The sequence below is a fragment of the Drosophila pseudoobscura genome, chromosome X, assembly GCF_009870125.1.
Source record: "Drosophila pseudoobscura strain MV-25-SWS-2005 chromosome X, UCI_Dpse_MV25, whole genome shotgun sequence".
Taxonomy (NCBI): domain Eukaryota; kingdom Metazoa; phylum Arthropoda; class Insecta; order Diptera; family Drosophilidae; genus Drosophila; species Drosophila pseudoobscura.
The window spans coordinates 31,313,625-31,456,040 of NC_046683.1; the positions used below are offsets into that span (position 1 = coordinate 31,313,625).

General features: G+C 44.1%; 3 protein-coding genes and 9 pseudogenes across 6 annotated transcripts; 11 read left to right on the forward strand and 1 right to left on the reverse strand.

The window, feature by feature from the left end:
* The first annotated feature begins 555 nt into the window (after nucleotides 1-555).
* On the forward strand, nucleotides 556-30,185 carry LOC4811768 (BTB/POZ domain-containing protein 7). 2 transcript variants are annotated; one of them, XM_033382171.1, is made up of 5 exons: nucleotides 556-726; nucleotides 18,545-18,639; nucleotides 26,647-27,294; nucleotides 27,354-29,873; nucleotides 29,930-30,185. In XM_033382171.1, the coding sequence occupies exons 3-5, from the start codon at nucleotides 26,917-26,919 to the stop codon at nucleotides 30,071-30,073; spliced, it is 3,042 nt and encodes a 1,013-aa protein (XP_033238062.1). In that variant the 5' UTR covers nucleotides 556-726; nucleotides 18,545-18,639; nucleotides 26,647-26,916; the 3' UTR covers nucleotides 30,074-30,185. The 2 variants fall into 2 exon arrangements, with proteins under 2 accessions (XP_033238062.1, XP_033238063.1); XM_033382172.1 differs by lacking the exon at nucleotides 18,545-18,639.
* Nucleotides 30,186-30,753: 568 nt separating this feature from the next.
* LOC26533239 (BTB/POZ domain-containing protein 7-like) lies at nucleotides 30,754-34,572 on the forward strand (annotated as a pseudogene).
* A 1,746-nt stretch (nucleotides 34,573-36,318) lies between these two features.
* On the forward strand, nucleotides 36,319-38,711 carry LOC117185122 (BTB/POZ domain-containing protein 7-like; annotated as a pseudogene).
* Nucleotides 38,712-40,457: 1,746 nt separating this feature from the next.
* Nucleotides 40,458-42,850, forward strand: LOC117185123 (BTB/POZ domain-containing protein 7-like; annotated as a pseudogene).
* A 1,772-nt stretch (nucleotides 42,851-44,622) lies between these two features.
* On the forward strand, nucleotides 44,623-47,015 carry LOC117185124 (BTB/POZ domain-containing protein 7-like; annotated as a pseudogene).
* A 5,778-nt stretch (nucleotides 47,016-52,793) lies between these two features.
* Nucleotides 52,794-54,995, forward strand: LOC6904018 (BTB/POZ domain-containing protein 7-like; annotated as a pseudogene).
* Nucleotides 54,996-65,046: 10,051 nt separating this feature from the next.
* LOC26534073 (BTB/POZ domain-containing protein 7-like) lies at nucleotides 65,047-67,246 on the forward strand (annotated as a pseudogene).
* A 10,468-nt stretch (nucleotides 67,247-77,714) lies between these two features.
* Nucleotides 77,715-79,914, forward strand: LOC117185125 (BTB/POZ domain-containing protein 7-like; annotated as a pseudogene).
* Nucleotides 79,915-90,413: 10,499 nt separating this feature from the next.
* LOC26532431 (BTB/POZ domain-containing protein 7-like) lies at nucleotides 90,414-109,003 on the forward strand (annotated as a pseudogene).
* Nucleotides 109,004-110,780: 1,777 nt separating this feature from the next.
* On the forward strand, nucleotides 110,781-112,243 carry LOC117185126 (BTB/POZ domain-containing protein 7-like; annotated as a pseudogene).
* A 5,031-nt stretch (nucleotides 112,244-117,274) lies between these two features.
* On the forward strand, nucleotides 117,275-118,094 carry LOC117184564 (uncharacterized). Its single transcript, XM_033382818.1, has 2 exons — nucleotides 117,275-117,793; nucleotides 117,850-118,094. The coding sequence occupies exons 1-2, from the start codon at nucleotides 117,290-117,292 to the stop codon at nucleotides 117,991-117,993; spliced, it is 648 nt and encodes a 215-aa protein (XP_033238709.1). The 5' UTR covers nucleotides 117,275-117,289; the 3' UTR covers nucleotides 117,994-118,094.
* A 1,976-nt stretch (nucleotides 118,095-120,070) lies between these two features.
* LOC117184780 (uncharacterized) lies at nucleotides 120,071-127,372 on the reverse strand. 3 transcript variants are annotated; one of them, XM_033383658.1, is made up of 2 exons: nucleotides 127,021-127,372; nucleotides 120,071-121,201 (listed from the first exon to the last, which is right to left on the reverse strand). In XM_033383658.1, the coding sequence occupies exon 2, from the start codon at nucleotides 121,181-121,183 to the stop codon at nucleotides 120,236-120,238; it is 948 nt and encodes a 315-aa protein (XP_033239549.1). In that variant the 5' UTR covers nucleotides 121,184-121,201; nucleotides 127,021-127,372; the 3' UTR covers nucleotides 120,071-120,235. The 3 variants fall into 3 exon arrangements, with proteins under 3 accessions (XP_033239549.1, XP_033239548.1, XP_033239550.1); XM_033383657.1 differs by lacking the exon at nucleotides 127,021-127,372 and adding an exon at nucleotides 125,787-126,181; XM_033383659.1 differs by lacking the exon at nucleotides 127,021-127,372 and adding an exon at nucleotides 121,270-121,396.
* Nucleotides 127,373-142,416: the final 15,044 nt, after the last annotated feature.

The following is a 142,416-nucleotide window of genomic DNA, read 5'->3' on the forward strand; positions in this document are numbered from 1 at the left end:
ACTCCTCATTCAGGACGATGATGAACTGGCCTCTCAGCCCTGTGACATCCTCTACCTTGGTCACCTTCCATTCAACTGTAGTAAGGTGAGAATTACAGACCTGCAGTAACCTCAGGATCTTCTGCGGCTCTGCAAGCTTCGCCAAGACCCAAGTTTTGCCCCTCCTGCATAGACCACATTTCGGTCAGCTACCGTCTTCATATAGAGGGCCGCAGAGCGAGAGTCGTGGCAGGCGATGGCTTTTAACGTGCCTTGGTGCCATCCTGCGTCCTTAAATTTTGGTGGTAGCCCGCGGTTCTCCTCCAGCTTTTTATTTCTAGTCAATTTAAGTGTAGTGGAATATTTGAGTTGTTAAAAAGTTTAAATTGGTTAACAAATAGGAAATAGTATAATGGCAGGGCATGCTAACAATCGTTTTATCGTTTACCACGAAAATCAACCCATTTATACCAACGATATATGTATCGTGTCTCAGTATTAGGCTCAAACAGTGAACATCTCTTTCAAGAATACCATATATGTAATTATGTGTTTCAGCGTATATCGCAGTAAAATTAGTTACGTGTGTAGTCGATAAATTTTAGTTAAAAAACGGGCTTACTATTTTTGCAAACTTTTTTTTCCATGTAAATAAAATAATGATTTTTAACTTTATAAAAAACACAGTTAAATGTGAATATTAATTGTTTTTCTGAGCATCCAGCTGGGAATTGATTTTACATATTGGTAATCCAATTGTGTGATCGTTAATACATAAATACATCTTCATAACAGTTTTAAAGTGCATAAAAAACAACCACTTCACATTAGTACGTACATATTGTACATACCAGATGTCGATGTGTGAAAAGTAATAAAATATTAGAATTCCTCTAAATCATAAATAAAAAAGATTGATGTAAATTTTCGTCTGAAATTTTCAACAGCCGCTCTCCGAACGCATTTTGAATAATGAATGAGAATTCATGTTTGTTGCTTTGATAAATATTTCGTTTGGGCATGTGTTCATGCATATGATATGTATTAGCTTCTATTGATTTTGCGTATATATTAAAGATAAAAATTAAACCAATCGAATAAATTGAAAAAAATGGATGCTTCATTATACATATGTATATATATGTATATCTTTGCGCATAATATGTATGTACATATGCAAACATATACGTAATGAGGTATACAACATGAATTTATTATATTTTTCCAGTCCTTTTATTTCTTTAAAATAAATGTACGTTTCCCCAATAATTACGTACATACATATGTACATATGTATAGAATTGAATATAAACTTTTTACATTTCTTCTGCAATTAGGTCAAGGTTGACGCTTCCATATTGGTACATACTATAAGTACATAAAAGTTGAAGCAACACAAAATATATACATATTAAAAAAAAAATTCTAGACTAGATACAATGACGAACTTAAGTATTAGCACAGAAATTAAATTTCAGTTTGCCCTTGTTTTAAGAGCTTTTCTATCGCTATTTAAAAAAGTAAAACGAGGGGGAACGTTGTGAGTTGCTGCGGACACCGCAACTATACCTATATACCCGATACTTAGTCAGTATGGCTCTCCTCCGGCAGACGCCGCTAATATTAAACGACACGACAAAGAGTGCGTGCGAGAAAGACAGAAAATCAGTCTGAGCGTGACGTCTGGCGCAAATTGCACTGCAAATCCACTGCAAATTGATTTGTTCCTTTTGGCTATAAAAATGATCTGATCTGATCCAGATTCAGTAATCTGATAGATATGGTCATTTTCTATGATTGTGCGTTTTTAGTTTTCTCGAATCTGCAATATTAATTCTCTTCCTCTTATTAAATTACTAATCCTTACACACCTTTCTAGTAATTAGTAATTGTAGTGGTATTTGTATTTTGTATTTTATTGCATGCTTAATTTCTTATAAGTTTAGTACTAATTTTCCTCGAAGGTTAGTCTAATATCTATCTTTCTTGCATGCTCGCGTTTGGTTCGGCTACGCACCGCGCGTCATGCGGCAGCGCCCCTCGGTCGGTTGGGCGGGAGGAGGGCTGCGTTTTGCCTGGGATCCGCGCGTAACAGCCCTCTGCTGGTGTCACACGGGCCACTTGACGGTGCAGTAATTGCATCGCCTCTTGTTAGATGCAGTCATTGCATGTCAACGTCCAATATTGTGGATGCAACAGATTTTCGTCCTTTGTGTAGGCGGAAGGGGGTGGGGCGAAATTTTGAGATATACGTTTTATAGTGATATCTAACAGAAGTGTGTATACCAAATTTGGTTACTCTAGCCTTAATAGTCTCTGAGATTTGTGGATTCCCCAGATTTTCGTCCTTTGCGGGGGCGGAAGGGGGTGTGGTGAAATTTTGACACAAAACGGTCAAGGTCCGATATCACAGGAGTGTGGATATCAAATTTGGTTGCTCTAGTTCTTATGGGTTCTGAGATCCTTGAACTCATATTTTGCAATTGGCAAAACCGACCATGAAGCCTGTGTATTAGAGAGAGACAGAGCGAGAAAGAATGAAATTGTTTTCTTGATTCTTGATTCGTAATTATACGATCTGGTTCAGAATTTACACTCTAGAAGATATAGACATCTTCTACGATTCTGCGTTTTTAGTTTTCTCGTATCGTTGAAATTGTGGATGTCACAGATTTTCGCCCTTTGTTGGGGCGGAAGTGGGCGGGGCAAAGTTTTGAAATATTCTTGTAGCAGTGACATACCACAGAAGTCTGGATCCAAAACATCGTTGCTCTAGCTCTTATAGTCTTTGAGCACTAGGCGCTGAAGGGGACGGACAGACAGACATGGCTCAATCGACTCGGCTATTGATGCTGAATAAGAATATATATACTTTATGGGGTCGGAAACGATTCCTTCTGGACGTTACACACATCCACTTTTACCACAAATCGAATATACCCCAAAACTCATTTTGAGTATCGGGTATAATTAGTTTTATCCGAATGAATTCAGATTCTTGAGATTGTATTGCATTGTTTTGTACAACGCGGTGAACGATAAAATTTCTAAAATGGTAATCGTAATCGTTTAATTTCACCAATCTCACCTAACGAATTGTCTTGGCTGGAAATATACAGATTTTCCTTTGGTTTGTTTTGGTTTACCGCTCATTAAACCTATTACCCAAAGATAAAGGAATACATCAAATTTGTGTAGATGTGTGTAACACATATGTATGTACAATGGCTTATAGCTCAAATAAGCCAGAGCACCTTTCACACTTAAGTGTTAAAACTTCTAAGCCATGTAATCTACCATTAAAAACATATACTAAACATATAAACATATATTGAGCCTTAATCTAAACCAACCTCATACATGTTTCAACATTTTTTTAATACAGTTTTAACAGTTAAAAATAAAAATACTGCCTTTCTCCAACACACAGCTTATTTGAACCGGACTGTTTAAAAAATTATTTTTATACCCGATACTCAAAATGGATGTGTGTAACGTCCAGAAGGAAGCGTTTCCGACCCCATAAAGTATATATGTATGTATATGTATATGGAAGTTACACACATCCATTTTTACCACAAATCTAATATACCCCAATACTCATTTTAAGTATCGGGTATAACAAAAAATAATTTTTTAAGAAATCCGGATTTTTTTAATCGACGAAATCAGCGTTGCTCCGATCGCACGAAGTCGATAGAGCACCCAGATGTAAAACGCAATGAGCACGTATGAGTGTGTTTTTGTCCATGCAGCCCATTTCCGAAACGAAACTTGTTTACAAAATTTCTTCTTTTCGAAAATTATTTTGCCATTGACTGGTTAAATAATAAAATATTTATATTCAATGTAATCATATTTAATTTCTTATTCTGCTTAAATTCGCTGTGCTGTGCACACACACATATGTATGTGTGTACATGCATGCATACGTACTTCAAAAGTCATTGCTTATTGACACGACGCACGCTGAATACCCTTGTTGAGACAACGAGCTTTTTCGCTGACTATGATTGTTCGATAATTTCACGAATTAATAATTTCCGAAACGTTATAAATTTTTTATAGGTATTTTGTGTGTTGAGGGTGCCAGAGCCTTTTACAATAGTATTAGAGTGATACACTTAGGCAAGCGAGCCGATCTCGAGCCAAAGTAATAGATTGGGGACAAAAAAGGTCTGTTCTCCAACTATATCTAGCGGTAACTGCAAGAGCAGGCGCAACTGCTGACGACTTAGAGACGGCATAGGAGAGAAAAGATAACAAGAGCGAGCTGAGCATGTTGCTGAGCGAGCATAGATAAAGCTACGCTTACGTTACGTTAGTTTATTATAATGACCAAAATGGAAAGGAAAGTGAATTGATAGGCAATAGAACGATGGTACAAAATTTACACTCGGGTTTCGCCCGAACATACTCCCCCGTGGAAGGATCCATGCCTTTCACCTCATCTCGTAGAGGTAATAGACATAGTTTTGCAAGTGCTCTTCGGCTAACACCTGTAGCCATCCTGATTAAGGCGACTCGAGATACGCCATCAGCTCCTAGGATGAGCTCGAGGATTCTCGCTAGAGGCCACTTCAGAGGAGGGAAGTTCTCGTCCTTAACAAGAACGACATCATTGACGTGAAGCTCAGGATTCCTGGTCCGCCACTTCGGCGAGACCAAAAGATTTGCTGAAGCTGTGTGACCTTCTGCCCACGGTCCAAGCGATCGACGTTTAAATGAACCAAGTCAGGCTCCAAGAAGGTTGTGATGGGGGCGCCAACCAGAAAATGGCTGGGCGTGAGTACATCGAGATCTGCAGGGTTCTCTGAAAGAGGAAACAATGGCCTTGAATTAATGATTGCACAAATATTGCACGGGAGAGTGCGCGGCTTATCAAATCCAAGAAGTTAGGAGGGCAGCGAGGGCACGTCGAAGATGATGTTTAGCAAGCTTGACTGACGCCTCCCACAATCCTCCAAAATGTGGCGATCTAGGAGGAATGAAACGCCAATCGATGCAATCGGTGAGACAAGCTTGATGCACGGCTTCTTGATGACTGTCCCTTAGGAATAGCGACTTAAGTTTCGCCAGTTTGTTCCGCAATAGTCCACGCCGGTAACTAAAAATGCACGAGATTCGCTGACTCTGTCCACCGGAAGATCTCCCATTATTTGCTCGAGAGTTCGAGGCTTCACTCTAAACCATCTGACACACTTTTGGATTACGTGTGCTTTCGGTCCTTCGGCCACCGATTGGCCAGTACGTTTGACGAATGATGGCTAATAGCGACTGGCGTCCAGCATGAAGGTGTTTTTCGTGTAAGTGCCGTATCAGAGCAGAAGTGATGGAATGATTCTTGGGCAATATTATGGGATGCCGTGCTTCGAAGTCCAAGGTAGAGTTTTTAAGACGCCCTCCAACTCGAAGCAAACCGCAATCATCTAAAAATGGCGAAAGCGAGACGATCGAGCTTGAAGCCTTGATGTCCTTTCGCGTTTCCATGGCTCTTATTTTAGTAGATAGACGAGATTGCTGAGTAAGACGAAGAAGCAGTTCGGTTCCCAAACGCAAGTCCTCCACAGTTATTCCAGACTTTCGTCGATGAATGAATTTGCATATATACGCAAAAATTCGTTGCATTTTGGTACTTTGATAATAATTAATTGATAATAACTTTGATAATAATTAGTATGGTTTAACGTGCCTCCAAAACCGGCTCTGGAAGAGCCGGCGTACTTGGCCATTGATCCTTACTGGCTGTCAAGTATGTAGGTCCATACTTCCAAAGATGAGAATTGATGAGCTCAGCTGGTAATGATCCTCGAGAAAGCATATCGGCAGGGTTTAGATCAGTTGGCACGTGCAGCCAAGACATTCCAGATGTGAGTTCCTGAATAACAGAAAGTCTATTAGCGACAAATACATTGAAGTTGGATGGTTGATTCTTGATCCAAGCCAAAACGACTGTGGAGTCACACCAGCAATAATAAGAGCAATTGAAGTTCATCAAAGACACTTCATGCATAAGCTGAGCGAGTTGCGCTGCACCACATAATTCCAACTTGGGTATTGTGATAGTCTTCAGTGGCGCTACACGAGATCTGGAAGATAGAAGATTTGCCTTGACTCCATTGTCGCCTTGCGAAACAGCGTAGATGCAAGCTCCATAAGCACTCACGCTGGCATCACAAAATCCATGCATTTCATCGCTGCCATCAGTAAATTTAACAAATGCTTCCCTATTTTCATGGGGTGTTTGATCGAGTACAGATGTATCGTTGGAACACCATTTCCTGATCTTGAAATTTCCTTTGGCTGAGAGTCCTGACACCTGGCGAATTATTTCCAGCACCTCATTTGTAGTATCTCCCCCCGTTAGCAAATCATCCACGTAAAAGTCCCGCAGCACAACTTCAGCGCCAATGGGATATGACGAAACTCTCGACTGCCGCTAGTTGGTGCATAGAACGGACGGCCAGAAATGCTGCTGGTTTCGTTCCATAGGTCACGGTATCCAGCTATGCACTGCAGAAAACTATCTTGGGACGAGACACGGACGCATCTATACATTTTACAAATGTCACCAGTCAATGCTCTACGAACGGTACGAAATCGAAGAAGAGTCGTAACTAACTTTGGCTGAATTGTTGGGCCTAACATCAATATATCGTTGAGGGAATATCCTGTAGATGTACAAGCGGATCCGTCGAAAACTACTCGGAGTTTTGTGGTGGTTTTGTCTTCTCTTAAGACGCAGTGATGAGGAAGAAAAAATTTGCATTGTTTAAGTGCGTCACCTTTGACAGGGGACATGTGATTCAAATCGACGTATTCCTTTATAAATGCGGCGTATTGGGCCTTGGTTTGCGAACCAACTTGCGCTCTAGATTAAGGAATCTGCGATAGGCTTGTTGATAAGAATCTACAAGAAAACTGTCACTCAGCTTTAAAGGCAATTGAACGCAGTACTCGCCACTTGGAAGCCGACCGTTTTTTTTTTTTTTGAAATGTTCCTCGCAAGCAATTTCCTCCTTTGTTGCTTCTGTGGCGGACCGTGGCAGCTTTCCACTTCCCAGAACCTTCGCACTAGCTCATCCAAACCAACGTAGGTTTCCTGGTTTAATACGTGGAGCAACGGAGCTGTGAGACTCGTGAAGTAATCGGTAGTCCTGGATTGAATGACCAAATTAACTGAACCTTCCTTGTGAAATGCAGAATCAGCGCCGATACCGGATACTGATACCGACCCTTTAGCTCGTTTCAGCTGAAGCTTCTGAGCAAAGCGAGAGGTTATTAAATTAATTTGAAAGCCTGAATCCAGAAGAGCCCGGCAGGGAAGAAGATCACCGAATCGACTCTTTATCATAATGACTGTCGTGGCTAGAAGCTCTACGTCTGAGCTAAGATTCTGAGCAGGAGGCGAGCATGGTGATGAAGCGGCAACAAGAGAACTTGAAAGATTGGGGCCTGAGCATGAGTCTGTCTGAATAGGAGACGTAGTAGCGTTTGCAGGTTCCGTGTTAACTGATGTAGGCAGTGGATTGTTGATATGTAAAAGGGTGTGATGCTTTTAACCGCATGTGCGACAATAGCCTGAACCGCAGGAGGTATTCCGATGTCCCTTCTTCAAACAGTTGAAGCAAACTCTAAGCTTCCTTGCCTCTCTAAGACGCAAAGATGGCGAAAGGTTTCCAAAGCGAAGAATCGTAGAAGATGGCTCTATCTCCTAGAGTGCAAAATCTGAACCAGATCGTATAATTATTATAGCCAGAATCAAGAAAACAATTTCATTCTCTCTCGCTCTGTCTCTCTCTAACACACATGTTTCATGGTCGGTTTTGCCAATTTCAAAATATGAGTTCAATGATCTCAGAACACATAAGAGCTAGAGCAACCAAATTTGATATCCACACTCCTGTGATATCGGACCTTGACCGTTTTGTGTCAAAATTTCACCACACCCCCTTCCGCCCCCGTAAAGGACGAAAATCTGGGGCATCCACAAATCTAGAGACTATTAAGCCTAGAGTAACCAAATTTGGTATACACACTCCTTTTAGATATCACTATAAAACGTATACCTCAAAATTTCGCCCCACCCCCTTCTGCCCACACAAAGGACGAAAATCTGTTGCATCCACAATATTGCAGATTCGAGAAAACTAAAAACGCACAATCATAGAGAATGACCATATCTATCAGATTGCTGAATCTGGATCAGATCAGATCATTTTTATAGCCAAAAGGAACAAATCAATTTGCAGCGCCAGACGTCACGCTCAGACTGATTTTCTGTCTCTCTCGCACGCACTCTTTGTCGTGTCGTTTAATATTAGCGGCGTCAGCCGAAAGAGAGTCATAATGACTAAGTATCGGGTATAAATGTAGAGTTGCGGTCTCCGCAGCAACTCACTACGTTCCCCCTCGTTTTATTTAAAAAATGGTTGTTTTTTTTATTTTTGTAAAATAATCCTCTACTTCCTGTTTAGTGGGAGGAATATCTAATAAACTTATTATTTCTTCAGAATAACTGTTTGCCGATTTTATTTGTTATCTCACATCTAATGTTATCTAATGGATGGAATATATGGATCTGAAGAGGCTGCCGGTTTTTTTTTTTACCGTTTTTCGTGCGAGGTTGGGACAGGTAAATCGGTATAGACGCGGTATAAAACGGCTAAAACGGTAATAAATAGTTCAAGGAATATATAAAAAAAATTCTCGGGAAAATTTAAGGATATATTTTTTAAAAGTCCAGTCAAAGTTGAAAAATAGCCCAAATTTTAGATGGTTTGCAAAACAACTTTTTCTAAACAACTGCCTATGTAACTGACCATATTTTTAAAATTTTTCCTAAGAATTAATGCAACTAATTGGAATAGGTTAAATAAGATTCTAGACTTAATGTTTGTTACTGACCATTGCAGAATGTGACATGCATCAAATGCCGTTGGTATTGTCAGCTTCTTATAGTGTTTCCTACGTACCTATCGTCATATTATTGCTTCTGGAAAAGTGCATGGCTCCTATAGGCTACCGTAGTATACAAAGGGTCTTTTGAAGTGTAAGTAATCTGCGTAAAAATTATTTTAGAGGATTTGGTGAGACCTGTGACCCTGTTGACTAGCCGAGGTACGTGCAGCATAAGCATAAGCGAGAGTTTTTAGAAAAATTTTGTATATAATCAGAATATTGCCAACGTTAGGAGGTGACTAATCAATCCCAGGCTGTTTTTGCGTGTCATGAATTCCAAAAGGTCGACGAGTTCTCTTCCTTCAGTTTAGAACTCTAATACGAATAGTGGCATAGCAAACCTTTTTGCTTCTTTTTTATCTCAAACTTTTGAGCCATTCGCAGCTTGTCATAATTTCGATGACCTGCAGTCTATTCCTTCGGTGGTCAATATTGGCACACTTGATTTATCATCAGAGGTGGAAATTTTGGAAGCAATTGATGAGTTAGACAATTCTAATAAACCCGACAATGACGGAATTTCTTCCTTCTTGCTTTCCTGTTTCGCAACTGTGATGTTGCGTTCTGTGAACTTCTTCTCAAATTCGCTGTTAACGTGTCGGTTTATTGGCAAGTGGAATTCTGGAACGACCACTAATCTTATCGCTTTCAGTAATTTTTGCACTTATGTCTTTGAAATGCACTTTCAAGTTGATGTTGTGTATTCTGACTTTGCGTTGTAGAGAGTCTGCCGCCTTAATAGCCAAACTGCATCGGTTAGGTATTCATTCCTGCCTGCTCAGTTGGTTTAGATCATATCTTGAGGGGCGAGAGTAGGTAGTAATTGTAAATGGGAAATTATCGGACCCATTCTTGGCTACCTCTGGCCTTCTACAGGGAAGTGCACTTGGCCCACTCCTGTTATAAATATTTATCAATGACATATGTCTCAGCATTCAAGCTTTTGAGCATTTGCTCTATGCTGATGATCTTAAAATCTTCCGATCTGTCAAAACCTTAGACACAGTATCCTTCTTCAACGCGACCTGGTGCAAACTTCACTCGCTGCCTCTCAACATTAGAAAATGTTACTCTTTTTCCTTTAGCAAGTGTGTCTTCAATGTGCTGCTCTCATATTCAATAGATGGCCATCGGCTCTTAAATCAGTCGGAGATACTAGAACTCGATTCAAAATTTCTTTTTATCGAGCATTTGAATTTCATATTGCCATGCTATGTTCGGCTAAGTCTGTACTCATTCCTTGTGCGATCGAGCCTTGAATATGCTACAATGGTCTAGAATCCCAATGGGGTTTTTCAAGTTTCACGCATCGACGGACTGCAAAGAAAGTTTTTAAATTTGCAGTCCAGCCTTTGCCCTTTTCCATTACGTTGTCTTATGTCGTCTAGTGCATCTCTCCTCTCTCGAGGATCGAAGGACCATTGCCTCTCAGATCTTTATTTATGATCTTCTAGGATTGGCTTCAGTACGCCTGACAGGAGCCTAAGGACCGATGCACCCTTTGTAGTTATCTCCACCGGACCAACTACACCTGAAATGAGCCCATTTGTAGGGCAGTTCGCCAGCACAATGCGCTGTCAGCTAGGATGCGTTTTGACTTTTGCCAGGGGAAGGGTGCCGTCAGACGCTTGCTTGCAGATCTCTTCCTTTTCCATATATAATTTTGTTATTTTCTATTATTTAAGACAGATATGAGTGAGTCTAACCAGTTAAGGATTATTTTGATTTTGTTTGCGAATAATGAATTAATAAATAAGTTTCTGTTGTAGCTCTAGGTATTCTGCATCCATTTTCTGGTTTTGGAGTTGCAAATTTGGCGCCAAGGGTGCCCTCACTGATATGATTATGTTGCCAAATCGAATATAGGTTGACTGCACATCGTTTGTTATTGTGCTGAAAGTGCTGATGCCTATCTCTGTATTATGAGCGGTGCATCCAGGAAACAGTGAGAATAGACCAGTTTCTTTCAGCGTTATGGTTAACGGAAACCAGTTGCATACTGCTTGAAGTTCCATTGTTTACTGCGTTGTGAATTTGTAGGCAGCGTCGAAAGTCCTCGGGTGATATCCTTGACCTGATATCGATGGATGTTCACAGTTACTGTGGTGGTTCTGAGATCGATAAAGCTCCAACTTGTTGAGTCTCAGTCAGGAAGATCTCTTCGAGCTTAACTATTGATACCAGAGGTCAGAGGTAGCGTCACTTTGTAACCGACGTCTGTTGCAGTCGAGGTTCCTTCTGCCCGTATGATTCTGTATGGTGGAATCACATTTTGCGTTGTGACAGGCAGTTGTGATTAAATTTCAGATGGCAAATGATCCCGTATTTGGTCTAGTTGGTCTCTTAATTGTTCGGGAGACACAAGCGTGAGGCTTATTCTCCGATGATGAATACTGATTACTACATCAGATTTGCCAGACTGCATTCGTTGGAGACATGTTGTGAGTAGGGTTAATTGTGTTAAGTACGCTTAGGTTAGATAATCGCTGTGTTATGATCCCCTTTCTCGGTTAATAGTTGTCACTTGCTGTTCCAACATTTTTAGGCGATTATCCGTGTATAATTTGGCCTTTCTGACTACGTTTATTATAGCTTGGACAATTGATGCTTGATTTCGGAGCAGATTTAATAAAAAGTCTTCATTGGTTTTCAATCTTTCAATTACTTTGTTTATTTCCTCAGCGTATTTTGAGCCGAAAACAACAAAAAGACTTGTTGCTACATTTCCTATTGTATCCAGCTGTGTTCTGCGTTTTCGAGTTTTTCATTAAAACTTTTCCTCTTTGTAGCTCATATAAATTTTTTTTTGGCTATCCAATCCGAAAGCTGGAGTGCAACTTCAGGACGATGAACTTATGGACAGATGAGGTCGCTTTTCAGTTCCAGGGCTCATTTTGTAAACGATTCATGCATTTACCACAAGGGAAAAAGCCAAATGCAGTGCAGTATATAAACAGATTTGGTGGAGGCACAGTGGTGTTCTGGAGTGCACGTCGTATTATGGATTTGGAGACTTCGTACCAATAGAAGGCACTCTCAATCAGACCGGCTATCTTCTAATATTGAATAATCATGCTTTTGTGTCTGATGACAGGCTATTTCCAATCAGCAACCGGGTTCTACAACACGACGCTGCTCCATAGCACAAGGGATCGGCACCAGCTAAATTTGTAAGAGATCTCAATATAGCTGTTCTTCCCTGGACTACGCAGAGCCATGATCTGAATATTATTGAAAGCGTTTGGTCATTAATCAAAGGGCAAAGAATCGAAGACACGACGATATCATCATGGAAATTACAATAATTTGGTTAAAATTGGATCTTGCCAATGCTCGGAACTTGGTGGAACCAATTCCAATCAGGTTGCAGGACGTTATTGATGCCAAAGGTGGAATCACTAAATATTAGTTATTATTGTTATTCTTAATCCAAAACAATTAAACAAAAATCATTTAATCATAATAAACGAGGGGGAACGTAGTGAGTTCCTGCTGCGACCGTAACTCTACATTTATACCCGATACTTAGACAGACTCTCCTTGGCTCTCCTCCGGCAGACGCCGCTAATTTTAAACGACACGACAATCGGGCGCTGCGTAGGCACAGAAAATTGATTTGTTCCTTTTGGCTATTCAAATGATCCGATCTGATACAGATTCGACAAACTGGTAGATATGGTCACTCTTTATGATTGTGCGCTTTTAGTTTTGTCGTATCTTCACTATTGTAGATGCCACAGATTTTCGTACTTTGTGGGGGCGGAAGGGGATGGGGCGAAATAATGATATATACGTTTTATAGTGAGATCTGACAGGAGTGTGGATACTAAATTTGGTTACTCTAGCCTTAATAGTCTGTGAAATCTGTGGATGCCCCAGACTTTCGTCCTTTGCGTGGGCGGAAGGGGGTGTGGCGCAATTTTGACACGAAGCGGTCAAGGTCGGATATCACAGGAGTGTGGATACCGAATTTGGATACTCTAGCTTTTATACTCTCTGAGATCCTTGAACTCATATTTTGCAATAGGCAAAGCCGACCATGAAACCTGTGTGTTAGAGAGAGACACAGCGAGAGAGAATGAAATTGTTTTCTTGATTCTGTCTTTTATACGATTATACGATCTGGTTCTAGATCGTATAATCTAGAATATCTAGTCATCCATTACGATTCAGCGTTTTCAGTTGTCCTCTATCTTTGAAAGTGTGGATGCCACAGATTTTCGCCCTATGAAGGTGAAGTGGACTGGGCAAAGTTTTGAAATATACTTGTAACAGTGACTTATAAAATGTCGTTGCTCTAGCTCTTGTAGTCTTTGAGCACTAGGCGCTGATAGGGACGGACAGACAGATAGACAGACAGGGCTAAATGGACTCGCCTATTGATGATGATCAAGAACATATATATGTCGGAACATGAAGACCCTGATGCGGCACATCGTTCTCTTGATTTTCATCTGCCATTTTGTATCACCGCTGTAGCACAGCAAGTCACTTGCGTCGCGTTCTTTTCGTAGTCCAATCTCGACTGACTCTCAACAACAACACTAGAAACATGCTCATCTGAGACGCTCTCTCTCTCGCTCAGACTATGCTCTTAGCAACATTGTATATCATTGAATATATCAATAATTTTATTGTGAGTCGATTACTTATTTTATTTAAAAATACTGGAATTATTTCATAATCTCCGACATATACTTTATGGGGTCGGAAACGATTCCTTCTGGACGTTACACACATCTATTTTCACCACAAATCTAATATACCCAATACACATTTTGAGTATCGGGTATAAAAAGGTTTCCCGAATGACTTTTGAGTTTTTGAGTACGTGCCATCGGTGAAGTTAGATAACATGAGTGCCCACATTTCACTGTCCACCACTGTAGAACTTGAGAAGATTAGTGCATGATCAACGCACAATCGCTGTGGCAACCAAATTTGGTATCTACACTCCTGTGATATCGAACCTGCACAAGTGTATTTCAAAATTTCGCACCACCCATACCAAATATGGTATCCACACTCCTGTTAGATCTCACTGTTACAAGTGTATTTCAAAAATTCGCTCAACCCCCGTTCGCCACTTCGCCATCCACACTTTTGCAGATACGGTAAAATTAAAACGCATTATCATAGAGAACCATTTCTACCAGATTGCCCAATCTTAATCAGATAAGATTATTATTATTAGAATGCAGCGTATGCAGTGGCTACGCAACGCCCGACGACTCGTTCAGATTGATTTTCTGTCGCCTCTCGCACGCACTCTTTTCTAGCGCCGTCTGTCGGAGGAGAGCCATACTGACAAAGTATCGGGTATAAATGTAGAGTTGGAGTCGCAGCAGCAACGTTTTATTTTAAAATAAAAAATGTTCAGGGAAACCTAATTCCACCTAATGAGCACCACATTCCGCTTGTTGACGCCCTCATCTTCTAGGACGATTCTGCTCCTTGCCATCGTGCAAGATTAGTCAACATATTTTTTCAAGCTTTGTTATTGTATCGTGTAATGATATATTCAAAAAGTTTGATTTTTCCAACGATGGGCTATCTTAGCTAAATAATATTTCTACATAGTGGGAATTGAGACATTCGACTGGCAGGGAAATGGTCCTGGTTTTAATATGATCGAAAATCTTTAGCATATCAAGAAAGTTTTAATATGAAAGTAGGGACTATCTAAATTGTAAGAAATATTTAAAAAAGGTTGGCATAACGATATAAATATTGAATCAATCTACAAACTAGGAAGTGCCAAGCATTCGCGTAAAAAATTTTTTAAACTGTTCCAAAAAAAAATATTTAACTAACTCATTACATACTCTTTAACATTCATAGAACTAAACGTAATAACAAAGACTCGAAACCTAGGATGAATTTTTCCGTACAATTATAAAAGTGAATACTTTTTGATTTAAGGATTTTTTGAAAACAAGGATGTTTGGACTTAAGCTATTAATCTGTTTCGAAAGCGTTTTATATTGTTTAGTTAGTATCATGAGCAGTCCGATTTGGTTATCGGAAAGTTGGCAAGACTTAAATTTTTCCGCATAACAGCACAAATGTACATGTAACAGCACAGACTGTGCTTGTAACACGCACGTAACAGAAAATTTGAGTAAGGAGTAAGTTACCGTAACATTTAATTCAAAATGTAGGTGCAACAAATTAGCTTTTTATTTTTATTTTCAATATGCATGCTGTTACTCACAGTTTGTCAGACATGTTAAATACACAAGGATTGCATCTAAGATGTTTTGATCGTCTTGATGTCTTGAAAATATACTGCTGTATATTTTCAAAGCAATCAAGTCAGCTGTTTTTGTTTGTCAGAACCGATGAGAAAATGAAACACATCGATACCAAAAATTTGTGAAACCGGGGACACACACTTTTCAAAGTGTAATGTGTCCTCCAAATATTGACTGAGTATCAGGTATAAATGTAGAGTCGTGGTGAATGCAGAATCTCCTAAACTCGTTGGATAAAGCTGGGAAGAAGGATGTAAATCGCTGTTCAAGGTCAACTGCAAAGGCCCTTAGTTCCGTCTTTAAAAGAACGTTCCCATGTCCCGTCAAATTTTTTAACAGCATATTGTGGGACAGTTTGTCTTTTGTAGCGTTTGGTTAGTTTCCAAAGTGTGTAATTAGAGGATTCATCTGCATTGTGTTGCTCTAACATTCTTTCCGTTGAAGCTCTTTTGAGTAGACCTATGTATATATGTAGCTCCTTGTTTACATTATAGGAAATTCGACGAAATATTCTGTCACTGTTGGAAATTCCCTTGAATTCCCTTCCCGTCTGATCCGTTCCTAATATACATTTTTTTCCAAGCTATAACGTTTCCGGATTGGCTGTTGTTAAGTAATTTATACTCTTAAAAAAAGTATTTATTTGCTCCTTAATTAAGATCTCGTAAGTTTTTCAAAAGGCCGGAAGAGAGAGATGCAATCTAGAGAGATGCTTTTGGGATAGGTAATATTTTAATGTAAAATAAAATATTTTAATGTTGAAAATATGCTCGGGTTCGGTTAGGATAGGTAGAGGCGGCTGCCAGGCTCGCTAGGTGTCCTTCAAACTTTGGCCGGTTCCGGCCCGTTGTGGTACCGCTTGGCACCTTCCCTTTTCTAAATCGTGAGAAATGATGGCAGAAATTATCATATCCGGAAGCTCTTATAAAGTTTTCTATGTTCTTGGGACATATAATATCAGTTATGAATGGCAATCTCAAGTTTTGTTGCCATTATCTTCTGAGAGCTAGTCAGGTGCAGAACAGGTGTTACACCCTGTCTTCCTTTTCTTCGTCTCTGCAGTGCGGCAAAAATCATTGTAGGGGCGCCCATCCTGTTTACATGTGTACCTATTAGCTAATGTCTTTTGAGGTTACGCATGACTGCGCCTCACATTTTTCTGCTAAGCTTACAGAGCTAAGAGTTGCGCTTCATATTTATTTTCGGACATGTAGCGAATTGATCGCAGCTTGGCTGTTGCTGTAGTAAAACATATGCGAGTTGCCGTGACGGTAACCGCTTCAAGGTAGTCCAAGGCTTCCCTGATTGCTATGACTTTGGCCTGGAAAACGCTGCAGTGATCCTGAGTGCCTGAAGAAGTGCCTTATTTTCAGCTGGTCGGAGTAGATTCCCCCTCCGACCTCCGATCTTGTTGTTCATCCTGGATCCTTCTGTGAAGATTTGTAAAGCCTGGTGGTCGAGCCATTCATCTCTGTGAGAGAAGATTGTGTTGAAAGGAGTAGCTGTGTGTTTTTTTGTGAACAATATTTCTAATATATTTTAATATATATATTTAATTTATTTTAATATGAAAGAGAGACCCATTGTGCTGTGCTGTGATTGGTCGGAGTCTCTCAGAAGGCATAAGATGGCATTCAGCGAATCATTTGGAGTGGTGCCGCCCTATGCACTGATGCATAGGGCGGCGGTTTGCTGACCCTTGCACAATTTTTTGCGGATCGTCCTTTTCGATAGGACCGGCTACAACACTGTAACTTCGTAGAGTAGTATTGGTCTAACTATTGCCACTATTGCTAACTATATTGCCAGCACGAGTTCCGTTCTCGAGGGATTTACTCCCAGTCCGCGTGATTCTGTACATTCTAACAGTCGCTAGCTTTGCGGTCATTTAGTCGTAGGGTGTTTGGGGGTATTTCGATTAGATTCACCAAGCGGCGGTATGACATTGTTAAAGGTCCCTGAAAGCATCTAAGGATTCACAGTTGTCCTAAGCTGTTGCCCGACTATTTTCTCAAAAAATTTGAGAAGGAAGGACGATAGACCATCATTTTTTTTGAGGTACCCCATCGACGATAGTTTTCGAGAGGATCTTGTGTAGCATTGCGGCATTTGACGTTTCCTCGATTTCAGAGTAAAATGTTGGATATCTATCCCACCAGGCGGATTTCTTTTTCCCCCCAGCTTTGTTGAAAGGGCATTCTGCCGTGAAAGCTTTGTTGCATGCTTCCGTGAACTTGTTTGCTAGACGGTTTAGGTCTTCCTGTGTTTGAAGCTTTGGTTTGGTGTTTTGTAGGGGAGTATTTTCTCCATGGCTGTTCTGTATTTTTTCCAGTTGGCTATCCTGTGATTAATATTGTCAGTTTTGGGGTCTCGAGAAATGATATCGACTTTTCAAGTCTTCAATATGTCTGACGCTGGGATTTTTTGACAGATGTGAAACCCCGATCCACACTGGCGCCATCTGCCATCCGTCAAAAAGCAGCTGATAAGCTGAAATTAAAAAGTTTTGGTCTAAATTGTGAAATTTTCACAATTTTAAATTAGTAAATTGCCTATATTATTGGCTGTAATAAAACAATCCATATGTAGAGATGTTTTTTATCCCCAATCGGCCGACTAATTATTTCGAATTAAATAAAACTCGGCGCAGAAATAAAATTACGATATGTTCTTTAATGCGTGACATCCAAATTGCTAGTGTGGCTTGCCTGCCCTTTACATTGCCGCTCCGATCGCTAAGCGCAGCTTCGCTCGGCCGACGTCGGTAGGCAGACGCAAAGCGGAGATAGCGAAGAGCGAGCTGGCAGAGAGCGTTTAGCAGGGCAAGCACGCGCAAAGCTTTAACAAACAAATGAGTGACATAGACATAAGTAACAAACAAAATAAGCGGCTGAGGGCCAATAATTAGGTGCTGTTTGGCAAGCAGCTAATCGGCTGGGTTCTGCTCCGAACACTATATATGTACAATAACCGTTATTCTTTGGACTCCCTTAAAAATGGTAGCACCTCTGTTTGGAAGTTGGTTTTTCAAGTTTAATCCGCTTTGCGTCGACATTAACGGAATTATTGGTCAAATGTTTATAGCGAGCTTTTCCATCTATGCAGTCAATTTCGACTTGCGTGTTTTGTTTGTTCAAATCATAAAAAAGAGAGCAAATACACACATACATATGTACATATGTTGAATTATTTTCACCGAATTCTGGTCTCTCCATTTTGTATTGTGTCTGTTGCACTCTTATCTCTTTTTAAGTCTTCAACGATTTAAAATTCGAATTACGATTTGAAATATGTCTGGGTGCGAACTATTTTTTTTATTTTAATTCATTGTTTTCTTGGGTTGCATTTAGGAACATCCCAGATGGATGGTGGAATAACTGGAAAATTTTCGGAACGGCAAAACCTTACGGACCATCCCCGAAATGGATGGTGGATGGTCGTCAGTGTGAGTAGACTATTAGTGAGACATTATCGTCATGGCGGATTTTTTATTATAAATGTAGAGTTGTTGCCCCGATTAAAAATTAATAAATTATAGTTTATCTGAAAAGTGACTCACCACCTACCATTTTCGTCCGAGCTCCCTCATTAGGTGTGGTGAGCGTTGCCGTCGCAGCCTATTAACAGACCTGCATCTGACTTCTTGCTGTCGGTGGCTAGCTGACGAACGAGGTCGCTTAGAGCATAGCTTTCCTCATGGGACATGTAGGACGACAATAATCTTAGATGTTTCCCTTGCAGCTTAAGGCATCCTAAAGTGTTGTCGCCATCTATAAAGTTAAGGAACGGAAAAATGTTTAAGTGCGTTCTAGTAAGAATGCAGGTACGGATTTTACTTTCATTTTGAGCCACAATCATCTTCCTCATGGCTAATCCACATACCTTGTCTCCCGCTATCCAATGCTCCTGGATTAGGACTAGATCGGCTCCGCTCATATCTAAGCGGAGTTTTAGGCCAGCAGATGCTGCTTAACAGTGGTGAAGATTGATTTGAAGTAGTCCCAGGGGCATTGCCACAGACGTTCTCTCGGTACATAGACTCTAAATCGAGCATCAGCTTTGTGCCTTCTTGGACCGGCTCCTGCTCAACTGGGCTGTCGTGCACAGGATGCGCCTTACACTTGTACACCTTAATGGTGCCTAAGCTGGCTGCCTTTAACAGGGCCAGCGACTTCTGGTTAAGCACGAGAACAAACCAGGCTTGTCGGTCACCTCAACCTTTATTACCTTCCAATCAGTGGTTGGAAATCTTGGGTTGTATCTCTGCAAAATCCTGGTCCTCGGATTTCTAGGAGCTCGAAGCAGCCGTCGGGCAATGCCGCGAGTCCACCCACTCTCACTGGTGCCTGGGAATTTTAGCGTCCGCGCTGCCTTTATCCAAGACATCGATCAGAGTCATTTCTTTGGCAATCTGCGCGAAAGATACGTTGGGTTTCCTGTTGTTAAGCTGTTTGGGTCAGGACACCCGCTGTCTGTCCGGGACTGCTTATTTCCGGTATTGTCCCGCAAATACAACTAAGTTTGATTTTGGGATGCCCGCTTATTCGCAGCTGACCTGCCGAGATGGACGGTTCGATATTGGGAATACGTAACGTACACCCATATAGCATCTCTGCTGCTGATGCCTTAATGTCCTCCTTGAAGCACGTGCGGAGGCCAAGCATGACGTTTGGAAGCAGCTTGAGTCTTTCATGGACCTGTGCCAACGCTCCATCATGCCATTTGACTGGGGGTGGTATGGCGTCGTGTGAATGTGCACGCTTCCCAGCATATTCGCCAGAGACTTAGACTGCAGATTCGAATTGAGTTCCTTGATCGGTTGTAATAGTCAATGGGCACGCGACCCACGATATCCAGCGCGACCATATTGCTTCACATATGGTCTCTGCAGTCATATCTTTCAACGGCACAGCCTCCGGCCAGCGGAAAAAGCGGTCAATCATTTTCAGACAATATCTGTATCCGTGAATCAAGGGCATCACAACAATGTCTAGATGTACGTGATCAAACATTCCATCGGGGACAGTGTTTTTTCCGGAATTAGAGCGTTGTGTTTATGAATTTTGGCTCGTTGGCACGGAAGGCAATTCCTCGAATACTCCAGAACGTTCTTATGCATTGACGGCCAAACGTACTTTCGAGAGATTTGTTTGAGAGTTGACCTGTCACTTCTGTGAGACAGTCTGTGTGCGTTTGAAAACACATGGAATTGCAAAGATTGCGAAATATATGGTCAAGCCGTTCCCGTTGCCATATCGCATTAGATGATGTCCTCGTCATCTGGAATTGCTTGTAGGTTTAAAGACGTTTCTCCATTTAAAATCTCAGGCAATTCGATGTCCGTTGCCTGAGCAGTTTCAATAGCTTCCAGCACAGCTCCAATGGCAGTATAATTTGCGTCGCACGTGAGACTTAGATCTGCATTAAGACTGGGATAAGCGAAGGTTGTGGCGTTAGCTATACTATTTTTGCATTTTTTGAATGCTTTGATCGAGCTTGGCGTTCACTGCACTTACCGTTTGTCGTTTATCTTCATGCTGCGTGTCGTTGAGTGGCGCCTGTATTTTTGATGCAAAAGGTATGCAGCGGTGGTAATAGTTAACTATACCAAGAAGATTATCTAATTCGCAGATAGTTTGTGGCTGAGTGTACTTAGTAATTGACTTCACTCGATTCTCTGGAGGCTGAATTCCGTTGCCGTTGACTGTGTAACTCAGTAATGTCACTTGAGGTTGTGCGAAACAGCACTTCTTCTCGTTGATGCAAAGTTTATGCGCTTGTAAGATTTGCAACACATTGTTCGCGTGTTGTGTGTACTCCTCCATTGAGTTGGATATTATGAGAATGTCATCAATGTAGCAAAACACGTAAATGGCATTTTTACAAATTCAATTAGCCCAAACGGTTTGCATACGACTGTCTTTTCGATGTCCTCTTCGGCCATCGCTATTTGATAGTATGCTTGTTCGAGGTCTAGTGTAGTAAAAACGTTTTTGCCATATGAACGATCAGCAAAATCGTAAATGTGGGGAATCGGGTAACGATCTGGAATGGTTATGTATGTAGTGGCGAACTGAAGGTGAATCTGATGGGTTCGTGTTGTCGACGTTGAAGTCGGTGTGTCGGTCCTTGCCTTGATGCGCTTTGTCGATATTTGGCGAAGCAAAATCCTGCGAGATTACAGATAGGCTTGTGCCCTTCGTAAGACGTTGTGCAAGACCATAGTGCAGGGAAACCTCTCCCTCTGGCGAGAGAATATGACATTGTTTTCTTCATTCTGGCCATAATAATAATACGATCTGGCTCAGATTCTGCAGTCTAGAAGATATAGTAGTAATTCTCTATAGTTCTATGTTTTTGATTTTCTCCTGACTTCAAAAATGTGGATGAAACAATTTTCGTCCTTTGTGAGGCGGAAGGGGGCTGGGTGAAGTTTTGAAAAACACTTGTAACAGTTAGTTGTCATAGCTCTAGCTTTTATAGTCTCTAAGAACTAGGCGCTTAAAGGGACGGACAGACGGACGGACAGACATGACTCAATCGACTGGGCTATTGATGCTGATCAATAATATATATATACTTTATGGGATCGGAAACACTTCTTTCTGGGCGTTGCACACGCCCACTCTTCCCACAAATCTAATATACCCCAATACTGATTTTGTGTATCAGGTAAAACAAAGACACCAAGACCGGTTCGACCACAAAAAAACTTAGGTGTCCTTAGGAGGGATGAACGCGGTCCTTTTCTTAGCGCTGGTTGGAAGCTACAACTGACTCCACATTTACAAATTAAAAATTACAATTTAGCGTTTATTGTTCAATACTGTTTCTGTGTTTTTGTTAGAGTTTGTTCACGGCCACGGGAACTTAGACTAAGGTGTTAGGCGCTTCGACGATGAAGGCCGACTGTCTTGAAGAGTACTGAGTCGAAGCTGTGGATTATAAGAAGTAAGAACGTTACCTATGTGTGTGCGCGATAATAGAAAGCTTAAGAGATACTTTCTTGATGTTACTTAAGAGCTCTACTCCCCCCCGTTGAAAGACCAGGGTATCCTCAACTGGAAGGACGCACAGCTTGTTGACCTCGTTGACCTGGATCGAGGATTGTGGTGTGCAACGTGGGCACGTTGTCGAAAAGCAGAGTCAGGTACTCCTCACTCCAAGGTACTCCTCACTGCCAGCGATCGAGTCGATTGAAGTTGAGACCCGTAACGTTTGGCTCAGAAAACTCCATCAGCGGACGATAAATTAAAAAATGGTATAAGGGCGCCAAGATCTTCCAGGTTTTCTGAAATCGAGATAAGGGGATGAGAATTCATTACAACTTGCATTTGGCACACCAATGTCCGCAGCGCATCGAATCAAAAAAGTGACGATCCCAACCACCGATGGGCAAAAACTTTAAGCGAATCGCTCCAAGTAGCGACTGTCGACCAGCATGGTGATGATTCCGTTGAAAGTGCGTAATGATGGCGAGCGTTAATAGATAATGCCTGTGCAAAATGATTGGGTGGCGTGAATCGAAGCCGAGAGTTGAGTGCCGCAGGCGGCCGCCAACACGAACTAGACCAAAGTCATCTATGAAAGGCGAGAGCAAGATGATTCTGCTGGGAGCCTCGACGCAGTTCACTTTCCGCACAGCAATGTACTTATGTGCCCGTTGAACGATGCGACATAATAATCCTTTCTCAGACGAGAGATCCGGTGACATCGTCCTACTGATGAATTTCTGAACGTAACCAAAAATGCGCATCATGACTCCAAATGAGTTGTGCTAACGAAAGTGTATGAAAACGGATGAGTGTGTGAAATAGCTTGGCTTGAATGGTGAGGAATAGACATAAGCAGATCATTTAACGAAAGACCAGATGTGGTAGCTGCAGAGCCGTCGAATACGACCCTCAGATTTGTTGTGGAGCTGTTCTCTTTGATGACACAATGATGTAGCAAGAAATATTTGCACTTGTGCCTATCTTCCTGGGGCACCAGAGACATATTCCGAGTATTCCCCTGAGGGTAAGCGAGCGTTGGCGATGGTTGATGAAGTATTCCTCGCAGTGAAGTTCCTCCTTTGTTGCCCTAGCGATTGGCTCAAAGATGTGCTCCACTTCCCAAAATTGACAAACCAAGTCATCGAGCCGAGTGCTGTGATTGGTGTCATCCGAAGATTGGGTTGCAATAAACGACGAGGAGTTGAGGGCCGAGTGCCCGCCACCAGATAGAATCCATCCGAGATGTGTGTTCTGCAGCAAAGGTAATCCAGACGCCAGCTGAATTTGTCCCACACATAGCAACTCAAAGAAAAGTCCGGATTCGATGAGCAGATCAATCCGCTGCGGCTTATGGAACGAAGGGTCCGCAACCTGGATATTTAAAGGTATAGGCCAATTAGCAGTGCTAATTGAGACGCGAGGTTGACTGTCCGTAATCTTCTGGGCAACGACGGCAGAGATGCTTGTGGTGAAATCTAAAATCCGCGATTTCAGAACGAGATCCACCGAGATACCTTCAGTTGAGAAGGTAGCATCTCCTATGCCAGAGACAGCAGTAAGCGATTTAGTTTTACGCAGTTGAAGCTGATTAGCTATACGAGTAGTTACGAAATGCAATTGCGAGTCCGAGTCCAACAATGCGCGACATGGTATGAAAGTTCCAGCGCTGTTTTTGACGAGAACGACGACGGTGGCTAATAGAACAGGCTCAGACGGACGCTGGAATATATAAACTAGCGGCGAGGAGGGCGACAATGCAACCATGGCGGTATGATTTGGCTGTGGCTCAATTGAAGAAACAGTATGGAATGTCTCTGTTAGACGAAGAAAATGCAGAAGAGTGTGGTGCTTCGATTGACAAGTACGGCACGGACCTGATTTACAATCTTTCATGTGATGACCCTTTCGTAGGCAATTGACGCATAACAAGACCCTCTTTGTGTAATTGTGACGATCATTCGGCGATAGATTTTTCCACCGTTGACAATTGGCGATCATATGGTTCGTGCCTTCACAAAACACACTGGAAAAATGAGCGCATGATGCTACAAACGATTTTCATGATGCGTACTCGCGGTTTTCCCTGACCCGGTTGCCAACCTGACCATCTTGCCCTTGCATGGAGTGGTGAATGCCTGCGACATCTTTGTTCCAGAAAGGCAGATATTTCTCCCAGGATGGAAGATTGTGATTCGACGACGCTGCTTCCTATTTAACTTGAGGAAGCAAGTGGACGATGATGCAATCAGCTATTTCCTCCTTAGTTGCCAGCGCTTCCAACGCGCGAAGATGTGAGGTGGCGGCGTCCGTAAGCGCCCGCAGCTGAACAACAGATGAGTCCCCACTCGCCAGCCCAAATATTTCTCTAATGTGTGCCGGTAGAATGAGACGTTTATTCACCAATCGTTTTTTGAGAATATCTAATTGCAATTATTGTAATTAGCCTCGCTCATCTTCAACGAACTAATGGTGTGCAACGCCGCTCCGCTCAAACAAGACTGCAAATGCTATAATTTCTCGATAGAAGTCAGTTCAGCTTCACTATCAATAACAGCTGTGGACACGGCATAGAAGCTTGTCCACTCTGTATAGTCTCCGCTGAACTTGGGCAGCGCAATCGACTGGCTATGTACATAATGGATTGGGATTCACTTAGGTTCATTTGAAACGTGGAACAATGCGTGGCTTGCGAGCTCTGGCCCAACTCACGCTGAAGAATGGTCCTCAAAGATAAGATGGACGAGTCCAATTTTCCAGGTGGTGTGTGCCACAATAAAATTCATTTAAGCTTCGTCAATGATTTTAACAATCCTCGCAGATCATATTCATCCATTTCGCGTAGCTTTTCACGATCCATCTCTGTTCGTATGGACTCTAGCCTGTCTAAAATGGCTCTAGCCCTTAGCCTCCTGAAGGAAATCCAAGATGCAAGGAATTGGTTGCTGGCTGCGTTAGCACTAAACCTTTCATCAGATAGAGCATCGCCAACTTTCACAGTATTACTGTCATTGCGCATAGCCACCGATTCACTCCTTCTATTATTTTTTCTCTTGCCCATGGTTTCGGCTATAGTCTGTTAACGCGGAGTGTATAAGTCGATCAGAGTTAAATAAAATGATGCAACGCGCTAGTTCAAACGAGTTCAAAACTTGTTGGCGTTCACTTTTGCTGCACTTTTTATGTATTTATGTCCATAACGTATGCGCGCCAAAGCAACAAAGCAAAGCAAACTATCGGACCACGCTTAGATCTCTATGCGACGAAAGAGAAGCGAAAACGAAAGCGGGTCGCTAAAACTTTCGACAAATGTTAAGTTCACAATGTTCGTCCTTTGCGTGGGCGGAAGGGGGTGTGGCGAAATTTTGACACAAAACGGTCAAGGTCCGATATCAAAGGAGTGTGGATACCGAATTTGGTTGCTCTAGCTTTTATAGTCTCTGACTTTGCAATAGGCAAAGCCGACCATGAAACCTGTGTGTTAGAGAGAGTCACAGCGAGAGAGAATGAAATTGTTTTCTTGATTCTGTCTTTTATACGATTATACGATCTGGTTCTGATTTTGCATTCTAGAAGATCTAGTCATCCATTACGATTCAGCGTTTTCAGTTTTCCTGTATCTTTGAAATTGTGGATGCCACAGATTTTTGCCCTATGTGGTGGTGAAGTGGACGGGGCAAAGTTTTGAAATATACTTGTAACAGTGACAAGTATTTCTCTAGCTCTTGTAGTCTTTGAGCACTAGGCGCTGATAGGGACGGACAGACGGACGGACGGACGGACGGACGGACAGACGGATAGATAGACAGGGCTCAATCGACTCGGCTATTGATGCTGATCAAGAATATATATACTGTATGGGGTCGGAAACGTTCTGGACGTTACACACAGCCACTTTTACCACAAATCTAATATACCCCAATACTCATTTTGAGTATCGGGTATAATTACACCGTTGTTAAGGTTACAATTTGGATTTTATTGTCCGATATTTTATTTATTTTATTGTCATCGCTTCGACGATGAAGACCGACTGTCTTGAAGAGTACTGACCTATTACCTTAAATAGTACTGACCGACTGTCTGATCGAAGCGTCGAAGCAGTGGATTATAAGAAGTAAGAACGTTACATATGTGTGTGCGTGTATGCACTGAGAGCGTACATGGGATGAACGCGATAATAGATATTAAGAGATATGTTCTTGACGTTACTTAAGTGCTATTCACGGCTGCTGCTCCGAACACGGTCATTACGTTTTTGTAATTTTTATATCTGTAACTTTTAATCACGTTATAGTTTTCTACATGTTGTGCATAAGTTTTGAAAATAAAACAGATCGAATTTAAAACTCATCTGCCTAAGCCTTTACGACGGCTATGGGCTCCGTTTTCCGATCGCTCAAACTGAATTAAGAAAATATTTTGATGTCTTGTGATATTTACAAATTTGTTTATTCCAGAATCAATAAATGCCAAAATGAACAAAAACACGTCGACTCTGGAGGACTTTTAAACCGCATAAGCACTATCTCGAAGGTTCCATATACCCATTCGGATAACGTAGTGCCATATTGGCCTATGAGTAGCCCCAAGAGTGGCGTCTGGGCTAATCTAGCCTAAATATTGAGCATGAAAAAAATTGAATCTCTATGAATGTCCTAAAATGTATCAGGGCGTATTGATAGCGCCTCATATTTGGAATAGGAAAATTTACTTACCTTAGCTGGAAAATGGGAGCCAGTACTTCCAGTATTAACTATCCTAACGTCGCATCATCAGGAGCTGCACTTAATAGTACCGGAAACTCTAATGGAAACATATCGGTGCTGCTGCCCATGAGCATGGCAGGTATGGTCACAGCAGGAGCGGTTGGTATGACGTCTGGCAGTGGTACTGGTATCAGTGGCGCACAGTACCATCGAGATCAAAGACGAAAGCGTGTAACTGGTTTTGCGACGCTTAAGAGAAAGTTTATACGTAGACGACGTTCGTCAAAAGCATATGATCACGCTCGCGTTCTACGAGATTTTGTGTCAGACTGGGCACCTATGGAGCTGGCAGCTCTTTGCGAGGAGTTCGAAGCCTTGTCGGCTTTAAGAGACTTATCGGTTAGAATGAAAACATTTATTGTTTGTCTATTAGTTTTTTAAACATCATATATTTATAGGTGCAAGCTGAATTGGCGCGACCTCCGGCAGCAACATACAAACAAGACCTTGCTGCTCTTTACGATCTAAATTTTTGCACTGATTGTGATCTTGTTTTTCGCGGGACTATTTTCCCGGTGCACAGATCAATATTATCAGCTCGTTGCTCCTATTTCCGCGACTTACTCGCAGGTTGTCCTGGTTTCGGAGCGCGTATATGTCTTGAACTGCCCACTTCGCCTATTGACGTGCCGCTTTTCTCTTCCCTATTGCGTTATTTATATACTGGCGATATGTGTCCGCATGATCCGAACATCGAAATCACAGTGTTGCGTCAGCTGGGAGACGACTTTGGCTCACCAAATCCTCTGGATCATGATCTTCGCTATTTGTTGGAGACTGGCGACTACGCAGATGCGGCACTTGTTTTCACAGCAGATGGTAACAACGACAATCTGCGACAAGACTCGGGTACCTCGGAGTACGGGTTTCGACCAAAGATCGAACTTCCATGCCATAAAGCTATTTTGAGTGCGCGCTCACCCTTTTTTCGTAATTTAATTGCGCGTCGAACGCGCAACATTGATGAGTACGTTGAACGTTCCTTACACGTGCCCACGCGAATTGTATTAGACGAAAGCGTTATACCGAAGAGATATGCGCGTGTACTGTTGCAAGCGATTTACCTGGACGTTGTTGATTTGACACTGATCTTACGCGGTGTTGGATCGGGTACGTCGGCAGGATCACTAGGGGAAGTGCATGCCTTAACCAACACAGGAAGAGTTCGTCCAACGACACTGGAGGAAGCTATGGAGCTTTACCAGATTGGTCGGTTTTTAGAGCTTGATATTTTGGCGCAAGGCTGTGAGGATTTAATACTCGAGTGGCTGTCCCTTGATACTTTACCAACAATTTTAAAGTGGGGTTGCCAACCCCATGGCTCCGCGTGGGTGTTTAGACAAGCATGTCAGTACCTACGAGAAGAATTTACCGTTATTAGCACCTCACCTGTCCTGCACCAACTAGATAAAAAGCAACTGTTACATGTTCTGCAGAGTAATTTTTTACAAGCTTCTGAGCTAGAGATTCTGCAGGCTGTTCTTAAATGGGGAGAACAGGAGCTCATTCGCCGTATGGAAGATCGTGAACCAAACTTGTTGTCACACACAGCTCACTCAGTTGCTCGCAAGGGCGTAAAAAAACGTGATTTGAGTGATGTAGAGCTGCGAGACATCATCGCAGAATTATTGCCTTTAGTGCGCATAGACCATGTTTTACCACCACATAGTGAGATACTCGGCCAAGCAATTCGTCGAGGTCTTGTCAGCACGCCACCTTCACATATGATTGGAGATGAACGAGAAAATTTACGTATCAATGCCTGGATACGTAGTGGTAGTAATCAGGGACTCTTTGTTAGACCACGTCTCTTTATGCCGTATTTTGAGGAAGTAAAGGCCTTGTTGAAGGATCGATTATCTTCATCTCACCACCAGGTGGAACTAATGCGTATGCGTAGGTCACGACACCCGCCAGATATTCCTGATACCTTGTATATGGTGTCCCACATGAATGCAGCGGCTAATAATGGACTTTGTAGTGTTGTTAATCGTGGTGCTATTCATGAAAATATTGACATGATGGTAGGGTCGGCTGTTATACCAGCACCGGATAACCAAACTTTATTGGCAATGCGTAAACGCGAAAATAAACTTCGCCAGTCACCTATGTGCCAGCGTGCATTGCTACTGCCACTTTCATCAAAACATGAAATTGAACGACAAATTCGGCTTCGGGTCGTGAGAGAGTTTAACCTCCCTGATGAAGTATCTGATATTCTGGAAAGCTCACACCAATCCAGCCAGAAAAGTGATGATGTTCACAAAGAAAATCCGTGTGGAGTTGCGTCCACTACTCAAAGCGAGGACAATTTGCTTGAAGATGAAGATCAAAGCCCACCGCCATCACCAGCGGCTACTGGCTCAGTTCCGCGAAACACAACCGTTGGATCTTCTTTTTTATCGTCCTCGTCAATGGGATCGTCAGCATCATCAATCTGTGGCACCGATGGAGTACACCCCTATTATAGCCGAAATCTCACTTTTCCGCGTCACCAATCAAATGGTCTTTTTGGTGTAGCCAGTATTTTAGCAACCAACTCTGGTCCTGCGCTTCAGTGTAGCTATGCACGTATTTCCGCGTCAGCGCGTCCACGAAATGAACTGCCGGCGTTAATAACTGAAGGGGACTTTCGATTTCCGCATGGAAATAGCTTGGGCTTGGATATTAGTGTTGAGAACGGCGCATGTGCTTTGGACTCTGGAAATAGTCATCTTTCAGATATGATGCCGGATGTGGCTATGGCCACCGCATCGTTAGGTCAGCTTCATTTGTCGAATAGTACTGGAAATACTAGCGGCCGTAGCGTCGGCAGCAATAACGACATGCCAGAAAGTTTACAATTAGATTTGGGGGATGGTCCAAGCCCTCGCGTAGTTGGAAACGTTCCAAGTGCACTGACCTTGCGAAGTATACACGTAAGTATTTCCTTCTCGGTATTTATCCTAAAATAAAAATTTTCCATTAATTTTAGCACGCTCTGCCACAAAGCAACTATCACCGCTTCGTGCAGCGCTCTAGTTCGCCATTTGATATGATGCGTCATGGACAGTTATCGCCCACATCACACCCTCCAAATCCTGGGTCATTTAACTCTGGACCACCCAGGTTTTTATAGAGGTTGCAAGTGGGCCGAGATCCGGGGCACTTTATTTTGGCATGCCTTTCTGAACAAAAATTAAACTAAAAATGTAATTTAACAATCTAGATAAATAAAATAAACTATTAAATAAAGCTTAGGAAATTTTTCTCTTCGGCAAGGGCTTAAAATTAGATAGTATGTATAATGTTAAAAATACTTAAGTATGTATATTATCTCTGGTATTTGCGAAGAAAAAACCAGTTTAAGTAATTTGTTTATTACATCTGCAACCCTTTTGCACCTTTGTTACTCGTTGACCCTAGTAGTTGGCAGATTACAACACACAATAAATTGACCTTCCTTGCCAAATCCAACCCATCATAAACTTAAGTCGTCGAATGCTTTACCCGTTTAATCTGTCGAAATGTATAAATTAACTAGACTCAAGATACCTCTTGGTCATATGGTCATATATTTCAGATGTTTTAGATTTTATATAGAAAGATATCTCTCTAGTGAAAGGGAGGTACTGAAGTAGTGTATCTTTCAGCGTCTGGCTCGAATTGGGAGTGTGAGATCGCTCCCCTGCGGTTGGCCGAGGTTTTTTCGTTCTATCAAGTTCCACCAATAGACTGAGCAAGACAAACAAAATAAATGTATGGGACCATATAGTCTGGAAGTGCCAGCTGAAGTTATATACATATGTATATTCATAAATGCAGGTTTTAAGCCGACGCCGTCTCGTAGCGCAGAAGGGGAGCGGCGCTCAATCAGCATGGCCAATCCGAGATAGGGGTGGGCGAAGCCAAGAAGCTGCAGATGCAGCACGCCAGAGATTTCTACTTTCACCCAATAAGCGCAGAGAAGGACCATTAGAAGCCGTTGCAAGGCGTGGCAAGGCGAATGGGACATGAATTGTAACCTGGAAAAAAAACAGCTAACTATCATAGCCTAACAAACCATATACTATATTAAATCTAGTCTTTAGTCTTTAGTCAACACATATGTAGCTATACCCCCAAACCATAATGGCCATAATTGGATAGCGAACCGACATTGTACATACATAAATCAGTCAAAAATTTCATAAAGCCCATAAACTTTATTATAAAGGTTATTATTATTAGGATTATATTTGGTTTTGTTATACCCGATACTCAATGTGAGTATTGTGGAGATTTGTGGTGAAAATAGATGTGTGTAACGTCCAGAAGGAATCGTTTCCGACCCCATAAAGTATATATATTCATGATCACCATCAATAGCCGAGTCGATTGAGCCCTGTCTGTCTGTCCGTCCCTATTAGCGCCTAGTGCTCAAAGACTATAAGAGCTAGAGCAACGACATTTATATCTAGACTTCTGTGATATGTCACTGTTACAAGCCCTCACAAAGGGCGAAAATCTGTGGCATCCACAATTTTAGAGATACGAGAAAACAGAAAATGTTGAATCGCAGAGGATGACTATATCTTCTAGAATGCAAAATCAGAAGCAGATCGTATAAGTATTATAGCCAGAATCAAGAAAACAATTTCATTCTTTTTCGCTCTGTTTTTCTCTAACACACAGGTTTCATGGTCGGCTTTGCTTATTGCAAAATATGAGTTAAAGGATCTCACACTATAAAAGCTAGAGAAACCATATTTGGTATACACACTCCTGTGATATCGGAACTTGACCGTTTTATGTCAAAATTTCGCCACACCGCCTTCCGCCCCCGCAAAGGACGAAAATCTGGGGCATCCACAAATCTCAGAGACTATTAAGGCTATAGCAACCAAATGTGGTATTCACACTTCTGTTCAAACTCACTGTTAAACGTATATCTCGCCCCACCCCCCTCCGCTCCCACAAAAGAGGAAAATCTGTGGCATCCACAATATTGAAGAAACGAGATCGGATCATTTTTGTAGGCAAAAGGAAGAAATTAATTTGCAGTGGCTACGCAGCGCCCGACGACACGGTCAAACTGATTTTCTGTCTCTCTCGCACGCACTCTTTGTCGTGTCGTTCAATAATAGCGGCGTCTGCCGGAGGAGAGCCATACTGACTAAGTATCGGGTATATAGGTATAGTTGCGGTCTCCGCAGCAACTCAAAACGGTGCCCCTCGTTTTGTAATTTAATTGATGTATTGATAGTTTGTAAACATTGATGAGTGCGTTGAACGTTCCTTTCACGTGCCCACGCGAATTGTATTAGACGAAATATTATACCGTTAACCTGGACATTATTGATTTGACACTGATTTTACGCGGTGTTGGATCGGGTACGTCGGCAGGATCACTAGGGGAAATGCATGCCTTAACCAACACAGGAAGAGTGCGTCCAACGACTCTAGAGGAAGCTATGGAGCTTTACCAGATTGGTCGGTATTTAGAGATTGATATTTTGGCGCAAGGCTGTGAGGATTTAATACTCGATGTCCCTTGGTACTTTACCAACAATCTGAAAGTGGGGTTGCCAACCCCATGGCTCCGCGTGGGTGTTTAGACAAGCATGTCAGTACCTACGAGAAGAATTTACCGTTATTAGCACCTCACCTGTCCTGCACCAACTAGATAAAAAGCAACTATTACATGTTCTGCAGAGTAATTTTTTACAAGTTTCTGAGCTAGAGATTCTGCAGGCTGTTCTTAAATGGGGAGAACAGGAGCTCATTCGCCGTATGGATCGTGAACCAAGCTTGTTGTCACACACAGCTCACTCAGTTGCTCGCGAGGGCGTAAAAAAACGTGATTTGAGTGATGTAGAGCTGCGAGACATCATCGCAGAATTATTGCCTTTAGTGCGCATAGACCATGTTTTACCACCACATAGTGAGATACTCGGCCAAGCAATTCGTCGAGGTCTTGTCAGCACGCCACCTTCACATATGATTGGAGATGAACGAGAAAATTTACGTATCAATGCCTGGATACGTAGTGGTAGTAATCAGGGACTCTTTGTAAGACCACGTCTCTTTATGCCGTATTTTGAGGAAGTAAAGGCCTTGTTGAAGGATCGATTATCTTCATCTCACCACCAGGTGGAACTAATGCGTATGCGTAGGTCGCGACACCCGCCAGATATTCCTGATACCTTGAATATGGTGTCCCACATGAATGCAGCGGCTAATAATGGACTTTGTAGTGCTGTTAATCGTGGTGCTATTCATGAAAATATTGACATGATGGTAGGGTCGGCTGTTATACCAGCACCGGATAACCAAACTTTATTGGCAATGCGTAAACGCGAAAATAAACTTCGCCAGTCACCTATGTGCCAGCGTGCATTGCTACTGCCACTTTCATCAAAACATGAAATTGAACGACAAATTCGGCTTCGGGTCGTGAGAGAGTTTAACCTCCCTGATGAAGTATCTGATATTCTGGAAAGCTCACACCAATCCAGCCAGAAAAGTGATGATGTTCACAAAGAAAATCCGGGTGGAGTTGCGTCCACTACTCAAGGCGAGGACAATTTGCTTGAAGATGAAGATCAAAGCCCACCGCCATCACCAGCGGCTACTGGCTCAGTTCCGGGAAACACAACCGTTGGATCTTCTTTTTTATCGTCCTCGTCAATGGGATCGTCAGCATCATCAATCTGTGGCACCGATGGAGTACACCCCTATTATAGCCGAAATCTCACTTTTCCGCGTCACCAATCAAATGGTCTTTTTGGTGTAGCCATTATTTTAGCAACCAACTCTGGTCCTGCGCTTCAGTGTAGCTATGCACGTATTTCCGCGTCAGCGCGTCCACGAAATGAACTGCCGGCGTTAATAACTGAAGGGGACTTTCGATTTCCGCATGGAAATAGCTTGGGCTTGGATATTAGTGTTGAGAACGGCGCATGTGCTTTGGACTCTGGAAATAGTCATCTTTCAGATATGATGCCGGATGTGGCTATGGCCACCGCATCGTTAGGTCAGCTTCATTTGTCGAATAGTACTTGAAATACTAGCGGCCGTAGCGTCGGCAGCAATAACGACATGCCAGAAAGTTTACAATTAGATTTGGGGGATGGTCCAAGCCCTCGCGTAGTTGGAAACGTTCCAAGTGCACTGACCTTGCGAAGTATACACGTAAGTATTTCCTTCTTGGTATTTATCCTAAAATAAAAATTTTCTATTAATTTTAGCACGCTCTGCCACAAAGCAACTATCACCGCTTCGTGCAGCGCTCTAGTTCGCCATTTGATATGATGCGTCATGGACAGTTATCGCCCACATCACACTGGGTCATTTAACTCTGGACCACCCAGGTTTTTATAGAGGTTGCAAGTGGGTCCAGATCCGGGGCACTTTATTTTGGCATGCCTTTCTGAACAAAAATTAAACTAAAAATGTAATTTAAAATTAAAATTAGATAGTATGTATAATGTTAAAAATACTTAAATATGTATATTATCTCTGGTATTTGCGAAGAAAAAACCAGTTTAAGTAATTTGTTTATTACATCTGCAACCCTTTTGCACCTTTGTTACTCGTTGACCCTAGTAGTTGGCAGATTACAACACACAATAAATTGACCTTCCTTGCCAAATCCAACCCATCATAAACTTAAGTCGTCGAATGCTTTACCCGTTTAATCTGTCGAAATGTATAAATTAACTAGACTCAAGATACCTCTTGGTCATATGGTCATATATTTCAGATGTTTTAGATTTTATATAGAAAGATATCTCTCTAGTGAAAGGGAGGTACTGAAGTAGTGTATCTTTCAGCGTCTGGCTCGAATTGGGAGTGTGAGATCGCTCCCCTGCGGTTGGCCGAGGTTTTTTCGTTCTATCAAGTTCCACCAATAGACTGAGCAAGACAAACAAAATAAATGTATGGGACCATATAGTCTGGAAGTGCCAGCTGAAGTTATATACATATGTATATTCATAAATGCAGGTTTCAAGCCGACGCAGTCTCGTAGCGCAGAAGGGGAGCGGCGCTCAATCAGCATGGCCAATCCGAGATAGGGGTGGGCGAAGCCAAGAAGCTGCAGATGCAGCACGCCAGAGATTTCTACTTTCACCCAATAAGCGCAGAGAAGGACCATTAGAAGCCGTTGCAAGGCGTGGCAAGGCGAATGGGACATGAATTGTAACCTGGAAAAAAAACAGCTAACTATCATAGCCTAACAAACCATATACTATATTAAATCTAGTCTTTAGTCTTTAGTCAACACATATGTAGCTATACCCCCAAACCATAATGGCCATAATTGGATAGCGAACCGACATTGTACATACATAAATCAGTCAAAAATTTCATAAAGCCCATAAACTTTATTATAAAGGTTATTATTATTAGGATTATATTTGGTTTTGTTATACCCGATACTCAATGTGAGTATTGTGGAGATTTGTGGTGAAAATAGATGTGTGTAACGTCCAGAAGGAATCGTTTCCGACCCCATAAAGTATATATATTCATGATCACCATCAATAGCCGAGTCGATTGAGCCCTGTCTGTCTGTCCGTCCCTATTAGCGCCTAGTGCTCAAAGACTATAAGAGCTAGAGCAACGACATTTATATCTAGACTTCTGTGATATGTCACTGTTACAAGCCCTCACAAAGGGCGAAAATCTGTGGCATCCACAATTTTAGAGATACGAGAAAACAGAAAATGTTGAATCGCAGAGGATGACTATATCTTCTAGAATGCAAAATCAGAAGCAGATCGTATAAGTATTATAGCCAGAATCAAGAAAACAATTTCATTCTTTTTCGCTCTGTCTTTCTCTAACACACAGGTTTCATGGTCGGCTTTGCTTATTGCAAAATATGAGTTAAAGGATCTCAGACACTATAAAAGCTAGAGAAACCAAATTTGGTATACACACTCCTGTGATATCGGAACTTGACCGTTTTATGTCAAAATTTCGCCACACCGCCTTCCGCCCCCGCAAAGGACGAAAATCTGGGGCATCCACAAATCTCAGAGACTATTAAGGCTAGAGCAACCAAATGTGGTATTCACACTTCTGTTCAAACTCACTGTTAAACGTATATCTCGCCCCACCCCCCTCCGCTCCCACAAAAGAGGAAAATCTGTGGCATCCACAATATTGAAGAAACGAGATCGGATCATTTTTGTAGGCAAAAGGAAGAAATTAATTTGCAGTGGCTACGCAGGGCCGACGACACGCTCAAACTGATTTTCTGTCTCTCTCGCACGCACTCTTTGTCGTGTCGGAGGAGAGCCATACTGACTAAGTATCGGGTATATAGGTATAGTTGCGGTCTCCGCAGCAACTCAAAACGTTGCCCCTCGTTTTGTAATTTAATTGATGTATTGATAATTTGTAAACATTGATGAGTGCGTTGAACGTTCCTTTCACGTGCCCACGCGAATTGTATTAGACGAAATATTATACCGTTAACCTGGACATTATTGATTTGACACTGATTTTACGCGGTGTTGGATCGGGTACGTCGGCAGGATCACTAGGGGAAATGCATGCCTTAACCAACACAGGAAGAGTGCGTCCAACGACACTAGAGGAAGCTATGGAGCTTTACCAGATTGGTCGGTATTTAGAGATTGATATTTTGGCGCAAGGCTGTGAGGATTTAATACTCGATGTCCCTTGGTACTTTACCAACAATCTGAAAGTGGGGTTGCCAACCCCATGGCTCCGCGTGGGTGTTTAGACAAGCATGTCAGTACCTACGAGAAGAATTTACCGTTATTAGCACCTCACCTGTCCTGCACCAACTAGATAAAAAGCAACTATTACATGTTCTGCAGAGTAATTTTTTACAAGTTTCTGAGCTAGAGATTCTGCAGGCTGTTCTTAAATGGGGAGAACAGGAGCTCATTCGCCGTATGGATCGTGAACCAAGCTTGTTGTCACACACAGCTCACTCAGTTGCTCGCGAGGGCGTAAAAAAACGTGATTTGAGTGATGTAGAGCTGCGAGACATCATCGCAGAATTATTGCCTTTAGTGCGCATAGACCATGTTTTACCACCACATAGTGAGATACTCGGCCAAGCAATTCGTCGAGGTCTTGTCAGCACGCCACCTTCACATATGATTGGAGATGAACGAGAAAATTTACGTATCAATGCCTGGATACGTAGTGGTAGTAATCAGGGACTCTTTGTAAGACCACGTCTCTTTATGCCGTATTTTGAGGAAGTAAAGGCCTTGTTGAAGGATCGATTATCTTCATCTCACCACCAGGTGGAACTAATGCGTATGCGTAGGTCGCGACACCCGCCAGATATTCCTGATACCTTGAATATGGTGTCCCACATGAATGCAGCGGCTAATAATGGACTTTGTAGTGCTGTTAATCGTGGTGCTATTCATGAAAATATTGACATGATGGTAGGGTCGGCTGTTATACCAGCACCGGATAACCAAACTTTATTGGCAATGCGTAAACGCGAAAATAAACTTCGCCAGTCACCTATGTGCCAGCGTGCATTGCTACTGCCACTTTCATCAAAACATGAAATTGAACGACAAATTCGGCTTCGGGTCGTGAGAGAGTTTAACCTCCCTGATGAAGTATCTGATATTCTGGAAAGCTCACACCAATCCAGCCAGAAAAGTGATGATGTTCACAAAGAAAATCCGGGTGGAGTTGCGTCCACTACTCAAGGCGAGGACAATTTGCTTGAAGATGAAGATCAAAGCCCACCGCCATCACCAGCGGCTACTGGCTCAGTTCCGGGAAACACAACCGTTGGATCTTCTTTTTTATCGTCCTCGTCAATGGGATCGTCAGCATCATCAATCTGTGGCACCGATGGAGTACACCCCTATTATAGCCGAAATCTCACTTTTCCGCGTCACCAATCAAATGGTCTTTTTGGTGTAGCCATTATTTTAGCAACCAACTCTGGTCCTGCGCTTCAGTGTAGCTATGCACGTATTTCCGCGTCAGCGCGTCCACGAAATGAACTGCCGGCGTTAATAACTGAAGGGGACTTTCGATTTCCGCATGGAAATAGCTTGGGCTTGGATATTAGTGTTGAGAACGGCGCATGTGCTTTGGACTCTGGAAATAGTCATCTTTCAGATATGATGCCGGATGTGGCTATGGCCACCGCATCGTTAGGTCAGCTTCATTTGTCGAATAGTACTTGAAATACTAGCGGCCGTAGCGTCGGCAGCAATAACGACATGCCAGAAAGTTTACAATTAGATTTGGGGGATGGTCCAAGCCCTCGCGTAGTTGGAAACGTTCCAAGTGCACTGACCTTGCGAAGTATACACGTAAGTATTTCCTTCTTGGTATTTATCCTAAAATAAAAATTTTCTATTAATTTTAGCACGCTCTGCCACAAAGCAACTATCACCGCTTCGTGCAGCGCTCTAGTTCGCCATTTGATATGATGCGTCATGGACAGTTATCGCCCACATCACACTGGGTCATTTAACTCTGGACCACCCAGGTTTTTATAGAGGTTGCAAGTGGGTCCAGATCCGGGGCACTTTATTTTGGCATGCCTTTCTGAACAAAAATTAAACTAAAAATGTAATTTAAAATTAAAATTAGATAGTATGTATAATGTTAAAAATACTTAAATATGTATATTATCTCTGGTATTTGCGAAGAAAAAACCAGTTTAAGTAATTTGTTTATTACATCTGCAACCCTTTTGCACCTTTGTTACTCGTTGACCCTAGTAGTTGGCAGATTACAACACACAATAAATTGACCTTCCTTGCCAAATCCAACCCATCATAAACTTAAGTCGTCGAATGCTTTACCCGTTTAATCTGTCGAAATGTATAAATTAACTAGACTCAAGATACCTCTTGGTCATATGGTCATATATTTCAGATGTTTTAGATTTTATATAGAAAGATATCTCTCTAGTGAAAGGGAGGTACTGAAGTAGTGTATCTTTCAGCGTCTGGCTCGAATTGGGAGTGTGAGATCGCTCCCCTGCGGTTGGCCGAGGTTTTTTCGTTCTATCAAGTTCCACCAATAGACTGAGCAAGACAAACAAAATAAATGTATGGGACCATATAGTCTGGAAGTGCCAGCTGAAGTTATATACATATGTATATTCATAAATGCAGGTTTCAAGCCGACGCAGTCTCGTAGCGCAGAAGGGGAGCGGCGCTCAATCAGCATGGCCAATCCGAGATAGGGGTGGGCGAAGCCAAGAAGCTGCAGATGCAGCACGCCAGAGATTTCTACTTTCACCCAATAAGCGCAGAGAAGGACCATTAGAAGCCGTTGCAAGGCGTGGCAAGGCGAATGGGACATGAATTGTAACCTGGAAAAAAAACAGCTAACTATCATAGCCTAACAAACCATATACTATATTAAATCTAGTCTTTAGTCTTTAGTCAACACATATGTAGCTATACCCCCAAACCATAATGGCCATAATTGGATAGCGAACCGACATTGTACATACATAAATCAGTCAAAAATTTCATAAAGCCCATAAACTTTATTATAAAGGTTATTATTATTAGGATTATATTTGGTTTTGTTATACCCGATACTCAATGTGAGTATTGTGGAGATTTGTGGTGAAAATAGATGTGTGTAACGTCCAGAAGGAATCGTTTCCGACCCCATAAAGTATATATATTCATGATCACCATCAATAGCCGAGTCGATTGAGCCCTGTCTGTCTGTCCGTCCCTATTAGCGCCTAGTGCTCAAAGACTATAAGAGCTAGAGCAACGACATTTATATCTAGACTTCTGTGATATGTCACTGTTACAAGCCCTCACAAAGGGCGAAAATCTGTGGCATCCACAATTTTAGAGATACGAGAAAACAGAAAATGTTGAATCGCAGAGGATGACTATATCTTCTAGAATGCAAAATCAGAAGCAGATCGTATAAGTATTATAGCCAGAATCAAGAAAACAATTTCATTCTTTTTCGCTCTGTCTTTCTCTAACACACAGGTTTCATGGTCGGCTTTGCTTATTGCAAAATATGAGTTAAAGGATCTCAGACACTATAAAAGCTAGAGAAACCAAATTTGGTATACACACTCCTGTGATATCGGAACTTGACCGTTTTATGTCAAAATTTCGCCACACCGCCTTCCGCCCCCGCAAAGGACGAAAATCTGGGGCATCCACAAATCTCAGAGACTATTAAGGCTAGAGCAACCAAATGTGGTATTCACACTTCTGTTCAAACTCACTGTTAAACGTATATCTCGCCCCACCCCCCTCCGCTCCCACAAAAGAGGAAAATCTGTGGCATCCACAATATTGAAGAAACGAGATCGGATCATTTTTGTAGGCAAAAGGAAGAAATTAATTTGCAGTGGCTACGCAGGGCCGACGACACGCTCAAACTGATTTTCTGTCTCTCTCGCACGCACTCTTTGTCGTGTCGGAGGAGAGCCATACTGACTAAGTATCGGGTATATAGGTATAGTTGCGGTCTCCGCAGCAACTCAAAACGTTGCCCCTCGTTTTGTAATTTAATTGATGTATTGATAATTTGTAAACATTGATGAGTGCGTTGAACGTTCCTTTCACGTGCCCACGCGAATTGTATTAGACGAAATATTATACCGTTAACCTGGACATTATTGATTTGACACTGATTTTACGCGGTGTTGGATCGGGTACGTCGGCAGGATCACTAGGGGAAATGCATGCCTTAACCAACACAGGAAGAGTGCGTCCAACGACACTAGAGGAAGCTATGGAGCTTTACCAGATTGGTCGGTATTTAGAGATTGATATTTTGGCGCAAGGCTGTGAGGATTTAATACTCGATGTCCCTTGGTACTTTACCAACAATCTGAAAGTGGGGTTGCCAACCCCATGGCTCCGCGTGGGTGTTTAGACAAGCATGTCAGTACCTACGAGAAGAATTTACCGTTATTAGCACCTCACCTGTCCTGCACCAACTAGATAAAAAGCAACTATTACATGTTCTGCAGAGTAATTTTTTACAAGTTTCTGAGCTAGAGATTCTGCAGGCTGTTCTTAAATGGGGAGAACAGGAGCTCATTCGCCGTATGGATCGTGAACCAAGCTTGTTGTCACACACAGCTCACTCAGTTGCTCGCGAGGGCGTAAAAAAACGTGATTTGAGTGATGTAGAGCTGCGAGACATCATCGCAGAATTATTGCCTTTAGTGCGCATAGACCATGTTTTACCACCACATAGTGAGATACTCGGCCAAGCAATTCGTCGAGGTCTTGTCAGCACGCCACCTTCACATATGATTGGAGATGAACGAGAAAATTTACGTATCAATGCCTGGATACGTAGTGGTAGTAATCAGGGACTCTTTGTAAGACCACGTCTCTTTATGCCGTATTTTGAGGAAGTAAAGGCCTTGTTGAAGGATCGATTATCTTCATCTCACCACCAGGTGGAACTAATGCGTATGCGTAGGTCGCGACACCCGCCAGATATTCCTGATACCTTGAATATGGTGTCCCACATGAATGCAGCGGCTAATAATGGACTTTGTAGTGCTGTTAATCGTGGTGCTATTCATGAAAATATTGACATGATGGTAGGGTCGGCTGTTATACCAGCACCGGATAACCAAACTTTATTGGCAATGCGTAAACGCGAAAATAAACTTCGCCAGTCACCTATGTGCCAGCGTGCATTGCTACTGCCACTTTCATCAAAACATGAAATTGAACGACAAATTCGGCTTCGGGTCGTGAGAGAGTTTAACCTCCCTGATGAAGTATCTGATATTCTGGAAAGCTCACACCAATCCAGCCAGAAAAGTGATGATGTTCACAAAGAAAATCCGGGTGGAGTTGCGTCCACTACTCAAGGCGAGGACAATTTGCTTGAAGATGAAGATCAAAGCCCACCGCCATCACCAGCGGCTACTGGCTCAGTTCCGGGAAACACAACCGTTGGATCTTCTTTTTTATCGTCCTCGTCAATGGGATCGTCAGCATCATCAATCTGTGGCACCGATGGAGTACACCCCTATTATAGCCGAAATCTCACTTTTCCGCGTCACCAATCAAATGGTCTTTTTGGTGTAGCCATTATTTTAGCAACCAACTCTGGTCCTGCGCTTCAGTGTAGCTATGCACGTATTTCCGCGTCAGCGCGTCCACGAAATGAACTGCCGGCGTTAATAACTGAAGGGGACTTTCGATTTCCGCATGGAAATAGCTTGGGCTTGGATATTAGTGTTGAGAACGGCGCATGTGCTTTGGACTCTGGAAATAGTCATCTTTCAGATATGATGCCGGATGTGGCTATGGCCACCGCATCGTTAGGTCAGCTTCATTTGTCGAATAGTACTTGAAATACTAGCGGCCGTAGCGTCGGCAGCAATAACGACATGCCAGAAAGTTTACAATTAGATTTGGGGGATGGTCCAAGCCCTCGCGTAGTTGGAAACGTTCCAAGTGCACTGACCTTGCGAAGTATACACGTAAGTATTTCCTTCTTGGTATTTATCCTAAAATAAAAATTTTCTATTAATTTTAGCACGCTCTGCCACAAAGCAACTATCACCGCTTCGTGCAGCGCTCTAGTTCGCCATTTGATATGATGCGTCATGGACAGTTATCGCCCACATCACACTGGGTCATTTAACTCTGGACCACCCAGGTTTTTATAGAGGTTGCAAGTGGGTCCAGATCCGGGGCACTTTATTTTGGCATGCCTTTCTGAACAAAAATTAAACTAAAAATGTAATTTAAAATTAAAATTAGATAGTATGTATAATGTTAAAAATACTTAAATATGTATATTATCTCTGGTATTTGCGAAGAAAAAACCAGTTTAAGTAATTTGTTTATTACATCTGCAACCCTTTTGCACCTTTGTTACTCGTTGACCCTAGTAGTTGGCAGATTACAACACACAATAAATTGACCTTCCTTGCCAAATCCAACCCATCATAAACTTAAGTCGTCGAATGCTTTACCCGTTTAATCTGTCGAAATGTATAAATTAACTAGACTCAAGATACCTCTTGGTCATATGGTCATATATTTCAGATGTTTTAGATTTTATATAGAAAGATATCTCTCTAGTGAAAGGGAGGTACTGAAGTAGTGTATCTTTCAGCGTCTGGCTCGAATTGGGAGTGTGAGATCGCTCCCCTGCGGTTGGCCGAGGTTTTTTCGTTCTATCAAGTTCCACCAATAGACTGAGCAAGACAAACAAAATAAATGTATGGGACCATATAGTCTGGAAGTGCCAGCTGAAGTTATATACATATGTATATTCATAAATGCAGGTTTCAAGCCGACGCAGTCTCGTAGCGCAGAAGGGGAGCGGCGCTCAATCAGCATGGCCAATCCGAGATAGGGGTGGGCGAAGCCAAGAAGCTGCAGATGCAGCACGCCAGAGATTTCTACTTTCACCCAATAAGCGCAGAGAAGGACCATTAGAAGCCGTTGCAAGGCGTGGCAAGGCGAATGGGACATGAATTGTAACCTGGAAAAAAAACAGCTAACTATCATAGCCTAACAAACCATATACTATATTAAATCTAGTCTTTAGTCTTTAGTCAACACATATGTAGCTATACCCCCAAACCATAATGGCCATAATTGGATAGCGAACCGACATTGTACATACATAAATCAGTCAAAAATTTCATAAAGCCCATAAACTTTATTATAAAGGTTATTATTATTAGGATTATATTTGGTTTTGTTATACCCGATACTCAATGTGAGTATTGTGGAGATTTGTGGTGAAAATAGATGTGTGTAACGTCCAGAAGGAATCGTTTCCGACCCCATAAAGTATATATATTCATGATCACCATCAATAGCCGAGTCGATTGAGCCCTGTCTGTCTGTCCGTCCCTATTAGCGCCTAGTGCTCAAAGACTATAAGAGCTAGAGCAACGACATTTATATCTAGACTTCTGTGATATGTCACTGTTACAAGCCCTCACAAAGGGCGAAAATCTGTGGCATCCACAATTTTAGAGATACGAGAAAACAGAAAATGTTGAATCGCAGAGGATGACTATATCTTCTAGAATGCAAAATCAGAAGCAGATCGTATAAGTATTATAGCCAGAATCAAGAAAACAATTTCATTCTTTTTCGCTCTGTCTTTCTCTAACACACAGGTTTCATGGTCGGCTTTGCTTATTGCAAAATATGAGTTAAAGGATCTCAGACACTATAAAAGCTAGAGAAACCAAATTTGGTATACACACTCCTGTGATATCGGAACTTGACCGTTTTATGTCAAAATTTCGCCACACCGCCTTCCGCCCCCGCAAAGGACGAAAATCTGGGGCATCCACAAATCTCAGAGACTATTAAGGCTATAGCAACCAAATGTGGTATTCACACTTCTGTTCAAACTCACTGTTAAACGTATATCTCGCCCCACCCCCCTCCGCTCCCACAAAAGAGGAAAATCTGTGGCATCCACAATATTGAAGAAACGAGATCGGATCATTTTTGTAGGCAAAACGAAGAAATTAATTTGCAGTGGCTACGCAGGGCCGACGACACGCTCAAACTGATTTTCTGTCTCTCTCGCACGCACTCTTTGTCGTGTCGTTCAATAATAGCGGCGTCTGCCGGAGGAGAGCCATACTGACTAAGTATCGGGTATATAGGTATAGTTGCGGTCTCCGCAGCAACTCAAAACGTTGCCCCTCGTTTTGTAATTTAATTGATGTATTGATAATTTGTAAACATTGATGAGTGCGTTGAACGTTCCTTTGACGTGCCCACGCGAATTGTATTAGACGAAATATTATACCGTTAACCTGGACATTATTGATTTGACACTGATTTTACGCGGTGTTGGATCGGGTACGTCGGCAGGATCACTAGGGGAAATGCATGCCTTAACCAACACAGGAAGAGTGCGTCCAACGACACTAGAGGAAGCTATGGAGCTTTACCAGATTGGTCGGTATTTAGAGATTGATATTTTGGCGCAAGGCTGTGAGGATTTAATACTCGATGTCCCTTGGTACTTTACCAACAATCTGAAAGTGGGGTTGCCAACCCCATGGCTCCGCGTGGGTGTTTAGACAAGCATGTCAGTACCTACGAGAAGAATTTACCGTTATTAGCACCTCACCTCTCCTGCACCAACTAGATAAAAAGCAACTATTACATGTTCTGCAGAGTAATTTTTTACAAGTTTCTGAGCTAGAGATTCTGCAGGCTGTTCTTAAATGGGGAGAACAGGAGCTCATTCGCCGTATGGAAGATCGTGAACCAAGCTTGTTGTCACACACAGCTCACTCAGTTGCTCGCGAGGGCGTAAAAAAACGTGATTTGAGTGATGTAGAGCTGCGAGACATCATCGCAGAATTATTGCCTTTAGTGCGCATAGACCATGTTTTACCACCACATAGTGAGATACTCGGCCAAGCAATTCGTCGAGGTCTTGTCAGCACGCCACCTTCACATATGATTGGAGATGAACGAGAAAATTTACGTATCAATGCCTGGATACGTAGTGGTAGTAATCAGGGACTCTTTGTAAGACCACGTCTCTTTATGCCGTATTTTGAGGAAGTAAAGGCCTTGTTGAAGGATCGATTATCTTCATCTCACCACCAGGTGGAACTAATGCGTATGCGTAGGTCGCGACACCCGCCAGATATTCCTGATACCTTGAATATGGTGTCCCACATGAATGCAGCGGCTAATAATGGACTTTGTAGTGCTGTTAATCGTGGTGCTATTCATGAAAATATTGACATGATGGTAGGGTCGGCTGTTATACCAGCACCGGATAACCAAACTTTATTGGCAATGCGTAAACGCGAAAATAAACTTCGCCAGTCACCTATGTGCCAGCGTGCATTGCTACTGCCACTTTCATCAAAACATGAAATTGAACGACAAATTCGGCTTCGGGTCGTGAGAGAGTTTAACCTCCCTGATGAAGTATCTGATATTCTGGAAAGCTCACACCAATCCAGCCAGAAAAGTGATGATGTTCACAAAGAAAATCCGGGTGGAGTTGCGTCCACTACTCAAGGCGAGGACAATTTGCTTGAAGATGAAGATCAAAGCCCACCGCCATCACCAGCGGCTACTGGCTCAGTTCCGGGAAACACAACCGTTGGATCTTCTTTTTTATCGTCCTCGTCAATGGGATCGTCAGCATCATCAATCTGTGGCACCGATGGAGTACACCCCTATTATAGCCGAAATCTCACTTTTCCGCGTCACCAATCAAATGGTCTTTTTGGTGTAGCCATTATTTTAGCAACCAACTCTGGTCCTGCGCTTCAGTGTAGCTATGCACGTATTTCCGCGTCAGCGCGTCCACGAAATGAACTGCCGGCGTTAATAACTGAAGGGGACTTTCGATTTCCGCATGGAAATAGCTTGGGCTTGGATATTACTGTTGAGAACGGCGCATGTGCTTTGGACTCTGGAAATAGTCATCTTTCAGATATGATGCCGGATGTGGCTATGGCCACCGCATCGTTAGGTCAGCTTCATTTGTCGAATAGTACTTGAAATACTAGCGGCCGTAGCGTCGGCAGCAATAACGACATGCCAGAAAGTTTACAATTAGATTTGGGGGATGGTCCAAGCCCTCGCGTAGTTGGAAACGTTCCAAGTGCACTGACCTTGCGAAGTATACACGTAAGTATTTCCTTCTTGGTATTTATCCTAAAATAAAAATTTTCTATTAATTTTAGCACGCTCTGCCACAAAGCAACTATCACCGCTTCGTGCAGCGCTCTAGTTCGCCATTTGATATGATGCGTCATGGACAGTTATCGCCCACATCACACTGGGTCATTTAACTCTGGACCACCCAGGTTTTTATAGAGGTTGCAAGTGGGTCCAGATCCGGGGCACTTTATTTTGGCATGCCTTTCTGAACAAAAATTAAACTAAAAATGTAATTTAAAATTAAAATTAGATAGTATGTATAATGTTAAAAATACTTAAATATGTATATTATCTCTGGTATTTGCGAAGAAAAAACCAGTTTAAGTAATTTGTTTATTACATCTGCAACCCTTTTGCACCTTTGTTACTCGTTGACCCTAGTAGTTGGCAGATTACAACACACAATAAATTGACCTTCCTTGCCAAATCCAACCCATCATAAACTTAAGTCGTCGAATGCTTTACCCGTTTAATCTGTCGAAATGTATAAATTAACTAGACTCAAGATACCTCTTGGTCATATGGTCATATATTTCAGATGTTTTAGATTTTATATAGAAAGATATCTCTCTAGTGAAAGGGAGGTACTGAAGTAGTGTATCTTTCAGCGTCTGGCTCGAATTGGGAGTGTGAGATCGCTCCCCTGCGGTTGGCCGAGGTTTTTTCGTTCTATCAAGTTCCACCAATAGACTGAGCAAGACAAACAAAATAAATGTATGGGACCATATAGTCTGGAAGTGCCAGCTGAAGTTATATACATATGTATATTCATAAATGCAGGTTTCAAGCCGACGCAGTCTCGTAGCGCAGAAGGGGAGCGGCGCTCAATCAGCATGGCCAATCCGAGATAGGGGTGGGCGAAGCCAAGAAGCTGCAGATGCAGCACGCCAGAGATTTCTACTTTCACCCAATAAGCGCAGAGAAGGACCATTAGAAGCCGTTGCAAGGCGTGGCAAGGCGAATGGGACATGAATTGTAACCTGGAAAAAAAACAGCTAACTATCATAGCCTAACAAACCATATACTATATTAAATCTAGTCTTTAGTCTTTAGTCAACACATATGTAGCTATACCCCCAAACCATAATGGCCATAATTGGATAGCGAACCGACATTGTACATACATAAATCAGTCAAAAATTTCATAAAGCCCATAAACTTTATTATAAAGGTTATTATTATTAGGATTATATTTGGTTTTGTTATACCCGATACTCAATGTGAGTATTGTGGAGATTTGTGGTGAAAATAGATGTGTGTAACGTCCAGAAGGAATCGCTTCCGACCCCATAAAGTATATATATTCATGATCACCATCAATAGCCGAGTCGATTGAGCCCTGTCTGTCTGTCCGTCCCTATTAGCGCCTAGTGCTCAAAGACTATAAGAGCTAGAGCAACGACATTTATATCTAGACTTCTGTGATATGTCACTGTTACAAGCCCTCACAAAGGGCGAAAATCTGTGGCATCCACAATTTTAGAGATACGAGAAAACAGAAAATGTTGAATCGCAGAGGATGACTATATCTTCTAGAATGCAAAATCAGAAGCAGATCGTATAAGTATTATAGCCAGAATCAAGAAAACAATTTCATTCTTTTTCGCTCTGTCTTTCTCTAACACACAGGTTTCATGGTCGGCTTTGCTTATTGCAAAATATGAGTTAAAGGATCTCAGACACTATAAAAGCTAGAGAAACCAAATTTGGTATACACACTCCTGTGATATCGGAACTTGACCGTTTTATATCAAAATTTCGCCACACCGTTTTCCGCCCCCGCAAAGGACGAAAAGCTGGGGCATCCACAAATCTCAGAGACTATTAAGGCTAGAGCAACCAAATGTGGTATTCACACTTCTGTTCAAACTCACTGTTAAACGTATATCTCGCCCCACCCCCCTCCGCTCCCACAAAAGAGGAAAATCTGTGGCATCCACAATATTGAAGAAACGAGATCGGATCATTTTTGTAGGCAAAAGGAAGAAATTAATTTGCAGTGGCTACGCAGGGCCGACGACACGCTCAAACTGATTTTCTGTCTCTCTCGCACGCACTCTTTGTCGTGTCGTTCAATAATAGCGGCGTCTGCCGGAGGAGAGCCATACTGACTAAGTATCGGGTATATAGGTATAGTTGCGGTCTCCGCAGCAACTCAAAACGTTGCCCCTCGTTTTGTAATTTAATTGATGTATTGATAATTTGTAAACATTGATGAGTGCGTTGAACGTTCCTTTGACGTGCCCACGCGAATTGTATTAGACGAAATATTATACCGTTAACCTGGACATTATTGATTTGACACTGATTTTACGCGGTGTTGGATCGGGTACGTCGGCAGGATCACTAGGGGAAATGCATGCCTTAACCAACACAGGAAGAGTGCGTCCAACGACACTAGAGGAAGCTATGGAGCTTTACCAGATTGGTCGGTATTTAGAGATTGATATTTTGGCGCAAGGCTGTGAGGATTTAATACTCGATGTCCCTTGGTACTTTACCAACAATCTGAAAGTGGGGTTGCCAACCCCATGGCTCCGCGTGGGTGTTTAGACAAGCATGTCAGTACCTACGAGAAGAATTTACCGGTATTAGCACCTCACCTGTCCTGCACCAACTAGATAAAAAGCAACTATTACATGTTCTGCAGAGTAATTTTTTACAAGTTTCTGAGCTAGAGATTCTGCAGGCTGTTCTTAAATGGGGAGAACAGGAGCTCATTCGCCGTATGGATCGTGAACCAAGCTTGTTGTCACACACAGCTCACTCAGTTGCTCGCGAGGGCGTAAAAAAACGTGATTTGAGTGATGTAGAGCTGCGAGACATCATCGCAGAATTATTGCCTTTAGTGCGCATAGACCATGTTTTACCACCACATAGTGAGATACTCGGCCAAGCAATTCGTCGAGGTCTTGTCAGCACGCCACCTTCACATATGATTGGAGATAAACGAGAAAATTTACGTATCAATGCCTGGATACGTAGTGGTAGTAATCAGGGACTCTTTGTAAGACCACGTCTCTTTATGCCGTATTTTGAGGAAGTAAAGGCCTTGTTGAAGGATCGATTATCTTCATCTCACCACCAGGTGGAACTAATGCGTATGCGTAGGTCGCGACACCCGCCAGATATTCCTGATACCTTGAATATGGTGTCCCACATGAATGCAGCGGCTAATAATGGACTTTGTAGTGCTGTTAATCGTGGTGCTATTCATGAAAATATTGACATGATGGTAGGGTCGGCTGTTATACCAGCACCGGATAACCAAACTTTATTGGCAATGCGTAAACGCGAAAATAAACTTCGCCAGTTACCTATGTGCCAGCGTCGTTGCTACTGCCACTTTCATCAAAACATGAAATTGAACGACAAATTCGGCTTCGGGTCGTGAGAGAGTTTAACCTCCCTGATGAAGTATCTGATATTCTGGAAAGCTCACACCAATCCAGCCAGAAAAGTGATGATGTTCACAAAGAAAATCCGGGTGGAGTTGCGTCCACTACTCAAGGCGAGGACAATTTGCTTGAAGATGAAGATCAAAGCCCACCGCCATCACCAGCGGCTACTGGCTCAGTTCCCGGAAACACAACCGTTGGATCTTCTTTTTTATCGTCCTCGTCAATGGGATCGTCAGCATCATCAATCTGTGGCACCGATGGAGTACACCCCTATTATAGCCAAAATCTCACTTTTCCGCGTCACCAATCAAATGGTCTTTTTGGTGTAGCCATTATTTTAGCAACCAACTCTGGTCCTGCGCTTCAGTGTAGCTATGCACGTATTTCCGCGTCAGCGCGTCCACGAAATGAACTGCCGGCGTTAATAACTGAAGGGGACTTTCGATTTCCGCATGGAAATAGCTTGGGCTTGGATATTAGTGTTGAGAACGGCGCATGTGCTTTGGACTCTGGAAATAGTCATCTTTCAGATATGATGCCGGATGTGGCTATGGCCACCGCATCGTTAGGTCAGCTTCATTTGTCGAATAGTACTTGAAATACTAGCGGCCGTAGCGTCGGCAGCAATAACGACATGCCAGAAAGTTTACAATTAGATTTGGGGGATGGTCCAAGCCCTCGCGTAGTTGGAAACGTTCCAAGTGCACTGACCTTGCGAAGTATACACGTAAGTATTTCCTTCTTGGTATTTATCCTAAAATAAAAATTTTCTATTAATTTTAGCACGCTCTGCCACAAAGCAACTATCACCGCTTCGTGCAGCGCTCTAGTTCGCCATTTGATATGATGCGTCATGGACAGTTATCGCCCACATCACACCTTCCAAATCCTGGGTCATTTAACTCTGGACCACCCAGGTTTTTATAGAGTTTGCAAGTGGGTCCAGATCCGGGGCACTTTATTTTGGCATGCCTTTCTGAACAAAAATTAAACTAAAAATGTAATTTAAAATTAAAATTAGATAGTATGTATAATGCTAAAAATACTTAAATATGTATATTATCTCTGGTATTTGCGAAGAAAAAACCAGTTTAAGTAATTTGTTTATTACATCTGCAACCCTTTTGCACCTTTGTTACTCGTTGACCCTAGTAGTTGGCAGATTACAACACACAATAAATTGACCTTCCTTGCCAAATCCAACCCATCAAAAACTTAAGTCGCCGAATGCTTTACCCGTTTAATCTGTCGAAATGTATAAATTAACTAGACTCAAGATACCTCTTGGTCATATGGTCATATATTTCAGATGTTTTAGATTTTATATAGAAAGATATCTCTCTAGTGAAAGGGAGGTACTGAAGTAGTGTATCTTTCAGCGTCTGGCTCGAATTGGGAGTGTGAGATCGCTCCCCTGCGGTTGGCCGAGGTTTTTTCGTTCTATCAAGTTCCACCAATAGACTGAGCAAGACAAACAAAATAAATGTATGGGACCATATAGTCTGGAAGTGCCAGCTGAAGTTATATACATATGTATATTCATAAATGCAGGTTTCAAGCCGACGCAGTCTCGTAGCGCAGAAGGGGAGCGGCGCTCAATCAGCATGGCCAATCCGAGATAGGGGTGGGCGAAGCCAAGAAGCTGCAGATGCAGCACGCCAGAGATTTCTACTTTCACCCAATAAGCGCAGAGAAGGACCATTAGAAGCCGTTGCAAGGCGTGGCAAGGCGAATGGGACATGAATTGTAACCTGGAAAAAAAACAGCTAACTATCATAGCCTAACAAACCATATACTATATTAAATCTAGTCTTTAGTCCTTAGTCAACACATATGTAGCTATATCCCCAAACCATAACGGCCATAATTGGATAGCGAACCGACATTGTACATACATAAATCAGTCAAAAATTTCATAAAGCCCATAAACTTTATTATAAAGGTTATTATTATTAGGATTATATTTGGTTTTGTTATACCCGATACTCAATGTGAGTATTGTGGAGATTTGTGGTGAAAATAGATGTGTGTAACGTCCAGAAGGAATCGTTTCCGACCCCATAAAGTATATATATTCATGATCACCATCAATAGCCGAGTCGATTGAGCCCTGTCTGTCTGTCCGTCCCTATTAGCGCCTAGTGCTCAAAGACTATAAGAGCTAGAGCAACGACATTTATATCTAGACTTCTGTGATATGTCACTGTTACAAGCCCTCACAAAGGGCGAAAATCTGTGGCATCCACAATTTTAGAGATACGAGAAAACAGAAAATGTTGAATCGCAGAGGATGACTATATCTTCTAGAATGCAAAATCAGAAGCAGATCGTATAAGTATTATAGCCAGAATCAAGAAAACAATTTCATTCTTTTTCGCTCTGTCTTTCTCTAACACACAGGTTTCATGGTCGGCTTAGCTTATTGCAAAATATGAGTTAAAGGATCTCAGACACTATAAAAGCTAGAGAAACCAAATTTGGTATACACACTCCTGTGATATCGGAACTTGACCGTTTTATGTCAAAATTTCGCAACACACCGCCTTCCGCCCCCGCAAAGGACTGATCGGATCATTTTTGTAGGCAAAGGAAGAAATTAATTTGCAGTGGCTACGCAGCGCCCGACGACACGCTCAAACTGATTTTCTGTCTCTCTCGCACGCACTCTTTGTCGTGTCGTTCAATAATAGCGGCGTCTGCCGGAGGAGAGCCATACTGACTAAGTATCGGGTATATAGGTATAGTTGCGGTCTCCGCAGCAACTCAAAACGTTGCCCCTCGTTTTGTAATTTAATTGATGCATTGATAATTTGTAAACATTGATGAGTGCGTTGAACGTTCCTTTCACGTGCCCACGCGAATTGTATTAGACGAAATATTATACCGTTAACCTGGACATTATTGATTTGACACTGATTTTACGCGGTGTTGGATCGGGTACGTCGGCAGGATCACTAGGGGAAATACATGCCTTAACCAACACAGGAAGAGTGCGTCCAACGACACTAGAGGAAGCTATGGAGCTTTACCAGATTGGTCGGTTTTGAGAGATTGATATTTTGGCGCAAGGCTGTGAGGATTTAATACTCGATGTCCCTTGGTACTTTACCAACAATTTTAAAGTGGGGTTGCCAACCCCATGGCTCCGCGTGGATGTTTAGACAAGCATATCAGTACCTACGAGAAGAATTGACCGTTATTAGCACCTCACCTGTCCTGCACCAATTAGATAAAAAGCAACTGTTACATGTTCTGCAGAGTAATTTTTTACAAGCTTCTGAGCTAGAGATTCTGCAGGCTGTTCTTAAATGGGGAGAACAGGAGCTCATTCGCCGTATGGAAGATCGTGAACCAAACTTGTTGTCACACACAGCTCACTCAGTTGCTCGCGAGGGCGTAAAAAAACGTGATTTGAGTGATGTAGAGCTGCGAGACATCATCGCAGAATTATTGCCTGTAGTGCGCATAGACCATGTTTTACCACCACATAGTGAGATACTCGGCCAAGCAATTCGTCGAGGTCTTGTCAGCACGCCACCTTCACATATGATTGGAGATGAACGAGAAAATTTACGTATCAATGCCTGGATACGTAGTGGTAGTAATCAGGGACTCTTTGTAAGACCACGTCTCTTTATGCCGTATTTTGAGGAAGTAAAGGCCTTGTTGAAGGATCGATTATCTTCATCTCACCACCAGGTGGAACTAATGCGTATGCGTAGGTCGCGACACCCGCCAGATATTCCTGATACCTTGAATATGGTGTCCCACATGAATGCAGCGGCTAATAATGGACTTTGTAGTGCTGTTAATCGTGGTGCTATTCATGAAAATATTGACATGATGGTAGGGTCGGCTGTTATACCAGCACCGGATAACCAAACTTTATTGGCAATGCGTAAACGCGAAAATAAACTTCGCCAGTCACCTATGTGCCAGCGTGCATTGCTACTGCCACTTTCATCAAAACATGAAATTGAACGACAAATTCGGCTTCGGGTCGTGAGAGAGTTTAACGTCCCTGATGAAGTATCTGATATTCTGGAAAGCTCACACCAATCCAGCCAGAAAAGTGATGATGTTCACAAAGAAAATCCGGGTGGAGTTGCGTCCACTACTCAAGGCGAGGACAATTTGCTTGAAGATGAAGATCAAAGCCCACCGCCATCACCAGCGGCTACTGGCTCAGTTCCGGGAAACACAACCGTTGGATCTTCTTTTTTATCGTCCTCGTCAATGGGATCGTCAGCATCATCAATCTGTGGCACCGATGGAGTACACCCCTATTATAGCCGAAATCTCACTTTTCCGCGTCACCAATCAAATGGTCTTTTTGGTGTAGCCATTATTTTAGCAACCAACTCTGGTCCTGCGCTTCAGTGTAGCTATGCACGTATTTCCGCGTCAGCGCGTCCACGAAATGAACTGCCGGCGTTAATAACTGAAGGGGACTTTCGATTTCCGCATGGAAATAGCTTGGGCTTGGATATTAGTGTTGAGAACGGCGCATGTGCTTTGGACTCTGGAAATAGTCATCTTTCAGATATGATGCCGGATGTGGCTATGGCCACCGCATCGTTAGGTCAGCTTCATTTGTCAAATAGTACTGGAAATACTAGCGGCCGTAGCGTCGGCAGCAATAACGACATGCCAGAAAGTTTACAATTAGATTTGGGGGATGGTCCAAGCCCTCGCGTAGTTGGAAACGTTCCAAGTGCACTGACCTTGCGAAGTATACACGTAAGTATTTCCTTCTCGGTATTTATCCTAAAATAAAAATTTTCTATTAATTTTAGCACGCTCTGCCACAAAGCAACTATCACCGCTTCGTGCAGCGCTCTAGTTCGCCATTTGATATGATGCGTAATGGACAGTTATCGCCCACATCACACCTTCCAAATCCTGGGTCATTTAACTCTGGACCACCCAGGTTTTTATAGAGGTTGCAAGTGGGTCCAGATCCGGGGCACTTTATTTTGGCATGCCTTTCTGAACAAAAATTAAACTAAAAATGTAATTTAAAATTAAAATTAGATAGTATGTATAATGTTAAAAATACTTAAATATGTATATTATCTCTGGTATTTGCGAAGAAAAAACCAGTTTAAGTAATTTGTTTATTACATCTGCAACCCTTTTGCACCTTTGTTACTCGTTGACCCTAGTAGTTGGCAGATTAAAACACACAATAAATTGACCTTCCTTGCCAAATCCAACCCATCATAAACTTAAGTCGTCGAATGCTTTACCCGTTTAATCTGTCGAAATGTATTAATTAACTAGACTCAAGATACCTCTTGGTCATATGGTCATATATTTCAGATGTTTTAGATTTTATATAGAAAGATATCTCTCTAGTGAAAGGGAGGTACTGAAGTAGTGTATCTTTCAGCGTCTGGCTCGAATTGGGAGTGTGAGATCGCTCCCCTGCGGTTGGCCGAGGTTTTTTCGTTCTATCAAGTTCCACCAATAGACTGAGCAAGACAAACAAAATAAATGTATGGGACCATATAGTCTGGAAGTGCCAGCTGAAGTTATATACATATGTATATTCATAAATGCAGGTTTCAAGCCGACGCCGTCTCGTAGCGCAGAAGGGGAGCGGCGCTCAATCAGCATGGCCAATCCGAGATAGGGGTGGGCGAAGCCAAGAAGCTGCAGATGCAGCACGCCAGAGCCAGAGCTAACTATCATAGCCTAACAAACCATATACTATATTAAATCTAGTCTTTAGTCTTTAGTCAACACATATGTAGCTATACCCCCAAACCATAATGGCCATAATTGGATAGCGAACCGACATTGTACATACATAAATCAGTCAAAAATTTCATAAAGCCCATAAACTTTATTATAAAGGTTATTATTATTAGGATTATATTTGGTTTTGTTATACCCGATACTCAATGTGAGTATTGTGGAGATTTGTGGTGAAAATAGATGTGTGTAACGTCCAGAAGGAATCGTTTCCGACCCCATAAAGTATATATATTCATGATCACCATCAATAGCCGAGTCGATTGAGCCCTGTCTGTCTGTCCGTCCCTATTAGCGCCTAGTGCTCAAAGACTATAAGAGCTAGAGCAACGACATTTATATCTAGACTTCTGTGATATGTCACTGTTACAAGCCCTCACAAAGGGCGAAAATCTGTGGCATCCACAATTTTAGAGATACGAGAAAACAGAAAATGTTGAATCGCAGAGGATGACTATATCTTCTAGAATGCAAAATCAGAAGCAGATCGTATAAGTATTATAGCCAGAATCAAGAAAACAATTTCATTCTTTTTCGCTCTGTTTTTCTCTAACACACAGGTTTCATGGTCGGCTTTGCTTATTGCAAAATATGAGTTAAAGGATCTCACACTATAAAAGCTAGAGAAACCATATTTGGTATACACACTCCTGTGATATCGGAACTTGACCGTTTTATGTCAAAATTTCGCCACACCGCCTTCCGCCCCCGCAAAGGACGAAAATCTGGGGCATCCACAAATCTCAGAGACTATTAAGGCTATAGCAACCAAATGTGGTATTCACACTTCTGTTCAAACTCACTGTTAAACGTATATCTCGCCCCACCCCCCTCCGCTCCCACAAAAGAGGAAAATCTGTGGCATCCACAATATTGAAGAAACGAGATCGGATCATTTTTGTAGGCAAAACGAAGAAATTAATTTGCAGTGGCTACGCAGCGCCCGACGACACGGTCAAACTGATTTTCTGTCTCTCTCGCACGCACTCTTTGTCGTGTCGTTCAATAATAGCGGCGTCTGCCGGAGGAGAGCCATACTGACTAAGTATCGGGTATATAGGTATAGTTGCGGTCTCCGCAGCAACTCAAAACGTTGCCCCTCGTTTTGTAATTTAATTGATGTATTGATAATTTGTAAACATTGATGAGTGCGTTGAACGTTCCTTTGACGTGCCCACGCGAATTGTATTAGACGAAATATTATACCGTTAACCTGGACATTATTGATTTGACACTGATTTTACGCGGTGTTGGATCGGGTACGTCGGCAGGATCACTAGGGGAAATGCATGCCTTAACCAACACAGGAAGAGTGCGTCCAACGACACTAGAGGAAGCTATGGAGCTTTACCAGATTGGTCGGTATTTAGAGATTGATATTTTGGCGCAAGGCTGTGAGGATTTAATACTCGATGTCCCTTGGTACTTTACCAACAATCTGAAAGTGGGGTTGCCAACCCCATGGCTCCGCGTGGGTGTTTAGACAAGCATGTCAGTACCTACGAGAAGAATTTACCGGTATTAGCACCTCACCTGTCCTGCACCAACTAGATAAAAAGCAACTATTACATGTTCTGCAGAGTAATTTTTTACAAGTTTCTGAGCTAGAGATTCTGCAGGCTGTTCTTAAATGGGGAGAACAGGAGCTCATTCGCCGTATGGATCGTGAACCAAGCTTGTTGTCACACACAGCTCACTCAGTTGCTCGCGAGGGCGTAAAAAAACGTGATTTGAGTGATGTAGAGCTGCGAGACATCATCGCAGAATTATTGCCTTTAGTGCGCATAGACCATGTTTTACCACCACATAGTGAGATACTCGGCCAAGCAATTCGTCGTGGTCTTGTCAGCACGCCACCTTCACATATGATTGGAGATGAACGAGAAAATTTACGTATCAATGCCTGGATACGTAGTGGTAGTAATCAGGGACTCTTTGTAAGACCACGTCTCTTTATGCCGTATTTTGAGGAAGTAAAGGCCTTGTTGAAGGATCGATTATCTTCATCTCACCACCAGGTGGAACTAATGCGTATGCGTAGGTCGCGACACCCGCCAGATATTCCTGATACCTTGAATATGGTGTCCCACATGAATGCAGCGGCTAATAATGGACTTTGTAGTGCTGTTAATCGTGGTGCTATTCATGAAAATATTGACATGATGGTAGGGTCGGCTGTTATACCAGCACCGGATAACCAAACTTTATTGGCAATGCGTAAACGCGAAAATAAACTTCGCCAGTTACCTATGTGCCAGCGTCGTTGCTACTGCCACTTTCATCAAAACATGAAATTGAACGACAAATTCGGCTTCGGGTCGTGAGAGAGTTTAACCTCCCTGATGAAGTATCTGATATTCTGGAAAGCTCACACCAATCCAGCCAGAAAAGTGATGATGTTCACAAAGAAAATCCGGGTGGAGTTGCGTCCACTACTCAAGGCGAGGACAATTTGCTTGAAGATGAAGATCAAAGCCCACCGCCATCACCAGCGGCTACTGGCTCAGTTCCGGGAAACACAACCGTTGGATCTTCTTTTTAATCGTCCTCGTCAATGGGATCGTCAGCATCATCAATCTGTGGCACCGATGGAGTATACACCCCTATTATAGCCGAAATCTCACTTTTCCGCGTCACCAATCAAATGGTCTTTTTGGTGTAGCCATTATTTTAGCAACCAACTCTGGTCCTGCTCTTCAGTGTAGCTATGCACGTATTTCCGCGTCAGCGCGTCCACGAAATGAACTGCCGGCGTTAATAACTGAAGGGGACTTTCGATTTCCGCATGGAAATAGCTTGGGCTTGGATATTAGTGTTGAGAACGGCGCATGTGCTTTGGACTCTGGAAATAGTGATCTTTCAGATATGATGCCGGATGTGGCTATGGCCACCGCATCGTTAGGTCAGCTTAATTTGTCAAATAGTACTGGAAATACTAGCGGCCGTAGCGTCGGCAGCAATAACGACATGCCAGAAAGTTTACAATTAGATTTGGGGGATGGTCCAAGCCCTCGCGTAGTTGGAAACGTTCCAAGTGCACTGACCTTGCGAAGTATACACGTAAGTATTTCCTTCTCGGTATTTATCCTAAAATAAAAATTTTCTATTAATTTTAGCACGCTCTGCCACAAAGCAACTATCACCGCTTCGTGCAGCGCTCTAGTTCGCCATTTGATATGATGCGTCATGGACAGTTATCGCCCAAACCCAGGTTTTTATAGATGTTGCAAGTGGGTCCAGATCCGGGGCACTTTATTTTGGCATGCCTTTCTGAACAAAAATTAAACTAAAAATGTAATTTAAAATTAAAATTAGATAGTATGTATAATGTTAAAAATACTTAAATATGTATATTATCTCTGGTATTTGCGAAGAAAAAACCAGTTTAAGTAATTTGTTTATTACATCTGCAACCCTTTTGCACCTTTGTTACTCGTTGACCCTAGTAGTTGGCAGATTAAAACACACAATAAATTGACCTTCCTTGCCAAATCCAACCCATCATAAACTTAAGTCGTCGAATGCTTTACCCGTTTAATCTGTCGAAATGTATTAATTAACTAGACTCAAGATACCTCTTGGTCATATGGTCATATATTTCAGATGTTTTAGATTTTATATAGAAAGATATCTCTCTAGTGAAAGGGAGGTACTGAAGTAGTGTATCTTTCAGCGTCTGGCTCGAATTGGGAGTGTGAGATCGCTCCCCTGCGGTTGGCCGAGGTTTTTTCGTTCTATCAAGTTCCACCAATAGACTGAGCAAGACAAACAAAATAAATGTATGGGACCATATAGTCTGGAAGTGCCAGCTGAAGTTATATACATATGTATATTCATAAATGCAGGTTTCAAGCCGACGCCGTCTCGTAGCGCAGAAGGGGAGCGGCGCTCAATCAGCATGGCCAATCCGAGATAGGGGTGGGCGAAGCCAAGAAGCTGCAGATGCAGCACGCCAGAGCCAGAGCTAACTATCATAGCCTAACAAACCATATACTATATTAAATCTAGTCTTTAGTCTTTAGTCAACACATATGTAGCTATACCCCCAAACCATAATGGCCATAATTGGATAGCGAACCGACATTGTACATACATAAATCAGTCAAAAATTTCATAAAGCCCATAAACTTTATTATAAAGGTTATTATTATTAGGATTATATTTGGTTTTGTTATACCCGATACTCAATGTGAGTATTGTGGAGATTTGTGGTGAAAATAGATGTGTGTAACGTCCAGAAGGAATCGTTTCCGACCCCATAAAGTATATATATTCATGATCACCATCAATAGCCGAGTCGATTGAGCCCTGTCTGTCTGTCCGTCCCTATTAGCGCCTAGTGCTCAAAGACTATAAGAGCTAGAGCAACGACATTTATATCTAGACTTCTGTGATATGTCACTGTTACAAGCCCTCACAAAGGGCGAAAATCTGTGGCATCCACAATTTTAGAGATACGAGAAAACAGAAAATGTTGAATCGCAGAGGATGACTATATCTTCTAGAATGCAAAATCAGAAGCAGATCGTATAAGTATTATAGCCAGAATCAAGAAAACAATTTCATTCTTTTTCGCTCTGTTTTTCTCTAACACACAGGTTTCATGGTCGGCTTTGCTTATTGCAAAATATGAGTTAAAGGATCTCACACTATAAAAGCTAGAGAAACCATATTTGGTATACACACTCCTGTGATATCGGAACTTGACCGTTTTATGTCAAAATTTCGCCACACCGCCTTCCGCCCCCGCAAAGGACGAAAATCTGGGGCATCCACAAATCTCAGAGACTATTAAGGCTATAGCAACCAAATGTGGTATTCACACTTCTGTTCAAACTCACTGTTAAACGTATATCTCGCCCCACCCCCCTCCGCTCCCACAAAAGAGGAAAATCTGTGGCATCCACAATATTGAAGAAACGAGATCGGATCATTTTTGTAGGCAAAACGAAGAAATTAATTTGCAGTGGCTACGCAGCGCCCGACGACACGGTCAAACTGATTTTCTGTCTCTCTCGCACGCACTCTTTGTCGTGTCGTTCAATAATAGCGGCGTCTGCCGGAGGAGAGCCATACTGACTAAGTATCGGGTATATAGGTATAGTTGCGGTCTCCGCAGCAACTCAAAACGTTGCCCCTCGTTTTGTAATTTAATTGATGTATTGATAATTTGTAAACATTGATGAGTGCGTTGAACGTTCCTTTGACGTGCCCACGCGAATTGTATTAGACGAAATATTATACCGTTAACCTGGACATTATTGATTTGACACTGATTTTACGCGGTGTTGGATCGGGTACGTCGGCAGGATCACTAGGGGAAATGCATGCCTTAACCAACACAGGAAGAGTGCGTCCAACGACACTAGAGGAAGCTATGGAGCTTTACCAGATTGGTCGGTATTTAGAGATTGATATTTTGGCGCAAGGCTGTGAGGATTTAATACTCGATGTCCCTTGGTACTTTACCAACAATCTGAAAGTGGGGTTGCCAACCCCATGGCTCCGCGTGGGTGTTTAGACAAGCATGTCAGTACCTACGAGAAGAATTTACCGGTATTAGCACCTCACCTGTCCTGCACCAACTAGATAAAAAGCAACTATTACATGTTCTGCAGAGTAATTTTTTACAAGTTTCTGAGCTAGAGATTCTGCAGGCTGTTCTTAAATGGGGAGAACAGGAGCTCATTCGCCGTATGGATCGTGAACCAAGCTTGTTGTCACACACAGCTCACTCAGTTGCTCGCGAGGGCGTAAAAAAACGTGATTTGAGTGATGTAGAGCTGCGAGACATCATCGCAGAATTATTGCCTTTAGTGCGCATAGACCATGTTTTACCACCACATAGTGAGATACTCGGCCAAGCAATTCGTCGTGGTCTTGTCAGCACGCCACCTTCACATATGATTGGAGATGAACGAGAAAATTTACGTATCAATGCCTGGATACGTAGTGGTAGTAATCAGGGACTCTTTGTAAGACCACGTCTCTTTATGCCGTATTTTGAGGAAGTAAAGGCCTTGTTGAAGGATCGATTATCTTCATCTCACCACCAGGTGGAACTAATGCGTATGCGTAGGTCGCGACACCCGCCAGATATTCCTGATACCTTGAATATGGTGTCCCACATGAATGCAGCGGCTAATAATGGACTTTGTAGTGCTGTTAATCGTGGTGCTATTCATGAAAATATTGACATGATGGTAGGGTCGGCTGTTATACCAGCACCGGATAACCAAACTTTATTGGCAATGCGTAAACGCGAAAATAAACTTCGCCAGTTACCTATGTGCCAGCGTCGTTGCTACTGCCACTTTCATCAAAACATGAAATTGAACGACAAATTCGGCTTCGGGTCGTGAGAGAGTTTAACCTCCCTGATGAAGTATCTGATATTCTGGAAAGCTCACACCAATCCAGCCAGAAAAGTGATGATGTTCACAAAGAAAATCCGGGTGGAGTTGCGTCCACTACTCAAGGCGAGGACAATTTGCTTGAAGATGAAGATCAAAGCCCACCGCCATCACCAGCGGCTACTGGCTCAGTTCCGGGAAACACAACCGTTGGATCTTCTTTTTAATCGTCCTCGTCAATGGGATCGTCAGCATCATCAATCTGTGGCACCGATGGAGTATACACCCCTATTATAGCCGAAATCTCACTTTTCCGCGTCACCAATCAAATGGTCTTTTTGGTGTAGCCATTATTTTAGCAACCAACTCTGGTCCTGCTCTTCAGTGTAGCTATGCACGTATTTCCGCGTCAGCGCGTCCACGAAATGAACTGCCGGCGTTAATAACTGAAGGGGACTTTCGATTTCCGCATGGAAATAGCTTGGGCTTGGATATTAGTGTTGAGAACGGCGCATGTGCTTTGGACTCTGGAAATAGTGATCTTTCAGATATGATGCCGGATGTGGCTATGGCCACCGCATCGTTAGGTCAGCTTAATTTGTCAAATAGTACTGGAAATACTAGCGGCCGTAGCGTCGGCAGCAATAACGACATGCCAGAAAGTTTACAATTAGATTTGGGGGATGGTCCAAGCCCTCGCGTAGTTGGAAACGTTCCAAGTGCACTGACCTTGCGAAGTATACACGTAAGTATTTCCTTCTCGGTATTTATCCTAAAATAAAAATTTTCTATTAATTTTAGCACGCTCTGCCACAAAGCAACTATCACCGCTTCGTGCAGCGCTCTAGTTCGCCATTTGATATGATGCGTCATGGACAGTTATCGCCCAAACCCAGGTTTTTATAGATGTTGCAAGTGGGTCCAGATCCGGGGCACTTTATTTTGGCATGCCTTTCTGAACAAAAATTAAACTAAAAATGTAATTTAAAATTAAAATTAGATAGTATGTATAATGTTAAAAATACTTAAATATGTATATTATCTCTGGTATTTGCGAAGAAAAAACCAGTTTAAGTAATTTGTTTATTACATCTGCAACCCTTTTGCACCTTTGTTACTCGTTGACCCTAGTAGTTGGCAGATTACAACACACAATAAATTGACCTTCCTTGCCAAATCCAACCCATCATAAACTTAAGTCGTCGAATGCTTTACCCGTTTAATCTGTCGAAATGTATAAATTAACTAGACTCAAGATACCTCTTGGTCATATGGTCATATATTTCAGATGTTTTAGATTTTATATAGAAAGATATCTCTCTAGTGAAAGGGAGGTACTGAAGTAGTGTATCTTTCAGCGTCTGGCTCGAATTGGGAGTGTGAGATCGCTCCCCTGCGGTTGGCCGAGGTTTTTTCGTTCTATCAAGCTCCACCAATAGACTGAGCAAGACAAACAAAATAAATGTATGGGACCATATAGTCTGGAAGTGCCAGCTGAAGTTATATACATATGTATATTCATAAATGCAGGTTTCAAGCCGACGCCGTCTCGTAGCGCAGAAGGGGAGCGGCGCTCAATCAGCATGGCCAATCCGAGATAGGGGTGGGCGAAGCCAAGAAGCTGCAGATGCAGCACGCCAGAGATTTCTACTTTCACCCAATAAGCGCAGAGAAGGACCATTAGAAGCCGTTGCAAGGCGTGGCAAGGCGAATGGGACATGAATTGTAACCTGGAAAAAAAACAGCTAACTATCATAGCCTAACAAACCATATACTATATTAAATCTAGTCTTTAGTCTTTAGTCAACACATATGTAGCTATACCCCCAAACCATAATGGCCATAATTGGATAGCGAACCGACATTGTACATACATAAATCAGTCAAAAATTTCATAAAGCCCATAAACTTTATTATAAAGGTTATTATTATTAGGATTATATTTGGTTTTGTTATACCCGATACTCAATGTGAGTATTGTGGAGATTTGTGGTGAAAATAGATGTGTGTAACGTCCAGAAGGAATCGTTTCCGACCCCATAAAGTATATATATTCATGATCACCATCAATAGCCGAGTCGATTGAGCCCTGTCTGTCTGTCCGTCCCTATTAGCGCCTAGTGCTCAAAGACTATAAGAGCTAGAGCAACGACATTTATATCTAGACTTCTGTGATATGTCACTGTTACAAGCCCTCACAAAGGGCCAAAATCTGTGGCATCCACAATTTTAGAGATACGAGAAAACAGAAAATGTTGAATCGCAGAGGATGACTATATCTTCTAGAATGCAAAATCAGAAGCAGATCGTATAAGTATTATAGCCAGAATCAAGAAAACGATTTCATTCTTTTTCGCTCTGTCTTTCTCTAACACACAGGTTTCATGGTCGGCTTTGCTTATTGCAAAATATGAGTTAAAGGATCTCAGACACTATAAAAGCTAGAGAAACCAAATTTGGTATACACACTCCTGTGATATCGGAACTTGACCGTTTTATGTCAAAATTTCGCCACACCGCCTTCCGCCCCCGCAAAGGACGAAAATCTGGGGCATCCACAAATCTCAGAGACTATTAAGGCTAGAGCAACCAAATGTGGTATTCACACTTCTGTTCAAACTCACTGTTAAACGTATATCTCGCCCCACCCCCCTCCGCTCCCACAAAAGAGGAAAATCTGTGGCATCCACAATATTGAAGAAACGAGATCGGATCATTTTTGTAGGCAAAAGGAAGAAATTAATTTGCAGTGGCTACGCAGCGCCCGACGACACGCTCAGACTGATTTTCTGTCTCTCTCGCACGCACTCTTTGTCGTGTCGTTCAATAATAGCGGCGTCTGCCGGAGGAGAGCCATACTGACTAAGTATCGGGTATATAGGTATAGTTGCGGTCTCCGCAGCAACTCAAAACGTTGCCCCTCGTTTTGTAATTTAATTGATGTATTGATAATTTGTAAACATTGATGAGTGCGTTGAACGTTCCTTTCACGTGCCCACGCGAATTGTATTAGACGAAATATTATACCGTTAACCTGGACATTATTGATTTGACACTGATTTTACGCGGTGTTGGATCGGGTACGTCGGCAGGATCACTAGGGGAAATACATGCCTTAACCAACACAGGAAGAGTGCGTCCAACGACACTAGAGGAAGCTATGGAGCTTTACCAGATTGGTCGGTATTTAGAGATTGATATTTTGGCGCAAGGCTGTGAGGATTTAATACTCGATGTCCCTTGGTACTTTACCAACAATCTGAAAGTGGGGTTGCCAACCCCATGGCTCCGCGTGGGTGTTTAGACAAGCATGTCAGTACCTACGAGAAGAATTTACCGGTATTAGCACCTCACCTGTCCTGCACCAACTAGATAAAAAGCAACTATTACATGTTCTGCAGAGTAATTTTTTACAAGTTTCTGAGCTAGAGATTCTGCAGGCTGTTCTTAAATGGGGAGAACAGGAGCTCATTCGCCGTATGGATCGTGAACCAAGCTTGTTGTCACACACAGCTCACTCAGTTGCTCGCGAGGGCGTAAAAAAACGTGATTTGAGTGATGTAGAGCTGCGAGACATCATCGCAGAATTATTGCCTTTAGTGCGCATAGACCATGTTTTACCACCACATAGTGAGATACTCGGCCAAGCAATTCGTCGTGGTCTTGTCAGCACGCCACCTTCACATATGATTGGAGATGAACGAGAAAATTTACGTATCAATGCCTGGATACGTAGTGGTAGTAATCAGGGACTCTTTGTAAGACCACGTCTCTTTATGTCGTATTTTGAGGAAGTAAAGGCCTTGTTAAAGGATCGATTATCTTCATCTCACCACCAGGTGGAACTAATGCGTATGCGTAGGTCACGACACCCGCCAGATATTCCTGATACCTTGTATATGGTGTCCCACATGAATGCAGCGGCTAATAATGGACTTTGTAGTGTTGTTAATCGTGGTGCTATTCATGAAAATATTGACATGATGGTAGGGTCGGCTGTTATACCAGCACCGGATAACCAAACTTTATTGGCAATGCGTAAACGCGAAAATAAACTTCGCCAGTTACCTATGTGCCAGCGTCGTTGCTACTGCCACTTTCATCAAAACATGAAATTGAACGACATATTCGGCTTCGGGTCGTGAGAGAGTTTAACCTCCCTGATGAAGTATCTGATATTCTGGAAAGCTCACACCAATCCAGCCAGAAAAGTGATGATGTTCACAAAGAAAATCCGGGTGGAGTTGCGTCCACTACTCAAGGCGAGGACAATTTGCTTGAAGATGAAGATCAAAGCCCACCGCCATCACCAGCGGCTACTGGCTCAGTTCCGGGAAACACAACCGTTGGATCTTCTTTTTTATCGTCCTCGTCAATGGGATCGTCAGCATCATCAATCTGTGGCACCGATGGAGTACACCCCTATTATAGCCGAAATCTCACTTTTCCGCGTCACCAATCAAATGGTCTTTTTGGTGTAGCCATTATTTTAGCAACCAACTCTGGTCCTGCGCTTCAGTGTAGCTATGCACGTATTTCCGCGTCAGCGCGTCCACGAAATGAACTGCCGGCGTTAATAACTGAAGGGGACTTTCGATTTCCGCATGGAAATAGCTTGGGCTTGGATATTAGTGTTGAGAACGGCGCATGTGCTTTGGACTCTGGAAATAGTCATCTTTCAGATATGATGCCGGATGTGGCTATGGCCACCGCATCGTTAGGTCAGCTTCATTTGTCGAATAGTACTTGAAATACTAGCGGCCGTAGCGTCGGCAGCAATAACGACATGCCAGAAAGTTTACAATTAGATTTGGGGGATGGTCCAAGCCCTCGCGTAGTTGGAAACGTTCCAAGTGCACTGACCTTGCGAAGTATACACGTAAGTATTTTCTTCTTGGTATTTATCCTAAAATAAAAATTTTCTATTAATTTTAGCACGCTCTGCCACAAAGCAACTATCACCGCTTCGTGCAGCGCTCTAGTTCGCCATTTGATATGATGCGTCATGGACAGTTATCGCCCACATCACACCTTCCAAATCCTGGGTCATTTAACTCTGGACCACCCAGGTTTTTATAGAGGTTGCAAGTGGGTCCAGATCCGGGGCACTTTATTTTGGCATGCCTTTCTGAACAAAAATTAAACTAAAAATGTAATTTAAAATTAAAATTAGATAGTATGTATGTAAGAAGGAGTGGGCCAGCTGGCCTATTGAAGGGGCAGCGGGGAGCAGCAACAGCAGTAATAACAGCAGCAGAGGAACATTTGATGAGCAGTAACAGCAGCAGCAACAGCAGTAGCAACAGCAGTAGTAACAGCAGACAGAGAAGAAGAGGAACAGAGCGAAGCAGTGAAAAGGAGAGAACAGCAGCATACGGACGCGACTCAAGCAGCAGCAGAAAATCAGCAGAAATAAGCCGTAACATTAAGAACTTTTGTAAGCACACATACCAGGCCATCGCGATAATAATACGAATAAACAATACTTTAAATAATATCTTACATTTGGGGGCTCAACCGGTCGCGTACTGCCTGTGTAAAGTGGAAAAAAATTAAAAAATTGTGTGTCTCATGTCTCAGAAGCCGGCAGCAGACGAAGCGAGACGGAAAAGAAAAAATTCGGTGCAAAAAAACGGCGCATTTGACTCTCAGAAGCCGCAAGCAGAGGAAGCGGGACAGCGAGTGGGTGAAAAGAAGAACCGAGAAAAAGGGGTTGTTTCAAGCCGGCTGCCCACAAGAGTATTGCGCAGTAGAATTATAATGGAAAATACAAGTGGACCACCAGCCGGGAATATGCAGAAAAACGAAGGCCCAAGTGGATCAGAAGAAAACAGGATCAATCGCCAGCAAAACGCGAACGAGGAAGCGATGAGGTCAACACTCCTAGAAGAAAACACACAGACGCTCCAACAGCTGGTTCAACTGCTCTCGATGAAAATAAATGCAGATGAAATAGACAAGAAAAATGATGCAAAGCTGGTAGTGGAAAATTTTGCCAAAATTATTCCAGAATTCAACGGAGAAAATATGTCGGTACAGCAGTGGTTTATTAACTTCGAGCTAAACGCTGAAGCATACGGACTAAATGACAAACAAAAATACGTGCAAGCCCGAGCAAAAATGACAGGTATAGCCGCTCTTTTTCTCGAGTCCACAGCAGTGTATGAGTACGGCCAATTGCGTCATCAACTTCTACAGGAGTTTGAGTGTGAGCGTTTATGCAGTGCGCAAATTCACAATCAATTGTCTATGCGAGTGAAGATTGCCGGCGAAAGTTTTCACGAATATATACTACAGATGAAACGCATTGCTGCACGTGGGACAACAGACACGGAGTCGGTGATTCGATACATTGTCGACGGACTGAAGTTAAAAACGGATTATAAGTAACCCTTGTATGGATGCAGCTCATACAAGCAGCTGCGAGAGAAGTACGAAATCTACGAAAGAACGCTCGCGGTTGATGGGAGTTTTGCCCCGAAACAAAAAGACTCACAGCCGTTCGGAAAGAAGTCCAATTTTACTAAATATGAAAGGAAGCAAAACTGCTACAATTGTGGATCCCTGGAGCATCTACGCAAGGATTGCCGAGCTGCATTAAAGTGTTTCCGCTGCAATCAGACTGGACACATGTCTAAGGATTGCCCGAGTGCTGCTGCCGTAAACGTTGCATACGAGGAAAAACGCCTGAAGTCTCTTAAAATTAACGACGTGCAAGTCAAGGGGCTCATAGACACCGGTGCAGATGTTTCCCTATTAAAGATGTCAGTGTTCGGCAAAATGAGTGGTATCCATCTGCAAGCCAGTTCGTCAACTTTGAGGGGACTTGGAAACAACATCACACGCTCCGCTGGGCAGTTTACGGCAGAAGTGGAGATCGACGGAATGCGACTGGCACACAAATTCCTTGTGGTGGCCGATCATGCCGTCGGATGCGAATTGTTGCTTGGACACGACTTTATATCCAAGTTCACAATGACATCAACGCAAGGAGGATATAAGTTTTCTCCCCTGCCGGGGGAGGAAACTGAGGACATCAAACAGATAAGTATTTACAACGTGGTCGAAGAAAATACTGACATAAACATTCCGTCGCAGTTCAGAGATGCCGTCCAATCAATGATTCAGGACTTTACTGAAAAGAAGCAGACTGCAGTGTGCCCCATCATGCTGAAGATCGTACCGGACGAGAAAATAGCGCCGTTTCGACATTCGCCAAGTCGAGTGGCCATCAGCGAAGCCGACGTTGTCAAGCAGCAGATCGATGAATGGGCCAACGCTGGGATAATACGACGCTCATCATCAAATTTCGCCAGTCGGACTGTAATTGTCAAGAAAAAGGATGGGAGCATCCGGGTCTGCGTGGACTATCGTCAGTTGAACAAGATGGTCTTGAAAGATTGCTTTCCCGTTCCAATCGTTGAAGAGGTGCTGGAAAAACTGGAAAATGCTAAGGTGTTCACCATCATGGACTTAGAAAATGGGTTTTTCCACGTTCCTGTGGAAGAAAGCAGCAAAAAATATACGGCGTTTATAACGAAGGAAGGCCTCTTTGAGTTCAACCGTGCGCCTTTCGGTTTTTGCAATTCGCCAGCAGTTTTCATCCGTTTTATAAGTTTTGTATTTCAAAACCTTATAAATGAAAACATTCTTGACCTGTACATGGACGATATCGTTATACACGCTGAAACCGCCGACGAATGCCTGGGAAAGCTGAAGAAGGTTTTTGATGTTGCAGCTGAATACGGGCTGAAGATGAAGTGGAAGAAGTGCCGATTTCTGCAGTCGACCATTACATTTTTGGGCCACCAAGTTGGAGGAGGTGAAATTAGGCCTGGATTGGAGAAAACCAAAGCCGTCAGCAAGTTCCCGATGCCGAAAAACATAAAGGCTGTGCAGTCGTTTTTAGGATTAACTGGGTTTTTCCGTAAATTCATAAGAAACTATTCGCTAATCGCCAAACCACTGACCAATCTGCTGCGAAAAGATGTCCCATTTAAAATGAGTCTGGAGGAGCAGCAGGCGTTCGCTACATTAAAGGAAGCATTGGTGAAAGAGCCGGTCTTGAAACTTTATCGCAGGAATGCAAAAACCGAGATACACACTGATGCGTCAAAGGACGGGTTTGCAGCGGCGTTGTTACAATGGCACGAAGGACAATTGCATCCGATCTTATTCTGGAGTAAGAAAACCTCGGAGTCTGAAGCACGACAGCATAGCTATATACAGGAAGCCAAAGCAATTTTCCTAGCGTGCAAAAAATTTCGTCAGTACATACTTGGAACCAACTTTAAGCTCGTAACGGATTGCGCCGCTTTCAAGCAAACGTTAAGCAAGAAGGACGTTCCGCGGGAGGTAGCCCAATGGGTCCTGTACTTGCAGGACTACGACTTTGAAGTGGAACACAGACCAGGAGAACGGCTGAAGCATGTGGATTGCCTGAGTAGGTACCCAATTGATGTCATGATGGTATCTTCGGAAGTCACAGCAAGAATTAAGAAAGCCCAGCAGGAGGATACGATGATCAAAGCAGTTTCCGAAATTTTGAAAAGTAAACCATATGACAACTTTAAGTTGAAAGCTGGTCTCGTATACAAAGTGGTGCAAGGCACGGACTTGCTGGCAATACCGAAGTCATTAGAAAAAGAAATAATAACCGACGCTCACAACGCAGGACACTTTGCCGCTCAAAAAACAATGCATACCGTACAACAGAGCTATTGGATTCCACATCTGGAAGGAAAAGTAATTCAGATCATAGGAAACTGTATGAAATGTATAATCTACAACAAAAAGCTTGGCAAAAAAGAGGGATTTCTGCATCAAATTGACAAAGGATCACAGCCGCTGTATACTATACACGTGGATCACCTTGGGCCTATGGATGCCACTTCAAAGCAGTACAAGTACATCTTCGCAATGGTTGATAGCTTTAGTAATTTCGTATGGATGTATCCCACAAAAACAACAGGAGCAGACGAAGTTCTCAAGAAGTTAAGGGAGTGGTCTGATGTATTTGGTAATCCGGCACGCATAGTAAGCGATCGTGGAGCAGCATTTACATCTTCAAGCTTTGAGGAGTTTGTCAAGGAAAAGAACATCGAACACATATGGAGCACCACAGGGGTACCAAGAGGAAACGGACAAATTGAACGCGTAAACCGATCTATTCTCAGCATCATTTCCAAATTGTCGTCGGAGGAGCCTGGAAGATGGTATAAGTTCGTACCGCGAGTTCAAAGGGCTATCAACAGCACTGTTCACGTGTCTACAAAGCGTTGTCCATTTGAGCTGATGATCGGGGTAAAAATGCGTTGTGGACCGGATAGCGACATACTTCAGCTAATAGAAAAAGAGATGGTTGATAATTTTGAAGACGAGAGGCAAAAGATGCGACAAGAGGCAAAAGAAAATATTCAGCAGGCCCAGGACAGATACAAGGAACAGTTCGATAAAAAGCGGAAATGCGAATACGGATACAAGGTCGGAGATCTCGTAGCCATACGTAGAACACAATTTGTAACCGGAAGAAAGATGGCCAGCGAATTCTTAGGGCCATACGAAATAACCAACGTGAAACGAGGCGGACGCTATAATGTTCGAAAGGCAGCAGACGTCGAAGGACCAAGCAACACGACCACAAGCAATGATAACATGAAACTATGGAGCTTTTATGTAGAAAACGAGGACGCATTGTCATCAGGGACTGATGACTAATCAGGATGACCGAGTGTAAGAAGGAGTGGGCCAGCTGGCCTATTGAAGGGGCAGCGGGGAGCAGCAACAGCAGTAATAACAGCAGCAGAGGAACAGCTGATGAGCAGTAACAGCAGCAGCAACAGCAGTAGCAACAGCAGTAGTAACAGCAGACAGAGAAGAAGAGGAACAGAGCGAAGCAGTGAAAAGGAGAGAACAGCAGCATACGGACGCGACTCAAGCAGCAGCAGAAAATCAGCAGAAATAAGCCGTAACATTAAGAACTTTTGTAAGCACACATACCAGGCCATCGCGATAATAATACGAATAAACAATACTTTAAATAATATCTTACATGTATAATGTTAAAAATACTTAAATATGTATATTATCTCTGGTATTTGCGAAGAAAAAACCAGTTTAAGTAATTTGTTTATTACATCTGCAACCCTTTTGCACCTTTGTTACTCGTTGACCCTAGTAGTTGGCAGATTACAACACACAATAAATTGACCTTCCTTGCCAAATCCAACCCATCATAAACTTAAGTCGTCGAATGCTTTACCCGTTTAATCTGTCGAAATGTATAAATTAACTAGACTCAAGATACCTCTTGGTCATATGGTCATATATTTCAGATGTTTTAGATTTTATATAGAAAGATATCTCTCTAGTGAAAGGGAGGTACTGAAGTAGTGTATCTTTCAGCGTCTGGCTCGAATTGGGAGTGTGAGATCGCTCCCCTGCGGTTGGCCGAGGTTTTTTCGTTCTATCAAGTTCCACCAATAGACTGAGCAAGACAAACAAAATAAATGTATGGGACCATATATCCTGGAAGTGCCAGCTGAAGTTATATACATATGTATATTCATAAATGCAGGTTTCAAGCCGACGCCGTCTCGTAGCGCAGAAGGGGAGCGGCGCTCAATCAGCATGGCCAATCCGAGATAGGGGTGGGCGAAGCCAAGAAGCTGCAGATGCAGCACCCCAGAGATTTCTACTTTCACCCAATAAGCGCAGAGAAGGACCATTAGAAGCCGTTGCAAGGCGTGGCAAGGCGAATGGGACATGAATTGTAACCTGGAAAAAAAACAGCTAACTATCATAGCCTAACAAACCATATACTATATTAAATCTAGTCTTTAGTCTTTAGTCAACACATATGTAGCTATACCCCCAAACCATAATGGCCATAATTGGATAGCGAACCGACATTCTACATACATAAATCAGTCAAAAATTTCATAAAGCCCATAAACTTTATTATAAAGGTTATTATTATTAGGATTATATTTGGTTTTGTTATACCCGATACTCAATGTGAGTATTGTGGAGATTTGTGGTGAAAATAGATGTGTGTAACGTCCAGAAGGAATCGTTTCCGACCCCATAAAGTATATATATTCATGATCCCCATCAATAGCCGAGTCGATTGAGCCCTGTCTGTCTGTCCGTCCCTATTAGCGCCTAGTGCTCAAAGACTATAAGAGCTAGAGCAACGACATTTATATCTAGACTTCTGTGATATGTCACTGTTACAAGCCCTCACAAAGGGCGAAAATCTGTGGCATCCACAATTTTAGAGATACGAGAAAACAGAAAATGTTGAATCGCAGAGGATGACTATATCTTCTAGAATGCAAAATCAGAAGCAGATCGTATAAGTATTATAGCCAGAATCAAGAAAACAATTTCATTCTTTTTCGCTCTGTCTTTCTCTAACACACAGGTTTCATGGTCGGCTTTGCTTATTGCAAAATATGAGTTAAAGGATCTCAGACACTATAAAAGCTAGAGAAACCAAATTTGGTATACACACTCCTGTGATATCGGAACTTGACCGTTTTATGTCAAAATTTCGCCACACCGCCTTCCGCCCCCGCAAAGGACGAAAATCTGGGGCATCCACAAATCTCAGAGACTATTAAGGCTAGAGCAACCAAATGTGGTATTCACACTTCTGTTCAAACTCACTGTTAAACGTATATCTCGCCCCACCCCCCTCCGCTCCCACAAAAGAGGAAAATCTGTGGCATCCACAATATTGAAGAAACGAGATCGGATCATTTTTGTAGGCAAAAGGAAGAAATTAATTTGCAGTGGCTACGCAGCGCCCGACGACACGCTCGAATTTCTGTCTCTGTCTCTCGCTGATTTTCTGTCTCTCTCGCACGCACTCTTTGTCGTGTCGTTCAATAATAGCGGCGTCTGCCGGAGGAGAGCCATACTGACTAAGTATCGGGTATATAGGTATAGTTGCGGTCTCCGCAGCAACTCAAAACGTTGCCCCTCGTTTTGTAATTTAATTGATGTATTGATAATTTGTAAACATTGATGAGTGCGTTGAACGTTCCTTTCACGTGCCCACGCGAATTGTCTTAGACGAAATATTATACCGTTAACCTGGACATTATTGATTTGACACTGATTTTACGCGGTGTTGGATCGGGTACGTCGGCAGGATCACTAGGGGAAATGCATGCCTTAACCAACACAGGAAGAGTGCGTCCAACGACACTAGAGGAAGCTATGGAGCTTTACCAGATTGGTCGGTATTTAGAGATTGATATTTTGGCGCAAGGCTGTGAGGATTTAATACTCGATGTCCCTTGGTACTTTACCAGCAATCTGAAAGTGGGGTTGCCAACCCCATGGCTCCGCGTGGGTGTTTAGACAAGCATGTCAGTACCTACGAGAAGAATTTACCGTTATTAGCACCTCACCTGTCCTGCACCAACTAGATAAAAAGCAACTATTACATGTTCTGCAGAGTAATTTTTTACAAGTTTCTGAGCTAGAGATTCTGCAGGCTGTTCTTAAATGGGGAGAACAGGAGCTCATTCACCGTATGGATCGTGAACCAAGCTTGTTGTCATACACAGCTCACTCAGTTGCTCGCGAGGGCGTAAAAAAACGTGATTTGAGTGATGTAGAGCTGCGAGACATCATCGCAGAATTATTGCCTTTAGTGCGCATAGACCATGTTTTACCACCACATAGTGAGATACTCGGCCAAGCAATTCGTCGTGGTCTTGTCAGCACGCCACCTTCACATATGATTGGAGATGAACGAGAAAATTTACGTATCAATGCCTGGATACGTAGTGGTAGTAATCAAAAGTAAAAGTAATTCAGATCATAGGAAACTGTATGAAATGTATAATCTACAACAAAAAGCTTGGCAAAAAAGAGGGATTTCTGCATCAAATTGACAAAGGATCACAGCCGCTGTATACTATACACGTGGATCACCTTGGGCCTATGGATGCCACTTCAAAGCAGTACAAGTACATCTTCGCAATGGTTGATAGCTTTAGTAATTTCGTATGGATGTATCCCACAAAAACAACAGGAGCAGACGAAGTTCTCAAGAAGTTAAGGGAGTGGTCTGATGTATTTGGTAATCCGGCACGCATAGTAAGCGATCGTGGAGCAGCATTTACATCTTCAAGCTTTGAGGAGTTTGTCAAGGAAAAGAACATCGAACACATATGGAGCACCACAGGGGTACCAAGAGGAAACGGACAAATTGAACGCGTAAACCGATCTATTCTCAGCATCATTTCCAAATTGTCGTCGGAGGAGCCTGGAAGATGGTATAAGTTCGTACCGCGAGTTCAAAGGGCTATCAACAGCACTGTTCACGTGTCTACAAAGCGTTGTCCATTTGAGCTGATGATCGGGGTAAAAATGCGTTGTGGACCGGATAGCGACATACTTCAGCTAATAGAAAAAGAGATGGTTGATAATTTTGAAGACGAGAGGCAAAAGATGCGACAAGAGGCAAAAGAAAATATTCAGCAGGCCCAGGACAGATACAAGGAACAGTTCGATAAAAAGCGGAAATGCGAATACGGATACAAGGTCGGAGATCTCGTAGCCATACGTAGAACACAATTTGTAACCGGAAGAAAGATGGCCAGCGAATTCTTAGGGCCATACGAAATAACCAACGTGAAACGAGGCGGACGCTATAATGTTCGAAAGGCAGCAGACGTCGAAGGACCAAGCAACACGACCACAAGCAATGATAACATGAAACTATGGAGCTTTTATGTAGAAAACGAGGACGCATTGTCATCAGGGACTGATGACTAATCAGGATGACCGAGTGTAAGAAGGAGTGGGCCAGCTGGCCTATTGAAGGGGCAGCGGGGAGCAGCAACAGCAGTAATAACAGCAGCAGAGGAACAGCTGATGAGCAGTAACAGCAGCAGCAACAGCAGTAGTAACAGCAGACAGAGAAGAAGAGGAACAGAGCGAAGCAGTGAAAAGGAGAGAACAGCAGCATACGGACGCGACTCAAGCAGCAGCAGAAAATCAGCAGAAATAAGCCGTAACATTAAGAACTTTTGTAAGCACACATACCAGGCCATCGCGATAATAATACGAATAAACAATACTTTAAATAATATCTTACATGTATAATGTTAAAAATACTTAAATATGTATATTATCTCTGGTATTTGCGAAGAAAAAACCAGTTTAAGTAATTTGTTTATTACATCTGCAACCCTTTTGCACCTTTGTTACTCGTTGACCCTAGTAGTTGGCAGATTACAACACACAATAAATTGACCTTCCTTGCCAAATCCAACCCATCATAAACTTAAGTCGTCGAATGCTTTACCCGTTTAATCTGTCGAAATGTATAAATTAACTAGACTCAAGATACCTCTTGGTCATATGGTCATATATTTCAGATGTTTTAGATTTTATATAGAAAGATATCTCTCTAGTGAAAGGGAGGTACTGAAGTAGTGTATCTTTCAGCGTCTGGCTCGAATTGGGAGTGTGAGATCGCTCCCCTGCGGTTGGCCGAGGTTTTTTCGTTCTATCAAGTTCCACCAATAGACTGAGCAAGACAAACAAAATAAATGTATGGGACCATATATCCTGGAAGTGCCAGCTGAAGTTATATACATATGTATATTCATAAATGCAGGTTTCAAGCCGACGCCGTCTCGTAGCGCAGAAGGGGAGCGGCGCTCAATCAGCATGGCCAATCCGAGATAGGGGTGGGCGAAGCCAAGAAGCTGCAGATGCAGCACCCCAGAGATTTCTACTTTCACCCAATAAGCGCAGAGAAGGACCATTAGAAGCCGTTGCAAGGCGTGGCAAGGCGAATGGGACATGAATTGTAACCTGGAAAAAAAACAGCTAACTATCATAGCCTAACAAACCATATACTATATTAAATCTAGTCTTTACGAGAAAACAGAAAATGTTGAATCGCAGAGGATGACTATATCTTCTAGAATGCAAAATCAGAAGCAGATCGTATAAGTATTATAGCCAGAATCAAGAAAACAATTTCATTCTTTTTCGCTCTGTCTTTCTCTAACACACAGGTTTCATGGTCGGCTTTGCTTATTGCAAAATATGAGTTAAAGGATCTCAGACACTATAAAAGCTAGAGAAACCAAATTTGGTATACACACTCCTGTGATATCGGAACTTGACCGTTTTATGTCAAAATTTCGCCACACCGCCTTCCGCCCCCGCAAAGGACGAAAATCTGGGGCATCCACAAATCTCAGAGACTATTAAGGCTAGAGCAACCAAATGTGGTATTCACACTTCTGTTCAAACTCACTGTTAAACGTATATCTCGCCCCACCCCCCTCCGCTCCCACAAAAGAGGAAAATCTGTGGCATCCACAATATTGAAGAAACGAGATCGGATCATTTTTGTAGGCAAAACGAAGAAATTAATTTGCAGTGGCTACGCAGCGCCCGACGACACGCTCAGACTGATTTTCTGTCTCTCTCGCACGCACTCTTTGTCGTGTCGTTCAATAATAGCGGCGTCTGCCGGAGGAGAGCCATACTGACTAAGTATCGGGTATATAGGTATAGTTGCGGTCTCCGCAGCAACTCAAAACGTTGCCCCTCGTTTTGTAATTTAATTGATGTATTGATAATTTGTAAACATTGATGAGTGCGTTGAACGTTCCTTTCACGTGCCCACGCGAATTGTATTAGACGAAATATTATACCGTTAACCTGGACATTATTGATTTGACACTGATTTTACGCGGTGTTGGATCGGGTACGTCGGCAGGATCACTAGGGGAAATGCATGCCTTAACCAACACAGGAAGAGTGCGTCCAACGACACTAGAGGAAGCTATGGAGCTTTACCAGATTGGTCGGTATTTAGAGATTGATATTTTGGCGCAAGGCTGTGAGGATTTAATACTCGATGTCCCTTGGTACTTTACCAACAATCTGAAAGTGGGGTTGCCAACCCCATGGCTCCGCGTGGGTGTTTAGACAAGCATGTCAGTACCTACGAGAAGAATTTACCGGTATTAGCACCTCACCTGTCCTGCACCAACTAGATAAAAAGCAACTATTACATGTTCTGCAGAGTAATTTTTTACAAGTTTCTGAGCTAGAGATTCTGCAGGCTGTTCTTAAATGGGGAGAACAGGAGCTCATTCGCCGTATGGATCGTGAACCAAGCTTGTTGTCACACACAGCTCACTCAGTTGCTCGCGAGGGCGTAAAAAAACGTGATTTGAGTGATGTAGAGCTGCGAGACATCATCGCAGAATTATTGCCTTTAGTGCGCATAGACCATGTTTTACCACCACATAGTGAGATACTCGGCCAAGCAATTCGTCGTGGTCTTGTCAGCACGCCACCTTCACATATGATTGGAGATGAACGAGAAAATTTACGTATCAATGCCTGGATACGTAGTGGTAGTAATCAGGGACTCTTTGTAAGACCACGTCTCTTTATGTCGTATTTTGAGGAAGTAAAGGCCTTGTTAAAGGATCGATTATCTTCATCTCACCACCAGGTGGAACTAATGCGTATGCGTAGGTCACGACACCCGCCAGATATTCCTGATACCTTGTATATGGTGTCCCACATGAATGCAGCGGCTAATAATGGACTTTGTAGTGTTGTTAATCGTGGTGCTATTCATGAAAATATTGACATGATGGTAGGGTCGGCTGTTATACCAGCACCGGATAACCAAACTTTATTGGCAATGCGTAAACGCGAAAATAAACTTCGCCAGTTACCTATGTGCCAGCGTCGTTGCTACTGCCACTTTCATCAAAACATGAAATTGAACGACATATTCGGCTTCGGGTCGTGAGAGAGTTTAACCTCCCTGATGAAGTATCTGATATTCTGGAAAGCTCACACCAATCCAGCCAGAAAAGTGATGATGTTCACAAAGAAAATCCGGGTGGAGTTGCGTCCACTACTCAAGGCGAGGACAATTTGCTTGAAGATGAAGATCAAAGCCCACCGCCATCACCAGCGGCTACTGGCTCAGTTCCGGGAAACACAACCGTTGGATCTTCTTTTTTATCGTCCTCGTCAATGGGATCGTCAGCATCATCAATCTGTGGCACCGATGGAGTACACCCCTATTATAGCCGAAATCTCACTTTTCCGCGTCACCAATCAAATGGTCTTTTTGGTGTAGCCATTATTTTAGCAACCAACTCTGGTCCTGCGCTTCAGTGTAGCTATGCACGTATTTCCGCGTCAGCGCGTCCACGAAATGAACTGCCGGCGTTAATAACTGAAGGGGACTTTCGATTTCCGCATGGAAATAGCTTGGGCTTGGATATTAGTGTTGAGAACGGCGCATGTGCTTTGGACTCTGGAAATAGTCATCTTTCAGATATGATGCCGGATGTGGCTATGGCCACCGCATCGTTAGGTCAGCTTCATTTGTCGAATAGTACTTGAAATACTAGCGGCCGTAGCGTCGGCAGCAATAACGACATGCCAGAAAGTTTACAATTAGATTTGGGGGATGGTCCAAGCCCTCGCGTAGTTGGAAACGTTCCAAGTGCACTGACCTTGCGAAGTATACACGTAAGTATTTCCTTCTTGGTATTTATCCTAAAATAAAAATTTTCTATTAATTTTAGCACGCTCTGCCACAAAGCAACTATCACCGCTTCGTGCAGCGCTCTAGTTCGCCATTTGATATGATGCGTCATGGACAGTTATCGCCCACATCACACCTTCCAAATCCTGGGTCATTTAACTCTGGACCACCCAGGTTTTTATAGAGGTTGCAAGTGGGTCCAGATCCGGGGCACTTTATTTTGGCATGCCTTTCTGAACAAAAATTAAACTAAAAATGTAATTTAAAATTAAAATTAGATAGTATGTATGTAAGAAGGAGTGGGCCAGCTGGCCTATTGAAGGGGCAGCGGGGAGCAGCAACAGCAGTAATAACAGCAGCAGAGGAACATTTGATGAGCAGTAACAGCAGCAGCAACAGCAGTAGCAACAGCAGTAGTAACAGCAGACAGAGAAGAAGAGGAACAGAGCGAAGCAGTGAAAAGGAGAGAACAGCAGCATACGGACGCGACTCAAGCAGCAGCAGAAAATCAGCAGAAATAAGCCGTAACATTAAGAACTTTTGTAAGCACACATACCAGGCCATCGCGATAATAATACGAATAAACAATACTTTAAATAATATCTTACATTTGGGGGCTCAACCGGTCGCGTACTGCCTGTGTAAAGTGGAAAAAAATTAAAAAATTGTGTGTCTCATGTCTCAGAAGCCGGCAGCAGACGAAGCGAGACGGAAAAGAAAAAATTCGGTGCAAAAAAACGGCGCATTTGACTCTCAGAAGCCGCAAGCAGAGGAAGCGGGACAGCGAGTGGGTGAAAAGAAGAACCGAGAAAAAGGGGTTGTTTCAAGCCGGCTGCCCACAAGAGTATTGCGCAGTAGAATTATAATGGAAAATACAAGTGGACCACCAGCCGGGAATATGCAGAAAAACGAAGGCCCAAGTGGATCAGAAGAAAACAGGATCAATCGCCAGCAAAACGCGAACGAGGAAGCGATGAGGTCAACACTCCTAGAAGAAAACACACAGACGCTCCAACAGCTGGTTCAACTGCTCTCGATGAAAATAAATGCAGATGAAATAGACAAGAAAAATGATGCAAAGCTGGTAGTGGAAAATTTTGCCAAAATTATTCCAGAATTCAACGGAGAAAATATGTCGGTACAGCAGTGGTTTATTAACTTCGAGCTAAACGCTGAAGCATACGGACTAAATGACAAACAAAAATACGTGCAAGCCCGAGCAAAAATGACAGGTATAGCCGCTCTTTTTCTCGAGTCCACAGCAGTGTATGAGTACGGCCAATTGCGTCATCAACTTCTACAGGAGTTTGAGTGTGAGCGTTTATGCAGTGCGCAAATTCACAATCAATTGTCTATGCGAGTGAAGATTGCCGGCGAAAGTTTTCACGAATATATACTACAGATGAAACGCATTGCTGCACGTGGGACAACAGACACGGAGTCGGTGATTCGATACATTGTCGACGGACTGAAGTTAAAAACGGATTATAAGTAACCCTTGTATGGATGCAGCTCATACAAGCAGCTGCGAGAGAAGTACGAAATCTACGAAAGAACGCTCGCGGTTGATGGGAGTTTTGCCCCGAAACAAAAAGACTCACAGCCGTTCGGAAAGAAGTCCAATTTTACTAAATATGAAAGGAAGCAAAACTGCTACAATTGTGGATCCCTGGAGCATCTACGCAAGGATTGCCGAGCTGCATTAAAGTGTTTCCGCTGCAATCAGACTGGACACATGTCTAAGGATTGCCCGAGTGCTGCTGCCGTAAACGTTGCATACGAGGAAAAACGCCTGAAGTCTCTTAAAATTAACGACGTGCAAGTCAAGGGGCTCATAGACACCGGTGCAGATGTTTCCCTATTAAAGATGTCAGTGTTCGGCAAAATGAGTGGTATCCATCTGCAAGCCAGTTCGTCAACTTTGAGGGGACTTGGAAACAACATCACACGCTCCGCTGGGCAGTTTACGGCAGAAGTGGAGATCGACGGAATGCGACTGGCACACAAATTCCTTGTGGTGGCCGATCATGCCGTCGGATGCGAATTGTTGCTTGGACACGACTTTATATCCAAGTTCACAATGACATCAACGCAAGGAGGATATAAGTTTTCTCCCCTGCCGGGGGAGGAAACTGAGGACATCAAACAGATAAGTATTTACAACGTGGTCGAAGAAAATACTGACATAAACATTCCGTCGCAGTTCAGAGATGCCGTCCAATCAATGATTCAGGACTTTACTGAAAAGAAGCAGACTGCAGTGTGCCCCATCATGCTGAAGATCGTACCGGACGAGAAAATAGCGCCGTTTCGACATTCGCCAAGTCGAGTGGCCATCAGCGAAGCCGACGTTGTCAAGCAGCAGATCGATGAATGGGCCAACGCTGGGATAATACGACGCTCATCATCAAATTTCGCCAGTCGGACTGTAATTGTCAAGAAAAAGGATGGGAGCAGCCGGGTCTGCGTGGACTATCGTCAGTTGAACAAGATGGTCTTGAAAGATTGCTTTCCCGTTCCAATCGTTGAAGAGGTGCTGGAAAAACTGGAAAATGCTAAGGTGTTCACCATCATGGACTTAGAAAATGGGTTTTTCCACGTTCCTGTGGAAGAAAGCAGCAAAAAATATACGGCGTTTATAACGAAGGAAGGCCTCTTTGAGTTCAACCGTGCGCCTTTCGGTTTTTGCAATTCGCCAGCAGTTTTCATCCGTTTTATAAGTTTTGTATTTCAAAACCTTATAAATGAAAACATTCTTGACCTGTACATGGACGATATCGTTATACACGCTGAAACCGCCGACGAATGCCTGGGAAAGCTGAAGAAGGTTTTTGATGTTGCAGCTGAATACGGGCTGAAGATGAAGTGGAAGAAGTGCCGATTTCTGCAGTCGACCATTACATTTTTGGGCCACCAAGTTGGAGGAGGTGAAATTAGGCCTGGATTGGAGAAAACCAAAGCCGTCAGCAAGTTCCCGATGCCGAAAAACATAAAGGCTGTGCAGTCGTTTTTAGGATTAACTGGGTTTTTCCGTAAATTCATAAGAAACTATTCGCTAATCGCCAAACCACTGACCAATCTGCTGCGAAAAGATGTCCCATTTAAAATGAGTCTGGAGGAGCAGCAGGCGTTCGCTACATTAAAGGAAGCATTGGTGAAAGAGCCGGTCTTGAAACTTTATCGCAGGAATGCAAAAACCGAGATACACACTGATGCGTCAAAGGACGGGTTTGCAGCGGCGTTGTTACAATGGCACGAAGGACAATTGCATCCGATCTTATTCTGGAGTAAGAAAACCTCGGAGTCTGAAGCACGACAGCATAGCTATATACAGGAAGCCAAAGCAATTTTCCTAGCGTGCAAAAAATTTCGTCAGTACATACTTGGAACCAACTTTAAGCTCGTAACGGATTGCGCCGCTTTCAAGCAAACGTTAAGCAAGAAGGACGTTCCGCGGGAGGTAGCCCAATGGGTCCTGTACTTGCAGGACTACGACTTTGAAGTGGAACACAGACCAGGAGAACGGCTGAAGCATGTGGATTGCCTGAGTAGGTACCCAATTGATGTCATGATGGTATCTTCGGAAGTCACAGCAAGAATTAAGAAAGCCCAGCAGGAGGATACGATGATCAAAGCAGTTTCCGAAATTTTGAAAAGTAAACCATATGACAACTTTAAGTTGAAAGCTGGTCTCGTATACAAAGTGGTGCAAGGCACGGACTTGCTGGCAATACCGAAGTCATTAGAAAAAGAAATAATAACCGACGCTCACAACGCAGGACACTTTGCCGCTCAAAAAACAATGCATACCGTACAACAGAGCTATTGGATTCCACATCTGGAAGGAAAAGTAATTCAGATCATAGGAAACTGTATGAAATGTATAATCTACAACAAAAAGCTTGGCAAAAAAGAGGGATTTCTGCATCAAATTGACAAAGGATCACAGCCGCTGTATACTATACACGTGGATCACCTTGGGCCTATGGATGCCACTTCAAAGCAGTACAAGTACATCTTCGCAATGGTTGATAGCTTTAGTAATTTCGTATGGATGTATCCCACAAAAACAACAGGAGCAGACGAAGTTCTCAAGAAGTTAAGGGAGTGGTCTGATGTATTTGGTAATCCGGCACGCATAGTAAGCGATCGTGGAGCAGCATTTACATCTTCAAGCTTTGAGGAGTTTGTCAAGGAAAAGAACATCGAACACATATGGAGCACCACAGGGGTACCAAGAGGAAACGGACAAATTGAACGCGTAAACCGATCTATTCTCAGCATCATTTCCAAATTGTCGTCGGAGGAGCCTGGAAGATGGTATAAGTTCGTACCGCGAGTTCAAAGGGCTATCAACAGCACTGTTCACGTGTCTACAAAGCGTTGTCCATTTGAGCTGATGATCGGGGTAAAAATGCGTTGTGGACCGGATAGCGACATACTTCAGCTAATAGAAAAAGAGATGGTTGATAATTTTGAAGACGAGAGGCAAAAGATGCGACAAGAGGCAAAAGAAAATATTCAGCAGGCCCAGGACAGATACAAGGAACAGTTCGATAAAAAGCGGAAATGCGAATACGGATACAAGGTCGGAGATCTCGTAGCCATACGTAGAACACAATTTGTAACCGGAAGAAAGATGGCCAGCGAATTCTTAGGGCCATACGAAATAACCAACGTGAAACGAGGCGGACGCTATAATGTTCGAAAGGCAGCAGACGTCGAAGGACCAAGCAACACGACCACAAGCAATGATAACATGAAACTATGGAGCTTTTATGTAGAAAACGAGGACGCATTGTCATCAGGGACTGATGACTAATCAGGATGACCGAGTGTAAGAAGGAGTGGGCCAGCTGGCCTATTGAAGGGGCAGCGGGGAGCAGCAACAGCAGTAATAACAGCAGCAGAGGAACAGCTGATGAGCAGTAACAGCAGCAGCAACAGCAGTAGCAACAGCAGTAGTAACAGCAGACAGAGAAGAAGAGGAACAGAGCGAAGCAGTGAAAAGGAGAGAACAGCAGCATACGGACGCGACTCAAGCAGCAGCAGAAAATCAGCAGAAATAAGCCGTAACATTAAGAACTTTTGTAAGCACACATACCAGGCCATCGCGATAATAATACGAATAAACAATACTTTAAATAATATCTTACATGTATAATGTTAAAAATACTTAAATATGTATATTATCTCTGGTATTTGCGAAGAAAAAACCAGTTTAAGTAATTTGTTTATTACATCTGCAACCCTTTTGCACCTTTGTTACTCGTTGACCCTAGTAGTTGGCAGATTACAACACACAATAAATTGACCTTCCTTGCCAAATCCAACCCATCATAAACTTAAGTCGTCGAATGCTTTACCCGTTTAATCTGTCGAAATGTATAAATTAACTAGACTCAAGATACCTCTTGGTCATATGGTCATATATTTCAGATGTTTTAGATTTTATATAGAAAGATATCTCTCTAGTGAAAGGGAGGTACTGAAGTAGTGTATCTTTCAGCGTCTGGCTCGAATTGGGAGTGTGAGATCGCTCCCCTGCGGTTGGCCGAGGTTTTTTCGTTCTATCAAGTTCCACCAATAGACTGAGCAAGACAAACAAAATAAATGTATGGGACCATATATCCTGGAAGTGCCAGCTGAAGTTATATACATATGTATATTCATAAATGCAGGTTTCAAGCCGACGCCGTCTCGTAGCGCAGAAGGGGAGCGGCGCTCAATCAGCATGGCCAATCCGAGATAGGGGTGGGCGAAGCCAAGAAGCTGCAGATGCAGCACCCCAGAGATTTCTACTTTCACCCAATAAGCGCAGAGAAGGACCATTAGAAGCCGTTGCAAGGCGTGGCAAGGCGAATGGGACATGAATTGTAACCTGGAAAAAAAACAGCTAACTATCATAGCCTAACAAACCATATACTATATTAAATCTAGTCTTTAGTCTTTAGTCAACACATATGTAGCTATACCCCCAAACCATAATGGCCATAATTGGATAGCGAACCGACATTCTACATACATAAATCAGTCAAAAATTTCATAAAGCCCATAAACTTTATTATAAAGGTTATTATTATTAGGATTATATTTGGTTTTGTTATACCCGATACTCAATGTGAGTATTGTGGAGATTTGTGGTGAAAATAGATGTGTGTAACGTCCAGAAGGAATCGTTTCCGACCCCATAAAGTATATATATTCATGATCCCCATCAATAGCCGAGTCGATTGAGCCCTGTCTGTCTGTCCGTCCCTATTAGCGCCTAGTGCTCAAAGACTATAAGAGCTAGAGCAACGACATTTATATCTAGACTTCTGTGATATGTCACTGTTACAAGCCCTCACAAAGGGCGAAAATCTGTGGCATCCACAATTTTAGAGATACGAGAAAACAGAAAATGTTGAATCGCAGAGGATGACTATATCTTCTAGAATGCAAAATCAGAAGCAGATCGTATAAGTATTATAGCCAGAATCAAGAAAACAATTTCATTCTTTTTCGCTCTGTCTTTCTCTAACACACAGGTTTCATGGTCGGCTTTGCTTATTGCAAAATATGAGTTAAAGGATCTCAGACACTATAAAAGCTAGAGAAACCAAATTTGGTATACACACTCCTGTGATATCGGAACTTGACCGTTTTATGTCAAAATTTCGCCACACCGCCTTCCGCCCCCGCAAAGGACGAAAATCTGGGGCATCCACAAATCTCAGAGACTATTAAGGCTAGAGCAACCAAATGTGGTATTCACACTTCTGTTCAAACTCACTGTTAAACGTATATCTCGCCCCACCCCCCTCCGCTCCCACAAAAGAGGAAAATCTGTGGCATCCACAATATTGAAGAAACGAGATCGGATCATTTTTGTAGGCAAAAGGAAGAAATTAATTTGCAGTGGCTACGCAGCGCCCGACGACACGCTCAAATTTCTGTCTCTGTCTCTGTCTCTCGCTGATTTTCTGTCTCTCTCGCACGCACTCTTTGTCGTGTCGTTCAATAATAGCGGCGTCTGCCGGAGGAGAGCCATACTGACTAAGTATCGGGTATATAGGTATAGTTGCGGTCTCCGCAGCAACTCAAAACGTTGCCCCTCGTTTTGTAATTTAATTGATGTATTGATAATTTGTAAACATTGATGAGTGCGTTGAACGTTCCTTTCACGTGCCCACGCGAATTGTCTTAGACGAAATATTATACCGTTAACCTGGACATTATTGATTTGACACTGATTTTACGCGGTGTTGGATCGGGTACGTCGGCAGGATCACTAGGGGAAATGCATGCCTTAACCAACACAGGAAGAGTGCGTCCAACGACACTAGAGGAAGCTATGGAGCTTTACCAGATTGGTCGGTATTTAGAGATTGATATTTTGGCGCAAGGCTGTGAGGATTTAATACTCGATGTCCCTTGGTACTTTACCAACAATCTGAAAGTGGGGTTGCCAACCCCATGGCTCCGCGTGGGTGTTTAGACAAGCATGTCAGTACCTACGAGAAGAATTTACCGTTATTAGCACCTCACCTGTCCTGCACCAACTAGATAAAAAGCAACTATTACATGTTCTGCAGAGTAATTTTTTACAAGTTTCTGAGCTAGAGATTCTGCAGGCTGTTCTTAAATGGGGAGAACAGGAGCTCATTCACCGTATGGATCGTGAACCAAGCTTGTTGTCATACACAGCTCACTCAGTTGCTCGCGAGGGCGTAAAAAAACGTGATTTGAGTGATGTAGAGCTGCGAGACATCATCGCAGAATTATTGCCTTTAGTGCGCATAGACCATGTTTTACCACCACATAGTGAGATACTCGGCCAAGCAATTCGTCGTGGTCTTGTCAGCACGCCACCTTCACATATGATTGGAGATGAACGAGAAAATTTACGTATCAATGCCTGGATACGTAGTGGTAGTAATCAAAAGTAAAAGTAATTCAGATCATAGGAAACTGTATGAAATGTATAATCTACAACAAAAAGCTTGGCAAAAAAGAGGGATTTCTGCATCAAATTGACAAAGGATCACAGCCGCTGTATACTATACACGTGGATCACCTTGGGCCTATGGATGCCACTTCAAAGCAGTACAAGTACATCTTCGCAATGGTTGATAGCTTTAGTAATTTCGTATGGATGTATCCCACAAAAACAACAGGAGCAGACGAAGTTCTCAAGAAGTTAAGGGAGTGGTCTGATGTATTTGGTAATCCGGCACGCATAGTAAGCGATCGTGGAGCAGCATTTACATCTTCAAGCTTTGAGGAGTTTGTCAAGGAAAAGAACATCGAACACATATGGAGCACCACAGGGGTACCAAGAGGAAACGGACAAATTGAACGCGTAAACCGATCTATTCTCAGCATCATTTCCAAATTGTCGTCGGAGGAACCTGGAAGATGGTATAAGTTCGTACCGCGAGTTCAAAGGGCTATCAACAGCACTGTTCACGTGTCTACAAAGCGTTGTCCATTTGAGCTGATGATCGGGGTAAAAATGCGTTGTGGACCGGATAGCGACATACTTCAGCTAATAGAAAAAGAGATGGTTGATAATTTTGAAGACGAGAGGCAAAAGATGCGACAAGAGGCAAAAGAAAATATTCAGCAGGCCCAGGACAGATACAAGGAACAGTTCGATAAAAAGCGGAAATGCGAATACGGATACAAGGTCGGAGATCTCGTAGCCATACGTAGAACACAATTTGTAACCGGAAGAAAGATGGCCAGCGAATTCTTAGGGCCATACGAAATAACCAACGTGAAACGAGGCGGACGCTATAATGTTCGAAAGGCAGCAGACGTCGAAGGACCAAGCAACACGACCACAAGCAATGATAACATGAAACTATGGAGCTTTTATGTAGAAAACGAGGACGCATTGTCATCAGGGACTGATGACTAATCAGGATGACCGAGTGTAAGAAGGAGTGGGCCAGCTGGCCTATTGAAGGGGCAGCGGGGAGCAGCAACAGCAGTAATAACAGCAGCAGAGGAACAGCTGATGAGCAGTAACAGCAGCAGCAACAGCAGTAGTAACAGCAGACAGAGAAGAAGAGGAACAGAGCGAAGCAGTGAAAAGGAGAGAACAGCAGCATACGGACGCGACTCAAGCAGCAGCAGAAAATCAGCAGAAATAAGCCGTAACATTAAGAACTTTTGTAAGCACACATACCAGGCCATCGCGATAATAATACGAATAAACAATACTTTAAATAATATCTTACATGTATAATGTTAAAAATACTTAAATATGTATATTATCTCTGGTATTTGCGAAGAAAAAACCAGTTTAAGTAATTTGTTTATTACATCTGCAACCCTTTTGCACCTTTGTTACTCGTTGACCCTAGTAGTTGGCAGATTACAACACACAATAAATTGACCTTCCTTGCCAAATCCAACCCATCATAAACTTAAGTCGTCGAATGCTTTACCCGTTTAATCTGTCGAAATGTATAAATTAACTAGACTCAAGATACCTCTTGGTCATATGGTCATATATTTCAGATGTTTTAGATTTTATATAGAAAGATATCTCTCTAGTGAAAGGGAGGTACTGAAGTAGTGTATCTTTCAGCGTCTGGCTCGAATTGGGAGTGTGAGATCGCTCCCCTGCGGTTGGCCGAGGTTTTTTCGTTCTATCAAGTTCCACCAATAGACTGAGCAAGACAAACAAAATAAATGTATGGGACCATATATCCTGGAAGTGCCAGCTGAAGTTATATACATATGTATATTCATAAATGCAGCTTTCAAGCCGACGCCGTCTCGTAGCGCAGAAGGGGAGCGGCGCTCAATCAGCATGGCCAATCCGAGATAGGGGTGGGCGAAGCCAAGAAGCTGCAGATGCAGCACCCCAGAGATTTCTACTTTCACCCAATAAGCGCAGAGAAGGACCATTAGAAGCCGTTGCAAGGCGTGGCAAGGCGAATGGGACATGAATTGTAACCTGGAAAAAAAACAGCTAACTATCATAGCCTAACAAACCATATACTATATTAAATCTAGTCTTTACGAGAAAACAGAAAATGTTGAATCGCAGAGGATGACTATATCTTCTAGAATGCAAAATCAGAAGCAGATCGTATAAGTATTATAGCCAGAATCAAGAAAACAATTTCATTCTTTTTCGCTCTGTCTTTCTCTAACACACAGGTTTCATGGTCGGCTTTGCTTATTGCAAAATATGAGTTAAAGGATCTCAGACACTATAAAAGCTAGAGAAACCAAATTTGGTATACACACTCCTGTGATATCGGAACTTGACCGTTTTATGTCAAAATTTCGCCACACCGCCTTCCGCCCCCGCAAAGGACGAAAATCTGGGGCATCCACAAATCTCAGAGACTATTAAGGCTAGAGCAACCAAATGTGGTATTCACACTTCTGTTCAAACTCACTGTTAAACGTATATCTCGCCCCACCCCCCTCCGCTCCCACAAAAGAGGAAAATCTGTGGCATCCACAATATTGAAGAAACGAGATCGGATCATTTTTGTAGGCAAAACGAAGAAATTAATTTGCAGTGGCTACGCAGCGCCCGACGACACGCTCAATTTTCTGTCTCTGTCTCTGTCTCTCGCTGATTTTCTGTCTCTCTCGCACGCACTCTTTGTCGTGTCGTTCAATAATAGCGGCGTCTGCCGGAGGAGAGCCATACTGACTAAGTATCGGGTATATAGGTATAGTTGCGGTCTCCGCAGCAACTCAAAACGTTGCCCCTCGTTTTGTAATTTAATTGATGTATTGATAATTTGTAAACATTGATGAGTGCGTTGAACGTTCCTTTCACGTGCCCACGCGAATTGTATTAGACGAAATATTATACCGTTAACCTGGACATTATTGATTTGACACTGATTTTACGCGGTGTTGGATCGGGTACGTCGGCAGGATCACTAGGGGAAATGCATGCCTTAACCAACACAGGAAGAGTGCGTCCAACGACACTAGAGGAAGCTATGGAGCTTTACCAGATTGGTCGGTATTTAGAGATTGATATTTTGGCGCAAGGCTGTGAGGATTTAATACTCGATGTCCCTTGGTACTTTACCAACAATCTGAAAGTGGGGTTGCCAACCCCATGGCTCCGCGTGGGTGTTTAGACAAGCATGTCAGTACCTACGAGAAGAATTTACCGTTATTAGCACCTCACCTGTCCTGCACCAACTAGATAAAAAGCAACTATTACATGTTCTGCAGAGTAATTTTTTACAAGTTTCTGAGCTAGAGATTCTGCAGGCTGTTCTTAAATGGGGAGAACAGGAGCTCATTCGCCGTATGGATCGTGAACCAAGCTTGTTGTCATACACAGCTCACTCAGTTGCTCGCGAGGGCGTAAAAAAACGTGATTTGAGTGATGTAGAGCTGCGAGACATCATCGCAGAATTATTGCCTTTAGTGCGCATAGACCATGTTTTACCACCACATAGTGAGATACTCGGCCAAGCAATTCGTCGCTTGTCAGCACGCCACCTTCACATATGATTGGAGATGAACGAGAAAATTTACGTATCAATGCCTGGATACGTAGTGGTAGTAATCAGGGACTCTTTGTAAGACCACGTCTCATTATGCCGTATTTTGAGGAAGTAAAGGCCTTGTTGAAGGATCGATTATCTTCATCTCACCACCAGGTGGAACTAATGCGTATGCGTAGGTCGCGACACCCGCCAGATATTCCTGATACCTTGAATATGGTGTCCCACATGAATGCAGCGGCTAATAATGGACTTTGTAGTGCTGTTAATCGTGGTGCTATTCATGAAAATATTGACATGATGGTAGGGTCGGCTGTTATACCAGCACCGGATAACCAAACTTTATTGGCAATGCGTAAACGCGAAAATAAACTTCGCCAGTTACCTATGTGCCAGCGTCGTTGCTACTGCCACTTTCATCAAAACATGAAATTGAACGACAAATTCGGCTTCGGGTCGTGAGAGAATTATCTGATATTCTGGAAAGCTCACACCAATCCAGCTAGAAAAGTGATGATGTTCACAAAGAAAATCCGGGTGGAGTTGCGTCCACTACTCAAGGCGAGGACAATTTGCTTGAAGATGAAGATCAAAGCCCACCGCCATCACCAGCGGCTACTGGCTCAGTTCCGGGAAACACAACCGTTGGATCTTCTTTTTTATCGTCCTCGTCAATGGGATCGTCAGCATCATCAATCTGTGGCACCGATGGAGTACACCCCTATTATAGCCGAAATCTCACTTTTCCGCGTCACCAATCAAATGGTCTTTTTGGTGTAGCCATTATTTTAGCAACCAACTCTGGTCCTGCGCTTCAGTGTAGCTATGCACGTATTTCCGCGTCAGCGCGTCCACGAAATGAACTGCCGGCGTTAATAACTGAAGGGGACTTTCGATTTCCGCATGGAAATAGCTTGGGCTTGGATATTAGTGTTGAGAACGGCGCATGTGCTTTGGACTCTGGAAATAGTCATCTTTCAGATATGATGCCGGATGTGGCCATGGCCACCGCATCGTTAGGTCAGCTTCATTTGTCGAATAGTACTGGAAATACTAGCGGCCGTAGCGTCGGCAGCAATAACGACATGCCGGAAAGTTTGCAATTAGATTTGGGGGATGGTCCAAGCCCTCGCGTAGTTAGAAACGTTCCAAGTGCACTGACCTTGCAAAGTATACACGTAAGTATTTCCTTCTCGGTATTTATCCTAAAATAAACATTTTCCATTAATTTTAGCACGCTCTGCCACAAAGCAACTATCACCTCTTCGTGCAGCGCTCTAGTTCGCCATTTGATATGATGCGTCATGGACAGTTATCGCCCACATAACACCCTCGAAATCCTGGGTCATTTAACTCTGGACCACCCAGGTTTTTATAGAGGTTGCAAGTGGGCCCAGATCCGGGGCACTTTATTTTGGCATGCCTTTCCGAACATAAATTAAACTAAAAATGTAATTTAACATTCTAGATAAATAAAATAAACTATTAAATAAAGCTTAGGAAATTTTTCTCTTCGGCAAGGGCTTAAAATTAGATAGTATGTATAATGTTAAAAATACTTAAGTATGTATATTATCTCTGGTATTTGCGAAGAAAAAACCAGTGTGGAGATAATGGTTTTTATCCCCAATCGGCCGACTAATTATTTCAATTAATTAAAACTCGGCGCAGAAATAAAATTGCGATATGTTCTTTAATGCGTGACATCCAAATTGCAAGTGTGGCTTGCCTGCCCTTTACATTGCCGCTCCGATCGCTAAGCGCAGCTTCGCTCGGCCGACGTCGGTAGGCAGACGCAAAGCGGAGATAGCGAAGAGCGAGCTGGCAGAGAGCGTTTAGCAGGGCAAGCAAGCGCAAAGCTTTAACAAACAAATGAGTGACATAGACATAAGTAACAAACAAAATAAGCGGCTGAGGGCCAAGAATTAGGTGCTATTTGGCAAGCAGCTAATCGGCTGGGTTCTGCTCCGAACATTCACCCCCCGTTGGAAGGCAAAGGCTTTCAACAGATCCATCCTGAAGGGGCAGAACCGCTATTTTTCCAACGGCCCTCTTGAAGATGCTTGCTTGGGCGCAGCTGGCGACTACGCTGGGATGCTCGTCGAACGCAGCAATCGGCGCTTCTTTACGAAGGCGGCTTGTCGTGATTACGTCTTGATCATCGGGAACCTCTGTAATTGCATAGAATGGCAGGAAATTTGGCAATGTAGAAATTGTTGAAAGTTGAATTTCATTTAGCGTGGATATGCAGGTTTTTAATATATCGAAAAGTTCGCGCTGCAGTTCCTGATTCTCCGATCGCAGTTTTTCCACTTGCACCTGGCACTCGAGCAGCTGCTTCCTGCATTGCTGCTCTAAGTTTTGGTACTCCAGCGTTGTGGCCCGAAAATCGTCATTAGAGATGGAGGAGGAATTTTCAAAAGCGGCTAAAACTGCACGCTTATTCTCCGAGCTATCAATGCTTCCTGACACTATCCAACCAAGTTTTGTCTCTTGCAATGTTGGCAATTGGTCTGATAGTCGAATCTGTCCGACGCACATTAAATCGAAGAACAAACCACCACCTATCAACAGATCGATACGTTGGGGCTTGGAGAAATTAGGATCAGCTAGTTTTAGATTATTCGGCATGGGCCAATCCTTTGCGTCTAGGCCGAAGTTAGGCTGCATTTCCGTAATTGAATTGGTGACAATTGCAGCGAAGGAAGCTCGATAGCTTGCGTCCTGGGATTGTACAACTATATGTACAGACTTGCTCGAAGGTAGAATGGAATCTCCGATTCCAGAGATGTGAACATGAGACGAGCGATGATCCAACTGCAACTGATCAGCAAGTCTTGATGTTACAAAGTTTGCCTGTGATGCAGAATCCAAAATGGCACGACATGGGATAAGTGCTCCATAACGATCTGTTACATGGACGAGGGCAGTAGGTAGCAACACGTTCTGGCTAGGCTGAGATTTCTGGATCGAGGGGGGAGGGCTAGAACACCCGCTTGCTAGAAGCACAGTCGCGGCCTCTTGCTGGATCGATTCCTCGGCCGGTGAAGAGGAAGATGAAGCACCAGTTCCCGATGGAATGTGGAGTAGCGTGTGATGTTTGGCCTGGCAATGCCTGCAAAGTCCTGACCTGCACCTCTGCAATTCATGGCCTTTGTTGAGGCAATTCAAACACAAGCGGCTCTTCTTTGCTTCTTTGTATCTTGCAAACGCAGAGAGATTCAGGAATGCCTGACATCTAGATATGTAATGCTCGGAGGAATTGCAATGGTTACATATGGGTTTAGGATGGTCGTTACTGGAGGTGATAAGGGTGACAGGTTTGTCTTCTCCCACCTGTTGACTAGGACTTGTTGCCATGGCTGATCCCAAATTCTCCAGCATCCGACATCTCGCTTCCAAAAATGAGGCCATGCTTGACCACCGAGGCAATCCTGACGTCGGCAAGTTCTCCTCCCATTTCTCCTTTGTTTTGTGGTCCAGTTTCGTGCCTATGATGAAGATCAGCAACCCATCCGAAATCTCCTGCGGGGTCGCCAAGGTCTGAAGTGCACGCAAGTGCGAATTGATTTTGTCGCTGAGCGCGCGCAAGCCGATAGCTGAGCCCTTCTCCACCCCTTGCAGCCCGAAAATAGCCTTGACGTGTGCCTGAAAATGTAGCAGTTTATTATCGAATCGCAACATTAGCAAATTCAACGCCTTGTCGTAATTCTCCTCAGAAAGTTCCAAGGAACGAATCGTATCCAGCGCAGCACCATTTAGACATCCACGAAGATATTGGAATTTTTCGATGATTGGGATACGATGGTCTTTGTGCACCATTGTCGAGAACATCGAGTGGAATTCTGGCCAATCCATGTAGTTCCCACCGAATCGCGGAAGCTGCAACTCGGGCATTCGAGAACGGCCTATACTATTATAGGCGAACAACGACGAATTCCCCTCGAGAGTATGCCGAGCTGTTGAATTGGCAACATTTACCGTGCGAGCAGCCATCAACTCCCGCGACAGCCTGGACCTAACCTTGACATAAACATTCGCAAAGTCCAGCCGGGCATCATGGGCTAACTGCAGGAAATCCAACCTTTCAAGGCTCGTTTGAGCGGCATCGAAATCCGCATTCATTCGCTCGATTTGCTCTAAGCGAGCTTGAAGTTCTGCCTCATCTAACTCGGCAAGCTCGTCCTTGGTGAGAAAGCGATCCATGGCCTTTAGTTGGCGCGCGACGGACTCGGCCTTGTGCTTGTAGAAATCAACATCACTCGGCATTGCTGCGTTCGCGACATTGGTAGGCTCAGGTGCTGCCATGTTGAGGTTTTAAAAGAGTCACTCAGCACGACCGAAAAAAACACCCTGTATACGTATAAACGTGCGAACCGAAAACAAAGGGATTACAGCTAATGCCTTTAGCTGTGCGGCTGTGCGAGCTGTCCGATTCCGCTTTGTACTCCGCTTGTGTGTATTAGTGAGTTCGCTGCACTGCACTGACCGAATTGTCGCGACAGAGAAATTAATAGCCAGCAATGCGTGTATGTAGGTGTATGTAAGTATGTTTTAGCACCGAATTGTGCTTAACCGCCGAAAATTTGTTAAGGCTAACGAATGTCGATCGCGAATGATAATTAATTGACACTGCAACTCAGAGATCACGTCGGGGTCACCAAATTTTATGTGGAGATAATGGTTTTTATCCCCAATCGGCCGACTAATTATTTCAATTAAATAAAACTCGGCGCAGAAATAAAATTGCGATATGTTCTTTAATGCGTGACATCCAAATTGCAAGTGTGGCTTGCCTGCCCTTTACATTGCCGCTCCGATCGCTAAGCGCAGCTTCGCTCGGCCGACGTCGGTAGGCAGACGCAAAGCGGAGATAGCGAAGAGCGAGCTGGCAGAGAGCGTTTAGCAGGGCAAGCAAGCGCAAAGCTTTAACAAACAAATGAGTGACATAGACATAAGTAACAAACAAAATAAGCGGCTGAGGGCCAAGAATTAGGTGCTATTTGGTAAGCAGCTAATCGGCTGGGTTCTGCTCCGAACAACCAGTTTAAGTAATTTGTTTATTACATCTGCAACCCTTTTGCCCCTTTGTTACTCGTTGATCCTAGTAGTTGGCAGATTACAACACACAATAAATTGACCTTCCTTGCCAAATCCAACCCATCATAAACTAAAGTCGTCGAATGCTTTACCCGTTTAATCTGTCGAAATGTATAAATTAACTAGACTCAAGATACCTTTTGGTCATATGGTCATATATTTCAGATGTTTTAGATTTTATATAGAAAGATATCTCTCTAGTGAAAGGGAGGTACTGAAGTAGTGTATCTTTCAGCGTCTGGCTCGAATTGGGAGTGTGAGATCGCTCCCCTGCGGTTGGCCGAGGTTTTTTCGTTCTATCAAGTTCCACCAATAGACTGAGCAAGACAAACAAAAATGTATGGGACCATATAGTCTGGAAGTGCCAGCTGAAGTTATATACATATGTATATTCATAAATGCAGGTTTCAAGCCGACGCCGTCTCGTAGCGCAGAAGGGGAGCGGCGCTCAATCAGCATGGCCAATCCGAGATAGGGGTGGGCGAAGCCAAGAAGCTGCAGATGCAGCACGCCAGAGATTTCTACTTTCACCCAATAAGCGCAGAGAAGGACCATTAGAAGCCGTTGCAAGGCGTGGCAAGGCGAATGGGACATGAATTGTAACCTGGAAAAAAAACAGCTAACTATCATAGCCTAACAAACCTTATACTATATTTAATCTAGTCTTTAGTCTTTAGTCATATATATATATATATATTATATATATATATATATATTAGTCATTATATATATTCATGATCACCATCAATAGCCGAGTCGATTGAGCCCTGTCTGTCTGTCCGTCCCTATTAGCGCCTAGTGCTCAAAGACTATAAGAGCTAGAGCAACGACATTTATATCTAGACTTCTGTGATATGTCACTGTTACAAGCCCTCACAAAATTTGTCAAAATTTCGCCACACCGCCTTCCGCCCCCGCAAAGGACGAAAATGTGGCATCCACAATATTGAAGAAACGAGATCGGATCATTTTTGTAGGCAAAAGGAAGAAATTAATTTGCAGTGGCTACGCAGCGCCCGACGACACGCTCAGACTGATTTTCTGTCTCTCTCGCACGCACTCTTTGTCGTGTCGTTCAATAATAGCGGCGTCTGCCGGAGGAGAGCCATACTGACTAAGTATCGGGTATATAGGTATAGTTGCGGTCTCCGCAGCAACTCAAAACGTTGCCCCTCGTTTTGTAATTTAATTGATGTATTGATAATTTGTAAACATTGATGAGTGCGTTGAACGTTCCTTTCACGTGCCCACGCGAATTGTATTAGACGAAATATTATACCGTTAACCTGGACATTATTGATTTGACACTGATTTTACACGGTGTTGGATCGGGTACGTCGGCAGGATCACTAGGGGAAATGCATGCCTTAACCAACACAGGAAGAGTGCGTCCAACGACACTAGAGGAAGCTATGGAGCTTTACCAGATTGGTCGGTATTTAGAGATTGATATTTTGGCGCAAGGCTGTGAGGATTTAATACTCGATGTCCCTTGGTACTTTACCAACAATTTGAAAGTGGGGTTGCCAACCCCATGGCTCCGCGTGTGTGTTTAGACAAGCATGTCAGTACCTACGAGAAGAATTTACCGTTATTAGCACCTCACCTGTCCTGCAGCAACTAGATAAAAAGCAACTATTACATGTTCTGAAGAGTAATTTTTTACAAGCTTCTGAGCTAGAGATTCTGCAGGCTGTTCTTAAATGGGGAGAACAGGAGCTCATTCGCCGTATGGAAGACCGTGAACCAAACTTGTTGTCACACACAGCTCACTCAGTTGCTCGCGAGGGCGTAAAAAACGTGATTTGAGTGATGTAGAGCTGCGAGACATCATCGCAGAATTATTGCCTTTAGTGCGCATAGATGTAACGTGTCACCTACGCACGTCTGTGTATATAAATCCTGCCAGGCTAGCTGTTATTCAGCGAAGGGGAGCACACGCTTTGGGTTTCCGGCCTCTGCTCGTCGGCTATTGGAGTGATGTTCTTGCCCCCTCTCCTGCTGGTGGCCTATACGCATTATACCGCGAATGAAGTAGCGTGTCACGACGAAAATGCTTAACCGGGAGACACTGTTTATCCCTGGATAGAATTGTGGATGTGTGCTGGAAAGGTATCTCAACTCCGCCTCTGGTGTTGTCGAGGTCGTGTCGCCCACCCTACCATGGCCATTCCAAACCGTTCGATTTAATGACGGAATGGCCCCTTTGTCCGGGGCGTTCTACATGGGGAATTTGCCAGCGAAAGCAAAACGGTAGATTAATACATTATAAAGTTTATTCACTTACTGGCTAAAACAATAATATTACCCGCAAATACCATAATATAATCACCCACATTAAAAGAGTAGCTAAATGAAATATATGTATAAAATTCCTACAAATACTTGGCTATGTGTAATACAAACGATATACTAAATAAGTCCGAAATGGACAAACTAACTTGCTTGCTGACTCCGTAATGTTAAGAAGCCAATTCGAGTGGGCACTTCTCCCTCCCGCTCACCGACCGGCCCTAATTCCCTTGTTTCAAGTTTTACATTATTAATAACAGAATTTAAGTCCACTCATACCTTTTCTCCAGTTTATGGCTCCATCGGCGAAAGCGCTTTCCTCGATGAATACCTAAAGCTGCTGTGGTGGAAGAAACACTTAAAATGGCACAAGGTAGGGGGAAATCATAATTGCAGATCGGCGAGAGTCACGAGAAGCCACTACCGGAATCAAATCTAATTCTCTCCTAATTAACTCCGCACCAAGATCAAAATTAATTACACATTTACGAACATGAATACAATTACTCCGTCAATCCGTTGCTTCCTCTTTTTTTTCCTATTCTCTTTCTCCCGACTGTTATCTATGTTTCCTTTCCACCTCCTGGGCGAAAGGGAACATCACAAATTCTTTCCCCTGCTTCTGCAGGTGAAGGGTACGCGAAAGCAAAGAAAAGGCCAAACGGCCAATCTCCGACGGTGCTAGATTAACACTTTCTCTCCGCCGATCTGCTCGCGACCAAGGGACGGGCCCTCCTTATCTGTCGCGTCGCGCTCGACTACTAAAGTGCCGACGCCAACGCCTCGGGAAGCTAGCCGCTTGGGGGGACCGAGCGTTGCCCAAATGTCTTCTCCCTCTGCTTCCACGCTCTTTTCTCCGATGGCTGAGCGCTTTCCAGACAGTCCCAAAAGTTTAAACCCCACTTTGTTAGGCTTGCGGCTGCTGTTGTCTGCTGGCTGGCTTCCTTGGACGATCGAATCCGCACTGATTACCTCGATTTACTAAGCGCCAAGACTACAAATGGGACAACTCTTTATTCTCCTTTAGCCCTTCTCTTCTCCTCCGCAGCACTTACCCCAACCGGACTCAGCGCTATACGGCTTCTGACGACTGAATAGCCCACTCGCCTTCAACCAAGAATCTCGCAGTCGAATCTTGGATTTAGCTATTTAGATTCCCTAGAGTTTTTCTCTTCACTAAATTCTTGGTTTTTCCCTTCCGTCGGACCGATACGCAACCGACTCAATTGACTTTCACGAGGGAATAGCCGATAGGGACGCCAACGTTCTGGCGGCAAATCCTCTAACAGGTCCCTGGATGCATTTTCAACAGAGATAGCCTGACGTTTTGACCTGTTACCGTCTTTTTGGTCCTCCCTTGACCTGTCGTTCGCCTGCCACTCTGAGCGTTAGATGGCGCCACAAAAAACTCAGCATTCCCTGCTACAAGCGCTACAAAAGCCCCCCCGAAAGATCAGGCTTGGGGGTCACACTCCCAAGAATGATAACAGGACAGCTTGAAGCAGTTGGCTTACTGACGAAGATCTTTCGCGTGAAACCGTCCTACGTAACGACCCTGCAAATCCTCATAGTAGGCCTGTCCTATCTTCTTTTTGACCCTGGCCTTCAGAAAGGCCGGACCCAACTTCGCGCTGTACCCTGACTGAAAATTGCTCTGCCTGAAATTTCTTCGGAACACCTCCTGGCCGACATTGTAGGATATGTCTCTAGACCGTAAGTTATACTGCCGTTCATTCTTATCATTCTGTTTTTTCATGACTTCTAGAGCCTTGCTTCGAACCAAGTCTAATGAATCCTCCCGCGAGAAAACTGCTGACCTGTCATCCATCACCCGCAATGCTCTCAGAAGCTTGTATGTTGCCCCGGAAGTGATGAAATGCTGTCCGAACACCATATAATAAGGAGTTGCATTCAGACTTGCATGCACCACCGAACGCAATGCGCAGCAAATGCTGCTGAGGTGCTCGTCAGAGTCCTTCTGATCCTCGCGCACGTAAGATCGGATTGCTGCAATCACCGAGCGATTTACACGTTCGGAAGCATTAGCTTGGGGTGCGTACAGGGCCGTGAGAGTGTGCGAAACTTTATATTCCCGGAGTAGCTTTTGGAATGCCTCAGACTTAAATTGTGTGCCATTGTCGGATACTATTGTCTCCGGAACCCCGAAAGCATGAAAAAGATCCTGCTGCATGTATTTGACTACCACGTCCGCGGTCAACTTCTTCACTGCCTTAAGAAACACATATTTAGAATAGTGATCGAGGACGATAAAGATGCCTATATGTCCACTTCTTGAACGTGGATATGGCCCCAGGAAATCTACATATAATTTCTGGAAGAAACGTTGTGACTCGGGCGCAATTCCAATCTTCGGTCTCTGGATTGTATTGGGGGCCTTGGTAGTCTTGCAGACATCACAAGCCTGGATATACTTCTTCACATCGGCAACCAAACCAGGCCAGTAATAATACCGCCGTATCCTTTCTAGGGTTTTGTGAATGCCTCCATGGGAAGCCAGTGGATCGTCGTGCGCGTTACGCAAAACGTCAACCACTAACCCTTGAGGAATCCAGAGTTTCCAAATGAACACATCATGTAGCACCTCTCCTGTTGCGTGATCTGACCTACGATACAACAAGTTATCTACAATTTTGAGATCTGGCAACTTATCAATATTGGCCCTAACCCTTTCTACGATCTCCACGTAATCTTCTGCCTTGAATTCTGGCGATTCCAAATCCGAAAGTGCATCCGGAACCACATTAAGCCTGCCGCTACGATGTTCGATTTTAAACGAGAAACTCTGCAGCTTTAATGCCCATCGGGCTAGACGTGAGTGTAAGTCAGCTTGTGACATGAGCCATTTTAAAGAGGCATGACAGTGATCACAGTAAAGTGATCATGCCCCTCGATGTAAGCTCTGAACCTATTTATGCAAACTATTGCGGCCAGACATTCTTGTTCGGTGACCGAATTATTTTGGGCTTTGTTGAGTTTTTTCGATACAAACGCAATCGGATATTCGTATATACACCAGCACTCCCCCAACGCCTGTCTTGCTAGCGTCGCAGTGAACATGGAATGGTTTGCTAAAATCAGGACTACGCAAAACTGGCGCTGAGCAAAGCATCTCCTTCAACTTTTCAAAGGCCTGCTGACCCTCTGCAGTCATTGAAAATTTCTGTCTGGGTTTGAGCAAGTCCGTGAGAGGCGCGGCTACCGATGCGAAGTTGCTAATAAACTTCCTGTACCAGCCTACCATACCTAGGAAACGACGCAGCGACTTTAAGGATTTTGGCAAAGGAAAATCGGACATGGCCGAAATCTTATCCGGATCTGTACGAATCACCCCTTCGCCTACGATTTGCCCCAAATACCGCACTGACTTCATGCAAAACTTGCTTTTCTCCACATTCAGCGTTAACCCTTTACTCAACACCCTCCGATGTGACTCAAAACTGTCCGACACAATCAAGAGGTCGCCCAGGTACACAAAAACTTCATTTCTTAAACTGGCCGGAATTACCTTGTCCATCAGCCTTGTCATGGTCTGCGAAGCATTAGTGAGACCAAAAGGCATTACCTTATACTGGTAGAGAGGTTTCCCCGGAACCGCGAACGCTGTTTTATCGCGTGAGCTCTGCTCTAAGGGAACTTGCCAATAGGCATCCTTAAGATCCAGGCTCGAAATAAACAACGCCTTAGGAAGACGTCCTAGAATCCCATCAATTTGTGGTAACGGATACGCGTCCTTTTTGGTCACCGCGTTAACTTTCCTACTATCTAAACATAGCCTCACCTTTCCTGGCTTCTGCACCAATACTACCGGTGATGACCACGCACTACCGGATTCCTCTATCACCCCTAAGCTGAGCATCCGATCTATCTCCGCATATGGTCGCTTTGAACTGATCCATTTGCCCTCGGCTGAGGTTCTGCGGCTCATGTACTATCTCTGCCAGCGACATGCTTGGTGGTAATAAATCGAAACTTGACCAAAAATCGATCCCTAAATACAAGTCCTGGCTGAGCGATGGAATAATGTGCAGCTCAAGGTCCTTCACTGCACCCTTATACTGCACCGGTGTCCGCAGTCGTCCCACTACCTCTTGCCTCCGTCCATCCGCAGTGGAAGCATTTACAACTCCTCTCTTAAAAGGAATTCGGCTTTGGATTACGCGTTCTGCTAACTTTCCGCCTATAACACTCATAGCTCCGGTGTCCAATAGACCAAGGACCGTTTGATCCAACAGGTGAACTTCCGCATATGGACGCTTGTCCTTCTGCTTGTAACGAATGCAATTTATCGCTTTCGCCGCCTGCCGGAACGCTCTCATCCTTCTTGCACTCCTTGTGAGGGACTTATTACTGGGTTGGTCGTTGGTGAAAAGCGAATGGGATCTGGCATGGACTAGTTGTGGCCAGACTAAAGCTTGGTGTATGTCGGATTCTGATTTCTCAGACGGAAGCTGGGCGGTAGTTTTAAGTATCCCTACTGGGATTTCGCCTCTGCACTCGACTGCTTGCGCTGAACACTGACCGGCTGGCGAGGCTGGGTGTTCACTTTGCCGTTTTTTTGGCACTTGCTACACGACGGCTTATATTTATTAGGTTCTCCGCACCCAAAGCAAAAAATTTTCCTTTTGCTATTGCAATCGTGGTAGCGATGCCCCTCCTTTCGGCAATTCCAGCAAATCAGTGCCACGGCTGCCACCTCATCCTCTTCTTCTACATCCGAGAATTCGGAGGCCTCCCCTAATTGGGCTTCCCCTACCAATTCCGCAACCTGTTTCCGGAAAGGAATCAATTTCTGGTACCCATGACTCCGCCTAACGTCGTCGAGAAAACCCTCCCTTCTACGACAGACTTCTCTCAAACGTTCTACGGAGTCGATTTGGACATTCAGGAGCTCATGTCTAATTTCAGGTCGCAAATTGCGCCGTAAAGTTTCCACAATCGCTTTCTCTGACATGGGAGTTTCCATCGAATCGAAGTTTTCTTTTTCTTTTTGCTTTCTGTCCCTTATCGCTTCTCTGATATCCACGTCGGTTCGAGAATCCCTAAACTGCTTTCTTAGGGCTTAGCATAACCGGTCCCATCTCATCGATCCGGAAGTCTTGTGGTAACGCCAATAAAAATCTCTGGCCTTTCCGTCAAAAAGCAGACTGGCGTTACTGCAAAGAACTGGAAAATTTCTTTCGAGAGTCTGATGCGTCAAAGCCTCTACCCTATAGAGAAAGTTATCAATGCTCAATCCTTCTTGGGTCCCATTAAAACGTAATTTCCAACTATTGAGGATATGGAGGAACTTTGTCCGGTCGCTGACTCAGATCTGAGACTGCACTGCTTGGACGGTCGTAGCTCGGAAACTGTGGTGAATACTGACTATTCAGTCCCTGTCGGAATGCTTTCCCCACTTCTCTGTCCCTATTTTGTTGGACCGGATTATCCGCTTCCCCACGTCTATTCCCTTGAGGAATACTATTGCCAGTCTCTTGGAAATGTGCTGCTATGCTGGACTGAATGATTTGAGCCATTTTGTCCGTGAGCTGGGCTACCACCTCGTTTTGCATCGTGCTGATGGCCTGTGTAACCATGCTACTAACTCTTTCAGCGGTTATGGCTGCTGCCTCGTTTTGCTTGGCCTGGGACCTGGTATTATGAGGAGTACTTCTATCGACGCATAGCGTCTTGCATGTGGGACAGGTAGTATGGGTCTTGACATGTGACTCAATACAAGTTTTGTGAAACTCGTGACTGCACTTTGTTTTTAATGTAGGAGCCGAAGCCAAAGTTTTCCCACACAACTGGCATTTTGGCGCCGGAGCCGGTTCAGGCTCGTTATCGGGGTTCTCCATTGTAAAAAGAAATAAATCAAACTTAATTCCTAACTGTCCTGACAAAAATATGTCCCACAAAAACTACACGACAAAACATAAACACTTACTTATCAAACGCAGACAAAACCAAAGTTAAGAATGTGTTAATAGTAAAACTAAATTAAATATTCTAGTTAAAAGTCAGATAACTTATGCCAGCAAACCTAAGATGACTTAAAAATTCAAAATAATAGGTAATTTTACGTGAACTCAAATTACAAAGAGAACTGATTCCTCGTGTTATAATTCCTAGCTTTCTACGTTGCCAACTTAGGGTCAATGGCCCAGCAAACGCCACAGCTGTTCTCAAGTCTCGCTTCCCTTGTACAGCGAGAGAGCTAGCAAATCAACAGCCCTACCAAATAACACACATGGAATGTAAACCACAAGAATAGAGCGCAAAGAATATGATACGATAAAATAAAGTCATAAAAATGTTTGCCTTACGCATAGCTAATCCCCATGCGAAACGGACCCTATGCTAATTGAGACCCCAATTCCTAAGCACAAAAGAAAATCAAAAGAAAAAAAAAACTTGTCGCTGTCTAATTAAAACCAACAACAACTGCATGCGCGAGCCGTGGCCAGCTGCTGCTTTGATTCGCGCCGCTGTTGTCCAAACACCTCGGCTCGGCACTCTACACTTGAAATGAGCATGCTGCTTCTGATTTCACTCGTGGCCAACGGAATTCTATAATCAAGATTAATCCGAGTATGTCCAACGCGCTAAAGCTCATCAGCAGCAACGGCTAAGCCTTCCGCACAGTCCTTCAGCCGTGGGCAGGGTTCCGTAAGTAAACGAGATTCCCTCTGCAGTCCTATGCGCCCGAAAGACCATGTTTAAGACTCCTGCCTCAGAAAAAGTAGGGTATTATTAAGATCGACGCACTTTTCGAAACGCTCCTCAGACGGGGCCGGATGAAAAGTCAAAACTTCTGCTTCCGTTTTCCGAATCGACTGACGAGCCCTCTACTTGGTGTTGAGAAAAGAAGGTATTCTTGAGCAATGACCACTTCCAGAGAAAAAATTTTGGTCAATGCCGTCTATGCTGAATCGGGAAGTTTTAAAAACAAAAAAAAGGATGTCACAGTGTTAATGGTGTCACACCTGAATTGGTGTGGCCCCACGTTGGGCGCCAATTTTTAGTTATAATACTATATCTATGATTCATAAATGTAACGTGTCACCTACACACGTCTGTGTATATAAATCCTGCCAGGCTAGCTGTTATTCAGCGAAGGGGAGCACACGCTTTGGGTTTCCGGCCTCTGCTCGTCGGCTATTGGAGTGATGTTCTTGCCCCCTCTCCTGCTGGTGGCCTATACGCATTATACCGCGAATGAAGTAGCGTGTCACGACGAAAATGCTTAACCGGGAGACACTGTTTATCCCTGGATAGAATTGTGGATGTGTGCTGGAAAGGTATCTCAACTCCGCCTCTGGTGTTGTCGAGGTCGTGTCGCCCACCCTACCATGGCCATTCCAAACCGTTCGATTTAATGACGGAATGGCCCCTTTGTCCGGGCGTTCTACATGGGGAATTTGCCAGCGAAAGCAAAACGGTAGATTAATACATTATAAAGTTTATTCACTTACTGGCTAAAACAATAATATTACCCGCAAATACCATAATATAATCACCCACATTAAAAGAGTAGCTAAATGAAATATATGTATAAAATTCCTACAAATACTTGGCTATGTGTAATACAAACGATATACTAAATAAGTCCGAAATGGACAAACTAACTTGCTTGCTGACTCCGTAATGTTAAGAAGCCAATTCGAGTGGGCACTTCTCCCTCCCGCTCACCGACCGGCCCTAATTCCCTTGTTTCAAGTTTTACTTTATTAATAACAGAATTTAAGTCCACTCATACCTTTTCTCCAGTTTATGGCTCCATCGGCGAAAGCGCTTTCCTCGATGAATACCTAAAGCTGCTGTGGTGGAAGAAACACTTAAAATGGCACAAGGTAGGGGGAAATCATAATTGCAGATCGGCGAGAGTCACGAGAAGCCACTACCGGAATCAAATCTAATTCTCTCCTAATTAACTCCGCACCGAGATCAAAATTAATTACACATTTACGAACATGAATACAATTACTCCGTCAATCCGTTGCTTCCTCTTTTTTTTTCCTATTCTCTTTCTCCCGACTGTTATCTATGTTTCCTTTCCACCTCCTGGGCGAAAGGGAACAGCACAAATTCTTTCCCCTGCTTCTGCAGGTGAAGGGTACGCGAAAGCAAAGAAAAGGCCAAACGGCCAATCTCCGACGGTGCTAGATTAACACTTTCTCTCGTCCGATCTGCTCGCGACCAAGGGACGGGCCCTCCTTATCTGTCGCGTCGCGCTCGACTACTAAAGTGCCGACGCCAACGCCTCGGGAAGCTAGCCGCTTGGGGGGACCGAGCGTTGCCCAAATGACTTCTCCCTCTGCTTCCACGCTCGTTTCTCCGATGGCTGAGCGCTTTCCAGACAGTCCCAAAAGTTTAAACGCCACTTTGTTAGGCTTGCGGCTGCTGTTGTCTGCTGGCTGGCTTCCTTGGACGATCGAATCCGCACTGATTACCTCGATTTACTAAGCGCCAAGACTACAAATGGGACAACTCTTTATTCTCCTTTAGCCCTTCTCTTCTCCTCCGCAGCACTTACCCCAACCGGACTCAGCGCTATACGGCTTCTGACGACTGAATAGCCCACTCGCCTTCAACCAAGAATCTCGCAGTCGAATCTTGGATTTAGCTATTTAGATTCCCTAGAGTTTTTCTCTTCACTAAATTCTTGGTTTTTCCCTTCCGTCGGACCGGACCAACGTTCTGGCGGCAAATCCTCTAACAGGTCCCTGGATGCATTTTCAACAGAGATAGCCTGACGTTTTGACCTTTTACCGTCTTTTTGGTTCTCCCTTGACCTGTCGTTCGCCTGCCACTCTGAGCGTTAGATGGCGCCACAAAAAACTCAGCATTCCCTGCTACAAGCGCTACATAGACCATGTTTTACCACCACATAGTGAGATACTCGGCCAAGCAATTCGTCGAGGTCTTGTCAGCACGCCACCTTCACATATGATTGGAGATGAACGAGAAAATTTACGTATCAATGCCTGGATACGTAGTGGTAGTAATCAGGGACTCTTTGTAAGACCACGTCTCTTTATGCCGTATTTTGAGGAAGTAAAGGCCTTGTTGAAGGATCGATTATCTTCATCTCACCACCAGGTGGAACTAATGCGTATGCGTAGGTCGCGACACCCGCCAGATATTCCTGATACCTTGAATATGGTGTCCCACATGAATGCAGCGGCTAATAATGGACTTTGTAGTGCTGTTAATCGTGGTGCTATTCATGAAAATATTGACATGATGGTAGGGTCGGCTGTTATACCAGCACCGGATAACCAAACTTTATTGGCAATGCGTAAACGCGAAAATAAACTTCGCCAGTTACCTATGTGCCAGCGTGCATTGCTACTGCCACTTTCATCAAAACATGAAATTGAACGACAAATTCGGCTTCGGGTCGTGAGAGAATTATCTGATATTCTGGAAAGCTCACACCAATCCAGCCAGAAAAGTGATGATGTTCACAAAGAAAATCCGGGTGGAGTTGCGTCCACTACTCAAGGCGAGGACAATTTGCTTGAAGATGAAGATCAAAGCCCACCGCCATCACCAGCGGCTACTGGCTCAGTTCCGGGAAACACAACCGTTGGATCTTCTTTTTTATCGTCCTCGTCAATGGGATCGTCAGCATCATCAATCTGTGGCACCGATGGAGTACACCCCTATTATAGCCGAAATCTCACTTTTCCGCGTCACCAATCAAATGGTCTTTTTGGTGTAACCAGTATTTTAGCAACCAACTCTGGTCCTGCGCTTCAGTGTAGCTATGCACGTATTTCAGCGTCAGCGCGTCCACGAAATGAACTGCCGACGTTAATAACTGAAGGGGACTTTCGATTTCCGCATGGAAATAGCTTGGGCTTGGATATTAGTGTTGAGAACGGCGCATGTGCTTTGAACTCTGGAAATAGTCATCTTTCAGATATGATAACGACATGCCAGAAAGTTTACAATTAGATTTGGGGGATGGTCCAAGCCCTCGCGTAGTTGGAAACGTTCCAAGTGCACTGACCTTGCGAAGTATACACGTAAGAATTTCCTTCTCGGTATTTATCCTAAAATAAAAATTTTCTATTAATTTTAGCACGCTCTGCCACAAAGCAACTATCACCGCTTCGTGCAGCGCTCTAGTTCGCCATTTGATATGATGCGTCATGGACAGTTATCGCCCAAACCCAGGTTTTTATAGATGTTGCAAGTGGGTCCAGATCCGGGGCACTTTATTTTGGCATGCCTTTCTGAACAAAAATTAAACTAAAAATGTAATTTAAAATTAAAATTAGATAGTATGTATAATGTTAAAAATACTTAAATATGTATATTATCTCTGGTATTTGCGAAGAAAAAACCAGTTTAAGTAATTTGTTTATTACATCTGCAACCCTTTTGCACCTTTGTTACTCGTTGACCCTAGTAGTTGGCAGATTACAACACACAATAAATTGACCTTCCTTGCCAAATCCAACCCATCATAAACTTAAGTCGTCGAATGCTTTACCCGTTTAATCTGTCGAAATGTATAAATTAACTAGACTCAAGATACCTCTTGGTCATATGGTCATATATTTCAGATGTTTTAGATTTTATATAGAAAGATATCTCTCTAGTGAAAGGGAGGTACTGAAGTAGTGTATCTTTCAGCGTCTGGCTCGAATTGGGAGTGTGAGATCGCTCCCCTGCGGTTGGCCGAGGTTTTTTCGTTCTATCAAGTTCCACCAATAGACTGAGCAAGACAAACAAAATAAATGTATGGGACCATATAGTCTGGAAGTGCCAGCTGAAGTTATATACATATGTATATTCATAAATGCAGGTTTCAAGCCGACGCCGTCTCGTAGCGCAGAAGGGGAGCGGCGCTCAATCAGCATGGCCAATCCGAGATAGGGGTGGGCGAAGCCAAGAAGCTGAAGATGCAGCACGCCAGAGATTTCTACTTTCACCCAATAAGCGCAGAGAAGGACCATTAGAAGCCGTTGCAAGGTGTGGCAAGGCGAATGGGACATGCACTGTAACCTGGAAAAAAATCATAGCTAACTATCATACCCTAACAAACCATATACTATATTAAAACTAGTCTTTAGTCTTCAACACATATGTAGCTATACCCCCAAACCATAATGGCCATAATTGGATAGCGAACCGACATTGTACATACATAAATCAGTCAAAAATTTCATAAAGCCCATAAACTTTATTATAAAAGTTATTATTATTAGGATTATATTTGGTTTTGTTATACCCGATACTCAAAATGAGTATTGTGGAGATTTGTGGTGAAAATAGATGTGTGTAACGTCCAGAAGGAATCGTTTCCGACCCCATAAAGTATATATATTCATAATCACCATCAATAGCCGAGTCGATTGAGCCCTGTCTGTCTGTCCGTCTGTCCGTCCCTATTAGCGCCTAGTGCTCAAAGACTATAAGAGCTAGAGCAACGATATTTTATATCTAGAATTCTGTGATATGTCACTGTTACAAGCCCTCACAAAGGGCGAAAATCTGTGGCATCCACAATTTTAGAGATACGAGAAAACAGAAAATGTTGAATCGCAGAGGATGACTATATCTTCTAGAATGCAAAATCAGAACCAGATCGTATAATTATTATAGCCAGAATCAAGAAAACAATTTCATTCTTTCTCGCTCTGTCTTTCTCTAATACACAGGTTTCATGGTCGGCTTTGCTTATTGCAAAATACGAGTTAAAGGATCTCAGACACTATAAAAGCTAGAGAAACCAAATTTGGTATGCACACTCCTGTGATATCGGAACTTGACCGTTTTATGTCAAAATTTCGCCACACCGCCTTCCGCCCCCGCAAAGGACGAAAATCTGGGGCATCCACAAATCTCAGAGACTATTAAGGCTAGAGCAACCAAATGTGGTATTCACACTCCTGTTCGAACTCACTGTTAAACGTATATCTCGCCCCACCCCCCTCCGCTCCCACAAAAGAGGAAAATCTGTGGCATCCACAATATTGAAGAAACGAGATCGGATCATTTTTGTAGGCAAAAGGAAGAAATTAATTTGCAGTGGCTACGTAGCGCCCGACGACACGCTCAGACTGATTTTCTGTCTCTCTCGCACGCACTCTTTGTCGTGTCGTTCAATAATAGCGGCGTCTGCCGGAGGAGAGCCATACTGACTAAGTATCGGGTATATAGGTATAGTTGCGGTCTCCGCAGCAACTCAAAACGTTGCCCCTCGTTTTGTAATTTAATTGATGTATTGATAATTTGTAAACATTGATGAGTGCGTTGAACGTTCCTTTCACGTGCCCACGCGAATTGTATTAGACGAAATATTATACCGTTAACCTGGACATTATTGATTTGACACTGATTTTACGCGGTGTTGGATCGGGTACGTCGGCAGGATCACTAGGGGAAATGCATGCCTTAACCAACACAGGAAGAGTGCGTCCAACGACACTAGAGGAAGCTATGGAGCTTTACCAGATTGGTCGGTTTTGAGAGATTGATATTTTGGCGCAAGGCTATGAGGATTTAATACTCGATGTCCCTTGGTACTTTACCAACAATTTTAAAGTGGGGTTGCCAACCCCATGGCTCCGCGTGGATGTTTAGACAAGCATATCAGTACCTACGAGAAGAATTTACCGTTATTAGCACCTCACCTGTCCTGCACCAATTAGATAAAAAGCAACTGTTACATGTTCTGCAGAGTAATTTTTTACAAGCTTCTGAGCTAGAGATTCTGCAGGCTGTTCTTAAATGGGGAGAACAGGAGCTCATTCGCCGTATGGAAGATCGTGAACCAAGCTTGTTGTCACACACAGCTCACTCAGTTGCTCGCGAGGGCGTAAAAAAACGTGATTTGAGTGATGTAGAGCTGCGAGACATCATCGCAGAATTATTGCCTTTAGTGCGCATAGACCATGTTTTACCATCACATAGTGAGATACTCGGCCAAGCAATTCGTCGAGGTCTTGTCAGCACGCCACCTTCACATATGATTGGAGATGAACGAGAAAATTTACGTATCAATGCCTGGATACGTAGTGGTAGTAATCAGGGACTCTTTGTAAGACCACGTCTCTTTATGCCGTATTTTGAGGAAGTAAAGGCCTTGTTGAAGGATCGATTATCTTCATCTCACCACCAGGTGGAACTAATGCGTATGCGTAGGTCGCGACACCCGCCAGATATTCCTGATACCTTGAATATGGTGTCCCACATGAATGCAGCGGCTAATAATGGACTTTGTAGTGCTGTTAATCGTGGTGCTATTCATGAAAATATTGACATGATGGTAGGGTCGGCTGTTATACCAGCACCGGATAACCAAACTTTATTGGCAATGCGTAAACGCGAAAATAAACTTCGCCAGTCACCTATGTGCCAGCGTGCATTGATACTGCCACTTTCATCAAAACATGAAATTGAACGACAAATTCGGCTTCGGGTCGTGAGAGAATTATCTGATATTCTGGAAAGCTCACACCAATCCAGCTAGAAAAGTGATGATGTTCACAAAGAAAATCCGGGTGGAGTTGCGTCCACTACTCAAGGCGAGGACAATTTGCTTGAAGATGAAGATCAAAGCCCACCGCCATCACCAGCGGCTACTGGCTCAGTTCCGGGAAACACAACCGTTGGATCTTCTTTTTTATCGTCCTCGTCAATGGGATCGTCAGCATCATCAATCTGTGCCACCGATAGGGGTGTACTATTATAGCCGAAATCTCACTTTTCCGCGTCACCAATCAAATGGTCTTTTTGGTGTAGCCAGTATTTTAGCAACCAACTCTGGTCCTGCGCTTCAGTGTAGCTATGCACGTATTTCAGCGTCAGCGCGTCCACGAAATGAACTGCCGGCGTTAATAACTGAAGGGGACTTACGATTTCCGCATGGAAATAGCTTAGGCTTGGATATGAGAGTTGAGAACGGCGCATGTGCTTTGGACTCTGGAAATAGTCATCTTTGAGATATGATGCCGGATGTGGCCACAAAAATTAAACTAAAAATGTAATTTAACAATCTAGATAAATAAAATAAACTATTAAATAAAGCTTACGGAATTTTTCTCTTCGGCAAGGGCTTAAAATTAGATAATATGTATAATGTTAAAAATACTTAAGTATGTATATTATCTCTGGTATTTGCGAAGAAAAAACCAGTTTAAGTAATTTGTTTATTACATCTGCAACCCTTTTGCACCTTTGTTACTCGTTGACCCTAGTAGTTGGCAGATTACAACACACAATAAATTGACCTTCCTTGCCAAATCCAACCCACCATAAACTTAAGTCGTCGAATGCTTTACCCGTTTAATCTGTCGAAATGTATAAATTAACTAGACTCAAGATACCTCTTGGTCATATGGTCATATATTTCAGATGTTTTAGATTTTATATAGAAAGATATCTCTCTAGTGAAAGGGAGGTACTGAAGTAGTGTATCTTTCAGCGTCTGGCTCGAATTGGGAGTGTGAGATCGCTCCCCTGCGGTTGGCCGAGGTTTTTTCGTTCTATCAAGTTCCACCAATAGACTGAGCAAGACAAACAAAATAAATGTATGGGACCATATAGTCTGGAAGTGCCAGCTGAAGTTATATACATATGTATATTCATAAATGCAGGTTTCAAGCCGACGCCGTCTCGTAGCGCAGAAGGGGAGCGGCGCTCAATCAGCATGGCCAATCCGAGATAGGGGTGGGCGAAGCCAAGAAGCTGAAGATGCAGCACGCCAGAGATTTCTACTTTCACCCAATAAGCGCAGAGAAGGACCATTAGAAGCCGTTGCAAGGCGTGGCAAGGCGAATGGGACATGCACTGTAACCTGGAAAAAAATCATAGCTAACTATCATACCCTAACAAACCATATACTATATTAAAACTAGTCTTTAGTCTTCAACACATATGTAGCTATACCCCCAAACCATAATGGCCATAATTGGATAGCGAACCGACATTGTACATACATAAATCAGTCAAAAATTTCATAAAGCCCATAAACTTTATTATAAAGGGTATTATTATTAGGATTATTTTGGTTTTGTTATACCCGATACTCAAAATGAGTATTGGGGTATATTAGATTTGTGGTGAAAATAGATATGTGTAACGTCCAGAAGGAATCGTTTCCGACCCCATAAAGTATATATATTCTTGATCACCATCAATAGCCGAGTCGATTGAGCCCTGTCTGTCTGTCCGTCTGTCCGTCCCTATTAGCGCCTAGTGCTCAAAGACTATAAGAGCTAGAGCAACGATATTTTATATCTAGAATTCTGTGATATGTCACTGTTACAAGCCCTCACAAGGGGCGAAAATCTGTGGCATCCACAATTTTAGAGATACGAGAAAACAGAAAATGTTGAATCGCAGAGGATGACTATATCTTCTAGAATGCAAAATCAGAAGCAGATCGTATAATTATTATAGCCAGAATCAAGAAAACAATTTCATTCTTTCTCGCTCTGTCTTTCTCTAACACACAGGTTTCATGGTCAGCTTTGCTTATTGCAAAATATGAGTTAAAGGATCTCAGACACTATAAAAGCTAGAGAAACCAAATTTGGTATACACACTCCTGTGATATCGGAACTTGACCGTTTTATGTCAAAATTTCGCCACACCGCCTTCCGCCCCCGCAAAGGACGAAAATCTGGGGCATCCACAAATCTCAGAGACTATTAAGGCTAGAGCAACCAAATGTGGTATTCACACTTCTGTTCAAACTCACTGTTAAACGTATATCTCGCCCCACCCCCCTCCGCTCCCACAAAAGAGGAAAATCTGTGGCATCCACAATATTGAAGAAACGAGATCGGATCATTTTTGTTGGCAAAAGGAAGAAATTAATTTGCAGTGGCTACGCAGCGCCCGACGACACGCTCAGACTGATTTTCTGTCTCTCTCGCACGCACTCTTTGTCGTGTCGTTCAATAATAGCGGCGTCTGCCGGAGGAGAGCCATACTGACTAAGTATCGGGTATAAAGGTAGAGGTGCGGTCTCCGCAGCAACTTAAAACGTTGCCCCCCGTTTTGTAATTTAATTGCGAGTCGAACGCGCAACATTGATGAGTGAGTTTATGAGGGAGCGTACGCTCCACCCACATTTTTCCGCCCATCAACTCGCCGGCATTTTCGCATTGGAGGGACCCGGACCTACTTTATTAGAATTAAGATTTTCAGAACCAAACCCAACAACAACGACGCAGCGACGGCCAAAGGGAGGCGAGGAAAACACCGAGAACCAAAAACCAGCAACAACGACGCAGCAGCAGCCAAAGACGGTGAGGAATACACCGAGAAAGCAGAAACCCAACGACAACGACGCAGCAGCAGCCAAAGAGGGAGAGGCACCGACACAGCAACGGGGAGGAATACACCAAGAACCGAAACCTAACGGCACCGACACAGAAACGGGGAGGAATACACCAAGAAACAAAACCCAACGACAACAACGCAGCGGAAGCCAAAGAGAGAGAGGAATACACCAAGAGCCGAAACGGTAGCCATCAATTCAGCGACGGCCGAAGACGAGAAGCGCCGAAAAGATAAGCCGCCAGCGTCGACGCAGCAACGAAGCGCCGAAACGGTAAGCCCACAGCAGCAACGGCAGAAGAGAAACGCGGAAAACCAAAACCGAGTAACGACGCGCCAGCAGGGAAAAGAGAGACAAAAGTCACCGGCGCAGCGTAGACGCCGAACGACGGCGCCAGCCCTCTGCTGCCGCAAGAATGACGACGCTAACCGCCCACGCTGACGCTGGATCGGGAGAGCTCTGAGCCTGGAGGAAAAAAAAACGTGGATAGGTAATTCGATTGGGAGCAGTCGTAGGAGTCGGACGTGTTCGCGGAAAAATTCGAGTGGCTTGGAAAAAGTAAAAACACGTGGCGGTCCGGATCCACGCCAACGCTATCAGTGACACGGACAAGATCCTACATCGACGCTGCGACTACGGGGAGAAGACCCTGCATCGATACTACACTTACGGAGAGGAGATCCTGCATCTACGCTGCACCCACGGGGAAGAGGAGGCTTTCGACGAGTACAAGCGTGGGAGTTCAGGGGTAAGCTAGTCTCTAGACGTGTATACGGGCTGCTGAGCGGTGCGATACGTAGGGAACCAAGAAAGAATAAAGTGAAATATAAAGAAAATAACAGAAACATAGCCCGACCACCAACAATCTATACACTAGGGAACCTGGAGGCCCGGGGCTTCATCTTCTCTGCCCTTCCTCCCGCCTCTTGCCCGAGTCTGCGTGATTCCATCCCGTAGTTCGTAGCCCGACAGGATCCTGAGGCCGCTGTCCGGCGATTGCCTAGGCGTTCTCGGTGACACCTGTCGGCGTTCCCTCCGCATGATTCCCTCCAGTAGTTTGTGACCCCGCAGGGTCCCGAGGCCGCTATTCGACGATCGTCTAAGCGCTCCCGGTGACGCCTGTTGGTGTCTCGCCTGATCCCCGTAGTTCCCTGGGTCCCGAAGGGGCTGTCCGGCGATTGCTTAAGCCCTCTCGGCGATACCTGCCCTGTATGATAAAGACTTTCGCAGTAATGTTTAGCCCGATAGTGTCCCGTGAGTGCCTAGGCACTCTCGGCGATGCTTGCCGGTATCCCCTACCCTCGTAGTAATTCTTAGTTCGACAGCGTTCCGTAAGTGCTATCCGGCGATTGCCTAGGCACTCTCGGCGATGCCTGTCGATATCCCTGACCCCTGTAGTAATTCTTAGTTCGACAGTGTCCCGAAAGTGCTATTCGGCGATTGCCTAGGCACCCTCGGCGATGCTTGTCGATATCCCTGACCCCCCGTGGTAATTCTTAGTTCGACAGTGTCCCGTAAGTGCTATCCGGCGATTGCCTAGGCACTCTCGGTGATGCTTGTCGATATCCCAGACCCTCGTAGTAATTCTTATGCCGACAGGGTCCCGTAAGTACCGTCCGGCGATAGCCTAGGTACTCTCGGCGATACTTGTCGGTATTTCCGCATAGCAAAGTCTCCCTTTCCGCTTCGTAGTATCTCTAAGGCCGGCGGGGTCCCGTAAGTACTGTCCGGCGATAGCCTAGGTACTCTCGGCGACACCTGTCGGTATTATCGCATAGTAAAGACCTCCGTATTGATTCTGAGTTCGGTGGGGTCCTGAAGGCGCTATTCGGCGATCACCTGAGTGCTCTCGGTGAAACCGACTGCCACGTCCCACGCTACGATCGCTCCCGTCCGCGGGACTGCTGCCCCGTCCCCCATCGTCGGTCCGAAATACGGAGTCCCGGCAAGTTATAAATACTACTGTAATTTCGACCCTGGAGTAGACTGAGATATGTACCCCAGCCCAGGATCGCTTCCTTACACGTTTAACGTTCCTTTCACGTGCCCACGCGAATTGCATTAGACGAGATAATATACCGCTAACCTGGACATTATTGATTTGACACTGATTTGGGCGATTGGGCGTTTTTTAGAGATTGATATTTTGGCGCAAGGCTGTGAGGATTTAATACTCGATGTCCCTTGGTACTTTACCAACAATTTTAAAGTGGGGTTGCCAACTCCATGGCTCCGCGTGGGTGTTTAGACAAGCATATCAGTACCTGCGAGAAGAATTTACTGTTATTAGCACCTCACCTGTCCTGCACCAACTAGATAAAACGCAACTGTTACATGTTCTGCAGAGTAATTTTTTAACCAGCTCCTAAGCTAGAGATTCTGCACTTTATAATGTTGATAATCAGTTCCGCGAATACAACCATTATATCTTCTTTTTTATCGTGCTCGTCAATGGGATCGTCAGCATCATCAACCTGTGGCACCGATGGAGTACACCCCTATTATAGCCGAAATCTCACTTTTCCGCGTCACCAATCAAATGGTCTTTTTGGTGTAGCCATTATTTTAGCAACCAACCCTGGTCCTGCGCTTCAGTGTAGCTATGCACGTATTTCCGCGTCAGCGCGTCCACGAAATGAACTGCCGGCGTTAATAACTGAAGGGGACTTTCGATCTCCGCATGGAAATAGCTTGGGCTTGGATATTAGTGTTGAGAACGGCGCATGTGCTTTGGACTCTGGAAATAGTCATCTTTCAGATATGATGCCGGATGTGGCCATGGCCACCGCATCGTTAGGTCAGCTTCATTTATCGATTAGTACTGGAAATACTAGCGGCCGTAGCGTCGGCAGCAATAACGACATGCCAGAAAGTTTACAATTAGATTTGGGGGATGGTCCAAGCCCTCGCGTAGTTGGAAACGTTCCAAGTGCACTGACCTTGCGAAGTATACACGTAAGAATTTCCTTCTCGGTATTTATCCTAAAATAAAAATTTTCCATTAATTTCAGCACGCTCTGCCACAAAGCAACTATCACCGCTTCGTGCAGCGCTCTAGTTCGCCATTTGATATGATGCGTCATGGACAGTTATCGCCCACATCACACCCTCCAAATCCTGGGTCATTTAACTCTGGACCACCCAGGTTTTTATAGAGGTTGCAAGTGGGCCGAGATCCGGGGCACTTTATTTTGGCATGCCTTTCTGAACAAAAATTAAACTAAAAATGTAATTTAACAATCTAGATAAATAAAATAAACTAATAAATAAAGCTTACGGAATTTTTCTCTTCGGCAAGGGCTTAAAATTAGATAGTATGTATAATGTTAAAAATACTTAAGAATGTATATTATCTCTGGTATTTGCGAAGAAAAAACCAGTTTAAGTAATTTGTTTATTACATCTGCAACCCTTTTGCACCTTTGTTACTCGTTGACCCTAGTAGTTGGCAGATTGCAACACACAATAAATTGACCTTCCTTGCCAAATCCAACCCATCATAAACTTAAGTCGTCGAATGCTTTACCCGTTTAATCTGTCGAAATGTATAAAGTAACTAGACTCAAGATACCTCTTGGTCATATGGTCATATATTTCAGATGTTTTAGATTTTATATAGAAAGATATCTCTCTAGTGAAAGGGAGGTACTGAAGTAGTGTATCTTTCAGCGTCTGGCTCGAATTGGGAGTGTGAGATCGCTCCCCTGCGGTTGGCCGAGATTTTTTCGTTCTATCAAGTTCCACCAATAGACTGAGCAAGACAAACAACATAAATGTATGGGACCATATAGTCTGGAAGTGCCAGCTGAAGTTATATTCATGAATGCAGGTTTCAAGCCAGCCAGATCCAAAGCCGTCTCGTAGTGCAGAAGGGGAGCGGCGCTCGATCAGCATAACACAGCCGAGATAGGGGTGGGCGAAGCCAAGAAGCTGCGGATGCAGCACGCCAGAGATTTCTACTTTCACCCAATAAGCGCAGAGAAGGACCATTAGAAGCCGTTGCAAGGTGTGGCAAGGCGAATGGGACATGCACTGTAACCTGGAAAAAAAGCATAGCTAACTATCATACCCTAACAAACCATATACTATATTAAAACTAGTCTTTAGTCTTCAACACATATGTAGCTATACCCCCAAACCATAATGGCCATAATTGGATAGCGAACCGACATTGTACATACATAAATCAGTCAAAAATTTCATAAAGCCCATAAACTTTATTATAAAAGTTATTATTATTAGGATTATATTTGGTTTTGTTATACCCGATACTCAAAATGAGTATTGTGGAGATTTGTGGTGAAAATAGATGTGTGTAACGTCCAGAAGGAATCGTTTCCGACCCCATAAAGTATATATATTCTTGATCACCATCAATAGCCGAGTCGATTGAGCCCTGTCTGTCTGTCCGTCCCTATTAGCGCCTAGTGCTCAAAGACTATAAGAGCTAGAGCAACGATATTTTATATCTAGAATTCTGTGATATGTCACTGTTACAAGCCCTCACAAGGGGCGAAAATCTGTGGCATCCACAATTTTAGAGATACGAGAAAACAGAAAATGTTGAATCGCAGCGGATGACTATATCTTCTAGAATGCAAAATCAGAAGCAGATCGTATAATTATTATAGGCAGAATCAAGAAAACAATTTCATTCTTTCTCGCTCTGTCTTTCTCTAACACACAGGTTTCATGGTCGGCTTTGCTTATTGCAAAATATGAGTTAAAGGATCTGTTTGTAGTGGAGCGGATCGAGGATCAATTATCCAACGGCGAGGTGTATGTTCCAGTAACCCTCCTAGCAGTCGTCACAGAAAGGAAAGGCCGATGGGTTTCGTTGTGTGTATATGTATATATATATTGTTCATGTATTGATTCGGTATTCGCGCGGTATGTCGACAGGTTGAAGCGGGGGTGAAAACGTAACTAACTCTCTATGCCTTATGCTCTATGCTTTATGCTGCCCGCGCTGACTTTGGGCCTCGACTGTTGATGCGTCTCTCTCTCTCTGTGTGCCACTGCCACTGCCACTGCCACTGCCTCTCCGCGTGTGTGCGTGTGGCTTTGGGGCAGGCATCGAGTTGGGGGTTGCACCCAACTCTTTTGCCACCAGCAACATGCAGCATGGAGCCTGCCGCATGCAGTAGAGGCAGAGGCCTGGCCAAAGTTGGCAGAAAACTTAATGTGCGCTTTTTCCATTATCCCCGGGAATATAACCCCAGGCATTGCCGTGAGCGCCGTGTGGATCGTGGATTGTGGATCCGAGCGCCCCTCCGAGCGCGCGAGCGCGAGCCGGGACCGAGGCGCGCGGAGCCGGCACAGTGCCCGGAAACTGTCCATTGCTAGCCTGAACATCCTCCCCCCCCCTTGCAGGATTGCAAAGACTAATGGGGTGGCCTATGGCTGGGTGCACGCCCCCGACACGATCCATCCAAAAACGGTGCTCTGGGCCACCGGCAGGCCGTCCTCACGCGCAAGGAACCCGGGCTGGATCACCTTCGGGTAGACATCTGCTCCCAAGATGAGCGAGATTGTCGCCGGTCGATGGAATTGTTCATCGGCAAGCCTCAGGTCACCGAAACGCGCCCGCACGGAATCGCTCAGCTGTCGGATAGGCGTGCGGATGCGCACACGGGGCTCGACCTTGAGCATCGTCTCCAACTGGAAGTCGCCCATTTTGGCGCGGATCACCGCCGTACACACTTTCTCGTCCCCCACACAAGTGGTGGGCAACTTGAAGGCGCTGGCCAAGGAGTCGTCAATACAGCTCACCGGCGTGCATGGGTCGATGAGCGCCGCCGTCTCGAAGTTTTTGGAACCCGTATCCAAGACCACCAGCGCCGTCGGGAGTAGGATGAGGCTTCGATGTTGTAGAAGTGAGTCGACGGATGGTGCCGGGGGCCCTGCCACGGGGCGGCTCACGGGGAGACGCGGGCGGCGGTCGGCGTGGGCCGACGTGGATGGCGACGATGCAGCCGAGGCTGAGCGGGCTGGACGCCGATGTCGGCGTTTGACGTGGGGCGCTGTAGATGGCGACGATGCTCCTGAGGCCGAGCGGACTGGACGACGCGACGAGGGTATGTGGAGTAGAGTGTGGTGGTTTTTTCCACACACCCGGCACAGCCCGCCACTGCGACAATCCTGGCCGGAGTGTTGGTGGGCCAGGCAGTTCCCGCAATATTTGTTAATGAGGACAGCTCGGAGTCTCTTCTCAGGGCTCAGGCGAAGGAAATGGTGACAGGTCCGTAGCGGATGAATTCCTCGGCAGACCCGGCAACGGTACGAGTTGATCCCTCGATCACGCCGGCTCTCCGTGGTGCGGCTGGCGCGGATCCGTGGGGCCATGTCTGGATGAGGATGGAACTAGGATGGAATAGAGAAGTCGAAGAAGTATTAGTACGGAGCTGTGAATGGGACAAGTGCACATTCACGTTATTGTTGGATGGAACTACGGGGTTCTACTGGCAGGAGAACGACCTTGACAATCGGTCTTTTGAGGGTACCGCGGGCAGTAAGGATATCCACCACACGGACCCTGTCGTCGGCACCGGGATACACGGAAGTAATCCTTCCGAGCCGCCATTCGTTGGACGGCAGGTTATCCTCCTTGATGACTGATATGGTAGTATCTGCCAACCTGCAGATTTGGCGTCGGCGTCTGCCACTTAGTCCGTTTGTGGAGCTCCTTGAGGTATTCCTCCTTCCACCTTTGACAGAACTGTTGGTTGAGGGCCTTCAAATGCTGCCACCGATTGATGATCGAATTAAGGTTCCCCTTTATTTCGGGCTCGGCCGTACTCATTAAGGGCCCCCCAATAAGGAAGTGCCCGGGAGTGAGGGCTAGCAGCTCCGTCGGATCATCGGACATCGGTGAGAGCGGCCTGGAATTGAGGCACGCTTCAATCTTCGCGAGCAGCGTAGAAAGCTCTTCAAACGTATACCTCCGAGTGGACGTGGCCTTGTAGAAGAGAGTTTTGAAACTCTTCACTCCGGCTTCCCATAGGCCTCCCATATGTGAAGCTCCTGGTGGGATGAAGCGCCACGAAACCCGCTGATGGCTATACGCATCAGTCACCGAGTCCTTAAACGCGTCAAGGAAGTCACTGGAAAGCAGGGTTGCTGCACCAACGAAGGTTTTTCCATTATCTGAATGGATACGCTGTGGACATCCGCGCCTTGCGACAAAACGAGCGAAGGCGGCGAGAAATTTTTCGGTGGTGAGGTCGGACGTGGGTTCTAAATGTATCGCCTTTGTGGAAAAACACACGAATACGCACACATACCCCTTCGTGATCAGACATGCTCTCCCTGTATAGTTCCGTATTTCGAAAGGACCCGCGTAATCAATCCCTGTATGCGTAAACGGTCTGGAAAAGGACGACCGCTCGGTTGGGAGATCTCCCATCATTTGGGTTTGCAACCTTCTTTTGTGAATAACGCAGACCTTGCAGGAGTTCACAACCCCCTTCATAAGCCTTTGAACCTTTGGAATCCAATACTTTGATCGAATGAGGCGCACTATCAATTGGTTGCCGCCATGAAGAGTTATCCGGTGTGTAAATTGCGCGAGAAGGCGAGACAATTGACAATTATATGGGAGAATGATCGGATGTCGTTCGTCGTATCTTAGCACTTCAGAGCCTGCGACACGGCCGCATGCTCTGATCAACCCATGGCGGTCTAGGAAAGGGTTCATGTTCAGGATAGAACTTGACCTTGGCATTGGCCGCTTACCGCTTAGGCAGCGGTACTCCTCGGGGTATTCTCTACGCTGCGTCTCTAGGATAAGAGTTTTTTCAGCTTCGGTAATTTCGCCGCTCGTAAGATGGCCCTTTTGCGCGGTGGCTAACTTCCGGCAGCGCTTGGTGAAGCGCAGGATATATGCACGGACTCGTAGAGCTCTCTCCAGATTGGAGAATCGTTCGAGGAAGTCTTCGGCTGGGTTGAGTGCGAAATGGGCTTTTACAGTTCGCTGCTCTAAGGTCATAACGGGGGAGTTATTAACTGGTGCCGGCCATTGATCTCGGCCCTTCTGCAGCCAAGTTGGTCCGTGCCACCAGAGTTGGTTCTCCACCAACTCCTGTAACGGCACGCCTCTGCTGGCTAAGTCCGCGGGGTTCTGTTCGGATGGAACGTGGCACCACTTCTCAATATCGGTCGCTTGAGATATCCTAGTCACTCGGTTGGCAAGAAAAGGAGCACAATTGACTCCGAAGGTTACGGTCTTAAGTTCATAGTCGCGGATGAGTCCCTCCTTGTTTCGAAATAATATTCGCTGGAAAGGGGTGTGTTTCGGGTCAACCCAAATTTGGCGATACATCTTGGTGATGTCCGCGTTGAAAACGTACCGGAAATAGCGCCACTTCAGGATCTGGAGGGTCAAGTCAGATTGGAGGACCGGGCCGGCGTGCAGAAGATCATTCAAACTCACACCGTTGGTCGACGGGCTGGATGCGTTAAATACCACGCGGACCTTCGTGGTAGTGCTCTCAGGCTTGAAGACAGCGTGGTGCGGAAGGTAGTAGGTTGAGGACCCATGAGTCGGAGGAACTTCTGTCATATGTTCAAGCTCTAGGTATTCTTGGATTACGGTGTCGTACTGCTCTTGTAGGGGACCGTTTCTTTTCAAGCGATTTTCGTTTCTTAGGAACTGGGCCAGCGCGGCTGCCCTTGAATACCCCAGATCTGATCCGGGATGATCTGGGTCGCGAAACGGTAACGTGACGACGTATTTCCCGCTTGGCGTTCTTGACGTAGTTCGGAGGAAATTTCTTTCGCAGTACGAATCCGATTCGCTTTCTATTTTAGTAGGAATGTCCTCCACCTCCCAAAACTTTGTGAGGAGTTTGTCCAACGGAGTCTCTAGCTCGGTGGAAATTTGCGTGGAGAAGGATGCGACCCGGCCTTGTACCGTGTTTGGCACTGGGCCTGTAAGAACCCACCCGAAAATGGTTTCCTGTCCGAGGAGAGATCCACAGATGTTCGTCTGTGAGCCGCTCAAGAGGATGGATGGAAGGATGTCGGCACCAATCAGGACATCTATTTGTGAGCTTTCGTAAAATGTCGGGTCTGCCCATGGCAGGTTTGGCAAGTCTCGCAACGAGTGTTGCGGGATCGGATGGGAGGGAAGGCTGCCTGATAGTTCCGGCAGGACATAGGCTGTGGCGTCCAATTGTAAGCCCGGCTTAGTCGGGGAACGGATGGAAAAATGGCAGAGTTTCTTGGACTGAGCGGATATTGTCTGATTGAGGCCCGAGACCTGTGCCTGGGCGAGTCGGAATGGCAACTTAATGATCTGGAAGAGACGTTCCGTAATGAACGTCGCCTCGGAGCCCGGGTCGATTAGAGCGCGGGCGCGAAAATTTGTCCCCAAGTGGCAAATATTAATAATAGCCGTGCCTAGGAGTACCGCCCTCTTGCCGGAGGCGAAATAGTTCTGAACGCTAGGCTGAGCTTCGGCAGGAGTCGGAAGTGGTACGGAATTGGGCACGGATTGGCTGGAAACTGGAGTGCCACGGTGCAGCAGCGTATGATGCCGGTCTCCACACGTGTTGCAGTTGTGGGCGCTTTGGCATTCACGAATCTGGTGCCCTCTTGCGAAACAGTTTAAGCAAAGCATTTTTTGCTTAATATAGCTGGAGCGAGCATCAGGTCTCATCTGAAGGAATTGAGGGCACACCCGGATCGGATGGTTCTCTTTGGAGCAAAGATCACACGCTCTCCGCTTCGGATCCACAGTTGTTCCGAAAGAGTGAACCCGCCTTGCAACAGGGCTCTCTTGGGAACGGAAAGGGTTGGGATTGCCCTTTGACCTCTCTGACATGGGTAGACTCGCCCTGGAGTGAGCCTGAGTCTCCATGCCTGGATGGCCGTCCTCGGTCACCTCGAGAGACAGGTACCGCTCCGCCAGGAACTTGTCCATAGCGTGCCAGGTGGGAATTTCGGACTTGTGGGTCACGGACTGCTCCCAAAGCTCCAAAGTCGTTTTCGGCAACTTCGCGGATATGAGGTACACTAACACTCCGTCAGCGAAAATGCTGTCTGTGGAGACCTCGGAGTGGTTGAGTGTCGTAAGGCACTTGTGGACGGCCCTCTGAAGCTCTTTTAGCGCTGCAGCTGACTCGGTGCGGATTTGGGGCAGACTGAAAAGGATCTTCAGCTGTGCTTTGAGTATCAGCCTCTTGTTCTGGAAACGCTCACGGAGGGCGCTCCATGCGGACGCGAACCCTTCGTTCGTGAGTGGAGCCTGTGCCACTATGTCGTGGGCCTCACCGCTTGTTTTTTTGTTGAGGTGGAACAGTTTTTCTACTGGAGCCAACCTAGGGTTCTCTATATATATGGCGGTGAACAGGTCTCGGAACGTGGGCCACTGCTGATAGTCCCCACTGAAAACTTCAGTGTCACATGGAGGAAGACGGCAACCGCCGGACGTCGGCACTTGAACGGCCAGTTGAGGCGTGTGAGGGACAGTCGGGGGTTCGAGCTGATCGTTCAGTTCGGCAAGGCATTGCGCGTAGACCGCGTAGCAGTCATCGTACATCCCCTGGACGTCAGCTACCCCCTCTGGATCTACTTCCGTTATCGCCTCCACACAGGCCTCGAACTCCGCGTCCACCTTCGCCCACAGGCTTCGGAGTTGATCTCGATGGACTTGGGAGAGCGAGCGGGTTGGTGTGCTAGCATCTGGAGCGCTGAGCTTCTGGTCGAAGCGTGTCAGTCTGCTTGCAGCCAAGGCAAACTTAGACCGTGCGGAACTGGCGGCCGATTGGGCCATAGTGCTCGGAACCGTGCGAGGGACGACCGAGGGGAGCAACAAGGCCTCAAAGGCATGTGGTGCGTGAGCCCTGGACGTGGTCGGACCTCGCTCAGTTGGGGACGGACGGGAAGATGTGGGCGTAGCGATTGAGCCGATGGAGCTGGGTGGATGGGTTAAACTCAGCGAACTCACCCGCTTAAACTTCTTGCGAGATTTCTTATCACCAGTGGGCATGGTTGGCTGATGGATTTGCGATAACGCGTATCAGAGTCGCAAAGCAGGTGAGCGGAATGGAGAAGTGGAAGTTTTGAACGACGAACCGTGGATATGTGGCCTTGGCGGAATTTATCGCGAGTATTTATATAGTAGAAGTCGGGCTCCGTGGCCGGAATATAAATATAAAATACTACGATCAAATACAAAAAAAAAAATGTCCAACCAAGAGCGACTAATGGATGAGCAATGATATTGATGCACAAGGTCCCCCTATATAGAGTCGGTTACAAAACGAATGTTCAAAACAATATACCCTTGAAAAGCAGGGTAGCGCGTCACTTGGCGTTCCGTTACGGTCAAGCGCGGCACCGAAAAATATTCTCCCACCAACAACAACGCAAGCAAACGGTGGAGAAGCGAAAGCGAAAGGAAAAATGAACAGAATGCGTCGCTGCTGTTGCTTGTATGTGTGTGTGTGTATGGGTGTAAGTGCTAGGTACCGTGGCTTGGATTAACGACCCCCCCTTTTGACGAGATTGAAACAACGGGTAAAAAAAAAAACGGAGTAACCGTTTTATGAGGTAATACAATATATGTATGTATATACAGATGTGCAAGAGTTGTTAGTTGAAAATGCGTGCGCATATGTAAGATGATATGTATGGAGTCGTGTTTTATTTTTATTGGCAATATAATGAGTTAAATAAAGATTGGTTGTGATTTGTGATTTGTTATTCTATATTCTTTAAAACAAACGAAAGAACTGTAACCCGTTGAGCATGCACGGAATGAACACCAAATTAATTGCAAGAATATGTCTTTTTGTTTGTTGCCAGCCGCTTGGATTGCGTTGCTTACACATACATATGTACATATGTATGTATGTTGGTGTGCATGTGCAGTTGTCAGCAGCGAAAGCTCAGCTGGTAGCTGGGAGCGGTAGGAATATGATTTACAGACAGCTATGTATATATTAATGTGGGCACTGGATCGGAGGAGGAACGCAGGAGCTAGCTCGGATCAAATTAAACCTTTGGAGAAATAGGAGGCCACAACCGTTGGCAGAACGAAGTATGGTTTAATTTGGAGCTAGAGCGAGAAAGGCATATATGTGCATATGTATGCCGCGGGCACTCGGACTGGGATGGGAAACTCGCACAAAATCACTGCACTGGTGTTGGGCACAATCGAAGGGTTGTACTTATCTTACACTTGGAGCGATCCGCCGATGCTGGCTGGGGTGAGCTTCTCCTTATGGGGAAGGCGAAGATCCGGCTCGAAGGACCAATGTTTGTAGTGGAGCGGATCGAGGATCAATTATCCAACGGCGAGGTGTATGTTCCAGTAACCCTCCTAGCAGTCGTCACAGAAAGGAAAGGCCGATGGGTTTCGTTGTGTGTATATGTATATATATATTGTTCATGTATTGATTCGGTATTCGCGCGGTATGTCGACAGGTTGAAGCGGGGGTGAAAACGTAACTAACTCTCTATGCCTTATGCTCTATGCTTTATGCTGCCTTTGTGCTGCCGTGAGCGCCGTGTGGATCGTGGATTGTGGATCCGAGCGTATCGGGTATAAAGGTAGAGGTGCGGTCTCCGCAGCAACTTAAAACGTTGCCCCCCGTTTTGTAATTTAATTGCGAGTCGAACGCGCAACATTGATGAGTGAGTTTATGAGGGAGCGTACGCTCCACCCACATTTTCCGCCCATCAACTCGCCGGCATTTTCGCATTGGAGGGACCCGGACCTACTTTATTAGAATTAAGATTTTCAGAACCAAACCCAACAACAACGACGCAGCGACGGCCAAAGGGAGGCGAGGAAAACACCGAGAACCAAACACCAGCAACAACGACGCAGCAGCAGCCAAAGACGGTGAGGAATACACCGAGAAAGCAGAAACCCAACGACAACGACGCAGCAGCAGCCAAAGAGGGAGAGGCACCGACACAGCAACGGGGAGGAATACACCAAGAACCGAAACCTAACGGCACCGACACAGAAACGGGGAGGAATACACCAAGAAACAAAACCCAACGACAACAACGCAGCGGAAGCCAAAGAGAGAGAGGAATACACCAAGAGCCGAAACGGTAGCCATCAATTCAGCGACGGCCGAAGACGAGAAGCGCCGAAAAGATAAGCCGCCAGCGTCGACGCAGCAACGAAGCGCCGAAACGGTAAGCCCACAGCAGCAACGGCAGAAGAGAAACGCGGAAAACCAAAACCGAGTAACGACGCGCCAGCAGGGAAAAGAGAGACAAAAGTCACCGGCGCAGCGTAGACGCCGAACGACGGCGCCCGCCCTCTGCTGCCGCAAGAATGACGACGCTAACCGCCCACGCTGACGCTGGATCGGGAGAGCTCTGAGCCTGGAGGAAAAAAAAACGTGGATAGGTAATTCGATTGGGAGCAGTCGTAGGAGTCGGACGTGTTCGCGGAAAAATTCGAGTGGCTTGGAAAAAGTAAAAACACGTGGCGGTCCGGATCCACGCCAACGCTATCAGTGACACGGACAAGATCCTACATCGACGCTGCGACTACGGGGAGAAGACCCTGCATCGATACTACACTTACGGAGAGGAGATCCTGCATCTACGCTGCACCCACGGGGAAGAGGAGGCTTTCGACGAGTACAAGCGTGGGAGTTCAGGGGTAAGCTAGTCTCTAGACGTGTATACGGGCTGCTGAGCGGTGCGATACGTAGGGAACCAAGAAAGAATAAAGTGAAATATAAAGAAAATAACAGAAACATAGCCCGACCACCAACAATCTATACACTAGGGAACCTGGAGGCCCGGGGCTTCATCTTCTCTGCCCTTCCTCCCGCCTCTTGCCCGAGTCTGCGTGATTCCATCCCGTAGTTCGTAGCCCGACAGGATCCTGAGGCCGCTGTCCGGCGATTGCCTAGGCGTTCTCGGTGACACCTGTCGGCGTTCCCTCCGCATGATTCCCTCCAGTAGTTTGTGACCCCGCAGGGTCCCGAGGCCGCTATTCGACGATCGTCTAAGCGCTCCCGGTGACGCCTGTTGGTGTCTCGCCTGATCCCCGTAGTTCCCTGGGTCCCGAAGGTGCTGTCCGGCGATTGCTTAAGCCCTCTCGGCGATACCTGCCCTGTATGATAAAGACTTTCGCAGTAATGTTTAGCCCGATAGTGTCCCGTGAGTGCCTAGGCACTCTCGGCGATGCTTGCCGGTATCCCCGACCCTCGTAGTAATTCTTAGTTCGACAGCGTTCCGTAAGTGCTATCCGGCGATTGCCTAGGCACTCTCGGCGATGCCTGTCGATATCCCTGACCCCCGTAGTAATTCTTAGTTCGACAGTGTCCCGAAAGTGCTATTCGGCGATTGCTTAGGCACCCTCGGCGATGCTTGTCGATATCCCTGACCCCCCGTGGTAATTCTTAGTTCGACAGTGTCCCGTAAGTGCTATCCGGCGATTGCCTAGGCACTCTCGGTGATGCTTGTCGATATCCCAGACCCTCGTAGTAATTCTTAGGCCGACAGGGTCCCGTAAGTACCGTCCGGCGATAGCCTAGGTACTCTCGGCGATACTTGTCGGTATTTCCGCATAGCAAAGTCTCCCTTTCCGCTTCGTAGTATCTCTAAGGCCGGCGGGGTCCCGTAAGTACTGTCCGGCGATAGCCTAGGTACTCTCGGCGACACCTGTCGGTATTATCGCATAGTAAAGACCTCCGTATTGATTCTGAATTCGGTGGGGTCCTGAAGGCGCTATTCGGCGATCACCGGAGTGCTCTCGGTGAAACCGACTGCCACGTCCCACGCTACGATCGCTCCCGTCCGCGGGACTGCTGCCCCGTCCCCCATCGTCGGTCCGAAATACGGAGTCCCGGCAAGTTATAAATACTACTGTAATTTCGACCCTGGAGTAGACTGAGATATGTACCCCAGCCCAGGATCGCTTCCTTACACGTTTAACGTTCCTTTCACGTGCCCACGCGAATTGCATTAGACGAGATAATATACCGCTAACCTGGACATTATTGATTTGACACTGATTTGGGCGATTGGGCGTTTTTTAGAGATTGATATTTTGGCGCAAGGCTGTGAGGATTTAATACTCGATGTCCCTTGGTACTTTACCAACAATTTTAAAGTGGGGTTGCCAACTCCATGGCTCCGCGTGGGTGTTTAGACAAGCATATCAGTACCTGCGAGAAGAATTTACTGTTATTAGCACCTCACCTGTCCTGCACCAACTAGATAAAACGCAACTGTTACATGTTCTGCAGAGTAATTTTTTAACCAGCTCCTGAGCTAGAGATTGTGCACTTTATAATGTTGATAATCAGTTCCGCGAAGTTCCGCGAACCGTTAATTGGACGTTGACATGCAATGACTGCATCTAACAAGAGGCGATGCAATTACTGCACCGTCAAGTGGCCCGTGTGACACCAGCAGAAGGCTGTTACGCGCGGATCCCAGGCAAAACGCAGCCCTCCTCCCGCCCAACCGACCGAGGGGCGCTGCCGCATGACGCGCGGTGCGTAGCCGAACCAAACGCGAGCATGCAAGAAAGATAGATATTAGACTAACCTTCGAGGAAAATTAGCACTAAACTTATTAAGAAATTAAGCATGCAATAAAATACAAAATACAAATACCACTACAATTACTAATTACTAGAAAGGTGTGTAAGGATTAGTAATTTAATAAGAGGAAGAGAATTAGTGGAGGATATAATATGGTAGAGGGAATTATAGTCCGAGCATAAGACCCTAAATGGTTCATGCAAGGAATAATTCGATCTACAAAGTGGAAGGAACAACGGTATAAAGTTTCTAGTCAGTCTAATAGGAATCGTGAAGTTTATGCGGCTCAACAGATCAGGGCTGTCTATGTCACCCCTGATCAAGTTGTGCATAAATATTACACCAAGCATTTTTCTACGGTTAACTAAGGATGGGAGGTTTACTAATAATAGTCTACTAGAGTAAGATGGGAGTCTTACACCCGCATCCCAGTTAAGGCCCCGCAGAGCAAAGAGTAAAAAGTTTTTCTGTACTGATTCTATACGGTCCTGGTGTACTTTGTACTGAGGGCACCATACACAGGAGCCGTATTCTAAGATCGGACGAACAAGCGAGGTATAGAGAGTCTTTGTTATATAGGGGTCGTCAAATTCCTTTGACCACCTCTTTATAAACCCAAGCACGCCCATGGCCTTATTTACCATGGTAGAAATGTGTTCGGAAAACTTTAACTTGGGGTCTAACATAACACCCAGATCATCCACCAGGGTAATTCTCTCAAGAGAACCCCCAAATAGGGTGTAGGGAGCCAACAAAGGGTTAGAACGATGAAATGTCATAACTTTGCATTTCGAGGCATTAAGGTGTAACAAGTTTGCACAACACCATGACTGAAAGCTATTGAGATCGGATTGCAAGCGAGAATGAAATGAAATGTCCTTGTACTGGACACAGAGTTTAACATCATCCGCATACATAAGTACTCGAGAGTATGTTATTACTGAAGGCAAGTCATTAATAAAGAGTGTGAAGAGTAAGGGGCCTAGATGGCTGCCCTGTGGTACTCCCGAAGAAACCTTTACTGGTAAAGAGAGGGAGTTTTTGAAGAGGACTCTTTGAGACCTAGAACAAAGATAGCTAGAAATCCATCTCAGGAGGTTGGGCGGAAACCCTAAAAGGTCAAGTTTATGTGCTAAAAGGGAATGGTTTACAGAGTCGAATGCTTTACTAAAGTCGGTGTAAATAACATCCGTCTGTAAGTTACCTTGAAAGCCTTTAATAATGAAAGAGGTAAACTCTAACAAGTTCGTGGTGGTTGATCGCCGCCTTATAAATCCATGCTGAGTTGGAGATATAAGTGACTTGCAGAGATGTTGCAAGTGCGGAGTTAAAACCTTCTCAAACAATTTGGGAATAGCGGATAACTTTGCTATACCTCTATAATTTTTTACATCAGACTTACTACCTTTTTTATGGAGAGGAATTATAAACGATTCCTTCCAGATTGGGGGGAAGCAAGATGAATCAATGGACATGGTGAATAGTTTAAGCAATGGTCCACACAGAGCCTCGGCGCAGTACCTGAGTACACAACCTGGAACCCCGTCTGGACCCGGTGAAAACACCGGCTTAACTAGTCGAAGATCTTGAAGTAGGGAATACTCATTTAACAAGGGACTGAAAATGCCGTTCGACCTCGGTAATCCGTATGGGTACGGTTGACCAGAGTAGCGTTCCTCAGAATAGGTAGTTTGGAAAAACTGGGCAAAAAGATCGGCAATTGCCTGATCATTATTTGCCGACGTATTACAAAATGATAGCGAGGATGGGTGTGCGGACGTTCTACGCTTACTGTTTACGAAGCAGTAAAACTGTTTAGGGTCCTGAGAAAAACGTATCCTGCAACGAGATAGGTAGTTCTTATAGCATTGAGCATTAAGAACTGAAAAGTTTGACCGAGCTATTACATAACGAGAGTGAGAAGTAGGAGAACCCACTTCTTGAAATTTTTTATAAGGTTTGATTTTAAGTTTTTTAGACTGGATAACTCTTTGGTAAACCAAGGGGGTTTTCCAGATCTAATCGGACAAGAAAGCGGGACACAAGAATCAAAAAATGTGCCAAGAGCATTGTAAAAAATGTTTGTGGCTTTTGTGACATCAGTGCACAAGTACAAAGCGGACCAATCAAAATCCCTAATTAGGTTATTAAGCTTCGCAAACTCGGCTTTACGAAAGCAGCGGACACGTTCAGGTAGTCTACTCGACCGATCCAATACAGTTGGTCCTATGTCTAGCGACACCTCGAAAGTAGGGTGGTAGGCGTCTTCAGGTATAGTGAGCGGAAGGGCTCGGGTTAACAACACTATGGTCGGATCCGATACAAAGCATAAATCAAGCAATCGACCCAAGGAATTTTTCACATGATTGACTTGAGACAAGGACAGGTCAAGCAAGCCGTCAACAAAGTCATGTCGTGACATGGGCACTAGGATACTAGACTCGTTTACCGAAGACCAAACAGTTCCTGGCAAGTTGAAGTCACCAAGAACTATCATACGATCTTTATCAGATAGCGAGGAAGCAACAGCGGTTAAAGCGGACAAGTGCTGCTCATAAATTGAAATATCCGAAGAAGGTGGGATATACGAGCAAGTAATGAATATAGCGAAAGCGGGAAGAATCAGTTTTACACACAGGAATTCCAGTTCCTGTTGAACTTGGACTGTGAAGTGTTCTGACGTGAAGTAAGAGTCCACTGCAATTAGAAGCACGTCGAGACGAACGGTCCTTTCTAAAAGTTGTGTACCGACCTGCCAAAACCTCGGAACTAAGAATGTCCGGCTTTAACCAGGTTTCAGTAAACACAATAACGTGGGAAGCAAATGCAACACTATCCCGGAAAAGAATGCTGAGCTTACTACGCAAGCCTCTTACATTCTGATAGGTTACTAAAAGAGAAGTTAGTTTTTTGCAAAGGTTGGAGCAAGACGGGAAGTTGAGGAAGAGGAAGTTGAGGTTGAGGGTGGCACGCTGGAAAGATTTGGAAGCGATATGGGGGGCCTATTCTTCTTCACCACCAAATGCTCCGGCCAAAATTTGGTGGAGCAAATGGTGTCAAATTGAGTTGGGGAGATGCTTATCTTAAACGACGCTATCTCCCTGGCATAAGAGAAGTTAAATTTCTCCACCTTTAAACCCACGGCTTTTATTTTGCTTTGAATGAAAGCAGTTACATCATTAGATGTGAGGTCAGGGGCCAGCCGTGAAACAAAAACTTGTCGTTTTGGTGGGACTCCCACCAGTGGTTTAGTCACCGCAGGTCTAGTACCTGTGGTGGCAATATCCGGAGGTCCGGAACGTCTATTTACTGGTGGGATCGGGATAGACGGGACAACTAGTGAACTTGCGGACACCACGGACACGGACGCAGCAGACGTACTTGGCTGCACATTCTCCGAGGCGATGAATTCGGCTACCGAATCTGCATCGCCAGCAGCTTTCGTTGCCTTTGGAGTGGCAAACGAGATCAACTGCTGTACACTTGGAGTGGTCGGAGTCAATTTTTCGGCGGCGGACGGCTGAGTGACGGTTGGCACTTGCAGGTCCCGCGGAGTGACCTTTTTGCGCCTCGGAGACTCATTCAGCAGCTTTAAACCGCTAAACTGAGCCTCCATGGCTAGGAGCCGATCGTACTGATTTTTAAAACCAACGGTCAGCTCCTTAAAGCCACTCCGCGTCTGCCTCATGAAAGCCACCATGTCTTTCTCCACCGCACGACATGCCTCGCAACTGTAATGCAAGCCATTACGTTTGGCTATGGCATCGCTCACGAGGCCAGAAAATCCCGCGCATTTTGCGTGGACTACGCTGTCGCAGAGCCAGCAGGGGACATTTGGCTGATCGTGATTCAAAGATTTTATTAAAATCAAAAAAATTAAAAATTTCCAAAACAAATTGGTATCAGACCAATGTGCCAGACAACGCTCAAAGCGGAATTGGTAAGAAAAAAAGAGAGCAGAGTGGAGAGCGGTTATAGCGAGAGCTACTAGATAGAGAGCGCTATTGCTCAGAAAGTTGAAAGAGCGAGAGAGAAAGAACAGTTATTGAGGTTGAGGTGATAGCGAGAGAGTGATAAGACAACAAAAGCTACCAGACGAGAGCGGACTGCAATGCAATACTCACTCACTGCAACAACACAACACAACACAAGCCGACGCCGAAAAATAAAAAGTTAAATAATATTTTAACACAAATCAAAAGGCATGCACTCGCGTAAAAGAATAGGTTTCCAGATTGTTGTCTGGTTAGAAAGTATATTTAGAATTTAATTAGGAAAACTCCGGCTGTTTATTCGAAACAAAAGGAAAAATGCGGAGCGCAAAACAAAAACACGTCTGATCACTACGAAAGAGAACGAAGTATATCTTCTTTTTTATCGTGCTCGTCAATGGGATCGTCAGCATCATCAACCTGTGGCACCGATGGAGTACACCCCTATTATAGCCGAAATCTCACTTTTCCGCGTCACCAATCAAATGGTCTTTTTGGTGTAGCCATTATTTTAGCAACCAACTCTGGTCCTGCGCTTCAGTGTAGCTATGCACGTATTTCCGCGTCAGCGCGTCCACGAAATGAACTGCCGGCGTTAATAACTGAAGGGGACTTTCGATTCCCGCATGGAAATAGCTTGGGCTTGGATATTAGTGTTGAGAACGGCGCATGTGCTTTGGACTCTGGAAATAGTCATCTTTCAGATATGATGCCGGATGTGGCCATGGCCACCGCATCGTTAGGTCAGCTTCATTTGTCGAATAGTACTTGAAATACTAGCGGCCGTAGCGTCGGCAGCAATAACGACATGCCAGAAAGTTTACAATTAGATTTGGGGGATGGTCCAAGCCCTCGCGTAGTTGGAAACGTTCCAAGTGCACTGACCTTGCGAAGTATACACGTAAGAATTTCCTTCTCGGTATTTATCCTAAAATAAAAATTTTCCATTAATTTCACCACGCTCTGCCACAAAGCAACTATCACCGCTTCGTGCAGCGCTCTAGTTCGCCATTTGATATGATGCGTCATGGACAGTTATCGCCCACATCACACCCTCCAAATCCTGGGTCATTTAACTCTGGACCACCCAGGTTTTTATAGAGGTTGCAAGTGGGCCCAGATCCGGGGCACTTTATTTTGGCATGCCTTTCTGAACAAAAATTAAACTAAAAATGTAATTTAACAATCTAGATAAATAAAATAAACAATTAAATAAAGCTTAGGAAATTTTTCTCTTCGGCAAGGGCTTAAAATTAGATAGTATGTATAATGTTAAAAATACTTAAGTATGTATATTATCTCTGGTATTTGCGAAGAAAAAACAAGTTTAAGTAATTTGTTTATTACATCTGCAACCCTTTTGCACCTTTGTTACTCGTTGACCCTAGTAGTTGGCAGATTGCAACACACAATAAATTGACCTTCCTTGCCAAATCCAACCCACCATAAACTTAAGTCGTCGAATGCTTTACCCGTTTAATCTGTCGAAATGTATAAATTAACTAGACTCAAGATACCTCTTGGTCATATGCTCATATATTTCAGATGTTTTAGATTTTATATAGAAAGATATCTATATAGTGAAAGGGAGGTACTGAAGTAGTGTATCTTTCAGCGTCTGGCTCGAATTGGGAGTGTGAGATCGCTCCCCTGCGGTTGGCCGAGGTTTTTTCGTTCTATCAAGTTCCACCAATAGACTGAGCAAGACAAACAACATAAATGTATGGGACCATATAGTCTGGAAGTGCCAGCTGAAGTTATATTCATGAATGCAGGTTTCAAGCCAGCCAGATCCAAAGCCGTCTCGTAGTGCAGAAGGGGAGCGGCGCTCGATCAGCTCGATCAGGCCAAGCCGAGATAGGGGTGGGCGAAGCCCAGAAGCTGCGGATGCAGCACGCCAGAGATTTCTACTTTCACCCAATAAGCGCAGAGAAGGACCATTAGAAGCCTTTGCAAGTTGTGGCAAGGCGAATGGGACATGCACTGTAACCTGGAAAAAAATCATAGCTAACTATCATACCCTAACAAACCATATACTATATTAAAACTAGTCTTTAGTCTTCAACACATATGTAGCTATACCCCCAAACCATAATGGCCATAATTGGATAGCGAACCGACATTGTACATACATAAATCAGTCAAAAATTTCATAAAGCCCATAAACTTTATTATAAAGGTTATTATTATTAGGATTATATTTTGTTTTTTTATACCCGATACTCAAAATGAGTATTGGGGTATTTTAGATTTGTGGTGAAAATGGGTGTGTGTAACGTCCAGAAGGAATCTTTTCCGACCCCATAAAGTATATATATTCTTGATCACCATCAATAGCCGAGTCGATTGAGCCCTGTGATATGTCACTGTTACAAGCCCTCACAAAGCGCGAAAATCTGTGGCATCCACAATTTTAGAGATACGAGAAAATAGAAAACGTTGAATCGCAGAGGATGACTATATCTTCTAGAATGCAAAATCAGAAGCAGATCGTATAAGTATTATAGCCAGAATCAAGAAAACAATTTCATTCTTTTTCGCTCTGTTTTTCTCTAACACACAGGTTTCATGGTCGGCTTTGCTTATTGCAAAATATGAGTTAAAGGATCTCACACTATAAAAGCTAGAGAAACCATATTTGGTATACACACTCCTGTGATATCGGAACTTGACCGTTTTATGTCAAAATTTCGCCACACCGCCTTCCGCCCCCGCAAAGGACGAAAATCTGGGGCATCCACAAATCTCAGAGACTATTAAGGCTATAGCAACCAAATGTGGTATTCACACTTCTGTTCAAACTCACTGTTAAACGTATATCTCGCCCCACCCCCCTCCGCTCCCGCAAAAGAGGAAAATCTGTGGCATCCACAATATTGAAGAAACGAGATCGGATCATTTTTGTAGGCAAAAGGAAGAAATTAATTTGCAGTGGCTACGCAGCGCCCGACGACACGGTCAAACTGATTTTCTGTCTCTCTCGCACGCACTCTTTGTCGTGTCGTTCAATAATAGCGGCGTCTGCCGGAGGAGAGCCATACTGACTAAGTATCGGGTATATAGGTATAGTTGCGGTCTCCGCAGCAACTCAAAACGTTGCCCCTCGTTTTGTAATTTAATTGATGTATTGATAATTTGTAAACATTGATGAGTGCGTTGAACGTTCCTTTCACGTGCCCACGCGAATTGTATTAGACGAAATATTATACCGTTAACCTGGACATTATTGATTTGACACTGATTTTACGCGGTGTTGGATCGGGTACGTCGGCAGGATCACTAGGGGAAATGCATGCCTTAACCAACACAGGAAGAGTGCGTCCAACGACACTAGAGGAAGCTATGGAGCTTTACCAGATTGGTCGGTATTTAGAGATTGATATTTTGGCGCAAGGCTGTGAGGAATTAATACTCGATGTCCTTGGTACTTTACCAACAATTTTAAAGTGGGGTTGCCAACTCCATGGCTCCGCGTGGGTGTTTAGACAAGCATGTCAGTACCTGCGAGAAGAATTTACTGTTATTAGCACCTCACCTCTCCTGCACCAACTAGATAAAACGCAACTGTTACATGTTCTGCAGAGTAATTTTTTAACCAGCTCCTATGCTAGAGATTCTGCAGGCTGTTCTTAAATGTGGAGAACAGGAGCTCATTAGCCGTATGGAAGATCGTGAAGCAAACTTTTTGTGACTCTGATACTCTGCCAAGCAATTCGTAGAGATCTTGTCAGCACTCCACCTTCACATATGATAGGAGAAAATTTCCGTATCAATGCCTGAATACGTAGTGGTAGTAATCAGGGACTCTTTGTTGAAGGATCGATTATCTTCATCTCACCACCAGGCGGAACAAATGCGTATGCGTAGGTCGCGACACCCGCCAGATATTCCTGATACCTTGAATACCTCCCACATGAATGCAGCGGCTAATAATGGACTTTATAATGTTGATAATCAGTTCCGCGAATACAACCGTTATATCTTCTTTTTTATCGTTCTCGTCAATGGGATCGTCAGCATCATCAATCTGTGGCACCGATGGAGTACACCCCTATTATAGCCGAAATCTCACTTTTCCGCGTCACCAATCAAATGGTATTTTTGGTGTAGCCAGTATTTTAGCAACCAACTCTGGTCCTGCGCTTTCGATTTCCGCATGGAAATAGCTTAGGAATTGTCAGACAATATCTGTATCCGTGAATCAAGGGCATCACAACAATGTCTAGCTGTACGTGATCAAACATTCCATCGGGGACAGTGTTTTTTCTGGAATTAGAGCGTTGTGTTTATGAATTTTGGCTCGTTGGCACGGAAGGCAATTCCTCGAATACTCCAGAACGTTCTTACGCATTGACGGCCAAACGTACTTTCGAGAGATTTGTTTGAGAGTTGACCTGTCACTTCTGTGAGACAGTCTGTGTGCGTTTGAAAACACATGGAATTGCAAAGATTGCGAAATATATGGTCAAGCCGTTCCCGTTGCCATATCGCATTAGATGATGTCCTCGTCATCTGGAATTGCTTGTAGGTTTAAAGACGTTTCTCCATTTAAAATCTCAGGCAATTCGATGTCCGTTGCCTGAGTAGTTTCAATAGCTTCCAGCACAGCTCCAATGGCATTATAATTTGCGTCACACGTGAGACTTATTTCTGCATTAAGACTGGGATGAGCGAAGGTTGTGGCGTTAGCTATACTATTTTTGCATTTTTTGAATGCTTTGATCGAGCTTGGCGTCCACTGCACTTACCGTTTGTCGTTTATCTTCATGCTGCGTGTCGTTGAGTGGCGCCTGTATTTTTGATGCAAAAGGTATGCAGCGGTGGTAATAGTTAACTATACCAAGAAGATTATCTAATTCGCAGATAGTTTGTGGCTGAGTGTACTTAGTAATTGACTTCACTCGATTCTCTGGAGGCTGAATTCCGTTGCCGTTGACTGTGTAACTCAGTAATGTCACTTGAGGTTGTGCGAAACAGCACTTCTTCTCGTTGATGCAAAGTTTATGCGCTTGTAAGATTTGCAACACATTGTTCGCGTGTTGTGTGTACTCCTCCATTGAGTTGGATATTATGAGAATGTCATCAATGTAGCAAAACACGTAAATGGCATTTTTACAAATTCAATTAGCCCAAACGGTGTGCATACGACTGTCTTTTCGATGTCCTCTTCGGCCATCGCTATTTGATAGTATGCTTGTTCGAGGTCTAGTGTAGTAAAAACGTTTTTGCCATATGAACGATCAGCAAAATCGTAAATGTGGGGAATCGGGTAACGATCTGGAACGGTTATGTATGTAGTGGCGAACTGAAGGTGAATCTGATGGGTTCGTGTTGTCGAGGTTGAAGTCGGTGTGTCGGTCCTTGCCTTGATGCGCTTTGTCGATATTTGGCGAAGCAAAATCCTGCGAGATTACAGATAGGCTTGTGCCCTTGGTAAGACGTTGTGCAAGACCATAGTGCAGGGAAACCTCTCGCTCTGGCGAGAGAGAATGACATTGTTTTCTTCATTCTGGCCATAATAATAATACGATCTGGCTCAGATTCTGCAGTCTAGAAGATATAGTAGTAATTCTCTATAGTTCTATGTTTTTGATTTTCTCCTGACTTCAAAAATGTGGATGAAACAATTTTCGTCCTTTGTGAGGCGGAAGGGGGCTGGGTGAAGTTTTGAAAAACACTTGTAACAGTTAGTTGTCATAGCTCTAGCTTTTATAGTCTCTAAGAACTAGGCGCTTAAAGGGACGGACAGACGGACGGACAGACATGACTCAATCGACTGGGCTATTGATGCTGATCAATAATATATATATACTTTATGGGATCGGAAACACTTCTTTCTGGGCGTTGCACACGCCCACTCTTCCCACAAATCTAATATACCCCAATACTGATTTTGTGTATCAGGTAAAACAAAGACACCAAGACCGGTTCGACCACAAAAAAACTTAGGTGTCCTTAGGAGGGATGAACGCGGTCCTTTTCTTAGCGCTGGTTGGAAGCTACAACTGACTCCACATTTACAAATTAAAAATTACAATTTAGCGTTTATTGTTCAATACTGTTTCTGTGTTTTTGTTAGAGTTTGTTCACGGCCACGGGAACTTAGACTAAGGTGTTAGGCGCTTCGACGATGAAGGCCGACTGTCTTGAAGAGTACTGAGTCGAAGCTGTGGATTATAAGAAGTAAGAACGTTACCTATGTGTGTGCGCGATAATAGAAAGCTTAATAGATACTTTCTTGATGTTACTTAAGAGCTCTACTCCCCCCCTTTGAAAGACCAGGGTATCCTCAACTGGAAGGACGCACAGCTTGTTGACAGCTAGAGTGATGACCTTGATTACCCGCGCTAAGGGTCACATCAACGGCGGCAAGTTTGACCTCGTTGACCTGGATCGAGGATTGTGGTGTGCAACGTGGGCACGTTGTCGAAAAGCAGAGTCAGGTACTCCTCACTCCAACGTTTCTAAAAAAATCTGCTAGGCACAGGCGACTCGCTGCCAGCGATCAAATCGATTGAAGTTGAGACCCGTAACATTTGGCTCAGGAAACTCCATCAGCGGACGATACATTAAAATATGTCCGGGTATAAGGACGCCAAGATCTTCCAGGTTTTCTGAAATCGAGATAAGGGGATGAGAATTCATTACAACCTGGATTTGGCACACCAATGTCCGCAGAGCATCGAATCAAAAAAGTGACCGCCTTCACCGCTGCCTCCCACAAACCGCCGAAATGCGGCGAGCGAGACACAGTTTTCATGCCAACGATGGGCAAAAACTTTAAGCGAATCGCTCCAAGTAGCGACTGTCGACCAGCATGGTGATGATTCCGTTGAAAGTGCGTAATGATGGCGAGCGTTAATAGATAATGCCTGTGCAAAATGATTGGGTGGCGTGAATCGAAGCCGAGAGTTGAGTGCCGCAGGCGGCCACCAACACGAACTAGACCAAAGTCATCTATGAAAGGCGAGAGCAAGATGATTCTGCTGGGAGCCTCGACGTAGTTCACTTTCCGCACAGCAATGTACTTATGTGCCCATTGAACGATGCGACATAATAATCCTTTGCGAAGGTACTCAGACGAGAGATCCGGTGACATCGACCTACTGATGAATTTCTGAACGTAACCAAAAATAACGAAAGTGTATGAAAACGGATGAGTGTGTGAAATAGCTTGGCTTGAATGGTGGGGAACAGACATAAGCAGATCATTTAACGAAAGACCAGATGTGGTAGCTGCAGAGCCGTCGAATACGACCCTCAGATTTGTTGTGGAGCTGTTTTCTTTGATGACGCAATGATGTACCAAGAAATATTTGTACTTGTGCCTATCTTCCTGGGGCACCAGAGACATATAATCGAGGGACAGGTACTCCTTCATAAATATTTGTCATAAAGAGCTGGATTACGCACGAACTTGCGCTCCAAGTTTTCAAGGACTCTAAACATCGCTTCATAGGCAAGCGAACAGAGTATTCCCCTGAGGGTAAGCGAGCGTTGGCGATGGTTGACGAAGTATTCCTCGCAGTGAAGTTCCTTCTTTGCTGCCCTAGCGATTGGCTTAAAGATGTCCTTCACTTCCCAAAATTGACGAACCAATCCTTACACACCTTTCTATTAATTAATAACTGTAGTGGTATTTTTATTTTGATTGCATGCTTAGTTTCTTAATAAGTTTAGTGGTAATTTTCCTCGAATGTTAGTCTAATAGCTATCTTTCTTGCATGTTTGCGTTTGGTTCGGCTACGCACTGTGCGTCATGCGGCAGCGCCCCTAAAATCCGCGATTTCAGAACGAGATCCACCGAGATATCTTCAGTTGAGAAGGTAGCATCTCCTATGCCAGCTAAACAACAGATGAGTCCCCACTCGCCAGCCCAAATATTTCTCTAATGTGTGCCTGTAGAATGAGACGTTTATTCGCCAATCGTTTTTTGAGAATATCTAATTGCAATTATTGTAATTAGCCTCGCTCATCTTCAACGAACTAATGGTGTGCAACGCCGCTCCGCTCAAACAAGACCGCAAATGCTATAATTTCTCGATAGAAGTCAGTTCAG

Coding starts and splice junctions, on each gene's coding strand:
- LOC117184780 (XM_033383657.1), bottom strand. CDS start 125,828: ATGCCCACTGGTGATAAGAAATCTCGCAAGAAGTTTAAGCGG. Junction 121,202..125,786: donor CTCGCAAGAAGTTTAAGCGG/GTGAGTTCGCTG, acceptor ATTCCATCCTAG/TTCCATCCTCATCCAGACAT.
- LOC4811768 (XM_033382171.1), top strand. CDS start 26,917: ATGGGAGCCAGTACTTCCAGTATTAACTATCCTAACGTCGCATCATCA. Junction 27,295..27,353: donor CGGCTTTAAGAGACTTATCG/GTTAGAATGAAA, acceptor ATATATTTATAG/GTGCAAGCTGAATTGGCGCG. Junction 29,874..29,929: donor TGACCTTGCGAAGTATACAC/GTAAGTATTTCC, acceptor CATTAATTTTAG/CACGCTCTGCCACAAAGCAA.
- LOC117184564 (XM_033382818.1), top strand. CDS start 117,290: ATGGGATCGTCAGCATCATCAACCTGTGGCACCGATGGAGTACACCCC. Junction 117,794..117,849: donor TGACCTTGCGAAGTATACAC/GTAAGAATTTCC, acceptor CATTAATTTCAG/CACGCTCTGCCACAAAGCAA.